Genomic DNA, 118,355 nt, shown 5'->3' with positions numbered 1-118,355 from the left:
CATCCTGTGCTTCTCCCCAGTCTTTACTACCACTACTTGAGCTCTCCAGGGGCTGTTGCTGGCCTCAATGATCCCTTCCTGCAGAAGCCATTGGACCTCCGACCTGATGAAGGTCCTGTCCTGGGCATTGTACCATCTGCTCCTAGTGGCGACATGTTTGCAGTCTGGAGTGAGGTTCGCAAACAGGGAGGGTGGATCGACCTTAAGGGTCGTGAGGCCGCAGACGGTGAGGGGGGATAGGGGCCCACTGAATTTTAAAGTCAGGCTTTGGAGATGGCACTGAAAATCCAGGCCGAGCAACAGGGCAGTGCAGAGGTGGGGAAGGACGTAGAGCCAGAAGTTGCTGAACTCTATGCCCTGGACGGTGAGGGTCGCGATACAGTACCCCCCGATTTCAACGGTATGAGATCCGGAGGTCAGGGAGATTTTCTGGGTGACGGGGAGTACTGGGAGGGAGCAGCACCTTACCATAGTGGGGTGGATGAAACTCTGTGCTCCCGGAGTCAAAGAGGCAGGTCATCTCGTGTCCATTGATCTTCACCGTCGTGGCGGTCGCAAGGTTGAGGGACCGAGACTGATCCAGAGTGATAGAAGCGAGCTGCGTAAGATGCTGGGAGGCCCCGGGCTGGTCAGCGGTAGTGGAGGTATCAGTAGGCGGCAATTGGTCAGACGAGCCGAGGTCCTGAGGCGCGGTTCAAAATGGCGCCGAAGTTGCCGGCGCCCATGGGGCGCACATGCCGGGCTCATAAAAGATGGCGGCGCCCACGGGCCGCAAGTAGCTTGCGGAGGTGAAGATGGCGGCGCCCCTGGATTGAACTTGGGGGGGGAGGGGGGTGTATGAATGTCGGGCCTGGAAACAGTGGCGACCGACCGGGCCTGGCAAACAGAAACAAAGTGTCCTTTCTTCCCACACCCGTTGCAGGTCCGCTCCGCGCTGGGCAGCGCTGCCTGGGGTGTTTGCTTTGTCCGCAAAAATAACACTTGGGCCCCCCAGAGTTGGCTGGCTGCCGCGCGGCGCAGGCTTGCATTGAGCTGGAGTCGGCAGCTGGTGGGGCCCAAGATGCCCACGAGGGTGCCGCGCGGTCAGGGGCGTAGGACTGAACGTTACGGCAGGCCATTTCTAACGAATTAGCGAGCTGCCTAGTCTCCGCAAGATCGAGCGTATCCCTTTCCAGTAGCCGCTGACGGACGTACGCAGACTTCATGCCCATGACATAAGCGTCTCCAATTAAAAGTTCGGTGTGCTGGACTGCCGAAACTGCCTGGCAGTCACAGTTCCTACCCAGGACCTGCTGGGCACGCAAGAAATCGTCCAGAGTCTCCCCGGGGAGTTTCTGTCTCGTAGCGGCCAGGAGGTGCCTGGCGTACACTTGATTCACCGGTCGAACGTAATGTCCTTTCAGGAGCGTCATCGCTTCGGAGTAGGTGGGCGCATCCCGGATGATGGGGAAAATGTCAGGGCTCACCCGTGAATAGAGGAATTGGAGCTTCTGCGAGTCCGAGGGTTCTTCAGCGGCTGCTCTGAGGTAGCCTTCTAGGCAGGCTAGCCAGTGGTTGAAGGTGGATGTGGTGTTGGCTGCTTGAGGGCTCCGCTGCAGGCGATCAGGCTTGATGCGGAGATCCATCGTTTAAAACTCTTGTTCAATAAATTGATGTACCGTCAATTACCACGAGACGAGAATGGTGGAACAATCAAGGCTTTATTGAACAAGATGCTGTGCCTCCTGTAGCTGGAACCAGAATGGCTGCAGCGCAGGAGAGCACACACTTTTATACGCCACCTGCTGGGCAGAGCCAGCAGGCAGGGATTTACCATTGTACCTCTAATATACGGGCAGTGCCGTAATACATATAATATACCACTGGTGGTGTTCACCACAAGGACCATGTCTGGTTCTCCGCTGTGCCTGTTGATCCTGTCGCGGACCACGTGGCCATGCCGCCCCATACTTAGTCAACTTCCCCTTCAGCCTCTCTTTGAGGCTCAGTGGCATCTCCATCACCTGAGCTATTTCAATTGCTTTTTCCAACGTTATAGTAGTTTCAGCCAAGAGCTTCTTCTGGGTCTTAACATTATGGATCCCACAAACCAGCCAGTCGTGTAACATGTCACTAAGCATGGTCCTGAACTCACAGTGCTCAGTAAGCTGACAAGCTCAGTAAGGGGAAGTGAGGTTCCTGATTAAATTTTATGTTTGGGGCTCGGAAGTACAACCATCTGCTTGTCCTCGTCTGTGATCTCGTTCGCGGTAATGAAATTAATGAAATCATTCGGTGTACTGATTCCAATCCTCAGCCCCTTGGTCAAGCGGTTCTAGTTTACCAATGATAGGCATTTTCACTCTTGGTTTAATGATGCCTGACTCCTGCTGGAGCTTCCCTACATTCTCAACTGCTCCTTCTTTCCCTCCTCAATTCACAACATCTGCCAGCTGCGATCGAAAATCTTTACCTCGGTGCCAATGTGATGGCTCGAGACATACACTGGAAGCTTACAGTAGTTAACAAAAGTGTTTATTGATGAATGGTAAAGGCAGTTAAGTAACATGCACAGAACATGGTATAACAGGCCATAACACTTTGACTTTGGGATCCACATTGCCCAGGATCCTACTCCCAGGGCCTCGCACAAACACCCCATTAGTCAAGGTTCGCACGCTCCTGTGTGATTGGCCCCATAGCCAGTCACATGGTCTGTGGAGCCCACCCCTTTAAAGAGGCCAAGCTACCACACTCTGCTGTTTCTTCCTTAGCTTCTTTTAAAATCCATTGGTGCAATCCACTCAGAGCAGGGTCTTTATCTTTGAGCTTGATACATTTATAGAATACATCTCCATTTTTATTTTACACGCACTTATTTAATTGCTCTTCACATCATTCAATGTCATGTCTACTTGCCCTAGCACCCTGCTAAATACTGAGATGTAATAATTACCTAATATTTCTGCCATCTCTCTGTTGTTACCAGTGGTATTATCCTGTTTATCCATCGATGATCATGTATCTATCACAACCTTCCCTTTTATTAATATGCCTGTGAAATATTTCACTATTTTTTAAATGTTCTGTGATAATCCAATTTCATTGTTCTAATTTGCCTTTCTAATTGTTTTCTGGGTGTCTCTCTAAATATGTTTGTATTGCCTCTTATCATGCACTCCTATGGTGTCTATGTAGTTAATGTAAGCATCTTTCCTAATCCTGATTGTTCTCTTAAGTCTTTACTTGTCCATAGCTGAGGGAATGATTTCATAGAATTTACAGTGCAGAAGGAGGCCATTCAGCCCATCAAGTCTGCATCGGCTCTTTGAAAAGCACCCTACCCAAGCCCACACCTCCACCATATCCCCATAACCCAGTAACCCCACCCAACACTAAGGGCAATTTTGAACACTAAGGGCAATTTAGCATGGTCAATTCACCTAACCTGCACATCTTTGGTCTGTGGGAGGAAACTGGAGCACCCAGAGGAAACCCACGCACACAGGGGGAGAATGTGCAGACTCCGCACAGACAGTGACCCAGCAGGGAATCAAACCTGGGACCCTGGAGCTGTGAAGCAATTGTGCTAACCACTATGCTACCGTGCTGCCCTGGACCTGAATGTACCTGAAGAGGACTGCAACAAAGAATGTTTCACATATTCAATGAAAAGATAGGAATTGTTGGGACCTATATGGGTTCCTGGAGCAACATCTTTTATTTTGAGGAAGTGCAGACCCCCTAAAACCGGAAAGCTAGGATAATACTTGAATAGTTCCACATAAGTTAGTTTATTGAGGATTGAGACTAATCATAGAAAGTATACCCAGTAATCATTATTAAGCATTAAACATGTATTTTTAGGACATAGTAGCAATAAGCATTCAAACCCTTGCTAAAACCAGTTGCCAGAATACATGATGTGATTTAAACTAGCTAACATGCCCATATTTTTAAGACAAACAGGATTAGACAGAAATAGTGTGGTCAGCAATAACACAGCCAGCTCAGTAAACAGTTCTTATCAGTGCTCCAAATATCCTGTCTCAGACAATCCATAGTGTAAAGAGGAACCAACTTTAGCATGATGTGATGTGATGCTGGAGAGGTGGCTGGCCCAATGGCTGACCTGGAGATCAGATATCAGGCTGTTAGCAGATCTGGGGTTTTGTGTGAGGGTGAGTATGTCGGGTTTAATAAAAATGGGGCGGTCTCACCGTCGGTGTTGTGGGAGGCGTTAAAGGTTGTTGTGCGAAGAGAGATAATTGCATATAGGGCGCAGGTAGATAGGGAGGCTAGGGAGGAATGCCAGCAGCTGGTGGATGAGATTCTGCAGGTTAACAGTAAATATGCGGAGGATCCCACTCCGGAGCTATTCGGCTAGCAGGAAGGTACTGCAGATGCAGTTTAACCTGGTGACCATGGATAAGGCGGTGTGCCAGCTGCGGCGTGCAATGGGTGTATGGGGAGAAGACCAGCTGCTTGTTGGCTGGCAGTTGAGACAACAAGCAGCTTCCTGAGAGATTGTTAAGGTGTGGGATATGGGAGGTGGGCTGGTGGCTGCTCCCGAGAAGGTGAATGTGGCGTTTAAGGCATTCTATGAGAGGCTATGTAGGTCAGAACCACCGGAGGATGAGTTGGACATGGGGGGGTTTTTTGAGGGGTTGCAGTTTGGAGGATCGGGAAGGGTTAGAGGAGTCACTGGGGTGGAGGAAGGCATTCGGAAATATGCAGACTGCTAAGGCGTTGGGGCCAGATGGGCTCCCAGTGGAATTTTATAAAAGGTTTTCCCACCTTTGGTACCTTTGTTAGTGGAGGTATTTGAGGACTCAATGGCTCGGGGGTAGCCCCCAGAGACAATGATGCAGCATCTATCTCGGTCCTTCTGAAGAAGGAGAAGGACCCGGTGGAATGCGGGTTGGATCGGCCAATTTCGTTATTGAAGATGGATGCCAAGATCCTGGCCAAGGTGCTGCAGCTCAGATTGGAGGACTGCTGTCCGAGCATTTTTGGGGAGGATTAAACAGGGTTGGTGAAGGGTCGATGGTTGTCCTCTAATATGTGGCGCCTGTTGAATGTGATCCTATCCCCACCGGAGAGTGGGGGAGCAGCAGGCCTTCGTTAGGGTAGAATGGAAGTATGTTTGCGGTTCTGGAGCAGTTCAGGATTGGGCCCAAGTTTGTATCATGGGTGAACAAGGAACCCAAGGCTAGTGTTCACATGAATAATATGAGCTCAAATTACTTTCAGCTGTATAGGGTAACTAGGCAGGGCTGCCCTATGTTCCCATTCTTATTCATGTTGACGATAGAGCCTTTGGCCATCGCATTGAGGAATTTGGGTGAGTGGAGGGGGAAAGTGAGAAATGGACAGAGCATGGGGTGTGCTGTACCCTAATGATCTATCAATGTACATTTTGAAACCGGCCCCTACAATGGGGGGGGCAAAATGGTACTGTTGAAGTGGTTTGGTGCGTTCTCCGGGTATAATTTAAACCTGGAGAAGAGGCAATGTTTTTTGGTTACTCTGCCAGAGAAGGGAGCTTATTTGGTGATATTGCCAGTTTGTTTGACGGGCACACATTTTAGGTATTTTGCGGTGCAGTTGCGCAGGATTGGTCTGTGCTTCGTAAGTTAAACTTTACGAGTCTGATGGGTAGGGTTAAGGCGAACCTATGGATGTGGGATAGCTTTCCTTGGTCGTTGGCAGGCCGAGTGCAGTCCGTGAAGATGAAAATTTTGCCACATTTTCTGTTCCTATTCCATTGATGGCCATTTTTCTGTCAAAGGTATTTTTTGTAGGGATGGAGAGGATGATTTTGTCTTTTATTTGGGCGGATAAGGTTGCTAGGATTCGTCGAATGAAGGGACCGGCAGTTAGAAAGATTGGCGATGCCGCAATTGATCTACTATTACTGGGCTGCGAATGCAGAGAAGGTTTTGGGTTGGTGCAGGGATCAGGAAGCAATGTGGGCGAGGATGGAGTCAGGCTCATATAAGGGGGATGGGGCTGTGGGCGCTGGCGATGGTGCCGTTCTCTTCCAGGAAGTATTCAGATAATCCAGTGGTGGTTGAAACATTGAAAATCTGGCATCAATTTCGGCAGCATTTTGAATCAGGTAGTGTAGGATGTCGAAGCTGGTGCCGATTTGTAATAATCCTATGTTAGAGTTGGCAAGACTGGATGCCAGTTTCGAGGCGGGCTGGATAAGGGGTGGATCGGAGGGGGACTTGTTTCTGGAGGGCGGTTCGTGAGCCTTGAGGAGCTGTCAGAGAAGTTTGGGTTTCCACAGGTGGAAAGCTTTAGATATCTACAGGTGAAGGACTTTGTGAGGAAGATTTTCCCGTTGGTTCCAGGAGCGCAATCATCCTCACTGTTGGAAAGGGTTTTGACACTCATGGGGCTGGAAGAGGGGAGTATCTCGGGAATTTATGGGAGGATAATGGCCGGGTTTACTGTGCCCTGGTGGGGATTAAAGCCAAGTGGGTGGAGGAGTTGGGGTGGCACTAGAGAAGGGAATATGGCGTGAGACCTTGCATAGGGTGAATGCCACTTCATCATGCACGAGAGTTGATACAGTTGAAAGCGCTATGGGAGGGGCCCAGCAATCCATGTGCATGTGTTCTGGGTGTGTCCTAAACTGGTGAGATGATTGCTCCCCTTCAGAACCATGTTGGAGGTTTTTCACAGATGGATTTGGAGCCCAGTCCTAGTGGCGAAATCTGAGGTGTCAGACCTGCCGGAGTTGCACATGGGTGGGGGGGGGGGGGGGGGGGGGGGGGGGGTGGATGTCTTGGTGTTCGCCTCATTGATTGCTCGCAGGCTGGTTTTGTTGGCATGGAGGCCAGCTTTCCACCCAGTGCCTCGATATGGCTGGAGCATCTCATGGAGTTTTTATTTTGAGAAAGGTAACTACAGGTTAAGGGGTGTAATTGAGGGGCTCTACAAAAGATGGAGGCTTTTTATTGTGTTCTTTAAAGATGGTGAACTTATTGGATTCTTTGAAGAGCTAGTCACATTAGCTGTTAAGGTGGGGAGAGGCAGATGATGCTGATGTGTTTATTCTTTGTTTTGTTTTATGGTTTTGTACATATTAAAATATGTTTAATAAAATATTTTTTAAAAAATGCAAAGTGCAGAAGGGCCAGTAGCACTGCGCCTACCCCCTGGTCACTGGCATCTATGGTAATTTTAAATCGTCTGAAAAGTCTGGGGAAGACTGCACCGGTTCGCCCTCTAACATGGCCTTCAATCTCCTAAATGTCTCCAGGCTACCAGGGAGGCAAAGGCCAGGACATCGGCCTCTTTCGCCCCCTGAACGCCCGGATCTTCCGACACTCCAAAGATCGCTACCTCCGGACTCGGCACCACCCGTGTTTTTAGCACCGTGGACATTGCCTTGGCAAAACCCTGCCAAAACCCTCTATGCTTCGGGCATGCCCAAAACATGTGGACATGATTTGCTGGGCTTCCCGTGCACCTCGTACACTTATCCTCCATGCCGAAAAACTTGCTCATCCTAGCCACTGTCATGTGTGCCCGGCGGACTACCTTGAACTGTATCAGGCTAAGCCTGGCACACGATGAGGAGGTATTAACCCTGCTTAGGGCATCCGCCCATAGACCCGCCTCTATCTCTCCTCCTAGCTCGTCCTCCCACTTGCCCTTAAGCTCCTCCACCGGAGTTTTTTCCGCCTACGAAAGCTCCTGGTAAATATTCAATACCTTCCCCTCTCCCACCCAGGTACTGGAAACTACTCTGTCCTGTATTCCCCGTGGCGGCAGCAGGGGAAAGGCCGGCACCTGTATTCTCAGGAAGTCGGGCAGCTGCAAATACCGAAAACCATTCCCTGCTGGCAATTTAAATTTATCCTCCAAGGCTTTCAAGCTGGGAAAGCTCCCATCTATAAATAGATCCCCCATCCTTCTAATTCTTACCCTCTGCCAACTCCGGAACTCGCCATCTAGCCTACCCGGTACAAACCTGTGGTTGTTATAAATCGGGGTCCAAATCGATGCTCCCTCCACTCTCTTATATCTCCGCCACTGCCCCCAGATCCTCAGGGCCACCACTACCACCGGGCTTGTGGAGTATCGGGCCGGCGAGAATGGCAGAGGTGCTGTTACCAATGCTCCCAGACTGGTATCTTTACATGACGCCGCCTCCAACCACTCCCATGCCGACTCCTCCCCCACTACCCACTTCCTAATCATGGCAATATTAGCCGCCCAGTAATTGCAGAAGTTCGGCTGCCAACCCACCCTCCCCGGACTGCGCTCCAGCAACACTTTCTTCACTTGCGGGATTTTACTCACCCACACAAAGCCTGAAATAATCTTATTCACGCGCATGAAAAAGGCCTCCGGGGTGAAGATGGGGAGGCACTGAAAGGCAAACAGAAATCTGGGGAGGACCGTCATTTTCACGGTGTGTACCAGTGATAGCGGGAGCATGTCCCATCTCTTAAAGTCCCCTTCCACTTGTTCTACCAACTGGGATAGGTTTAACTTGTGTAGTACCTCCCATTTCCAGGCCACCTGGATTTCCAGATATCGAAAGCTCTTCCCTACCTTCTCCTGCCCTCTTGCCTGGATCGCAACCATCTTGTGCCTAGATCGCAAACCCCATGTTCAATTTATACCCCGAAAAATTGCCAAATTCCCCCAAGATTCGCATTACTTCCCCCATCCCCTCTAATGGGTCCGAAATGTACAAGAGCAGGTCATCTGCGTAGAGCGAGATCCAGTGCTCCACACCTCCCCCCGCCCCCGAACCAGCCCTTTCCAGTTCCTAGAGGCTCTTAACGCCATGGCCAATGGCTCTATGGCCAGAGCAAACAGTAACGGGGAGCGGGGGCACCCTTGCCTCGTCCCTTGGTGTAGTTCAAAATTCCCCAACCTCAGCCGGTTCGTATGCACACTCGCCACTGGTGCCTGATAGAGCAACCGTACCCAGTCAATAAAACCCTCACCAAACCCAAACCTTCCCAGCGCCTCCCCAGGCAATTCCGCTCCACCCGATCAAAAGCCTTCTCCGTATCCATCGCTACCACCACCTTGTGGCGCTAACAATTGCACACAAAGACTCGAATCGGTACAAGAGAGGCTTTATTACAGTGAGATGCTATTCCTTCGGCTGCAGCTGTAGAATGGCATCTCAGGGAAACTAATGAATATTTATATTGCTCCCTGTGGGTGGAACTAGCTGGCAGGGGCTTACCGGAAAACCTGTAATACAGGTACTGTCATAAATCCCCTAATGCAAGCACACACATATCTATACAGTGGTAGATCACCACATTCACCCCCTGTAAAAAATGAGTCCGGCAGGGGTGACGTGAAACTATAATACATAAATGAGATCTATTTACAGAGGGGGAGAAAAAAAAAGAACCAAGTGTCCATCGGGCAACCCGGTGGCCGTCACAGGTTGAGTCGGACCGGCGGTCGGACGTTCCGTTGAGAGCGACGCAGCAGTGGTGGCGACGTCTGCACAGGCGGTGTCGGTGTCGACGGCGTAGCTGGTGGCGGTGTTGGTGCTGGCCAGTGGCGGGATGACTCCGGGAGCGTGCTGAAATCTTCCATGTCCACTAGTGTGGGCAGGGGAACAAGGGATGGACCTGGTGGGGCTGAAGTCGGGGGCGCGGGGAAAAGGAGGGTGGCGCGTGGGTGGGGAGGTGTGTGGGAGTGGAATCGGCACCCGCGGGAGCCAGGTCCCTGAGCGAGACTGTATCCTGGCGGCCGTCGGGGAATTCCACGTAGGCATATTGGGGGTTCGCGTGGAGCAGATGTACCTTGTCCACCAGAGGGTCTGCCTTGTGGAGCCTGACATGCCAACGAAGAAGGACCAGCCCTGGAGCTGCGAGCCAAGTCGGGAGCGACACCCCGGATGTAGACTTCCGTGTCCGGATGGATGAAACTGTCCGTGCTCCCGGAGTCGATGAGGCAGGAGGTCGCGTGGCCGTTGATAAGCACCGTCATAGAAGCGGTGGCCAGGTTGCGAGGACGGGATTGGTCGAGCGTCATGGAGCCGAGTAGCGGGCGATCGAGCGTCATGGAGGCGAGTAGTGGGCGATCGACCGAAGAGTCCGATGAATAGCGGCAGCGACCCGGGTCCCATGGTCCAGTTCCGAGGGGACGACAAAATGGCGGCGTCTGGAGTACCTGCGGGGAAGAAGATGGTGGCGCCCATGCACCACACGTTGCAGGGGCGGGGCAAGATGGCGGCGACCATGGAGCGCATGTTGTGGGGACGATGCAAGCTGGCAGCGACCATGGAACACACATGGAGTCGGAGGATGAAGATGGCGGCGCCCATGGTGCGCACATGGTGGGGGCGGCGAAAGATGGCGGCCCCCACTGATCGCACGCGGCCCCCACGATCGGCTGAGTCGAGGGGGAGAGGTTGGACGCGATAGCGGCAACTGCGCGGGCCTGACACACCGCTGCAAAGTGGCTTTCTTGCCACAGGATTTGCAGGTCGCGTTGCGGGCCTGGCAGCGCTGGCCGGGGTGCTTCTGCTGACCGCAGAAGTAGCAGCGGGGCCCCCCAGGGTGCGCGGTGCGGCGAGTAGCGCAGGCATACTGCGCGGGAGCGGCCCCAGTCGGGGGGGGGGGTCGGTTGCGGGGTCCATGAGGGGCCGGATGGGTGGGCCGCATGGCAGGCGGGGTAGGATTGCACATTACGGGAAGCGGCCGTCATTGAGAGCGCTAAAGTCTTTGTTGCCGCAAGATCGAGAGCGGCCCCTTCCAGCAGTCGTTGCCGGATGGGGCAAGATTCTGCTTGCAATTTCCCCGTATTCGTAGATCGGCCCCTTGCCTTCCTCAACTGTTCCACTGCTTTCTCTGTAGCCAACAAACTCCACCTGTAACCTCTGTCGCTCCCTCAGTAGCCCCGCACCCAGGGCCTCCGAATATCTCCTGTCCACCTGGAGAATCTCCGCCACTCAGCCCGTTCCACGTTTTCTCAGTGGGCCCGTATCGAGATTAGTTCCCCTCTGACCACTGCCTTCAGAGCTTCCCAAATCTCGCTGCAGAGACCTCTCCCGTATCATTTGTTTCCAGGTAGTTCTGGATGAACTTGTTCTTCCTCCTCATTTTAAAAAGGAATTGGTCACTGATGATTTCATCTCCTTTGCTATTTGCTTCCTTTACCTTGAGGATGCACTGTGGACTTTTAAAAGAATGTGAATTAATCAACTGTTTGCTTGGTGTGATTTTACAGTCATTGTTGTCTTCAACCTGAATACCTGGTGCCATGCTATTATGTATTTGGGGCAGCACGGTAGTACAAGTGGATAGCACTGTAGCTTCACAGCGCCAGGATCCCAGGTTCGATTCCTCGCTGGGTCAATGTCTGTGCGGAGTCTGCACATTCTCCCTGTGTCTGTGTGGAGTTCCTCCGGGTGCTCCGGTTTCCTTCCACAGTCCAAAGACGTACAGGTTTGGTGGATTGGCCATGCTAAATTGACATGTGTGACCAAAAAGGTTAGGATGGGTTATTGGGTTATGGGGATAGGGTGGAAGTGAGGGCTTAAGTGGGTCGGTGCAGACCTGATGGGCCGAATAGCCTTCTTGCACTGTATGTTCTATGTTCTATGTATATTTTCCTTCAAAACAGGCAGGCTCTGGGAAATATTTGCACCTGAAGTGAGTGGCAATGGGTTAAGCAGTAACAAAATACTTTTAGAATAGTCCAATTCACTTTTTTCTTTTGAATTGTTTTCTTCTATCCTAGCTTTGGAACAATTACTTGCCATTTGTTCAAGATCAGTTAGTGAAAGGTCTATTCAGTAGCAGCTTTTTAAAATAATTTCTTCACAATCAGAACACAAATTGGATTCAGAACACTAGTCTGAATCGTCATCACTGTTACTAGATTCAGACTCCTTCTTAGGATCATGTTGGAGTTCTCGGAGTCTGGTTCTCTACTAGAGAACAGCACGGTGGAATAGTGGGTTAGCCCTGCTGCCGCATGGTGCCGAGGTCCCAGGTTCGATCCCGGCTCTGGGTCACTGTCCGTGTGGAGTTTGCACATTCTCCCCGTGTTTGCGTGGGTTTCACCCCCACAACCCAAAGATGTGCAGGGTAGGTGGATTGACCACGCTAAATTGCCCCTTAATTGGAAAAAATGAATTGGGTACTCTAAATTTATTTAAAAATAAAAAAAAAATCTTTGACTAACTTCTGAGTTATCATTTTCACAGAGATAATTTCATCAGTATCAGCAGAATCAGATTCACTGCCATTGTCATTCGATATGTGATTAATGTCTTTCAACATTTCTTTCTTTAAGCAATTTTAAGAGATTTAATGTCCAATGACTTTTCCTAATTCCCTGCCATTGGCATCTCATGTGCTATCCGCAGTACTTTCCTCGGACTCTCTGTAATCATGGGTGAAGCTACAACCTTCACTCCTGCCCAATCGTTCACCAAAAGTCTACTCTGTCCACTGGTAACTTCTTAACCACTCCAACAACTACTGGGCCTGACACTAAATCAGACTCCAATTGTGCTTTATACAATGGAACTGGGATATAATCTCCACTTATCCCATTCACTATTACCTTAGCTTTCATAGAACTCTCTGGAGGGAAAACCAAACCCTCTCCAGCAGGAGGGTTTGAGTGGCACCTGCGACCCTTAAAATAGTTATGGGTTTTGCTCCCTCAGTTGAGGAAAATGGGCTGATTTCCCCCTTAGACAAAAACCCTGCATAACTCTCATCTACCTCATTCATCATGCCTACTTCCATGGCAGTGTTTACCTCAGGTGTCCTAAGTCCAGTTAAAACTACAGACTTCCCTGGAGTATTCTCCACTTTGTTCCCTTTTCCAAATCCTCCCTATGAACTCCAAAAAGTTCCACGGATCTTCGTTGCAACTTCCAACATGCTGAACGAACAAGTCCCACATTATTACAATAGTAACACCTTGGCTAGACTTTTGGGTCTCACCTTCACCCTCAGTACCTTCCTTCCTGGTCTGAGGAGAACCCGCAGCATTCCTAGCTATCCATTCCTTCCTTACCTTGACTACCTGCCTTCCATTTACTCACCCATTTCCTATAATTTTCAGAATTATGGGGCTGATGGAACAAAGGTGTAAATTTATGGGTCAGTTCATAATCGTCAGCCATAATTGCTGACCCATTAGTCACCCTTTAGTCTTCAACATTGATTCTTATCAAAGAAGGTAGCGAATTCCTAAATTCCTCGCAGAGAATGACCTCTCTCAGAGTCTCTTAGGTAATTGCATCTCCCAATGCTCTTACCCATCTATCGAAATTGTTCTGCTTATCCCTTTTCTACTGTCCCGACTGTCTCCTTAAATTCTGAAACTTTTGCCTATTTGCTTCAGGAACCAATTCATATGCATCCAGAATAGCCTTTTTTTACCTTGTCATAATTCTTAGACACCTCACTGAAAGGGAAGCATAAACCTCCTGTGCGTACCCCGTCAATTTACTCTGCATGGGTTATGTCCACTTTTCTTTTATCCACCTCATTTGGGTTGCTATTTTCTCGAATGCCCCAAGAAGGTTTCTACTATCTTCTCTTTGAATTTTGGTAGGTCCTGTATACATTTAAACATACCAATTTGATGAGCTTGTCTTTTCGAAGCCCTTTTAAATAAGCCAAAGACAAGTTGTCCACCTGAAGAAAAATCTTAGCAGCTTCCAGAGCCATCTGCTATATTGCTACAAACCTGGCATCTCTTGTTAATTTATTCTATAACCCAAACTTCACAGTCTAGCATTTCCAAAGATCCTAGATGAGCCTCCAAATTATGTTACAACACCCTGGGCTAGGGCACAGTGAATTCCACCCCCATCCCCCGTTATCCAGAGTCGCTATACAATTGAATTGACAAATAATTCTGATCAAAATACCCAAATGGCGGAATTCTCCGGTCCCGGGAAAAATCGGGAGGGCCGTCGTGAACTCGGCCGAGTTTCACGACGGCCTCGGAGGCCGCTCCTCGCCCCCTATTCTCCCCACCCGGTGGGGCTAGGAGCTGTGCTCCGTAACTCTCGGCCGCGGGGGCTTCGCGCCAAGAATGACGCGGCCGACGCGCCTAATGACATCAGCCGCGCATGCGCAGGTTGGCCGGCTCAAACTCATGCATGCGCGGCTGACGTCATGACGCTGACGGCACAAACCCGTGCATGCGCTATGGCCGTCTTTCCCCTCAGCCGTCCTGCAAGACGTGGTGGCTTGATCTTGCGGGGCGGCGGAGGGGAAATAGTGCTTTGTCATTTGTCACAGTGCTTTTTCAAGGACACGCAGTAGCTGTTCCTTGAAAAAGCTCCACATTTCGATTGTACCCATCCCCTACAGTTTCCTTCCCCATCCTATACATCCTAAATCTTGCCGAATAGCATCATAATTGCCTTTCCCCCAGCTATAATTCTTGCCTTGTGGTATATACTTATCCCTGCCCATTGCTAAAGTAAACATAACCGAGTTGTGATCACTATCACCAAAGTGCTCACCTACATCAAAATCTAACACCTGGCCGGGTTCATTACCCAGTACCAAATCCAATGTGGCCTCGCCCCTTGTTGGCCTGTCTACATACTGTGTCAGAAAACCCTCCTGCACACACTGTACAAAAACTGACCCATCTATAGTACTCGAACTATAGTATTTCCAGTCAATACTTGGAAAGTTAAAGTCCCCCATAACAACTACCCTGTTACTCTCGCTCCTGTCGAGAATCATCTTTGCAATCCTTTCCTCTACATCTCTGGAACTATTCGGAGGTCTATAGACAACTCCCAACAGGGTGACCTCTCCTCTCCTGTTCCTAACCTCGGCCCATACTACCTCAGTAGATGAGTCCTCAAACGTCCTTTCTACCGCCGTAATACTTTCCTTGATTAACAATGCCACCCACCCCCCCCCTCTTTACCATCTTCTCTGTTCTTACAGAAACATCTAAATCCTGGAACCTGCAACAACCATTCCTGTCCCTGCTCTACCCATGTCTCCGAAATCGCCACAACATCGAGATCCCAGGTACCAACCCATGCTGCAAGCTCACCCACCTTATTCCGGATGCTCCTGGCGTTGAAGTAGACACACTTCAAACCAGCGTCTTGCTTGCCGGTGCCCTCTTTCGAACTTTTAACCCTATCCCTGACCTCACTACTCTCAACATCCTGTACACTGGGACTACAATTTAGGTTCCCATCCCCCTGCTGAATTAGTTTAAACCCCCCCGAAGAGCACTAGCAAATCTCCCCCCCCAGGATATTGGTACCCCTCTGGTTCAGGTGAAGACCATCCTGTTTGTAGAGGTCCCACCTACCCCAGAATGAGCCCCAATTATCCAGGAAACCAAACCCTCCCTCCTGCACCATCCCTGTAGCCACGTGTTCAACTCCTCTCTCTCCTTATTTCTCACTTCGCTAGCACGTGGCACGGGTAACAACCCAGAGATAACAACTCTGTTTGTTCTAGCTCTCAGCTTCCACCCTAGCTCCCTGAATTTCTGTCTCAAATCCCCATCTCTCTTCCTACCTATGTCGTTGGTACCTATGTGGACCACGACTTGGGTCTGCTCCCCCTCCCCCTTAAGGATCCCAAAAACACGATCAGAGACATCACGAACCCTGGCACCTGGGAGGCAACACACCAACCGTGAGTCTCTTTCGTTCCCACAGAACCTCCTGTCTGTTCCTCTAACTATGGAGTCCCCAATGACAAGTGCTCTGTTCCTCTTCTCTCTTCCCTTCTGAGCAACAGGGACAGACTCTGTGCCAGAGACCTGTGCCCTATTGCTTACCCCTGGTAAGTCGTCCCCTGCAACAGTATCCAAAACGGTATACTTGTTATAGAGGGGAACGACCACAGGGGATCCCTGTACTGCCTCTCCGGTTCCCTCTCCCTCCCCTGACAGTAACCCATCTACCTTCTTCTTTTACCTGAGGTGTGACTACCTCCCTATAACTCCTCTCAATAACCTCCTCCGCCTCCCGAATGATCCGAAGTTCATCCAGCTCCAGCTCCAGGTCCCTAACGCGGCTCTCGAGGAGCTGGAGTTGGGTGCACTTCCCGCAGATGTAGTCAGCAGGGACACTAGAGGTGACCCTTTCCTCCAACATTCTGCAGGAGGAACATTCAACTGCCCTAGCCTCCATTCCCACTGAACTAACTTCCCTACTACTGAAAAATAAAAATAAAAAACTTGTTAGTTTAGCAATCCAACGGACAGAACTTTCTTTTTGGTTAGAGGAGGAGGATGGGTGGGAGACACTACGTAAGTAGTGTTTCGGGTAAAGCTGTCACTCGAGAACAGCCCCTTTACAAACCACCTTCAACTTACGCTGACCGCACTGCACGTATGCAAATCTCCCCGGAACAGCCAATCAGAAGCTCTGCTCTGCTGCCCTCTGCTGGGGTTGGGGGTTGGATTGGATTGGATTGGATTTGTTTATTGTCACGTGTACCGAGGTACAGTGAAAAGTATTTTTCTGCAAGCAGCTCAACAGATCATTCAGTACATGGGAAGAAAAGGGAATTAAACAGAATTCAAGAAAATACATGAGAATACATAATAGGGCAACACAATATATACAATGTAACTACATAAGCATTGGCATCGGATGAAGCAGACATGGGTGTAGTGTTAATGAGGTCAGTCCATAAGAGGGTCATTTAGGAGTCTGGTGACAGTGGGGAAGAAGCTGTTTTTGAGTCTGTTTGTGCGTGTTCTCAGACTTCTGAATCTCCTGCCCAATGGAAGAAGTTGGAAAAGTGAGTAAGCCGGGTGGGAGGGATCCTTGATTATGCTGCCTGCTTTCCCCCGGCAGCGGGAGGTGTAGATGGAATCAATGGATGGGAGGCAGGTTTGTGTGATGGACTGGGCAGTATTCATGACTCTCTGAAGTTCCTTGCGGTCCTGGGCCGAGCAGTTGCCATACCAGGCTGTGATGTAGCCCGATAGGATGCTCTCTATAGTGCATCTGTAAAAGTTGGTAAGGGTTAATGTGGACATGCCGAATTTCCTTAGTTTCCTGAGGAAGTATAGGCGCTGTTGTGCTTTCTTGGTGATAGCGTTGACGTGAGTGGACCAGGATAGATTTTTGGTGATGTGCACCCCTAGGAATTTGAAACTGCTCACCATCTCTACCTCGGCTCCGTTGATGCTGACAGGGGTGTGTACAGTACTTTGCTTCCTGAAGTCGATGACCAGCTCTTTAGTTTTGCTGGCATTAAGGGAGAGATTGTTGTCGCTGCACCACTCCACTAGGTTCTCTATCTCCCTCCTGTATTCGGACTCGTCGTTATTCGAGATCCGGCCCACTATGGTCGTATCGTCAGCAAACTTGTAGATGGAGTTGGAACCAAGTTTTGCAATGCAGTCGTGTGTGTACAGGGAGTAGAGTAGGGGGCTAAGTACGCAGTCTTGCGGGGCACCGGTATTGAGGACTATTTGGGAGCTGTGTCAGTAGGGTGTGGTGGGGCAGTGCAAAAGCGCGGGCTTTCCTCTGGCTTCCCGCGTTGCTGGGCTGGAGGGGTGTAGATGGCGGGGGGGGGGGGCCTTTACTGGCTCCTTCCCGCGCTGGAGCGGTGCCTTGAGTTGTGACAGGAGGGGGGACGATCCCACTTTGGGAGGGGTCGGCTTTTGGTGGGAGTTTCCGGGGTCAGCAGAAGAAGTTAGCTGACCCACGGAAGTACAATGGAGGACGGTTCGTGGCTAGGAGGGTTCCTAGCCTGGGGGGGAGGGAGGGGGGGAAAAGGGGAACACCGGGCTGCTGCTGGCAGGGTCAGGAAGGAGCTGGTGTGGGCCGGGGGGACAGAGGTGAGGTGCTGTCGCCGTGGGGACTGGGTTGGGCGGCGGGTGCTGGCCTGGGGCGGGCAGTCGACGGGCTATAGCTAGTCGACGGGGGAGGGGGGCGGGACGCCCTCTGATCCGGTTGGTCACCTGGAATGCGAGAGGACTGAATGGGCTGGTGAAGCGGTCGAGTGTACTTGCTCATCTGAGGGGGCTAAAGGCAGATGTGGCAATGCTTCAGGAGACCCACCTGAAGTTGGCGGACCAGGTCCGTCTGAGGAAGGGGTGGGTGGGGCAGGTTTTCCACTCCGGGTTGGATGTGAAGAACCGGGGAGTGGCGATTCTGGTGGGGGAAAATGTGTCGTTTGAGGCATCTGAGGTGGTGGCAGAAAGGGGGGTAGGTTTGTTATGGTAAGGGGTAGGCTACAGGGAGAGAAGGTGGTATTCGTTAATGTGTATGCCCCAAATTGGGACGATGCGGGCTTTATGAGGCGTATGCTGAGACTTGTCCCGGAACTAGAGGCGGGAGGTCTGATTATGGGTGGGGACTTCAATACGGTGTTGGATCCTTCACTGGATCGGTCCAGTTCAAGGACGGGTAGGAGGCCGGCGGCGGCCAAGGTGCTGAGGGGGTGTATGGACCAGATGGGAGGGGTGGATCCATGGAGGTTTGTGAGGCCGAGGGCATGGGAGTATTCCTTTTTCTCTCATGTACATAGGGTTTATTCTCGGATAGACTTCTTCGTGGTGAGTAGGGGACTGATTCCGAGAGTGGAGGAGGTCGAGTATTCGGCCATTGTAATCTCCGACCACGCTCCGCATTGGATGGATTTGGAGATGGGGGAGGTGCGGGACCAGCGCCCGTTGTGGCGGTTGGATGTGGGGTTGTTGGCGGAGGAGGAGGTGTGCAAGAGGGTCCGGGCAAGTATTGAGGGGTACCTCGAGGCGAATGATACTGGAGAGGTCCGGGTGGGGGTGGTCTGGGAAGCCCTGAAGGCAGTTATTCGTGGGGAGCTGATATCCATCCGGGCACACAGGGAGAGGAGCGAGAGGAGTGAGAGGGATAGACTGGAGGGGAAGGTCCTGGAGGTAGATAGGAGGTACGCGGAGGCACCAGAGGAGTGATTGTTGGGGGAGAGGCGCAGCCTACAGGCTAAATTTGATTTGTTGACCACTAGAAAGGCAGAGGCACAATGGAGGAAGGCACAAGGGGCAGTGTATGAACATGGTGAAAAGGCGAGTAGGATGCTGGCTCATCAGCTCCGCAAGCGGGATGCGGCTAGAGAAATTGCTGGAGTGAGAGATAAGAGTGGGAATGTGCTGCGGAAGGAGGTAGAGGTGAATGAGGTCTTCAAGGACTTTTACGGGGAACTGTACCGGTCGGAGCCAATGGTGGAGAGGAGGGGAATGGAGAGTTTTCTCGACGAGCTATCTTTCCCAAAGGTGCAGGAGGAGAAGGTGGAGGGGTTGGGTGCGCCGATTGAGCTGGAGGAGCTGGTTAAGGGGATCGGGCAGATGCAGTCAGGGAAGGCGCCGGGGCCGGATGGGTTCCCGGTGGAGTTTTATAAAAAGTTCGTGAACCTAGTGGGTCCCCTGTTGGTGCGGACACTTAATGAGGCATGGGAGGGGGGGACTTTGCCCCCGATGATGTCGTGGGCGCTGATTTCTTTAATCTTAAAGAGGGACAAGGACCCCCAGCAGTGTGGTTCGTACAGATCCATATCTCTCCTTAATGTGGATACCAAGGTGCTGGCAAAGATCCTGGCCACCAGGATAGAGGACTGTGTGCCAGGGGTTGTACATGAGGACCAGACAGGGTTTGTGAAGGGAAGGCAGCTGAACACGAATGTGCGGAGGTTGTTGAATGTCATCATGATGCCGGCGATTGAGGGGGAGGCTGAGATAGTGGTGGCGCTGGATGCGGAGAAGGCCTTCGATAGAGTGGAGTGGGGGTACTTATGGGAGGTGTTGGGGAGGTTTGGATTTGGTGAAGGGTTTATTAGATGAGTGAGGCTACTGTATGAGGCACCGATGGCGTGTGTGGCCACGAATGGGAGGAGATCGGAGTACTTCCGGCTTTACCGAGGGACCAGGCAGGGTTGTCCCCTGTCCCCTTTGTTGTTTGCATTGGCAATCGAACCGTTGGTGATTGCGTTGAGGGATTCAGGAAGGTGGAGGGGTTTGGTGCGGGATGGGGAGGAACATAGGGTGTCGTTGTATGCCGATGATCTGCTACTGTATGTGGCGGACCCAGTGGGAGGGATGCCGGGGGTGATGGAGCTGCTAGTTGAGTTTGGGACCTTTTCAGGCTATAAACTAAATCTAGGCAAGAGTGAGGTGTCTGTGGTGCACCCTGGGGACCAGGAGGAGGAAATTGGTAGGCTCCCGCTTAAGAGGGCTGGGGAGAGTTTCAGATACCTGGGGGTGCAGGTGGCCAGGGACTGGGGGACTCTTCACAAGCGTAATTTCACCAGGCTTGTGGATCAGATGGAGGAGGAGTTCAAAAGGTGGGACATGTTGCCATTGTCGTTGGCGGGGAGGGTGCAGTCCGTCAAAATGACGGTGCTTCCGAGGTTCTTGTTCCTCTTTCAGTGCCTGCCCATCTTTATCCCCAGGGCCTTCTTTAGGAGGGTGACTAGCAGTATTTTGAGCTTTGTGTGGGCGCATGGGACTCCGAGAGTGAAGAGGGTTTTCCTGGAGTGAGGGAGGGATAGATGCGGGCTGGCGCTGCCCAACCTTTTGGGGTACTATTGGGCGGCCAATGTGTCAATGGTGCGTAATTGGGTGATGGGGGTGGGGGGGGGGGGGGACGGCGTGGAAAAGAATGAAGATGGCGTCTTGTAGAGGTACGAGCCTGGGTGCCTTGGTAACGGCGCCGTTGCCGCTCTCTCCTAAGAGGTATACCACGAGCCCGGTGGTGGCGGCGACCCTAAGAATCTGGGGACAGTGGAGATGGCATAGGGGGGAAACTGGGGGCTCGATGGAGGCTGCATTAGGTGGAAATCATCGGTTCATCCCGGGGAACACTGATGGGGGATTTAGGGGGTGGCATAGGGTGGGCATCAGTAAATTGAGGGACCTGTTTATTGACGGGAGGTTTGCGGGCCTGGGGGAATTGGAAGATAAATTTGGGCTCCCCCAAGGGAATATGTTCAGATACTTGCAGGTAAAGGCGTTTGCTAGGCGACAGGTGGAGGAATTTCCTTTGCTGCCCTCAAGCAAGGTGATGGACAGAGTGCTTTCGGGGGTGTGGGTCGGAGAGGGGAAGGTGTCTGACATCTATAAGGTAATGCAGGAGGTGGAGGAGTCATCAGTGGAGGAGCTGGAGGCTAAATGGGAGGGGGAACTAGGGGAGCAGATAGAGGATGGGACTTGGGCGGATGCCTTGGAGAGGGTTAACTCTTCCTCTTCATGTGCGAGGCTCAGTCTCATCCAATTTAAGGTGCTGCATCGGGCCCATATGTTTGTGACTCGAATGAGTACGTTCTTTGGGGGTGAGGACAGGTGCACCAGGTGTTCGGGGAGTCCAGCGAATCATGCCCATATGTTCTGGGCATGCCCGGCACTGGAAGAATTCTGCAATGGGGTGGCGAGGACGGTGTCGAGGGTGGTTGGATCCAGGGTCAAACCAGGTTGGGGACTCACGATTTTTGGAGTTGCGACGGAGCCGGGAGTGCGGGAGGCGAAAGAGGCCGGTGTCCTGGCCTTTGCGTCCCTAGTAGCCCGGCGGAGGATCTTGCTGCAGTGGAAGGATGCGAGGCCCCCTAGTGTGGAGACCTGGATCAGTGACATGGCGGGATTTATAAAATTGGAGAGGGTCAAATTTGCCCTGAGATGATCAGTACAAGGGTTCTATAAACGGTGCCAGCCTTTTCTGGACTTTCTGACTCAAAGATAGGTATCTTGGTCAATAGCAGCAGCAACCCGGGGGTGGGGTGGGGGGAGGGGGGGTGGGGGGGGGGGGGTGGGGGGGGAGAGATGGAGGGTGTTCTTTATTTTTTTTTCTATGGTTATTTAACTTAATATTGTGTTAATTTAGTTGTTGTCAATATGTTTTGTTGTTCATTGAGGTTGGGCGAATGTTTATGACTGTTATTGTTATTGTTGGTATTTTTTGCTGTTCATTGTTGTTATATAAATACAAAATTTTTCAATAAAAATTATTTTTTAAAAAAAGTCCAGCGGTATTAGAACCATGGGTAATAGTTTCCATTGCAGATGAGTCGAGGCAGGTTTGCAGCCATATTAAGGAGGTAGCTTGTTGAAGGAGAGTTTTGGCTCAGAAACTCAGTTCAAAGTCACAAAGGATGCCAAGAAAATTGCAATTTAATATGTACTATATAGTTTTGCTTAGTTTACTTAATCCATTTATTACTTTACACTTATTAAAACTGAATTTAATTTGCTACCATTCTACCAATTGACAGAGCCTGTCCAAATTGTTCAGCACATAATTTAGCATCCACACATGTACATACTTTGCAGAACATACTGTGCCCAAAGTATTTATAAAAACTAGAAACAATAGCAGCCCCAACACTGGAACTCTGCCAGTTTCCAGTTTGATTCTGTCCATGCATCATTCCAATCTATTATTATCATCTATTCAATTGGCACACGTATTGTGAATTAGTCTGTTATGTAAGATAGTGTCAAAAATCTTACTGACATCTTGGTAGATAACATCCAGTACCTCACCCCAATTCACCTTAAAAATTCCAGTAAACTAGTTAAAGGTTTTTTGCTCCTTCTGAATCACTGCTGACCTTCCCTGAACAACATTATTTTGTAGATTCGCGGATGACACCAAGGTTGGTGGAGTGGCAGATAATTTTGAGGAGTGTCAGAAGATGCAGCAGGACATAGCTAGGATGGAGACTTGGGCAGAAAAAAGGCAAATGGAGTTTAATCTAGACAGATGTGAGGTAATGCACATTGGTAGGTCTAACATAGAGGGAAATATACAGTAAACGGCAAAACTCTCAGGAATATAGAAAATCAGAGAGATTTGGGCATACAGGTCCACAGATCTTTAAAAGTGGCAACACAAGAGGACAAGGTAGTCAAGAAAGCATACAGAATGCTTGCCTTCATTGGACGTGGCATTGAATATAAAAACTGACAAGGCATCTGGTTGTATAGAACTTTCGGAAGGCCGCACTTGGAATATTGCGCACAATTCTGGCCGCCACACTACCAGAAGGATGTGGAGGCTTTGGAGAGGTTGCAGAGGATGTTTACCAGGATATTGTCTGATCTGGAGGGTTTTAGCTATGCGGAGAGGCTGAATAGACTCAGACAGTTTTTATTAGTACGACGGAGGTTGAGGGGTGACCTGATGGAGGTCAACAAGATTATGAGGCATGGATAGAGTGGATGGGCAGGCACTCTTTCCCAGGGTGGGGGGGGAGGGGTCAGTCACCAGGGGGCATATGTTTAAGATCTGTGGGGCAAAGTTTAGAGGGGATATGCGAGGCAGGTTTTTACACAGAGGGTGGTGAGTACCTGGAATGCGTTGCCAGGGGAGGTTGTGGAAGCAGATGCATTAACGCCGTTCAAAAGGCATCTCGACAAATACATGGATAGGATGGGTATATAGGGATACGGCACAAGGAAATGCTGAGGGTTTTGGCCAAGGGTGATATCATGGCCGGTACAGGCTTGGAGAGCCAAAGGGCCTGTTCCTCTGCTGTACTGTTCTTTGTTCTTATGTCCTTATGGTATCCTCACCAAAATCCCAAACACTTTCTTCATTATTGAACTATGTCTTTATGATCTGTTAATCTCTCCTACAATGTTAAATGCAACAACTTTATGATCACTGGACCCTCAAATGTTTGCTTTTCAACTTGGCTTATTACTTCATCTTAACTAGACAGACGAAACTCCAAAGCCGCATCCACTTGCAGGTGCATTCACCTACTCTTGAATTAAATGTATTTGAATAAACTCTTACAAGTGGATAAATTCCCCCAACTGTAATTCCAAATAGATGCCAGGACAATTAGTGTTTCCCCAAGATTGCCACTGTTTTAATGAATTGCAAATAAGTAATACACATTTGTATTATTTGCTATGATATGTAACCTATTGTCCAGACCCAACAAAACTGTTTGCAAAGTCCTTTTCCTTTTTCTCAGTAATGCATTAACTTTCCCTGGGAAACAGTACCATCCTTCCCCTTTTTTCCTTCTTTGTTTTTGCAGATTTGTTCATTATTGGTCTACATCCATTTTCAAGGTGAGAAGAAATGATCATTATAGAGATATTATAAGAGTGATTATGACTGTTGTAAGTTACTGCAAAGGCATGAGAAACAGACAATTAACATCCTTCTTAATGTCATGACTCAGTATATTCTGAACTTCAATTTTTAAAAATGTTTTTAAAATGAGGCCTAATGCCTGCAAAATATGGCCACATGATGGTCACTGGATTACAGTCATAGAATCCCTACAATGCAGAAGGAGCCATTCGACCCATTGTCTCCGCACCGACCCCTGGAAAGAGCACCCTACCTCAGCCCAATCCCCTGCCCTATCCCCATAACCCAGTAGCTCCACCTATTGTTTTGTGCATTAAGGGGCAATTTAGCATGGCTGATCCAGCTAGCTTGCACATCTTTGGACTGTGGGAGTAAACTGGAGCACCCGGAGGAAACCCACGCAGACATGGGGAGGAAGTGCAGACTCCTCACAGGTAGTCACCGGAGGCCAGAATTGAATCCGGGTCCCTGGCTCTGTGAGGCAGCAGTGCTAACCACTGTGCCATCATGTCACCCATAAATGAAAAGTCACCATAGTCCCAGGGGACCAAAGGCTGTGTTCCCCTTTGAGGGGGAGAGCCGATTGGTGGTGATTTAACCTGAGGGTCACCCTCAGGCAAGGGACAAGATTGAGAAGGTGGGCCTTTGTGAATAACATCAGCTGGTATAGGAATTGAATTTGCACTGCTGGCCTCACAATGCATCACAAACCAGCTGTCTAGCCAACTGAGCTAAACCAAACAATAACGCACCGACAAGGTTGGGATTCAAATGCACGTGTGCATAGCACAATAGATTTGTAGTGAATTAGATAACTTGTTAATTCACATTGTATTGCATTACGTGTATTGTGGGCTCTGTATACAAGCCGTTGCGCTGCTCTGCCCATAGGGGAAGATGAGGAGTTTGTACTGGGCTCCACCCTTGGCTCCGCCCATGGCTCCACCCATGGCTTCTCCCACTAACCGGAAGTATAAAGCTCTGCAGTCGTAAGCCTGCCTGCCAGTTCATCTCATCGCAGGCAGGCTCAGTTGTAAGACTATTAAAACGAGTTCTAGTCGATCAGGTTTGAGGGCTGATTCCAGAGTCGTTTTCTTCTAGTTTCCTAAGACTATTAAATTGATGTGACCATCAATTCACAAGAGACGTGGTTGGAAGTGAACAGTGGTTTTAATAGTCTTACAACAGAGCCTGCCTGTGACGAGATGAACTGGCAGGCAGGCTCACGACTGCAAAGCTTTATACTTCCGGTTAGTGGGAGGAACCATGGGGGAACCATGGGCGGAGCCAAGGGTGGAGCCCAGTACAAACTCCTCATCTCCCCCTGTGGGCAGAGCCGCGCAACTGCTTGTATACCGAGCTTACAATAACACAACACATACAATATAACACAGTGTGAATTGCTAGATTGTGATTCACCACATTCACCCCCTGTAAAAAAATCAAGTCCGGGGGGTTGATGGGTCTACAAATTGAGTCGGTCTGGTGGTCGAGTCGTCCTCAGAGATCTGCGAAGCACCGGGGTTGCAGCCTCTTTGGTTGGCTGGGTGGTGGCGGTCGGCGAGGGTACCATGGCGGACTCCGGGGGTGATTCGGTCTGAACTTCATACCCGACTGGTTCGACTGGTGACGGGGAGCGTCGGAATACCATAGACACGGGGGCGCGGAGCACGGGCAGTGAACCTGCAGGTGTGGGGGCGCCGTGCACGGGGGGTTGGGTGAGGTGTAGTGTGAGGGGTACCTCGGCAGTAGTAGTGTCGGAGCTGGAACCTGCAGGTGCCAGGTCCCGGAGGGAAACAGTGTCCTGACGGCCGTCAGGGTACTCAATAAAGGCATATTGAGGGTTCGAGTGGAGTAGGAGCACTCTCTCTACGGGTGGGTCAGTTTTGTGTGCCCGGACTTGCTTCCGGAGGAGAACCGGGCCCGGTGTCTTCAACCATGCTGGGAGCGAAACCCCCGTGGTAGTGCCCCTGGAAAAAACAAATAGCCGCTCGTCAGGGGTCTGGTTGGTGGCCGTAAATAGGAGGGACCTAATAGCATGGAGCGCGTTGGGGAGGACCTCCTGCCAATGGGAGGTCGAGAGCTTCCTGGACCGAAGGGTCAGTAGGACGGTCTTCCAGACCGTCGCGTTCTCCCTCTCCACCTGCCCGTTCCCCCTGGGGTTATAGCTGGTAGTCCTGCTCGAGGCGATGCCCTTGTCGAGCAGGTACTGACGCAGCTCGTCGCTCATAAAGGACGAACCCCTGTCGCTGTGTACGTAGCTGGGAAACCAAGCAGTGTGAAGATTCTGTGCAGGGCCTTAATTACTGTGTGGGAGGTCATATCGGGGCACGGGATAGCAAAGGGGAAGCGGGAGAACTCGTCTATTACGTTTAGAAAGTACACATTCCGATTGGTCGAGGGGAGTGGCCCTTTGAAATCGATTGCGAGGTGTTCAAAGGGCCGGGAGGCCTTTACCAGGTGGGCCCTGTCTGGTCTATAGAAGTGCGGTTTGCACTCCGCACAGATCGGGCAGTCCCTGGTGATGGCTTTTACCTCCTCGGTGGAGAAAGGCAGATTTTGGTCCTTGATGTAGTGGGCGACCCAGGTGACCCCCGGTGGCAGAGGTCATTGTGGATAGCTTTCAGGCGGTCGACTTGCACGCTGGCGCACGTGCCACGGGACCGGGGATCTGGGGGCTCGTTGAGCTTTGCCGGTCGGTACATGATATCGTATTTGTAGGTGGAGAGTTCGATCCTCCACCATAGGATCTTATCGTTTTTAATTTTGCCCTTTTGTGAGTTGTCAAACATAAAGCAACCGATCTTTCGTCGGTAATGAGGGTGAACCTCCTACCTGCGAGGTAGTGCCTCCAGTGTCGTATAGCTTCCACGATGGCTTGTGCTTCCTTTTCGACTGAGGAGTGTCGAAGTTCCGAAGCGGAGAGGGTTCGGGAGAAAAAGGCGACTGGTCTCCCTGCCTGATTTAGTGTGGCTGCGAGAGCGACCTCTGAGGCATCGCTCTCCACCTGAAAGGGGACGGATTCATCCACCGCCCGCAAGGCAGCTTTGGCGATGTCCTCCTTGATGCAGGTGAAGGCCTGGCGAGCCTCATCTGACAGAGGAAAGAGTGTGGCCTTAAATAGTGGGCGGGCTTTGTCCGCATAATGAGGGACCCACTGGGCATAATATGAGAAAAACCCCAGGCACCTTTTGAAGGTCCTGGGACAATGAGGGAGAGGGAGTTGTAAGAGTTGTAAGAGGGAGTTGTAAGTACGGTCCGGGTCGGGGCCCAGGACTCTGTTTTCCACGACATAGCCGAGTCTGGTCGTGCGGAAAACGCATTTCTCCGTGTTGTACGTGAGGTTGAGTTTCTGGGCAGTCTGGAGAAATTGATGGAGGTTAGCGTCGTGGTCCTGCTGATCATGGCCGCAGATGGTGACGTTATCCAGGTACGGAAACGTGGCCCGCAGCACGTACTGGTCCACCATTCGGTCCATTGCTCGTTGGAACACCGAGACCCCATTCTTGACACCAAAGGGAACCCGGAGGAAGTGGAAGAGGCAGCCGTCGGCCTCGAACGCCGTGAAGTGGCAGTCCTCCGGGCGGATTGGGAGCTGGTGGTATGCAGACTTCAGATCCACCGTGGAGAAGACTTTATAATGGGCGATCTGATTCACCATGTCTGCAATCCTGGGGAGGGGGTACGCATCGAGGAGCGTGAACCGATTTATGGTCTGGCTATAGTCCACAACCATTCGGAATTTTTCCCCTGTCTTGACGACCACCACCTGAGCTCTCCAGGGACTGTTACTGACCTCTATGATCCCCTCACGTGGAAGCCTATGGACCTCGGTTCTGATAAACACCCTGTCCTGCAGGCTGTATCGCCTGCTGCAAGTGGCTACGGGTTTGCAATCCGGCGTGAGATTGGCGAAGAGTGGAGGGAGGTCGATTTTTAACGTAGTGAGGCTGCAGATAGTGAGTGGAGGTACGGGCCCGCCGAAGCTGAGGGTGAGGCTTTTGAGGTTGCACTGGGAATCGAGTCCCAGTAAGAGTGGGGCGCAGAGTTCAGGGAGCACGTATAGCTGGAAGTTAACGTAGCTAGTGCCCTGGATCGTTAGGGTCGCGGCGGTGCGCCTTTGGTAGTGAACGGAGTGTGAGCCCGAAGCGAGGGAGATCGTTTGCCGTGCAGGGAAAATAGGGAGCGAACAGCGTCTTACCAGATCTTGGTGTACGAAGCTCTCGGTGCTCCCGGAGTCAAAGAGGCACGGTGTACTGTACCCGTTGATTTTAACGGTCATCATTGAGTTGCGGAGATGCTTTGGACTTGACTGGTCCAACGTGACCGCGCTGAGTGGCAGGTAGTCGGCGGCTCGATCAGCTGTGCTGGAGTGGCCCCGTGATGACTGCCCTCTGAGTTCGTAGTCTTTGAGGCGATTTTCTGAGTTGGAAGAGGAAGGATCCCAAGATGACCGCCCCCGTGGATCGCACGTGGCAGGTGGCGATGAAGATGGCGCCCAAGATGGCGGCCCCCATGAGTCGCACGTGGCTGGCCGTGTGGAGGGGGGTTGCCAAGATGGCAGCCCCCATGAGTCGCACGTGTCGTTTGGGGGCGGAGTCGGAGTGCAGGCTGCAACATTTCGGGGCCTGCGGGCCTGTGCATTTTGAAAACGAGTGCTCTGGACTGCGGGAGAGTGAGGAGAGGGGGCTTGCTTTGCCAGGCAGACCCGGGCATAGTGTCCTTTGCGACCGCAGCTGCTGCAGGTCGCATTACGGGCCGGGCAGTATTGCCATGGGTGCTGGGGCTGTCCGCAAAAATGGCACATTGGGGCTGCGTGACGGGTGGGTGGCCGCGCAGTGCAGGCCTGGGGCAGTCGCTGGTCGGGGGCCCAGGATGGGGTCGCTTGGTCCGCGGGGAACGAGGTGAGGCTGCGGAACGAGACCTCCATGGTGGTAGCCAATTCTACTGTGTCCTCTAAATTCTGGGCCCCTTTTTCGAGCAACCGTTGGCGCACAGAGTTGGACCTGAGCCCTGCCACGTACACATCTCTGACTGCAAGCTCCATGTGCTGTTCAGCTGATACAGCTTGGTTATTACAGTCCCGAGCTAAAGTCTTTAATTCCCACAGGAATTCTTCCAACGACTCTGCGGGGCGCTGGCGGCGGGTCATAAAAATATGGCGCGCGTAGACCTCGTTGATGGGCCTCACGTACATTCGATCTAGCATGGCCAGTGCCCCCGTATATGAGTTGGTACTATTGAGTTGAGTAGATATACGGTGGCTCACCCTTGCGTGCAGTAGACTGAGTTTCTGCTCCTCTGTACATAGAACATAGAACAGTACAGCACAGAACAGGCCCTTCGGCCCTCGATGTTGTGCCGAGCAATGATCACCCTAATTAAACCCATATACCCGTAACCCAACAATCCCCCCATTAACCTTACACTACGGGCAATTTATCATGGCCAATCCACCTAACCCGCACATCTTTGGACTGTGGGAGGAAACCGGAGCACCCGGGGGAAACCCACGCACACACGGGGAGGACGTGCAGACTTCACACAGACAGTGACCCAGCCGGGAATCGAACCTGGGACCCTGGAGCTGTGAAGCATTGATGCTAACCACCATGCTACCGTGAGGCCCCTGTAGTTTCTGGAGTACTTGATTCAGCCAGGTAGGCCTTGAAACATCTGAGCCAGAGTTGAAAGATTTCTCTTGCTTCTGCAGCCTGCGCGTCGAGTTCTAGTCGATCAGGTTTGAGGGCTGATTCCATAGTCGTTTTCTTCTAGTTTCCTAAGACTATTAAATTGATGTGACCATCAATTCACAAGACACGTGGTTGGAAGTGAACAGTGGTTTTAATAGTCTTGCAACAGAGCCTGCCTGTGATGAGATGAACTGGCAGGCAGGCTCACGACTGCAAAGCTTTATACTTCCGGTTAGTGGGAGGAACCTTGGGGGTAACCATGGGCGGAGCCAAGGGTGGAGCCCAGTACAAACTCCTTATCTCCCCCTATGAGCAGAGCCGCGCAACTGCTCATATACAATGACCTCTGCCACCCGGGGGTCACACGGCTCGCCCACTACATCAAAGCCCGAAATCTGCCTTTCTCCACCGAGGAGGTAAAAGCCATCACCTGGGATTGCCCGATCTGCGCGGAGTGCAAACCGCACTTCTATAGACCAGACAAGGCCCACCTGGTAAAGGCTTCCCGGCCCTTTGAACGTCTGAACATCGATTTCAAAGGGCCACTCCCCTCGACAAATCGAAATGTGTACTTTTTGAACGTCATCGATGAGTTCTCTCGCTTCCCGTTTGCCATCCCGTGCCCCGATATGACCTCCCACACAGTCATCAGAGCCCTGCACAGTATGTTCACCCTGTTCGGTTTCCACAGCTACGTACACAGCGACAGGGGTTCGTCCTTTATGAGCGACGAGCTGCGTCAGTACCTGCTCGACAAGGGCATCGCCTCGAGCAGGACTACCAGCTACAACCCCAGGGGGAATGGGCAGGTGGAGAGGGAGAACGCGACGGTCTGGAAGATAGTCCTACTGACTCTCCGGTTCAGAAGACCGTCCTACTGACCCTCCGGTCCAGGAATCTCTCGACCTCCCATTGGCAGGAGGTCCTCCCCAACGCGCTCCATGCTATTAGGTCCTTCCTATGCACAGCCACCAACCAATCCCCTCACGAACAGCTATTTGTTTTTTCTAGGGGCACTACCACGGGCGTTTCACTCCCAGCATGGTTGAAGACACCAGACCCGGTTCTCCTCTGGAAGCACGTCCGGGCACACAAAGCTGACCCACTCGTAGAGAGAGTGCTCCTACTCCACTCGAACCCCCAATACACTTTCATCGAATACCCTGACTGCCATCAGGACACTGTTTCCCTAAGGGACCTGGCGCCTGCAGGATCCAATCCCACCACCATTACCGCCGAGGTGCCCCTCACACTACACCACACTCAACCCTCCGCGCCCTGCGCCCCTGCACCTATAGGTTCACTGCCCGTGCTCCGCGCCCCCGCCCGTATAGGTTTCCTGCGCTCCCCGTCGCCCGTCGCACCAGTCGGGCACGAAGCTCGGACCGAATCACCCCCGGAGTCCAGTATCGTACCCTCGCCGACCGCCCCCACTCAGCCACCCGAAGAGGCTGCAACTCCGGTGCTTCGCCGACCCCAAAGGACGACTCGGCCGCCGGACCGGCTCAATTTGTAGACCCATCACCCCCGCCGGACTTGATTTTTTTTACATGGGGTGAATGTGGTGAATTAGATAACTTGTTAATTCACACTGTATTGCATTACGTGTATTGTGTCCTTGTGGGCTCTGTATACGTGCCGTTGCGCGGCTCTGCCCTTAGGGGGAGATGAGTTTGTACTGGGCTCCACCCTTGGCTCCGCCCATGGCTCAGCCCATGGCTCCTCCCACTGACCGGAAGTATAAAGCTCTGCAGTTGTAAGCCTGCGCTCTGTTCATCTCAACGCAAGCAGGCTCAGTTGTAAGACTATTAAAACCATGGTTCACTTCCAATCACGTGTCTTGTAAATTGATGGTCTCATCAGGATTAGCAGTCCATCGCCTTAACCACTGGTCCACCTCGTCCCAATTTGTTTTGTAGATTGAAATTAATTCTCCATCACATGAGGAAAGCAAAAGAACTTTCCAGACTGATATGGACTCAATGCCTTTTCCTGAAACTAATTCAAAAAGATAATTTCAAATTGAAAGGGTCATTCAAATACAAAGACACTGGCTGTCTCAAACTCTCAAGGTATCTAACGGCAACACAGAATGTTTCCACAATTGAACTCGTGGTCTTTATTACCTGATCATTCATCCGTTCAAACTTAAAAGTGATAATTTTATGATTACTTGACCCTCAAATGTTTGCTTTCTCAACTTAGCTTACTACATCATCCAAATTGGACAGAACTAAATCCAATACAGCATTCATTTTATAGGTGATCTTGGAAAGGATTTTGACCTTGTGAAAGGACACATTGTGAGATTGCTTTTAACTCAGCAAAAGCTACCTGGAGAGAAGGAATTCCACCAAAATCCATTGAACCAGCTGCAAGTCATCCAACAGCAATACCATGAAAGTTGGAAGTGGATTCCTCCCAACCTGTTACAACTTTGAGTTCACTGAAGAACCTAAAAAGTTGACAATAAGAAACCTCAGTTTATGGAGGATCTTTTGCTTTACCAAACATAGAGTGCGATTTAATTAAATGGGAACAAAGTTCCATAGCGAGCTCGTTTAGCCGCATATTTCCCGGCATCCACAGCGCTGAGAAACACAACAGTGTCAAACAATACTTATGTTAGGTAGGGTGCTTCAGTGGGCAATGTGCAGCCGAGGCCACACTAAGCCCTGTTTTGTGCACTGAGGAGCCTGCTCGCCGGAACCCTTCAGCATAGCAAGAGATCGGGTGCCATTTTAAAATGGTGCCCCGATCTCTGGAGCCCCTGAAGTGACCCCCAGTGCACTATGGGAGAGTCCCCAGTCCCTCAATACCTGTGCAGGGCACCCCCTGCCCGATCACCACAGTGCAAAAATGCCAGCTGTGCATCTTGGCAGTGCCAAGGGAGCACCAGCTATGCCAGGGTGTTACCCTGCCCAAAGGGCATGCCCTCCGATCCCCTGGGCAATCCCAGAGCACCATTCCATCTGGCCCCCATTTGTGGAGACCAGTACTAAGCAGCACTTGCCAGAGGTCTATGAGGCAAAGGAGAGAGATGATAGATCCCACCTCTCAGGTACCTCTGAAACTTACACATTAAAGTGAGACTAGCTGTCTCGCTTTAATATTCAGATTTGCTAAAATGTGATCCCATCCACAATGGGTGGGATTTACATTGAAACGTCTTGCGAAATCGCATTAAATCTCACAAGGTGTTGCGAGCCGGGTAGATCTTGAGATCAGGGTCCCCGGCTTCTATCAGTCATGCAGCACCAGGGCGAGCTGCCATTCGGGCGCAGCATGGCTGTAAAATCACGCCCATTCCATTCGATTTTAAAGCATTACCTCCATCTAAGAAGCTACAGGCTTGCAACAAAATAGACTGAGATAATTGTAATAAAAGCAAAATAATGTAGATACTGTGCTGTCGAAGGATCATTTAGATCTGAAAGGGTAGCTCTGTTTCTCTCCACAGATGCTCCCAGACCTGCTGAGTTTATCCAGCATTTTCCGTTCAGAGATGATTATAAGTTACAATCATATTTTGCCATCGACTGTGACTAATCTTTACAGTTGTGAGACTGGGCATCAGAAGAATGAATGAGACCCAGTGAAAGTGTGTGATGATAAATAACCTTCTTTATTTTAAAACTCACAAAAGGTTTGCAACTGGAATAATTTAATTGAGATCCTCACTCTGAGGATAAGAAAACACACACCTTTTACATACCAAAAGATTGATCATGGGCAGAAAAATGGAACATAGAAATTAAGGCTGTGACATTATAATAAGCATTTAATTCTCAAAATTAGTTATCATACAGTCTTTCTTAAAGGAAAAATTCAAGTGCAATAGTGGGCTATACAACCAAATAAGCATAATTTTCCACCTGTCCTATTGTTAATAAAGTGAGGTGGTGTCCAACTACATCTTTAACTCAGCACCCATTTTTTAATACATCCTTCTATCAATAAATTACCTTTTCCCCTTTTATGCAGAATTGAGTTGATGTTGGGTCAATGAATTTGTTTTTCTCATTTCACTTATTTCTCTTTCACTGTTTCTTCTTTCTTGCTTCTGACTCATGCCATTGCATGAAAATAATTAAGAACCACTTATGGCATTCTAGATATTTTACTGGGCAGGATAAGTTTGAGCACTATAATATCTTGTGTCTGCATCCAGACTAAAGGTAATGCTGAGGTATACCAGATAAGGGCGCTCCAAATATGGGACAACATATTATCAGGGTCATTTGGTTTGTTAATAAGCTGAATTGACTCTTTATTTATTTGAATATGGTTGACGGGCTGTTGATTTTGTTCCTGCCCAACCACCCCCTCCCACCCCATATTATCGGAGTGAGCTTGGAGGTGGGCGTGAACGTGGTAGGGTTGGCACCTGCCCTATTTAACATGCTGTTCCCACCAAAATCACACCTGGCTAGAGACCATTGATTCCTGAGGTAAATGTTGAAATTACCTTAACTCGGATTAAAATTAAGGCTAAAGTTGATTGGGCTGTTGGGTCGAATGCCATTGATTCCATGGTGGCTGAAGGAAATAGGAGAGGTAGTGCGTGTTCATATATTTAATAGCTTCTGAAGGGAGGGACTATGTGGATAGCATAGTGGCACAATGGTTTGCACTGCTGCACTAGCTCCAGGGACCCGGGTTCAATTCCGGCCTCAGGTGACTGTTTGCGTGGAGTTTGCACTTTCTCGCTGTGGGTTTCCTCCGGCTGCTCCTGTTTCCTCCCTTGTCTAAAGATTTTTTTAAAACAAATTTAGTGTACCCAATTCATTTTTTCCCAATTAAAGGGCAATTTATCGTGTTCAATGCATCTATTCTGCACATCTTTGGATTGTGTGGCGGCGGCGGGGGGGGGGGGGGGGGGGGGGGGGGGGGGGGGCGCGAAACCCATGCAAACACGGGGAGAATGCGCAAACTCCACACGAACAGTGACCCGGAGCCGGAATCGAATCTGGGACCTCGGCGCTGTGAGGCAGCAGGTCTAACCCACTGCACCACCATACTGCCCTCCATAGTCCAAAGATGTGCAGGTTAGGTGGATTGGCCATGCTAAATTGCCCCTTACTGTCCAAAAGGTTAGGTGGGGTTACGGAGATGGGCTGCAGATATGGGTTTAAGTTGGGTGTTCTTTCAGTGGGTCAGTGCAGACTCAATGGGCTGAATGGCCTCCTTCTGCAGTGTAAATTTGATGATTCAAATGGAGAGGGGTGGGAAAGTTCTCACGAGACTAATAATGAAGGAGCACAAAAGAAAATCAACCCTGAAGGATTATAGCACAGTGTTCTGCGTGGGTTTCCTCCCACAGTCCAAAGATATGCAAGTTAGGTGTATTGGATATTCTAAAATTGCCCCTTAATGTCCAAAAGGATAGATAGTGTGACCCGGGTGGGGTACTCTTTCAGAGGGTTGGTGCAGACTTGATGGACCGAATGGCCTCCTTCTGCACTGTAGGGATTCTATGATCAATTAAAAAAAAATAATTTATGGGATGTGAATGTCATTAGCATTGCCAAAATGTGTTGCCCATCCTCAGTTGCCCTTGAGTTGCCTTCCGGAACTGCTGCACTTCATCCAATGAAGATATACCTATAGTGCAGTTATAGGAAGGGAGTTCCAGGTTTTTGACATTGAAGAAACAGGAATATTGTTCCACGCGATGATGATATGCGGCTTGAAGGAGAACCTGCAGGTTGTGGTCGTCCGAAGTCTGGCTCTCTTGCCTTCTAAGTGGTAAAATGTGTGGGTTTGGAAAGCTGCTGTTGAGAGAACCTCGGTGGGTTGCTGCAGTGCATCTCGCAGATGGTAAATGAAGTACCACTGTGTGCTTTTAGAGAGGGTAAAGGGAATTAGTGGGTGGGGTGCATTGTTTCAGGATAGGCTGGGCTTAATGGAGTAGGAAGTGTTTTGCTCCCATATGCTTCTCTAATTCCCCCTGTCTCTCTTATTCACCTCCTTTACTGTTTCTATCTCTCTAGCTTCATTACTGATTTTCTTTTCAAAATTATTTTCTTAATTTGTTTTCATTAATTGTTTCACCTCCAATTCTTCCCATAGCACTCTCTCTCCACTTAATTCCTCCAGCAACATTGGGTCACCGTGGTGTTGTTTAGGAATTTCAATGAAACGTGAGAAATTGGATATGATGGCCCCTTGTGAGAATAGCTTGTGTTCAAAATCAGCAAGAACATTTTCCACTCATTGTATTAGTTCAAGGTATTTATGTACTAAAATGAAAACTGAAGTTTCAAGCTGGTATGAGCTCTCTAGTCCTATGCAATTGAAGTAAAACTTAGAATCATAGAATCCCTACAGTGCAGAAGGGAGGCCATTTATCCCATCAAATTTGCACCAACCCTCCAAAGGACCACTCCACCCACATATCCTCCGCCCTATCCTCATAATCCCACCTAACCTCTTTGGACACAAAGGGGCAATTGATCATAACTGAGCATGCATCGGTACTCAGGGGAGGATATCCTGTTTCTCCAACACAAAATGAGTGTTTGTACCGTTAGGCCTTGTATATATTTTTTTACTGTTTTAATAAAAAGATATGGCCAACCCACCTAACCTGCACACTTGTGGCCTTCATACTTATTCTTAATCTCATACGATTCCCTAAAATCAAACGTACCATTTGCCTTAATTGCTTGCTGTACCCACATGTTAACTTTCTTCAATACAGAAGCAAAATACTGTATCTGAAATGCAAACAGAAAATGCTGGAAACACTCAGATGGTGGACGTGAAATTTTAACTCTTTCTCCACATATGCTGCCCGGCCTGCTGAGTATTTCCAGCAGATTGTTTTTATCTTTCCCTTTCTTTGTTGTTGATCTTTATGGATCACTTAACACGATTGGACCGCCTGTTTGGCTGGAATAGCGATGATTTATGCTCGAGCAGTTACAATCCCAACACTCAGGGAGCTGCAACCACCCGGAGCCCAGAGTGTGTGACACTGGTCCAGCCGCTTTACCGTCCGGCACGGCCCCCGAGATGTTCGCCCAGGTACAGCCGTCCCCCCTCTCCCGGCCAGGACTCTGAGGTTCCCCTGGTAAAGATACGGAGCAGCAGCCCGGCTGAGAGTGCCGGGGCCTCTCACTCCCGGAGGCCGGGGGAGGCGGCTCGCTCCCAGTCTGCGACACAGTCTCCTCCTGCTCATTATGAGTTCAGATGTGTTCTGTCAAATCTTCATGTGACTCCTGAATCTTTAAAGAAGGAGGCTGGACTGAGCTGACTCTCCGTGGGTGCCTGATGGGAGTTTGGGGAGTGACTGCTGGAAGCTAGCAGGGTGCTTGTTCTCCCATAGCCTTGCCTTTAAAAAAAAAACACTAACGTGGAGAACAGTGTTCAGGTTGAGCTGGAGTGTCAATTGCATTGCCAAACCAAATGTTAAAAAAATGTTCGGATGCTGCCACTTTTTAATCCTATCGTGACGAAACAGGTGGCAGGCAGTTTGCTGTCGAATTTTGTTTTATAACGCATCCACCAGTGATGTTGAATATTGTTGTATATTCTGGGTGCGCATTAGCACAGTGGTTAGCACAGTTGCTTCACAGCTCCAGGGTCCCAGGTTCAATTCCCAGCTTGGGTCACACTCTGTGCGGAGTCTGCATGTTCTCCCTGTGTCTGTCTGGGTTCCTTCCCTGTGCTCCAGTTTCCTCCTACAGTCTAAAGATGCGCAGGTTAGGTGAATTGGCCATGCTAAATTGCCCTTAGTGTCCAAAAAAGGTTAGCTGGGGTTACGGGGATAGGGTGGAAGTGTGGGGCTTAAATCGGGTGCTCTTTCCAAGGGCTGGTGTGGACACGATGGGCTGAATGGCCTCCGTCTGCACTGTAAATTCTATGATTCTACTACAAATTGTTGTTGAAAAATTACTTTTCTGTCTATTAGGGAATTGACCAATCAGTAATTAATGTTCTCCCAGATTGGGGAATCAGATTTACCTGGTTTCAAATGTGGACATGAAGGCTGTTGTTGGAAGACCTAGTGTTTGGAATGGCAAAGATTGCATCTTAAATGAGGGATACATTATGCTTTGAATAATATTGTCCGACAGCTATTCCTTTCCCAACTTGGTGCTGAGACATTAAGAATGTGGAACACTCTCACCCCATCATTGACCCAACAAAAAGTGAAGAAGAAATCAAACTCTCAGCTTCACAGGACTGGATATCTGGAAGAGATTTGCAGATAGTAATTTTTCCTTAACCAACCATAAAACTTGCATCTATACAGCACCTTTTAATGTAGTAAAGCATCGCAAGGCATTTCACAGTCACGTTGTCAAACAAAATTTGATCCTGAGCCACATAAGATATTTGGGCAGGTGACCAAATGCTTAATCAAAAAGGTTGCTTTTAACAGCACCTTCCAAACCCATGACCACGACCATCTGGAAGGATGAGAGCAGCAGATACATGGGAACATCACCACCTGGAAGTTCCCTCCAAGCCACTCGCCATTCTGGCTTGGAAATATGTTGATGTTCCTTCATTGTATCTGGGTCAAAATCCTGACATCCCTTCCCTAACAGCACTGTGAGTGTACTGAAATGCATGGACTGCAGGAGTTCAAGAAGGCAGCTCAGCACCAGCTTCTCGAGCAATTGGGGATGAGCAATAAATGTTGGCCTAGGCATCCTTTGAATGAATAGGAAAAAGAGCCTTTTGAAGGAGGCAGAGGGAATAGAGTTGAGAGCGAGGGTTCTAGAACTTCACCGTCTCGACAGCTGAATTAATTGTTACCATGATAGAGTGATGTAGAGATAGTGGAGGTAGAAATATAGGGAGGTCTATTTAGAAATCACTTGGACTTTACTTTGTGAAGTTATCACAATTGTTAGTTGAATTACTCCCAGCATATATTCTTTATGAACTAACTTTCACTTGAATGTTTTATCTTTATATATGATTAAACATACATATGGAGAATTTTTCTGGTTCAGCGAAAAACAATGAGGTGGCCCAGTGCAACTTAGTTTGTAGGGTGTGTATCACAATCTATTCGTACCAGTAGCTTGATAGTGTTGTAAAATAGAACCTGTAGCCTGGTAGATACAAAGGAAGCCTTGCATTAAAACCTTTTGAACTGAAACTTTGACAATATGGCATATGGCTTGAGGCCATTGTTGATTTAATAAATTTGTGTCTGTTCTTCACAGAATTCCTTTTACTAGAAAATAGGCAAATTGATGTGACATCATGAGATATTCATGCTTTTGCAACAGTTAATATTTCTGTCTTTTTTATATAGGTTTCATTGCTGTATTTTGCCAGGAGTGCTGAATTGTCAGGGGTTCGTTCTGAGACTATTTCTATACCACAGCAACTAACATCTTTGCAACTGTGGCAGGAAATTGTTAAGAGACATCCAAGGTACAGCATATTAGAAAAAATATTTTTTTTCAGCAGTATTACTTATTTGATCTGGATTTCTTCTGCAGCCTGCAGTGTATATGTGCTGGTTACTTGATGAAGATAAGAGGAGCAATTAAGATTAATATTTGTTGTACAGAGATGACCTGCCAAATTGAAATAACAGGTCTCAGTTGTATTTGGGTCTGTGACCTCTTTAAAACTATTTACTAGGCTTCTCAATCTTCTAAAATCTCCTCCTATAGCTTAGTGTCAGTTTTTCTCTGAGAGTGCTCCTGTGAAACACCTTGGGATGTTTTTTGTGATAAAGGCGCTGTATAAATCAAGTTGTTGATTATATCCCTTACAAACTCCTTAAGTGTATGGAATTCATGTTGTACACTTCAGTACTCGAGACGATGATCTTTCTTTGTGAGAAGAAATACTTCGAACATTTAGCACTCTCGCCTCTGGAATGTCCTGCCAGTGATGTTTTACATTTGGGTGTTTTTTTACTTCTACGTTGTATTTTTAGTACAATGCCACTGACCACTTTCATAGTTGAAGTTTTGTATGCATGTATAAAGATATTTGTAGCATGCTTTGGAATTGAACAGAGAAGCTAGTTCATATTGTTATGATTTACTGATTTTATCATATACCCCCCATCTGATTTTTCTTAACTTTGGAAGGTAGCAAGTCTTGCGTCACTTGACACTCTTTATGGTTTATGGCCAAACGCATTTATTAAATGGTGAACGTACAATTGAACAATAGCAATGACATAATGTAGATTTTACAGCATTTGTTCTGGAAGCTGCTATTAATGGAGTGGGTGGGGGGAGGGGAACTAGAGAGAGGATGGGTTGTTGGAGGCCTTGGGAAGTGGCCACCTGTGTGGGCTAGTTAATGGGAGTGAAGTGGGGGGGTTGCTAGGAGGAAGGGAGAGGTGCTATTGAAGGACAAAATAGGGGGGTTAAAGATGTTGGATATTTATAAGGCGTTGAAGAGAACCCTGGTGGAGGATATTAAGCGTAAATGGGAGGAGGAGCTGGGAGGGGAGGTGGGGGCCGAGACATGGGCGGAGGTCTTGCAGGGGTGAATGTGTCCTTGTCATGTGTGAGGTTAAGCCTCATACAGTTTAAAGTGGTACATATGGCTCCTATGACGGTGGCGAGGATGAGTAGGTTCTTTACGGTGATAGAGGATAGGTGTGGCCATTGCACAGGGGGATGGCACGAGTCACATTCATATGTTCTGGGCGCGTCCGAACCTGAGGGGATTCTGGCAGGGGTTCTCGGACATGGTGTCCGAGGTGCTGGGTGTGGAGGTGGGTCCAAGTCCAGAGGTGGTAATACTTGGGGTGCCAGAAGACCCGGGAGTCCAATGGGTGAGAGAAGCCGATGTCTTGGCTTTTGCCTCCCTGATAGCTGGATTTTGCTTCGATGGCAGAACTGTGAACGACCTGGCAGAATTCCTGAGGCTAGAAAAGGTCAAGTTCGCTCTGCGAGGGTTGGCAGAGTGGTTCACCCAGAGATGGATGCCATTTATTGATTCTTTATGGAGGATTGAGGGGTCAGCAAAGTGGGTTGGGTAAGGGGGTTAAAATGAGGAAGGCGGGTTGTGAGGTGGGGTTGGCGTCAGGGGACAGGTGGGGTGTGATAGTTTATTGAGTTGTCCCATTGTTCTTCTGATTTGTTTTTTGTGTGCGCGTATGTGAAAATGGCTTGAATAAAATATTTTCTAAAAACAAAAAGCACTGCTGCCTCATGGCGCTGAGAACCCAGGTTCGATCCTGGCCCCAGGTCACTGTCCATGTGGAGTTTGCACATTTTCCCTTTTTCTGCGTGGGTCTCACCCCCACAACCCAAGATGTGCAGGATAGGTGGATTGCCCATGCTAAATTGCCACTTAAGGAACAGAAATTTAAATAATACTTGGTCAATTTGTCTGGAGAGACAATAAATACCTTCTGGTGAAGAGAAATGGTTTTAATATTGTATGTATTGCTAAGAATAGTGTTACTTTTTTAGTTAATAAAAACCATTGTTCAGTGTATCATGTTACATTGTTAGGACAGATAAACACTGGAAGTCAACATAACATAACCGCCACTATGTAGCTATAGAAAAGCGGTATTTTTGTGACATTTTGTGAAATGTTGAAACATTGCATGATTTTATTCCTTTTATATTCTGTTTTACAGAATGCTCAGCATGTAGTCGCACACAAGAAGCCATATTTTGTTCTTGTCCTGACTTTTATGGAAGTCATTAATGCTGCCACATTCTGTCTGTGCAATGCATATTGTTTAAAAAAATATATTTTTATTGAAATATTTGCAAAATTTTTATAACAAAACACAAAAAGAACAATGGGCATTAAACATTAACATAGTGCAAAAATAGATGTTTCCCCGAACGGCTCTGTCTTCACAGACATCGAGAATAACAGAAAAACAAACAAACACAACACTCCGGGAGAACCCTAACATTGATCCTCTTAAGGCAAACTTTATTTTCTCAAGGCTGAGAAACCCAGCCATGTCACTATCCCAGGTCTCTACACTTGGGGGCTTCGAGTCCCTCCACAATAACAGAATCAGTCTCCGGGCTATCAGGGAGGCAAAGGCCAAAACGTCGGCCTCTTTCACTCCCTGAACTCCCGGGTCTTCCGACACTCCAAAGATCGCCACCTCTGGATTCGGCACCACCTGAGCTCATAGCACCTTGGACATTGCCCTGGCAAACCCCCGCCAGCACACTTCAAGCTTCGGCATGCCCAGAACATATGAACATGGTTTGCTGGGCTTCCCGCACACCTCGCACATCTGTCTTCTACCCCGAAAAACTTGCTCATCCTCGCCACTGTCATGTGTGCCTGGTGAACCACTTTAAACTGTATGAGACTAAGCCTGGCACATGATGAGGAGGAATTAACCCTACTTAGGGCTTCCGCCCATAGTTCCGGCTCTAACTCCTCCTACCACTTGCCTTTGAACTACTCCACCGTGGTTTCCTCCGCCTCCAACAGCTCCTGGTAGATATCCAACACCTTCCCCTCCCCCACTCAGGTACCGGACACTATATCTTGTATCCCCCGTGGCGGCAGCAGCGGAAAGGCCACCACCTGCTTCCTCAGGATGGTTCGCACTTGTAAATACCTAAAGCCGTTCCCTGGCGGCAATTTAAGCTTGTCCTCCAGTGCCTGCAGGCTGGGAAAGCTCCCATCTATAAACAGGTCACCCATCCTTCTAATACCCGCCCTCTGCCAGCTCTGGAACCCGTCGTCCATCCTACCCGGCAGGAACCTGTGGTTATTACATTCCAGACCGACGCTCCCTCCACCCTCTTGTGTCTCCTCTACTGCCTTCGGATCTTCAGTGTTGCCACCATCACGAACCTGTGGAGTAATGGGCTGGCAAGAATGGGAGAGGAGCCGTTCCCAGCACTCCCAAACTGGTGCCTTTGCATGACGCCGCCTCCAACTGTTCCCATGCTGACCCCTCCCCCAATACCTACTTCCTGATCATGGCAGTGTTGGCCGCCCAGTAGTAGTTGCAAAAGTTTGGCAGTACCAGCCCACCCTCTCCCCGACTGTGTTCCAGAACCACTCTCTTCACTCGCGGGTTCTTATTCGCCCACAGAAATCCTGAGATGATCTTATTAGGCCTTGGGGATGAAATTCGGAAGGTACTGGAATACAAATAAGAACCTGGGGAGGACCTTCATTTTCACGGTCTGTACCCTCCCCGCCAGTGACAGCGGAAGGTGCAATGCATATTGGCGGAGTAGCTTGCCTGTTGCCACTCCAATTGATGAAATACCTTGATTACAGAAAGTATTTCATTTAGCTACCTTGTCAAGAATTGGCTAAATTTGCTGAGTGAAGTGGTCAGATTGCAGTGACTCAAACTGCTTTAGTTGGGAGGCCTAGAACCATATTTGGAGGGTATTATTGACCGTTAATAGGAAAAGTTGGGAAAATCTAGTTTAATGCAATGAAATTATTTTGTACTAATTATTAAACATCACATATATAATCAATTTTCCCTTTCTTACCTGGTCCACAGGCTTGGTACCATAAGGGATCACGTCATTCTTGCTGTTCGTCAGGAATACGTCATCTTGGGTGATCAGCTTTTGTTCCTCCATCCAGGCGACGAGATCGCAGTCATCCCCCCGATCAGTGGGGGCTAGCTCCTGGCTTACATATGCAGGTATTTCCAGTTTCTCCTCAAATATTACTTCAGGTGCAGGAGGGCGCACGTTAAAATTCCTGATGGAATCTTTAATTTTAGCAAGGTCCGCTGATTCATTTGATGACTGCCTTTTAAATTTTCCCTTTCGTTTGTTCACATTTGGCTTTGTATCTTTATTATATGGAGCCATGCTTATTGTTTTGTAGTTTCACTGTAATCATAAAACAAGACCAAAATGAACATGTATTTTTGTAAGGCAACAAATGCTAACAGTATAGGTTAGTTATTGGGAGAGGGGAATGGATCTGGCAGATGTAATTTCTGGGAAATGGAATGCTTTACACTATTTGTGATCCAGCAGCTGTGAAGGAACAATGATACATTTCCAAGTTAGGATTGTGAATGACTTGGAGGGAAACTTCCAGGTGGTGGTGTTCTCATGTTAGTACTTGGTGCCATCTTGGATGGAGATTCAAGTTGTATCTATACCCTTTCAATAATGATTATAACCTTCAATTTGTAAAGTTTTGTTGATGGCATTGGTGTGCTTCTCCAGTCATAATTAGACACTGCTATAGTATTCATAGCCAAAGGCTGCTGGCTGATGTGACTTGGTACTTGATAAGGATTTCCTCCATAGTCTTAGAAAAATTATTCACGGGATGTCGGTGTTGCTGGCTAGGCCAGCATTTATTGCCCATCCTTGACTGCCCTTGAGAAGGTGGTGGTGAGCGGCCTCTTTAACTGTTGCAGTCCATGTGGTGCAGGTCCACCTACAGTGCTATTGGGGAGTGAATTTGGATCCACGAGCAGTGAAGGAACAGTGATATATTTCCAAGTCAGGATGGTGAATGACTCGAAGGGGAATTCCAGGTGGTGATGTTCTCATGTGGCTATTGCCCATGTTATTCTAAATAGTAGCAGTCGTGGGTTTAGAAACTGCTGTCGAAGAAGCCTTGGTAAGTTTCTGCCATGTATCTTGTAGATGGTACACATGGATGCTACTGTGTACGGTGGTGGAGGGAGTGAATGTTTGTGGATGGTGGGGCCAATCAAGCGGGCAGCTTTGTCCTGGATGGTGTTCAGCTTCTTAAGTGTTGTTGAAGCTGCACTCATTCAGGAAAGTGGAGAGTATTCCATCACACTCCTGACTTATGCCTTGAACAGGCTTCGGTGAGTCAGAAAATGAGTTAACTGATGCAGGGTTCCTAGCCTCTGATCTGCTCTTGCAGTCACAGCATATTTATGGCTTATCCATCAGTTTCTAGTCAATGGTAACCCCCAGGATGTTGATGGGTGGGATTTGGCAATGGCAATACGATGGGCGTAGTTAGATTCTCTCTTGGTGGAGGTAGTCATTGCCTGGCACTTGAGTGGTGTGAATGTTACTTGCCACTTGTCAGCTCAAGCTTGGATATTGTCCAGGTCTTGCTGCATTTGGACATTGCCTGTTTCTACCAGGAAATTTTCACAGGAGGTGCACAATGAGTGCAATTGATGATCACATTTTTCCTTAATTGAGTCCTTGGAGGGTTTGGGGATTAGGGCTTGTGGAAGATTGTTCTCTTGTTCTTCTCCTGAATTGTCTTGGGTGTGGGAGGGTGGTGGGGGGGGGGGGGGGGGGGGGGGTGGGTATGTGGAGAAAGGAGTTGGCAAAGGAAACACGTTGGGCTGTATATAGTTGGTTATGAACCTTTTGCTTAGTCACTCTTGGGCTTAATGTACTGCTTAGAGATATTTAATTGCTCATTCAAAATTTACAGTCTTGTCAACCTATGGACATTTTTTTTGTTCTGAAAACTGCCAATCTTGCAATTGTGGCCAATTGGGAGGCACCATAATCTCAATTGTTTGCCATGTAACTGAAATGCCATTAATACTGAAAGGCATCTTGGTAGTTCCAAGAGTAGTCTTTTCTCAGAAGCTATGATAACCAAACCTGGTGCTAAATTATACTCAGACTGGTCTTCGAAGTGGGAATACAGTATTATTTCAGCGTGCTCCCAAGTTGTTCACTGTGGGATATTTTCTTTGATCATGACTTTTCACTATGTTAATACTCCAATGGTAAGAAACTTCTTTTCTTATTTTGCAAGCCACAAAACTCTCAGGATGGTTTGTTAAAGTAAGTAAAATAATGAATTTACATGACAACATCCTACAATGTCATTGCTATTTCTGTGAGACTCTCTGCTCTGATCTGCTTAAAACTGTCAACTTGAAGAAAATTAATAATTCAGTTTAATTCAGTTAACTGGAGGTGTCTGAAATTTATAGATACCTTTGCATTGTTTAATCCTTTATATGTTTTGAATTGAATTTAAATCTGGTGAAGTCTTTCTAATGTTCTATAAAAACCCTCTTCCTTTGCTTTTGACTGACTGATACTGAAACCGCGACTTGCAGATTTATTTCCAATAATGGATTTTTTTGGAAATTTAGAGAAAATAAGTAGGACCAAGTGATACAGTGACTACAATTAAATATATATAACTACTGTACTGAAAGTGTTAGAAGACAAAAGTTGTACCAAAGAGTGGAAAAGGAGCAGAAAGATTGATTGAAAAGGTTTTTAAAAAATTAATGCGTAATACTAGAGTATAATGTGCAGTAACACTTCTGCCATTTTAAGATAGTATCCAGTTCACTGAGAAAAACCACAGTAGGTCTACTGAAAGGTGTATGATTATGAAGCAGAGCATACTCACAATTGTATGAATGGATCCAACCAAAATCTTTACCCACTTTTTCATTACATAATGCAAAGCTTTCTGCTTCAACTCTAGCATGTTGTGTATCATCAGTATTGTGTGATTTTACATTTATGTTTGTTTTAAATAAGTCAAGTAGGCCTTGACTTATTTGATTTACAGCTTCCCTTCACTACTATTACTGCAATCATCCTCCTTCCTACATGTGTTTCTTTCTTTCCCTCAGTCTTTCTTTTCACGAACAAATCTGCCTTGAAGGACCTTGTGTCAAATTTCAAATTGGATTAGCTGTTCATATTGGGCAATGGGGAGGGGAAAGTTGTATAGTGGGGCATTTTCTCACATTTTTCAGTCTGTCTTAATACCAAATATTGTTACGATTGCATATACCATGTTGGTTTCACAGTAAAGCTCCCTCAATGTTTTGAGAATACAGAAACAAATATTCCACTTCTGTAGACTACAATGATGCTTCTAATTCACATTTATGCGCTCTTGTTGTTTGAGTGAACAGGAAGTAATGTTAAATTATAAATGTGTGAATTAATACATAAGATTGTGTTGGTCTCTGATCCACTAGGCATTGGATTTGATTTGTTAATTATTTTTCTTGGGACTCAATTTTCTGATCTATGCTGGATTACAAGCTGAAAAAGTAATAAACGGCATCTCATTTCCATCTAATTGTTGTGCAGTTTCCTTCCTCTTTTGAGAAGTCTGAGAGGTGAAGAGCTGACTCCTACCTCATAAAATGAATAATTTCCTACTTGTGCAGTTAGTGAGGACAAGGCTATTACAACTGTATGCTTTCAAGTCACTGCTATCTCCTGAGCAGGACCTGGGACTGAAAAGTGTTTATTCCAATGCTCTCCTCACAGGCCCGCCTCTAAAGATTGAGCTCTGCCATCCATATCCTAACTTAACAAATTCCATCCATCTCCCCGTGTGCTAATTGACCTACATTGGTTCCCAGTCTGCTGCACCTCAGTTTGAAAGTTCTCACCCTTGTTTTTGAATCCTTCTATATCTTCACCTGGTCCCATTTTTGTAACTTCCTCCAGCCCTACAATCCTCAAGATCTCTGTGTTCCTCCAATTCTGGCATCCTGCTTGCCGCTAATTATCATCAGGGGCCGGTTTAGCTCATTTGGCTGGACAGCTGATTCATGATGCAGAGTGAGGCCAGCAGCGTAGGTTCAATTTCCATGCCGGCTGAGGTTATTTGTGAAGGCCTGTCTGCTCAACCTTGCTCCTTGTCTGAGATATGGTGATCCGCAGGTTAAATCATCAGCTGTCAGCTCTCCCCCTCAAAGGAGAAAGCAGCCTATGGTCATCTGGGACTATGGCGATGTTACCTCCTAATTATCATCGTTCCACCATTGCTGGCTATACATTAGTTGCCTTGGCCTAGTTGCCTTGACCGAAGCTCTGGAATTCCCTCCCTTTTTGAATTAGATGTAGGATATCATTTATGCTGGAAAGTATTTTCCATTAATGTCTCCTCTCATTATTTATTTGCTTGTGTGTTATTTTTTCTTCTTTTACTACAAGTTAGATGCCAAAATGAAGTCGTAAACTTAAAAAGAGAATGTTTGGATTACTTTGATTTGCTCAAATAGGCTGGTGCAAAAGTGTCTTGAAAGACAATAATTGATTTATAGAGACTACCCAATTGGTCTGATAGATAGTTATCACCAGCAGATAGACTTTCTTTGTGTTTCCTTTCTGCAGTGACCATGTATAAATTGGAAGACAAGCCGAAGGATTTGATAAAAGTGACATATGAGAAGCTTTCCACAGATGAAGTTGCAGAATCAGTGAAATCTCCATCTTGTGGAGCAGTGTCTTTGTTTATTGGTAAGTTGTTAAGTTGTCCAACTAGCAGTCACACATAATATAATCAATGGCACACTTTTTCTAGGGACCATTTAAAATACCCAATTATATATTTTTATTGAATGGAGATGATGGATTGATGGTTCAAATTTTCAGTAAGTATTTTAGTTAACAATATTCGTGTGTAAGGTAATCTAGTGGTTATATTATTGAACCAGATATCCAGGAATTATGAGTTCAAATCCCAGCATATTGAGTTGTGAAATTGAATTCAATTAATATGACTTGTGGGCTGGTTTTATGAGAAATATTATCATGAAAACTGCCAGATCATTGTCATAGAACGTGGACATAGAATTTACAGTGCCGAAGGAGGCCACTCGCCCCACTGCACCTGAACCGGCCCCCCGGAAAGAGCACCCCATTCAAGCCCACGCAGCCATACCCTTTGGACACTAAAGGGAAATTTAACATGGTCAATCCAACTAACCTGCACATTTTTGAACTGTCGGAGGAAACCGGAGCACCTGGAGCAAACGCTGGGAGAAGGTGCAGACTCCGCACTGACAGTGACCCAAGCCGGGAATCGAACCTGGGACCCTGGAGCTGCGAAGCAACTCTGCTACCGTGCCACCCCGTAATATCCTGCAGGGAGGGAGTAAGCCTGTGTGTGACTCTTTGTACCCTAGCAAGCCAATACAAAATTCATAAGAAGGAAGACATTGGACCGATTCAGATTCACAATTCCCAAGCATTCATAGAAGCCCCACAGTACAGAAGGAAGCCATTCAGCCCATCAAGTCTGTACCGGCCCATTCTCATACTCGATCCCCGTAACTCCACCTAACCTTTTGACGGAAATTTAGCGTGACCAATCCACCTAACCTGCACATCTTTGGACTTTGGGAGGAAACCGGAGCACCTGGAGGAAACCCACGCAGCATGGGGAAAATGTGCAAGCTCCACACAGTCACTGGAGTTTGGAATCGAACCTGCGTCTCTGGCGCTGTGAGCCGGTAGTATACATAGATTTACAGTGCAGAAGGAGGCCATTCAGCCCATCGAGTCTGCACAGGCTCTTGGAAAGAGCACCCTACCCCCTACCCAAGGTCAACACCTCCACCCTATCCCCATAACCCAGTAACCCCACCCAACACTAAGGGCAATTTTGGACACTAAGGGCAATTTATCATGGCCAATCTACCTAACCCGCACATCTTTGGACTGTGGGAGGAAACCGGAGCACCCGGAGGAAACCCACGCACACACGGGGAGGATGTGCAGACTCCGCACAGACAGTGACCCAAGCCGGAATCGAACCTGGGACCCTGGAGCTGTGAAGCGATTGTGCTATCCACAATGCTACCGTGATTCCCTCTGATTCCCTGGGAGACACCCACGAGTGTCATTCTGGAGACCAACACCAAGCAGCCGCCACCCAAGGTTTCCAAGGCCAACCACTGTGCCACCGTGCTGTCCATGGTTTCGAAATAATGAAAAGATCTCCTTATCAGATCTAGATTTTGGTACCAAATACAGAAAACCTTTTCACAAGCTGATCCATCAGCACTCCGACTTGGTTGTTCGGTGGCACTATTAATAAAGTTGGTTGACTCCCGAGTAGCTGCTAGACTCAGTCGTCTACGTAGTGATAGAACCAGAATGAGGAAGTAACTGATCTTATCTTTAACACTACGTGGCACAGACGGATCTGTTATCATGGAATTAGTAGGAGTTACTGTAAGCCCATATGAGGATAATGTTTCATTTCCACAATGATATTTTTCATCAAGTAGTGTGACACTACAGCTGTGCTACTTGAGACAGACTAGTGACAGATTCAGTAACCCAAAAGTAGGTAGCTGTGAGGTACTTGTGAGCTATCATTACTATATCACAGACAGACATAGCCCACACTCCTTTGATCACGCCTTTGATCAATATTAAACCAAAGACCATCCTTGTTTTATGGAATTAAGAAAATGACACAGTATATGAGGAGGTAATTTAGCCCATGGTACCTGTGTCAGCTGAATGAGAGATCCAATTCATTCCACTTCCTTCACCTTTCCCTAGAGCGTTGCAAATGCTTCAATGCAAATTTTCTCCATTTATGTATTTATCCAATTTCCGTTTTGAAAGTTATTGAATCTGTTTCCGCCACTGGAAATTTCAATTGGAATGGAGAAGAAGCAGCAGCTGAAGCCTACAGAATGAGCTACCGACCAGGTGAAGCTACCTAGATTTCAAAGCCTTGATTTAAAAATTCTCACCATGGTGTTTAAATCCCCCCATGTACTCAGTCCTCTGGCCTTACAGCCCCTTGAAATCACTGCTTTTCTCCAAATCTGGCCTCTTTCACCATCATTGATGGCCAGTCTTCAGCTATCTTGGCCCTAAACTCTGGAGTTTCCTCCTTGCACCTCTCTGCCTTTAGCTCGCTCCTATTTTAAGTGTTCAAGCTATTGATCACTTGTCCTAATAACAGCTCCTTTGGGGCTCCGATTTTGTCTGACAATACGTTTTGGGATGTTTGTACTGCATTTAAACATGCTATATAAATATCAGTTGTTGTTGCATGTTAAATACAAGAGGCAGTAGGCTAAGACAAAATAAACCAATTTTATATCTGACAAATCAGACCAATTATTTCTAACTCTACCATGTTTAGTCAAGAATACTGGTGAGCAGCCAGTCATGTAACAGGAGAAAGCAGCTTCGTGTACATTTCCATCTCGACCATCTTGGAGCCTAATATTTGATTACAAGAGATGAGGCTGAAACATTTGCAAGTGTCTTAATGTTGTGTGGGTAATCCACACATCTTCCTTCAGAATTCCCCATCATAGATGCCTCTGCCTGGATAATTGGTTCACTCCACATTGGACGAAGAAGCCACTGAGTATGTGTGGCACATAATAAAAGTTTATGGTCCTGGAAATAGAACTCCCTACCGTGCAAAAAGAGGCCATTCGGCCCATTGATATTCCGAAAAAACACCCGACCTAGGCCCACATCCCCACCTAACCGTTTGGACACTAGGGGGTAATTTAGCATGGCCAATCCACTTAACCTGCACATCTTTGGACTGTGGGAGGAAACTGGAGCACCCGGATGAAACCCATGCAGATATGGGAAGAACGTGCAAACTCCACACAGTTGGAAACCTGGATGCTCCCTAGCTAAGCTGTTTCAGTGCAGCTATGAAACTCCTCGGACAGTGTGCAAGATTATCAACCTATGCTGTATCCACAGAAAACAGGATTAATGTAATCCAGTCAGCCATGTCCTGATCTGGAAAACATTATTATTATTAATAAGGGCGTGATTCAACAGGGCAAAAACAGAGTCCCGTTTTGGGTGCGTTTAGTGGGGGTGTTTCTCCGCGACTGCAGAGCCAAGAACGGCCCCGCTATTCAACGGCACTTTGATTTTTTTTTGGCCTCAGCAGGAAGCAACCCAACAAGACCGCACTTAAATCATTTCCTGAACTGACCAGCTCAGTCACCCCAGTGCAGGAAGAGTACTCGTGGATCAGGCGCCAATTTTAAAGGCTGCCCGATCTTTCAACCCCACCCCCTCCCCCAATCACTGCCGGGGTGCCTGGGTGGCAGTGCCTAGGTGCGAGCAGAAGTACCAGGGTACCACCCTGCCTAGAGCCCGACCACCCAGGGGTCTCTAATAGCCGGGGGACCTCCCCCCACCCCGGGCCAGGTGCCTGGTCCATGTCTGTGTGGATCTGTGCTAAACAGCATCCTGGCGAGGTCTCCTAGGCGCATCCTGGGAGTCGGGAGAATCTGGTGAAGTGTAGTTTCAAGCCACCTGTAGCCACCTGTACAGCAAGTATTCCTGAGTACTAACTGTATTTAAAAGTAGATTGAGATCTGAGATGGTTCTGTTTGAGTGGAAGTAAAGATAGCAATTAAAGGTTATTGTGTCACTGTATTGATGAGCATTGTTTAAGGGATAGTTGGAAGCTATTTCCTTGTGTGATAATACTGTGATTGTAATAAAGTTTATTTTAATATACCTTAATCCTATGTTGCATGAAATCACTCCTGGAGGGGAATATCCTTTCCTCATAATCTTACAAAATTAAAATTAAAATATTGCGGTTTCAGACTAGTATCCGAGCCACTGTTGGGGTGTGGCCCAGGATCGTAATAAATTGAACATGAGTTCATCAAAAAAACATGCGATTCTTTGAAAGTGTAAAACACTGTTATAAATGTAATCAGCTTCCAGTTTTCTACTTAAATATTATTTAATGTCCTATATCGCTCATGATTTTTTGCTTTTCTGAATCATTTTATTTTTAATAAATCTGGACAGTAATTTGAATTAACAAGAGATGTGGTGAATATTAGGCTTTTGGGTTCCTGGATCCAATTTACTTCAGATATTTTTGATTTCTTTATTACATATTACTCTTGTAGAACTGAGACGTTAATCCTGCCTTCACACACTACAGATGTTGCTGAGCATGTTGAGTGTTTCCAGCTTTCGTTATAAGTGAGAATTGGCAATCATCCGATCTCTGATCTTTTCCCATTGCAGCTTGTTGATATTCTTGCATCAGGTACAATCTGTAGTTTAGAAAATGTCTGGTCTAGCCCTGGCTTCTGCCATTTCTCAGAAATAACCGGATAACAACTTTATTTTCCTCCATCTTTTGTAAGGTGCGTGCTTCTTAAACAGTACATTCTAGTACATCAAGGCTAAGACCTATGCACTAACTGGGTCTCTGCTAAATTTCTATCATGTAGTATTAATTTCCTCAAACGCTGTTCCTCTGACTTTGACCTCTTTTCCCACCCTATAAACTTTCTCTACTCTTTTACCATTCAGTCATGGGATTTAAATGTTGCTGACAAGGCCAGCAGTTATATTACCCTTGTGAAGCTGATTATGAGCCACCACCTTGAACCACTAGACCTTGAACCACTAGACAATGTGGTGAACATCCTATCACAGTGCTGTTCGGGAGGGAGCTCCATAACTTTGACCCAACAACACCAAAGGAACGGCAATATCTTTTAAAGTCGGGTTGATGTGTGACTTGGAGGGGAACTTGTAGGTGGTGTTTGCTGCCATTGTTTTTTTAGGTGATCTCGGTCACAAGTTTGGGAGGTGCTGTCAAAAACACCCTGGAGTGTTGCTGCGTTGCATCTTGTAGATGGTACACACTGCAGACATAGTGCACTAGTAGTGAATGTTTAAGATGGAGGATAGGGTGAAAATCAACCTAGCTGCTTTGTCCTGAATTGTGTTGAGCTCCTCAAGTCGTGTTATAACCATACTCATCCAGGCAAGTGGAGAGTTTATATCAGACTTCTGACTTGTATCCTGTAGGCTTTGCAGAGGAGATGAATCACCGACTACACAGTACCCAGCCTCTGAACTGTTCTTGTAGCCACATTTATGTGGTTGATCCAATTCAATTTCTGGTCCGTGGTAAGCCCAGGATGTTGATGTTAGACATTCAACGATGGTAATGCCATTGAATGTCAAGCTGAAGTCATTACAATTTCTCTTGTTTGGAGATGATCATGTGTGGCGTCAATATAAGTTGCCACTTAGCAGCTCCAACCCGAATGCTGTCCAGATCTTGCTGTATGTGGAGATGGGGTGCTTCATCTGGAAATTTGTAAATGGAACTGAACACTCTGCAATCTTCAAACATTATCACGCCCAATCTTAGAACATAAGAACTAGGAGCAGGAGTACGCCATCTGGCCCCTCGAGCCTGCTCCGCAATTCAATGAGATCATGGCTGATCTTTTTTGTACTCCGCTCCATTTTCCGGCCTGAACACCATAACCCTTAATTCCTTTATTCTTCAAAAAAACTATATCTTTATCTTAAAAACATTTAATGAAGGAGCCTCAACTGCTTCACTGGGCAAGGAATTCCATAGATTCACAACCCTTTGAATGAAGAAGTTCCTCTTGAGCTTAGTCCTAAATCTACTTCCACTTATTTTGAGGCTATGCCCCCTAGTTCTCCTTTCACTTGCCAGTGGAAACAACCTGCCCGCATCTATCCTATCTATTCCCTTCATAATTTTATATGTTTCTATAAGATTCCCCCCCCCCCCCCATCCTCCTAAATTCCAATGAGCACAGTTCCAGTCTACTCAACTTCTCCTCGTAATCCAATCCCTTCAGATCTGGGATTAACCTAGTGAATCTCCTCTGCACACTCTCCAGCGCCAGTATGTCCTTTCTCAGGTAAGGAGACCAAAACTGAACACAATACTCCAGTTGTGGCCTCACTAACACCTTATACAGTTGCAACATAACCTCCCTAGTCTTAAACTCCATCCCTCTAGCAATGAAGGACAAAACTCCATTTGACTTCTTAATTACCTGTTGCACCTGTAAACCAACTTTTTGTGACTTATGCACCAGCACACCCAGGTCTTTCTGCACAGTGGCACGTTTTAATATTTTATCATTTAAATAACAATCCCTTCTGCTATTATTCCTACCAAAATGGATAACCTCACATTTCTCAACATTGTATTCCATCTGCCATATCCTAGCCCATTCACTTAACCTATCCAAATCCCTCTGCAGACTTCCAGTATCCTCTGCACGTTTTGCTTTACCACTCAGCTTAGTGTCATCTCCAAACTTGGACACATTGCCCTTGGTCCCCAACTCCAAATCATCTATGTAAATTGTGAACAATTGTGGGCTCGACACTGATCCCTGAGGGACACCACTAACTACTGATTGCCAACCAGAGAAACACCCATTAATCCCCACTCTTTGCTTTCTATTAATTAACCAATCCTCTATCCATGCTACTACTTTACCCTTAATGCCATGCAGCTTTATCTTCTGCAGCAATCTTTTGTGTGGCACCTTGTCAAAAGCTTTCTGGAAACCCAGATGTACCACATCCATTGGCTCCCCGTTATCTACCGCACTGGTAATGTCCTCAAAAAATTCCACTAAATTAGTTAGGCACGACCAGCCCTTTATGAACCCATGCTGCGTCTGCCCAATGGGACAATTTCCATCCAGATGCTTCGCTATTTCTTCCTTGATGATAGATTCCAGCATCTTCCCTACTACCAAAGTTAAGCTAACTGACCTATAATTACCTGCTTTCTGCCTACCTCCTTTTTTAAACAGTGGTGTCACGTTTGCTAATTTTCAATCCGCTGGGACCACCCCAGAGTCTAGTGAGTTTTGGTAAATTATCACTAGTGCATTTGCAATTTCCCTAGCCATCTCTTTTAGCACTCTGGGATACATTCCATTAGGGCCAGGAGACCTGTCTACCTTTAGCCCCATTAGCTTGCCCATCACAACTTCCTTAGTGATAACAATCATCTCAAGGTCCTCACCTGTAATAGCCTCATTTCCATCAGTCACTGGCATGTTATTTGTGTCTTCCACTGAATTACCTGAGCATTCAGGTAAAGTACACTTATGTTGGCTTTTATACTTCTGTTTTGAATTTTAACACCTTGACCAGTAACCTCTCCTAAGTTATTTTTCCTCTTAACGTTTCTCCTAATTTTCCTTGTCGTTGAATCCATATCTTCATGTAACAACCTGCCGCTTTGCTTTCCATTTATGTTTTTACTTCCCGTTATATTCCTTTTAGTATTACTGGGACTATTCACTGAGCTCCCCTCAGTCACTGTACGTTGTACTGTCGCCCTTTTTGATTTTTGACTATGGCTTCTCTGCCTTGCACTTTCCCCCTTACTGCCTTTTGTTTCTGCCCTTGTTTTACTACCTTCCGACTTCCTGCATCATTTCCCATCCTCCTGCCACGTTAGTTTAAACACTCCCCAACCACTGTAGCAAATAGCCCCCCTAGGACATCAGTTCCAGTCCTGCCCAGGTGTCGACCGTCCAGTTTGTACAGGTCCCACCTCCCCAGAACCGTCCCAATGCCCGAAGAATCTGAAACCTTCCCCCGACACCATCCCTTCAGCCATGTATTCATCCTATATATCCTGTCATTTCTGCTCTGACTAGCACGTAGCACCGGTAGTAATCCTGAGATCACTATCTTCAAGGTCCGATTTCTTAACTTCCTTCCTAACTCCTTGTATTCTGCTTTTAGGGCCTCATCCCTTTTTTTTTTACCTATGTCGTTTGTACCGATGTGTACCACGACCACTGGCTGTTCACCCTCCCCCTCCAAAATGTTCTGTACCCGCTCCGAGAGATCCTTGACCCTAGCACCAGGAAGGCAACATACCATCCTGGAGTCTCGTTTGCGGCCACAGAAATGCCTGTCTATCTTATATGGAAGAAAAGTCATTGAAACAACTGAAGATGTTTCGGCTTAAGATATTACCTGAGGAACTCCTGCAGTGATGTTCTGGGGCAGAAATGATCAGTTTCCAATACCACAACTTTCTTTGTTTGTGCTAGGTAACTCCAATCAGTGGAGATATTTACTCCAGTTCCCACTGACTCCAATTTTACTTGGGTTGTAAGATGGCACACTTGGTCAATTTCTGCCTTCATGCCAAGGGTGGCCACTCTCACCTCATGCCTGGATCTCAGCTCTTTTTCTGTGTTTGGACTAAGGCTGTAAAGGGGTCTAGAACCAAATGATTGCCTCAGAATCCAAACTGAGCATAGATAGCCAGGTTATTGTATCATAAATGTCACTTAGTAGTATGATACTGTTCATCACTTTACTGATCGAGAGTAGACTGTTGGGGTGTTAATTGGTTAAATTGGATTTCTAATGCTTTTTGAGGACTGGACATATCTGGGCAATTTTGTTGGGTGAATAGCAGTGTTGTTGATGCACTGGACCAGCTGTCTAGAATCATGACCAATTCTGGAAAACTGGTCTTCAGCACTGTAGCTGGGATGTTGTCAGGGCCCATAGACTTTGCTGGAAGCAGGGCGCTTACCCACTTTGTTTATCAAAATTCTACTAATATAATCGCATGGCACCCACTGTTGCTATAGCGGAGGTATTTCACAGGACTTCTCTCTCCCTACTACTTGATAATGAAAATCCGAGGCTTGTTATAAAACCTTGGTTTCTGGAACAAACAAATGCTTCTTTCGGGTAACTAAAGGCTGTTTATTTCACAGATCTGTCCCCTCACAGCACATTCTTCAGGAAATCACATGGTCTCCCCTCTCATATGTTTCAGTCTTGTTTTTTTCTCTTTCATCTTTAAACCCCTTGTTCATAACTTCCAAGTTACCTTTCCCAGAATATAAAAATCTTTCTTGTTTTTGTGGCCACTACTTCAGTGAAATCTAAACTTAACAGCATTGCTTTATTCATTTATGTTCTTTGCCAGTTTTAAACTTGCCCTTTATTTTTCTTTGATATTTAACAAGTAAACACAAACAAGCCTTATTTATCTCCCCATGAAATTGCCATACATATTTTTTGTTTGTATCCCATCTCAGCTTTGCTTATCTCCACTCCAAACTGCTTGTTTTTACACCTAACCCTTTGATGAGTTAAACCTTGCAATCTGACTGTCTTCAAGTTAATTAAATTAGTCTCACACACACACACACACACACACACACACACACACACACATACACCTGCTTCATAGTATGCCACAGTAATATTGGAAAAATATATATTTTTATACAGTCACTGCTATCAATACTATCATGGACAGATGCATTTGTGACCAGTAAATTGGTGAGGATAAGGTCGGGTAGATTTTTTTCTGTCTACTGAAGGCCCGACCTGCCATTCATGTCCTTTTGGACTTGGTCAGCTCAAAATGTTTTGAGGTAAAAACAACTTAATAAATAGAACATTTTTAAATGGTGAGACTCAGAATTATGTCACTTTGTTATTCATCTCAAACTTGGGCGAAACCTATTAAATATAAATGAGGTTAGAAAGGCATGCTGCAGAAATGTTCATCAAGGTTTTTTTGTAAGGCTGGCTGTCATCCTAGATTGTGCTATGTAATTATCCCACTCATACATTTGTAGAGTTGGAACAAACAGTTTTTTTGAGTCATTTTCTGTGACTAATAGCTGGCTTTGTGAACACACCAGGTGTGTGAGCATCTTTCTCTGAGAAATTGGGAATCTTGTATATCAAATTAAACAAGATCGGAATTGCGGATTCCCGAGTGCATATGATATTCATGACTACAAAACAGATTGGACTAAATGTACAGAACTTAAGACTAATTTGTAAGTTTTAGTAAAAATGAGGTCTCTAGTGAAATATTATTTTTAAAAATCACTACTTAATACTTAAGAAATTATTTTTTCTTTCCAGTCTGTCCAAGCTAAAAAGTAACCAAGCTAGTTGGTGTTATTTCTGAATATTGTATGCTGATGAAGGCAATAATTTACCAATAATAATTACAGTAGTAATTGAAAACTTGTGCATTGAACCTCAATGTGTAATCATTGTTTAAGTCAAGTGTTGTAACAATTTCTCACAGAATGTGCTAGTGCAATATATCCATTAATAATTTACATATTTCCATTGAATGCCTTCTCAGGTCATGTTTCTGCTCCAAAATATAAAATTTCATTCACAGTTTGGACCAGGTTTGAATTATTCACAGGATGACATGTGTACTTAACCTTTGTTTATGACAGCAGTATACTACCCGCATGTTCACGTATCAAGCAAGTCACAATTCAAATTCGTATGGTAATTTTAAATGTCAATTTATATACAATATAACTGGAGAAGATCCCCAAATTATCACTATGATATACTGGAAAAGTAGGACGTCTCTACTGGTATGTGATATGTGCTGCAAAAGAATGACCTCATCTTCTCTTCCTGTCATGTGATGCCACCCTTTAAAGCTTATCAGATCAAAACCTAAATGGGAAAACATGGCAGCCATATGTTGTTATATGAATAGTAGCCACATCATTTAAATGAAAGTGGTAAAAAAAAACTGCTAAAATTAGTCAAGAGAAAATTGATGTTTAAAAAAACCCAGTTGATTTGGATACAGCGCAGGTTAAAGGTGAAAATCGCTTATTGTCACAAGTAGGCTTCAATGAAGTTACTGTGAAAAGCCCCTAGTCGCCACATTCTGGCGTCTGTTCGGGGAGGTTGGTACGGGAATTGAACCGTGCTGCTGGCCTGCCTTGGTCTGCTTTAAAAGCCAGCTCTTTAGCCCTGTGCTAAACCAGCCCAGGTGTATTTAAATAGCACCTTGAACAACTTCGCAGGCGTGCTATCAAATACAATTTGACACCAAGCTGCTCAAGGTGATATAAGGACAGGTAACCAAAAATTTGGTCAAAGAGATTGGATTTAAGGAATGTCTGGGGGAGGAGAGGGTTTGTGACATTCGGGAAAGAACTTCAGGCCTAGATAGCCAAAGGTAGAGTTATAAAAAGCAGGAATGTACAAGAGAATAGTGTATTTAAATGCTGAAAGAGCCACTGGTTCAGATGAATTTCTAAAATAAGTTTGCTTATTGGAATGTTTTTTTATTTGGTTGCAGCTACGTAACCAAAAGAGCTGTTGTTCAGTTTCAAGGGGTAAATATTACACATAAAATACAGTTTCCTAAGTACAGTCTTTCAATAAAATAGACGTGCAATATATCTTTGGAACAAAAAAAGCTGAAAATACTCGACAGATAAGGCAGCATCTGTGGGGAAACAAAGAAATTTTACAATCTCAGATCTTCGTCTTAAGGATTTTAAAATATGACAAATGAGCAGCATTTAAAATGGAATAGGACACGGGGAAGAGGAGGCATAAAACAGATATTGGAAAAGAGAGATCTGCAACGTAAACTGCAGCATGTGGCTCATCTTCCCACCATTTACAAGGTACAAATCAGGAGTGTAATGAAATGCCCATCATGCTGGAGAACACCACTTATTGCATCCTGCAAATCAGAATAAACTCTTTATCCTTGCTCTCTGTCTCTAACCTTCTAACCAATTATTAACCAATATAACAAGGTTTTGTGGGAGACTTGTGAAGCTCTGTTGCACTGGGTAGTGCCCCTGCCTCTGAGTCAGAAGTTCTGGTTCGAGTCCCACTCCAGGACTTGATGGCCAAAGTAAGTGCATTAACAATGTAGTCAAACAATTTAATGTAACTTGTGAACCCTTCCAATATATACCACAGAAAGTAGTTGAGGCCTGAACGTTGTGTGATTTCAAGAAGGAATTAGATATAGCTCTTGGAGCTCAAGGGATATGGGGAAAAGGTGGGATCAGTGTATTAAATTTTATGATCAACCAAGATCATAATGAATGACGGAGCAAAGGTCCAAATGGTCTCCGCCTGCTTCTGTTTTCCCTCAATGCCAATGGCAGGTGATAAAAGTGGGAGAGATTCCTCGTCAGCCGTATGATGGAAAGAACATTGGCGATTCTACCATCATTGTTCATATCTTCAGACTACAACATGCACGGTGGCACAACGGATTAGCCCTGCTGCCTCACGACGCCGAGGACCCAGGTTCAATCCCGGCTCTGGGTCACTGCCCGTGTGGAGTTTGCACATTCTCCCCGTGTTTGCGTGGGTTTCGTCCCCACAACCCAAAGATGTGCAGGCTAGGTGGATTGGCCACGCTAAATTGCCCCTTGGAAAAAATTAATTGGGTATTCTAAATTTAAAAAAAAAGACTACAACATGCATGTAAAAGTAAATGTTGCCTCAGCAACTCAGACTCCTTCTGGAACCGGTTGGCTCAGTTGTCTGAATGGATCAGCTTGGTGCTCAGGCATGGGGTTTGATCCCCATTCAGGCTAGGGTGGGTTTGGGACCTGGCTGTTGCCCTCCCATGGTGGAGATTGTGGTGCTATGGGTCAGACCTGTTTCGGGCAGAGAACCCAAGGAGAAGATAATTACAAGATTACCTTCAGTTCAGTGTTTTGTTTAGTTTTTGCTGCTATCTGGTGTGAAAACTCATCAAATATATCCTGGAAGTCCATTTAGAGAATATCCGTACACATTCTCCTGTCTATCTTGTGAGTGACCTCCTTAAAATGTTCAGTTGGGTTTGTGCCACTTTTCGCAAATCCATGCTGACTATTTGATGAGCTTATTCTTGTCCAACGGCTCATTCTATCCCTGATTATTCTCCCTCAGATGGTTGGATTGGATAGACAGATTAAGGAAAAAGGAGAGACTGGTATGGAAAACAGGTTTTCAAATGTGATTAGGACATTGTTGCTGCCATTCAGGAGGAATACCGACTATGGACAGATAATAATCTTAATATCACAAGTAGGCTTCCATTAACACTGCAATGAAGTTACTGTGAAAATCCCCTAGTCGCCACACTATGACGCCTGTTCGAGTACACTGAGGGGAATTCAGAATGTCCTACTCGCCTAACATCACGTCTTTCCGAAGGAAACCCATGCAGACACTGGGAGAACGTGCAGACTCCACACAGACAGTGACCCAAGCTGGGAATTGAACCCGGATCTCTGGTGCTGTGAAGCAACAGTGCTAAAGACTGTGCTACCGCGCACTGAATGATTTTTTAAATGTATCTTCATGAGCTGTTCACTTTCTCCACAACATGCAAGTCAGTACTCTGCTGAAATAGTTGCCACTGACCTGGAAGGGGCAGCTGCAATGACCTTGAAGTCCACTTTATCCACTAGCCTAAATATCCACTCTCTCCACCATTGACATACCATGGTTACAGTGTGTTCTATCTATCAGATGCACTACAGGAACGCACCATGGCATCTGGACAATACGTCCAAATATGTGACCTCTGCCATCTAGCAGGACAAGTGCCTAGGAACACCATTATCTCCAGTTCATGATCATCCTGACTTAGCAATATAGCACTGTCCCTTCATTATCACTAGGTCAATATTCTGGAACTACATACTAAATAGCATTGTCGGAGCACCTTCACTACCATGACTAAATGGCTCAAGAATGTGTGCACTGCCACCTTCTCAAATAACTAAACAGGAAGAATAAAAGGTGGCTTTGTTAGTGGCACCAAAATCCTGAGAACGAATAAAGAACACCAAGAAGGTGGTACATTGCCTGAATCAGTCTACACTGAGAAACTGTAATGGGGTTAATTACAAGAGTTATGGAGTTTAGGGCAGACACTAATAAGATGGCATTGATCTTTCAAATTTTCAACTGATGGAGCTGGTTTTGAGTCAAGAAGATGGTGTAGAATTTGCTGGGAATCATCGGCATATGCTTAGAAACTTCTGCCTAATGTGGCTGAGTGGCAATATGTAAAATGAGGCAGAGAATTGTGAACGCTGCAGTAGTAGCTGCATAGGAATGGAAGTGAGAACATTGTTACAGATTGTCCTGTCCCAACACAGCCAGAAAGGGTGGTAATGGGCAAGGGCTGTTGGTTCCTCTGATATGGATTGCAAAGCAAACCCAACAAATGCATTGAATGTGATGACAAAGTTAATAAGGGATAATCTGACATGAGTTCAGTTATGAAGGATGACACTGATAGTTGATCTTGGTGCTATTGGTGGTAAAAAAAATCGGATTAAGGGATTTGATGCAAAAGCAGTTGAGTGCAAGGATGCATCCTACAATCATAGAATTTACAGTGCAGAAGGAGGCTTTTCGGCCCATCGAGTCTGCACTGGCCCTTGGAAAGAGCACCCTAATTAAGCCCACACCTCCACCCTATCCCTGTAACCCCACCTAACCTTTTTGGACACTAAGGGCAATTTAACATCAATCCACCTAACCTGCACATTGTTGACTGTGGGAGGAAACCTGAGCACCCGGAGGAAACCCACGCAGACACTGGGAGAACGTGTAGACTCCACACAGGCAGAGTAGCAAGCCGGGAATCAAACCTGGGACCCTGGAGTTGTGAAGCAATTGTGCTAACCACTGTGATACCGTGCTGCCTACTGTGCTGCCCACCTTGATGAGGTAAAACAAATTTAACAATAGGCCAGTAGTTGGAAATGGCAGGTGGGTTGTGAGTGCGCTTTTTGAGGAGTTTTTATTTCACCATATCTTAAACACACTTTTTTTCCCTGGGGGAAGTAGTGGATGGATTCCCGAGCTGATTATCAGCCCACTGAATTGTGTTGTGAATGCTCCTTCCATGGTGAACAAGTCCTGGTGTTGGACTTCAACGAGTTGGGTGATCGTAGTTTTCAGCAGAGGGAAAAATGCCTGTGCAAGGGACTCAATTCTGATGTCTTAAACATTGAGCATAGAACGGTTATATTGTGTTGAGAGTTAGATGGGGGGGGGGGGGGGGGGGGGGTCTCATGAAGGAGATGAAACTGATGGGAGAGAGATTATATAAATGGTTGGGCTAGGGTGTTACCAGGCAGTCAGGATTTAATTTGATATAGTATCCTGAATTAACCTTTTTCTGCATCACTTAGTATCCCAGAAATCTCTCTAAAGTCCACAATCGTTCACCTCCTTTTCAAAACTACAGATGTTGTCACCAAACGTCATTGATTTACTTTTTGTATGTTCAATTGTATAATATCTTCGACTTATTTATATGAAATTGTAATTTGCCACACTTCTGCCCACTTGCAAATTATGTCCAATCCTTGGTTAATTTGATACCCAACCACCTCTTTCCAGTTTGGTATTACCTGCCAATTTTACTGAACTTCATACTAGTTGACGAGAGACACTACCAGACCTAGAACTGATCCGTAGGGCATTTAACTCCAGTACATCTGTCCAGCCTAACATTATCAGTTCCTGCTACTTCCTCTCCCTCAGCAAAATCCTTATTCCCTTCCAAATTGTACCTTAATCTAATGTAGTTTTCATGTGGGACATTATCAAATGTTTTCTGCATAATGGGCAGCACGGTAGCATTGTGGTTAGCACAATTGCTTCACAGCTCCAGGGTCCCAGGTTCGATTCCGGCTTGGGTCACTGTCTGTGCGGAGTCTGCACATCCTCCCCGTGTGTGCGTGGGTTTCCTCCCGGTGCTCCGGTTTCCTCCCAAAGATGTGCAGATTAGGTGGATTGGCCATGATAGTGTCCAAAATTGCCCTGTTGGGTGGGGTTACTGGGTTATGGGGATAGGGTGGAGGTGTTGACCTTGGGTAGGGTGCTCTTTCCAAGAGCTGGTGCAGACTTGATGGGCCGAATGGCCTCCTTCTCCACTGTAAATTCTATGATAATCCTATGATAATTCAACGTTTGCATGGGTTCTCATTTTATCTGAATTGATTTAATTACAAAAGTGGGTGCCAGCTGTGGCTCAGTGGTAGCATTATTGTCTCTTAAATCAGCAGATTGTGGATTCCAGTCCAAATCCAGACGTTTAACCACATAGAACACTTCAGTGCAATACTGAGGGAATGCTGAATGTTGGAGATACCACCTTTTGAATGAGGCATTAAACTGAAGCCTCATCTGCCCTTCTCCAAAGGACAGGGGAGTTCCTCTCCAGATCCTGTCCAGTATATATACATCATCCAGCATCACTAAAACAGATTCTTTGATCATTGTTACTTTGCTTTTTATGGGATCTTGTGCACAGATTGGCTGCCATATCTCCTGCATAATAACAGTGACTCTTCAGAAGTCCTTCATTAGCTTTATAGCCCATTTAAAAAATCCCGAAGTCATGAAAGACATTTATAAATGCATGTCCTTTTGAAAAATCTGGTTTGCATCTGTTGATCCTTTTCTACGCAAGCGATCACAAAGCCATTGCATTCGTTGTGGGACTGCCAATGATGGATAGCATGTTACAAGTTTTGTCTTTCCTGGATACTGCCAGAAACTGATCATATTCTAAATATTTTACTTCAACCTAGCTTTGCTTACTTTATGGTTTAAAGCAAAATAATTCGAATTCTGTAGAAAAAATGATTTAATATTGTTTAATATTGTGAAATTTAAAATAAATGATTCTGTGCAAGATACAGGTTCACTCCAAATGGAGGTGATCAAAGCACAGTTGAGGGCATTGTAAATTCATTTTGCAAGTGCTGCATTGCCAATTGGCCATTCTTGCTCGCATTTTTCGATATCTGTGCAATTTCAAAAAGCCTGGGGCAGAATAATTCTATGAGGGAGTTTGTATTTGCATCTCCTGGATTGTCACAGACCTGCGAATGTGAATTATGCAAATTTTGAACTATCACTTTTTGCTTCTATTTCAAACCAATACATATATAGGATGTTTTACAGTGAATGAAAATAAAAGGCATTTTGCACCGTTCTATATCAAAAACCAGCTTGGAGAATTAAGAATGCTACGTGCGTCCAAAAATGTGGAGATCTAAAATGACAGCATCAAGAATCAGATTGGACATATTGGGAAGATATGGAATGGGTGAAAATTGTGATTACATCATACAGAGCTGCAAGTAGGGGGGCTACTACCTAGTAATTTGCAAATAGAAAGTAAATTAGAATTGAATAAATAAATGGCAATTGCAAACTAAAGATTAGAAGTACGAAGTATTAGTTTTGCAATTGAAATACATAACATATTCAACTTTAGGATGTACTTTGTAAATGTATCTACAAAGGATGTCATGGATAAGCACCTGGTAGAATAAAAAGAAGATTCAGAAGAAAGGAAAAATGTTTTAAAGAATAAGGAGCTCAAAGAGTTTGTTTGGAGTACTGAGAGGAATGGATAGATAGTAAAGCCAATGAAGCCGAGCAGGAGCTAGTAAACACTTGAAAAAAATCTTCAATGGGAAGAAAAATAACAAAGAAAAGTACAGCACAGGAACAGGCCCTTCAGCCTTCCAAGATTGTGCTGATCATGGTGCCCCAACTAAAAAAAATACTCTTCTGCCATTACTCTGTCTGTATCCCTCTATTTCCTCCCTATTTATGTACTCATCCAGATTCCTCTTAAATGTTGCTAATGTGCCTGCTTCCACACATCCTCTGACAGCATGTTCCAGACACCCACCACTATCCGTGATAAACCTACCCTGCACATCTCCCATAAACTTTCCCTCTCTCACCTTGAACTTGTGGTCCCTTGTAATTGACATTTTCACCCTTGGAAAAAGCCTCTGAATATAGACCCTGTCTATACCTCAAATTTTGCAGCCCTCTATCAGGTCTCCCTTCAGCCTCCATCTTTCCAATGAAACTAATCTTAATTTATTCAACCTCTCCTCTTAACCAACAACCTCAAGACCAGGCAACATCCTGGTGAACCTTCTTTGCCCTCTCTCCAAAGCTTCCACATCCTTCTGATAATGTGGTGACCAGAACTGCATGCAGTTAGGGCAGCACGGTAGCATGGTGGTTAGCATAAATGCTTCACAGCTCCAGGGTCCCAGGTTCGATTCCCGGCTGGGTCACTGTCTGTGCGGAGTCTGCACGTCCTCCCCGTGTGTGCGTGGGTTTCCTCCGGGTGCTCCAGTTTCCTCCCACAGTCCAAAGATGTGGGGGTTAGGTGGATTGGCCAAGCTAAATTGCCTGTAGTGTCCTAAAAAAAAGTCAGGTTAAGTGGGGGGGTTTGTTGGGTTACGGGTATAGGGTGGATACGTGGGTTTGAGTAGGGTGATCATTGCTCGGCACAACATCGAGGGCCGAAGGGCCTGTTCTGTGCTGTACTGTTCTATGTACTGTTCTATATAAATGCTCCAAATGCAACTTAACCAAGGTTTTATATAGCTGTGATGTGGAGGTGCCGGCATTGAAATGAGAAATGAAATGAAAATCCTTATTGTCACAGGTAGGCTTCAAATGAAGTCACTGTGAAAAGCCCCTAGTTGACACATTCCAGTGCCTGTTCGCGGAGGCTGGTACGGGAATTGAACCGTGCTGCTGGCCTGCCTTGGTCTGCTTTCAAAGCCAGCGATTTAGCCCTGTGCTAAACCAGCCCCATTGGACTGGGGTGGGCACAGTAAGAAGTCTTACAAAATCAAGTTAAAGTCTAGCAGGTTTATTTGGAATCGGGAGCTTTTGGAGCGTAGCTCTTCATCAGATGAGTCCTTCACCAGGTGACTCACCTGATGAAGGAGCTACGCTCTAAAAGCTCCTGATTCCAAATAAACCTGGTGTTATAAGATATCTTACTGTTGTAAAGCTGCAACATGATTTTCCAATTCCTGTACTCAATGCCCCAGCTGATGAAGGCAAGTATGCCATATGCCTTCTTAAGCACCGAGGCCCACCTGTGTTGCCACTTTTAGGGAACTGTGGACATACATGCCCAGATCGCTCTGTATGTTAATGTTCCGAAGGATTCTGCCATTTATAGTACAATTCATACCTAGATTTGATCCTCCAAAATGCATCACCTCGTATTTGTCCGGATTAAACTCCATCTGCCATCTATGCCCGAGAGGCATAAATATCCTGGCCGTGAAGTTTGCTAGTGTCACACGGGAGGGTTTAAACTAGTACGGCAGTGGGGTGGGTACTGGAGCAATAGGTCATAACGTGAAAAGATTAAGGGAGAACTAGGAAATAGGGCCAGTATGAGGAAGAGCAGACCGGGAGATGTTGCTGAAAACAGCGGGACTGTGGCCTGAAGTGCAATATGTTTTAATGCAAGAAGTATAACAGGTAAGGCAGATGAATTTAGAGCTTGGATTAGTGCTTGGAACTGTGATGTTGTTGCCATTACAGAGATCTTTCATAGATAGAATTTACAGTGCAGAAGGAGGCCATTCGGCCCATCGAGTCTGCACCGGCTCTTGGAAAGAGCACCCTACCCAAGGTCAACACATCCACCTTATCCCCATAACCCAGTAACCCCACCCAACGCTAAGGGCAATTTTGGACACTAAGGGCAATTTATCATGGCCAATCCACCTAACCTGCACATCTTTGGACTGTGGGAGGAAACCGGAGCACCCGGAGGAAACCCACGCACACACGGGGAGGATGTGCAGACTCCACACAGACAGTGACCCAAGCCGGAATCGAACCTGGGACCCTGGAGCTGTGAAGCAATTGTGCTATCCACAAGGCTACCGTGCTGCCCTTAATCTGGTTGAGGGAAGGGCAGGATTGGCAGCTAAACGTTCCAGGACTTAGATGTTTCAGGCAGGATAGAGGGGGATGTAAAAGGGGTGGAGGAGTTGTGCTACTGGTTAGGGAGAATATCACGGATGTACTGCGGGAGTACACCTCAAGAGGACAGCGAGGCTATATGGGTAGAGATCAGAAATAAGTGTGCAGTCACAATATTGGGTGTTTACTACAGTCCTCCCAACAGCCAGTGGGAGATAGAGGGACAGATAGGTAGACAGATTTTGGAAAGGAGTAAAAGCAACAGTTGTGATGGGAGACTTTAACTTCTCCAATATTGACTGGGACTCACTTAGTTCTAGGGGCTTGGACGGGGCAGAGTTTGTAAGCAGCATCCAGGAGGGCTTCTTAAAACAATATGCAGATAGTCCAACGAGGGAAGGGGCTGTACTGGACCTGGTATTGGGGAATGAGCCTGGCCAGGTGGTTTCAGTAGGGGAGCATTTCGGGAACGGTGACCACAATTCAGTAAGTTTTAAAGTGCTGGTGGACAAGGGTAAGAGTGGTCCTAGGGTGAATGTGCTAAATTGGGGGAAGGCTAATTATAACAATATTAGGCAGGAACTGAAGAACCTAGATTGGGGGCGGATGTTTGAGGGTAAATTAATATTTGACATGTGGGAGGCTTTCAAATGTCAGTTGAAATGAATTCAGGATGGCATCTTCCTGTGAGGAAGAAAGATAAATAGGCAAATTTCGGGAACCTTGAATAACGATATTGTAGGCCTCGTCAAAAAGAAAAAAAGGCATTTGTCAGGGCTCGACGAGCCTGTGTGGAATGTAAGGAAAGCAGGAAGGAACGTAAGCAAGGAGTCAGGAGGGCTAAAACGGGTCACGAAAAGTCATTGGCAAATAGGGTTAACGAAAATCTGAAGGCTTTTTACATGTACATAAAGAGCAAGAGGGTAGCCAGGGAAAGGGGTGGCCCACTGAAGGACAGGGGAGGGAATCTATGTGTGGAGCCAGAGGAAATTGGCGAGGTACTAAATGAATACTTTGCATCAGTATTCGCCAAAGAGAAGGAATTGGTGGATGTTGATTCTGGAGAAGGGTGTGTAGATAGCCTGAGATGGGTGACATTGAGATCCAAAAAGAAGAGATGTTGGGCGTCTTGAAAAATATTAAGGTGGATAAGCCCCCAGGGCCTGATGGGATCTATCCCAAAATACTGAAGGAGGCAAGAGAGGAAATTGCTGAGGCCTTGACAGAAATCTTTGGATCCTCACTGTCTTCAGGGATGTCCTGGAGGACTGGAGAATAGCCAATATTATTCCTTTGTTTAAGAAGGGTAGCAACGATAATCCAGGGAACTACAGGCCGATGAGCCTTACATCAGTGGTATGGAAATTACTGGAGAGACTTCTTCGAGACAGGAGAGGTGGCACGGTTTTGTGAAGGGGAAGTTGTGTCTCACTAACTTGATAGAGTTTTCCGAGGAGGTCACAAAGATGATTGATGCACGTAGGGCAGTGGGTGTTGTCTATATGGACTTCAGTAAGGCCTTGGCAGTCTGGTACAAAAGGTGAAGTCACACGGGATCGGGGTGAGCTGGCAAGATGGATACAGAACTGGCTAGGTCATAGAAGGCAGAGAGTAGCAATGGAAGGGTGCTTTTCTGATTGGAGAGCTGTGACTAGTGGTGTTCTGCAGGGTTCAGTGCTGGGACCGTTGCTGTTTGTAGTGTATATATAAATGATTTGGAGGAAAATGTAACTGGTCTGATTAGTAAGTTTGCTGATAACACAAAGGTTAGTGAAATTGCGGATAGCAATGAGGCCTGTCAGAGGATGCAGCAGGATTTAGATTGTTTGGAGACTTGGGCGGAGAGATGGCAGATGGAGTTTAATCCGGACAAATGTGAGGTAATGCATTTTGGAAGGTCTAATACAGGTAGGGAATATACAGTGAATGGTAGAACCCTCAAGAGTATTGACAGTCAGAGAGATCTATGTGTACAGGTCCACAGGTCACTGAAAGGGGCAATGCAGGTGGAGAAGATAGTCAAGAAGGCACACGGATGCTTGCCTTCATTGGCTGGGGCATTGAGTATAAAAATTGGCAAGCCATGTTGCAGCTGTATAGAACCTTAGTTAGAGCACACTTGGAGTATAGTTTTCAATTCTGGTCGCCACACTACCAGAAGGATGTGGCTTTAGAGAGGGTGCAGAAGAGATTTACCAGGATGTTGCCTGGTATGGAGGACATTAGCTATGAGGAGAGGTTGAATAAACTTGGTTTGTTCTCACTGGAACGAGAGGTTGAGGGTGTGACCTGATAGAGGTCTACAAAACTATGAGGGGCATCGACAGAGTGGATAGTCAGAGACTTTTTCCCACGGTAGAGGGGTCAATTACTAGGGGACATAGGATTAAGGTGCGAGGGGCAAGGTTTAGAGGAGATGGCAAGTTTTTTTTTATACAGAGCGTAGTGGTTGCCTGGAACTCGCTGCCAGAGGGGGTGGTGGAAGCAGGGACAATAGTGACATTTAAGGGGCATCTTGACGAATACATGAATAGGATGGGAATAGAGGGATACGGACCCAGGAATGTGTAGAAGATTTTAGTTTAGGCGGACAGCATGGTTGGCGCAGGCTTGGAGGGCTGAAGGGCCTGTTCCTGTGCTGTACTTTTCTTTGTTCTCCAATCTACCTGGATCCTGTTGTATCCTCGGCACTATCAGCAAATCCGCCAATCTTCGTGTCATCCGCAAACTTACTAATCAGACCATGCACATTAAAAGCTATGAATTTGTCACCAGAAAGTGGCAAGGTTAAAGAATTAAATTGACCAGTTCCAGGAATTCTTGGAACAGAAAATCAATGAGTTTTGAGATAAAAAATGAGACCATTTGAATTTCAAGTCAAAAATGTATTAAACAAGCTGAAACCTGGAAAGGAAGCTCCAATTAGCAGCAAAAACAGAAGTGAATAGTAGTGAATAATGACAACTGCACGAACACATCTCTAAAATCTGATATAGATACTGGAAAATAATCCCATGGAGTGAAAGGAAAACCTAAAAAATGACCAAACATGGAAGATATGATTGCAATAACAAAAAATGTGGAGTAACTTTGCAATCAACCTTGGGAAAGGTATTTAACATTATGCTGCTGAGTAGGATAAGAATGTGTGGCAAACAGATTTTTGCAGTCAAAAAGAAAGTTATAAATATAAATGGTAGTTGCATCTTTAAAAAAAAATATATATTTATTCAAATTTTCAACGATTTTCAACAAAACACTCCAAAGAGAAAAAGGAATAAAGCACAAAACAAGCAAAAATTATACATGGGATTTCCAAACAAATACAATAACCCCCATTTAACAAATAAACATGCCAGTAAGGAAACGCCCCACTCTAATCTAGACAAAAAAGAAAAACCATTCCCTCACCTGCTGTCTCACAAACGCCCTCACTTGCATGTACCTAAAAGCATTCCGGGGAGGTAACCCAAATTTCACCTCTAGCGCCCCTAGGCTCGCAAATGTCCCATCGATGGATAGGTTCCCCCAGTCTTTTAATCCCTGCCCGATGCCAGCTCAGAAACCCCCCATCCATCCTACCCGGAACAAACCTGTGGTTCTCTCGTATCAGGGACCAGACTGAGGCCCCCATCTTGCCCCTATGTCGCCTCCACTACCCCCAGATCTTCAGAGTCGCCGCCACCACCGGACCCGTGGTGTACCTTGTCGGCGGGAGCGGCAACGGTGCCATCACTAGCGCCACCTCTAGCCTCTTCCACGCCGCCCCCTCTCCCTCCATTACCCACTTACGGATCATCGCCACATTAGCCGCCCAATAATAGCCACATAGATTTGGCAGCGCCAGCCCCTCTCTGTTCCTGCTACACTCCAAAAACACCCTCTTCACCCTCGGGGTCTTATTCGCCCATACGAATCCCATAATGCTCCTGCTTACCCGTTTTAAAAAACCCTTGGGGATTAGGATGGGCAGGCACTGGAACACAAACAGGAACCTCGGGAGGACCATCATCTTGACCGACTGCACTCTACCCGCCAGGGAGGGTGGCAGCATATCCCATCTCTTGAAATCCTCCTCCATCTGTTTCACCAACCGTGCCAAATTGAGCTTGTGCAGGGCCACCCAGTTCCTAGCTGCCTTGATCCCCAGGTATCGAGAGCTCCTCTCTGCCCTCTTCAGCGGGAGCTCGTCTATCCCCCCTTCCCTAGCCCCCCCACATGCACCACAAAGAGCTCACTCTTCCCCACGTTGAGCATATAACCCGAAAAGGCCCCAAACTCCCCAATGATCCGCATAACCTCCACCATCCCCTCCACTGGGTCTCCATCATATAACAGCAGGTCATCAGCATATAACGACACCCGGTGTCCGTCCGTCCGTTCCCCCCCCCCCCCCCCCGCCTGACCAATCCCCTCCAGTTCCTAGACTCCCTCAGTGCCCTGGCCAGCGGCTCAACTGCCAGTGCAACAACAAGGGGGATAAGGGACACCCCTGCCTCGTCCCGTGGCACAACCTAAAGTACTCTGACCTCCGCTGGTTCGTAGCCACACTCGCCACTGGGGCCCTATATAACAGCCTGACCCACCTAATGAACCCTTCCCCGAACCCAAACCTCCTCAGCACTTCCCAGAGATACTCCCACTCCACCCGATCAAAGGCCTTCTCCGCGTCCATGGCCGCCACTACCTCCGCTTCCCCCTCCACCGAGGGCATCATGATCACATTTAAGAGCCTCCGCACATTCGTGTTTAACTGCCTGCCCTTCTCAAACCCCGTCTGGTCCTCATGGATCACTCCCGGGACACAGTCCTCAATCCTCGTAGCCAGAACCTTCGCCAATAACTTAGCGTCTACATTGAGGAGTGAAATCGACCTATTGGATCCACATTGCAATGGATCCTTGTCCCACTTCACAATCAGCGAGATCAGTGCCCGGGACATTGTTAGGGGCCCTCCTCCCTCGCTTCATTAAAAGTTCTCACCAGCAACGGGCCCAGCAGGTCCACATACTTTCTGTAAAATTCAACCGGGAACCCGTCCGATCCTGGAGCCTTCCCCGCCTCCATGCTCCCTAATCCCTTAACCAGCTCCTCCAGCCCAATCGGCGCCCCCAAACCAGCCACCTGCTCCTCCTCCACCCTCGGGAACCTCAGTTGATCCAGGCTCAGACCTATACAGATCCCCATAGAAGTCCCTAAATACCTTGTTTATTCTCACCACACTCTGCTCCGTATTCTCCCCTCTATTTCTAATTCCACCAATCTCCCTCGCTGCCTCCCTCTTACGAAGCTGATGTGCCAGCATCCGGCTCGCCTTCTCCCCATACTCATATACCGCCCCCTGCATTTTCCTCCACTGCGCGTCTGCTTTTCCCGTGGTCAATAGATCAAATTCTATTTGGAGGTTTCGTCGCTCCCTAAGCAGCCCCTCCTCGGGGGGCCTCTGCATAGCTCCTGTCCACCCTTAATATCTCTCCCTCTCCCTCCTCTCTCTCTCTCTTCTCCCATGGGCCCTAATGGAAATGAGCTCTCCCCTAACCACCGCCTTTAAAACCTCCCAGACTACCCCCACCTGTACCATAACGGGCGCTGGTCCCTCTCCTCCCCCAACTCCAGCTCCACCAAATGCGGGGCGTGGTCCGAGATGGCTATAGCCGAATATTCCGTTCCCTCCTCTTTTGGGATTAGTGCCCTACTCATTATAAAGAAATCTATCCAGGAATAGGCTTTATGGACGTGGGAGAAAAAAGAAAATTCTCTGGCCACCGGCCTGGCAAACCTCCACGGGTCCACTCCCCCCCCCATCTGGTCCATAAACCCCCTGAGCACCTTGGCCGCAGTCGGCCTCTTACCCATCCTGGACCTAGAACGGTCCAGTGCTGGTTCCAGCACCATGTTGAAGTGTCCACGTCTGCCTTCAGTCCCTTGACCGGCCTATTCAGGCCCCTCACATTCCATGTTATCAGCCGGATCAGGGGGCTACTCGCCCCCCCCCCCCCCCCCCCCCCCCCTGCCAACTAGCCATCCCCTTTTTTTAGGGCAGCCAAGTGCCTGCGCCTCCCGCACCCTCCAGTCCCCCAGGCGGCGGACCCCCGCCCCGACTCCCTATTCTACCTCCAGCTCCCCTTTGGCAGCAACCCAGTCCCCACCCCCAGCCAGACCACCGTTCATCCATTCTGCTCCCCCCATTACGCTCCCGTTAGTCAGCTGACTCTGGCCACTCCCGCCATTCCAACGACCCCCCAGTGTGGGAATCCCCCCACCTCCCCCTGCTGATCAATATGCGCTCTCCTCCAGCACCGCCCTTCTCCCCCCCCCCCCCCCCCCCAGACCCCGCCCCTCCCTTCCTTAGCGTGGGAAAAAGCCCGTGCTTTCCATCCGAGCCGGCCCCACCCCCAATGGCGCAGCTCCTTTTTCTGCGACCTCGCCCCAGCTCCCCGACCCCGGGCCTCCAACCCCCCCTTCATCAACGGGGACCTGCCCCTACAGTACCAGCGCCCACACACTCACACATCATATCCACTCACCCCTTCCCATGTCCCCTCTTCCCAACCCGAAACCAGAAGAACACCCCCACAATACAGTAAACACCCCCCACAACAAACCCTCAGTTCGAGTCCAACTTTTCAGTCTGAATAAAGGTCCATGCCTCATCTGGCGTCTCAAAATAGTGGTGATGGTCGCGCTGGCTGCAGGATTCCAAACTACAGCCCCTTCCGATGGAGAAGCGCATTGGCCTGATTAAAACCAGCCCTCTTCTTGGCCACCTCCGCACTCCAGTCCTGGTAGATACGGATCTCCGTATTCTCCCACCTGCTGGTCCGTTCTTTCTTCGCCCATCTCAGGGCACACTCCCTGTCCATAAAGCGGTGGAACCTCACCTCTACAGCCCTTGGTGGCTCGTAGGCTTTGGGCCTCCTTGCCAGGACTCGATGAGCCCAATCCAGCTCCAGAGGCCTCGGGAAAGCTCCCGCGCCCATCAGCGTGTTGAGCATTGTAACTACATATGTCCCAGCGTCAGACTCCTCCACTCCTTCAGGGAGACCCAGAATCCGAAGATTCTTCCTCATCGACCTGTTTTCCAGGTCCTCAAACTTCTCCTGCCACTTCTTGTGTAGCGCCTCCACTTTCACCGCCAGGCCCAAAATCTCATCCTCGTTCTCTGAGGCCTTCTGTCGCACCTCTCGAATCGCCGCCCCTTGGGTCTTTTGGGTCTCCACCAGCTTTTCTATCGATGCCTTCATTGGCCAGCATTTCTGCTCTCAACTCCGCAAAGCAGTTTTTAAGGAACTCCTGCTGCTCCCGCGACCACTGCGCCCACGCTGCGTGATCTCAACCCGCCACCATCTTGCTTTTCCTTCCCTGCTCTCTTCGCTGCTCCCAAACCACTTTTTTGGTCTCTCCACTCCTGGTCCACTCCATACAGTGCTGGGGGAACCTTACTATCACCTTCCCACACTGGGAACCGTCGTACAAGTGCCGCTGGGGCTCCTCAAAAGGGCCCAAAAGTCCGTTCTTGGCGGGAGCTGCCGAACGTGCGACCTAGCTCAGCATGGCCGCAACCGGAAGTTGGTAGTTGCATCTTTAACTTTGAAAAAGTATTTGACCAGCTTAGATAAATTTTAATTCTGAAATTTTGCAATATTAATATCCTCCAATAGTTGAGTTGGTGTTTCTTTGGATTTGCTCCCACTTTGCTTGCCTTAGTTTGCTGGAAAGGTGACTGATACTCTCTTTTTAACCCCATTAATGTAGTCAACACTACATATCCCTTGCAGTTATAGTGACAGAGTGGGAGCAATTGGAGAAAATACCTGGCAATATCGTCATAATGAATGATTTGTTATGTTAAAATGGAGGCTACCACAGTGAAATGGATCAAAATCAAGGCAGTTTGATGACCTGTAAGGATGTATTTGATCACCTTATTGCTTGAACAAGCTAGAGAGCTGATGACGCAAGTGGACAAAAAGAGATTAAGTGGGAGTAAAAGAAAATATCCTTGACGCTAGCAACATTGCACATAGTGCTTTTTATGATTTTAACATGTCTCAAAGCACTTCAGCAGTCAAATAGGTACTTTTGCAGTGCAGTAGCAAGTCCCAATCTGTATTTATTTGTTTTGGTTGAAGAAAAAACATTGGGATGGAAGAAGGGGCATAGGATCATTTATGTCAGTTGTAAGATCATACAAGTCCTCTCACCTGGAGACAGTGCCTCCAACAGTGTAGCCCTCTCAGTATTCTACTGGTGTCAGCCTTGATTATGTGCTTAAGTCCTTGGTGTGTGACTTGAACCCACATTCTTCAAAGGTGGAAGGGTTGACATTGAGCTGACACTGGATGCCCAATGGTAATGGATTAATGACTTCAGGAAAATAGCGCACATAGAAATTCAATACAAGATGTATTATCAGTAGACTGAAAATAGCGGACATAATAATTTCAGTACTCAAATGTCTTTCCAAGATTCTCCGTATTAGCTGGACAGATAAATTGAGGAACAAGATAATTAGTGTTAAGAACAAAGCAGCTGCCATTAAGCCAACATGTGAAGCAAATTCACGTCAGTTAGTTGGATTATGTGTTCTGAATGCAAATTCCAGAATATCAAGCTAAACTCTGAAATGAGAACCCAATGGAATAGGAAAGTGTTGAAAGGCCAACGAAAGCCTGGCAAAACATGAGAGAGGATAATCTCGTGGAACTGACAGTTCTTGATTACTTGGAAAGTGCACAAAGTTAGCCAAAAACTGATTGTGTGCATGATGAACAACAGGATCTGCACACATGATAATCCCCTTTCTTGACATCTGCCTTGATGCCTGTGGAGCAGAGAGTTCATATGTCAGAGAGGTTTTTTTTTACATTAACCTGTATAACAAGCTGCCATACTTGTGGGCATCTATATCCTCTTTTTCTAACCTCAACTCGTGACACTCCACTGCTGAGAGATGCTACAGCTTTTTTTCATCATTGTTCAGATAAAGAAAAATTATGCAGGGCTTGGATGTGTATATATATCTGTACTTTTAATGCTACTTCTTGTACTAGACTCAGTGTCCATCCTTTAACTTTCCTTTTGGAACACATCAATCTGGCACACATGAACTTAAAATTGTTGCAAGGATGCATGATACCTCACTGCTTTCAAAATATACTGAAATGGATTCCCTTTGCCTGGAGAAAAATTGCAATAGCAAGGATGTCCAACTGGACTCTTTGCATCTGACACACTCTGTGAATCATGTTTTTCAAGTGTTTCTAAAATCATAACTGTGTACAGTTTTGGTCTCCTTACTTGAGAGGATATGAGTTTAATAGAAGCTATTAAAAGAATGTTCACTTGATTGACTCCTGAATGAAGGGGTTGGCTCATGAGGAAAGTCTGGGTAGGTTGGGCCTATACCCATTGGAGTTTAGAAGAATGAGAGGTGACCTTATTGAAACATTTAAGACTTTAAAGTGATGCTGAAAGAATGCTTCCCTTTGTGGGGCAGTCTAGTACTAGGGGACAGTCTCCCAGAAGAGGGATCCCTAGTTTTTAAAGGAGAAACGTTTCCTTTACGACAGAGGGCTGAAGAGGCTGGGTTGTTAAGTATGTTCAAGGCTGAGATGGACAGATTCTTAATTTATAAGAGAATCAAGGGTTATCGAGGTATGGTGGGAAAGTGGAGTTGAGAATGATCAAATCAGATCAGTCATGATCTCATTGAATGGTGGGGCAGACTCGATGGGTCAAATGGCCTACCTCTGCTCCTACATCTTATGGTTTCTCAGAGGGTCAGTAGGCTGTGGGATTCTCTTCCCCAGAGATCAGCAGAGGCTATGCTGTTGAATATATTCGGTGCTGAGCTAGATAGACTTTTGATCGACAAGGATTATGGAGAACAGTCAGGAAAGTGGAGTTGAGGCCACAATCAGAGCAGCCATGATATATTTAAATGGCCAGAGAGGACAAATAGCCTACTCCTGCTCCTAACTCTTCTCTTCTTCCGCTTGCAACCTATGGGAAGAGTTGATCTATTATTGCTTTTGTTTTTATATTTTATGGGGATCTGTTAACTCAGTTGGCTCGAAGGTTAGCATGTGGATCAGATTGATGGCAACAACATTAGGTTCAATCCCTATTCTGGCTGAGGTAAACATGGGGCCTGCTTCCTCACCTTAACTATAGGTATAAGAAGGCAGCTCACCACCACTTTCTCAAGAGCAATTAGAGTTGGGTAATAAAATTGCTGGCCTAGCCAGCGATATCAATGCCCTGTAAAAATTTAAAGTAAGTCATACCACTTTCATGTGATTCTCTAGATAATACCTTTGGGTAGAGAATTCAAGAAGAAGAGAGCATTTGTAAATAGCATTACATCATTTTCTTTTTTAGAACATCTCCAGGTACTCTGCTTTCCTCCCACAAGTTCTGAAAGGCATACTTTTAGGTAATTTGGACATTCTGAATTCTCCCTCTGTGTACCCAAACTGGTGTCAGAATGTGGTGACTAATGGCTTTTCACAGTAATTGCAGTGTTAATGTAAGCCTACTTGTGCCAATAAAGATTATTATTAGAATTGAGCATAAATTTTGGTTTATAGCTCCATGGATCTTTGGATAGTGGTCAGCTTGATTCAATTGGATAAAAGCTTTATGGATTTGAGTCCAATTCGTGGACTTTTTAAAAATATAAATTTAGAGTATCCAATTCTTTTTTTCCAATTAAGGGGCAACTTAGCCTGGCCAATCCACCTAGCCTGCACATCTTTTGGGTTGTGATGGTGAAACCCACGCAGACACAGGGAGAATGTGCAAACTCCACATGGACAGTGACCCAGAGCCGAGATCGAACCTGGGACCTCGGCGCCGTGAGGCAGCAGGGCTAACCCACTATGCCACCGTGCTGCCCTCAATTTGTGGACTTGACCAAATGGTTTCTATTTTAGTGCAGTACTAATATTGAGCCACATTACCAAAGATGGGACATTGAACTGAGCTGCACCAACCTGTGTAAAAGATCCCATATTAGACAGTTTTTATAGTTTCCTGGCCAATTCCTTCCTGAACCTGAACAATGAAAAATAAATTAACTGACTATTGATTTTATTTGGTGTTTGTACGATCAAGCTGTATACTAATCACTTAGAATTAATTGATTGCTTGTGAAGCGCTTGGGGTATACAATTTTCCCCCCAGATCCGAAACATTGCTGTCACAGACTTTCTAACATCATAAAACAAGAAATCGACACATGGCTACTAATGCACAGATAAAAGAAATGCAAATCACTTAGTGTGAGAAGAAGCTTTACCCAAGAACAGAAAGTTGTCTGGTTATACAAACAGGTTTTGTGGAATTGGTGTGTTCTACAGACTTTAAAGTTTTGGTTGATTTTGTTGTCTTAATTAAGCATTTTTTTTAAAAGTAGAAAGTAGAAAGAGATTAAAGTTATCATATCATTTTTTAAATATATGGAAGCATTTGGAAAATATCCATTTGTCCATCACCTTTACCATAAATAAAAACATTACATCTTATGCACAAAATCCATACTGCAGTCAAAGAAAACCTTGTGCTTTTCTTGTTATTTCAAATAACCAAATTAAACATACCAATTGACTGAAGTATAGATCATCAAAGATCCCACTGAAAAGCAAGTACTTAAAGGCTTCCATTTCAACTGGTTTTGTCGTTGCATTTATTTTTCAAGATCTTGTAAGCTGCCATTTTTATTCCTGACTCCGCTGAATATGAAGCTGTAAAAGAATATAACAAACCCTTAAAATATGTACATTTTTGTCTAAAATTATGGAAACTGCTTCTATCTTTAGCCGTATGAGATTACAATTTCTTACTGCTGATCTCTGTGGCATTCAGATTGATTTCTGACCCTGAACTTTATGCCACATATATTTGCCTTATAGTGGGTTTGGCCACCTCCAGTGCATGCAAACTTGTATATTCATTCCCCTTTCCCACAATCTTTGAAAAATGCAATAGGAGATGGACTGGTACCGTCAAAAATTATCCCCTCCAATAACCAAGGAAATTAATATTTACAGATTTCTTTGCAAAATATGTCTGAAGTAATCAATTTAAAAAAAAAACAATATAAAGGTTAATTTAACTCCAATAAAAATTAAATAGAATATGATTAAATCATTTCGCGAGGATAGCCTTTTTATTGTTTCATTGAATGTGAACATCGCTGGCAACAGTATTTGTTGCTCCTCCCTAATATTTTTCGAGAATAGTTGTCAAAATATATTTTTGTGAGGGCTCCTTTTAGAAAATAAACTTCCAGCTTAATCTGTTGAGGGCCACATTTAGATTTTTGGGTTCTGTTTTATAAGGTTCATTTTTCATTCTCACTAATTTCTTTATTAGGTGATGCAGTCACCTGATTTTTTAAAAAGAGTTTTCTTCCTTTGATTTCATAAATGCCAAATGGAAAGGTTCTATAAATAAAATCACAGGTAAATGTTTCCCAAAATAGCCATTTCAGCACAAAGTAAAGGAAGTCCTAAAATAAGCACAAACCTGCATTTATGTAGCACCTGTCATAACCTCAGAAAGTTACAAAGTGCTTTACAGCCAATGCACTCCCTTTGAATTATAATCACTGTTGTAACACAGCAACCATTTACGCATTGTAAACTCCCACAGGCACACAATTGATAATGACCAAATATTCTGATTTTGGGATGTTATGCTTCCAAGTAGGATGATGAAGAGGAGTAGGAAAAGAGAACAGATTTGTGGAGATCCTGGTGATGCCACTGCCCTTTCGCCTCATAACCTATGTTTAAATCTAGCCCTGGTTTATTGCAGAGATACTCTCCTTTCCCTCTGCTGGGTTAAAGGATATTACATGGGAACAATTATTATGTAGCCTTAAACAAAATTCTCAATTGGCTTGGGATCGACCAAGCCTACAAATACCCAGATTACCAACCTCATTCTGACAAGCCACGCTAGTGGCCGGTGCACCAATGGAATGGTCTATTGTGCCAATAGATAGCCATCATTTAGGTAAGGGTAGATGGATGGACCTATTTCATTGCACACCTGGCCTAGATGCCAGCCTGAAATGAGAAAAGGTGCCATTTCCTCAACACTGAAGCTGTTCATTTCATTGAAAAGAACATGGAAATTCCCTTTGAGGGATTTTTCTTCAGCTAAAAATGGCAAGGTTGATCATGACCTTTGGGAGCTTTAGTTGCTTCTAGAAATAGGGAGGTAAGCATCACTTTCACAGAGGAAAGTTTCCTGAGGAGCTTTTGATTGAGGGCTCATGATCCACAGGTCAGAAAATGTAATCTGACCTGATCTGTCCTTTACTGGGTTTCTGGTTGTCTCTTTCCTTCTCTCATTGTCCAACAACTGCTCAAAGCAATTAGTGATGGTGCAGCTGAAAATCTGCTACTCGATCTCCACATCACTGCATGAGTTCCACGGGGTAGTGTCCTAGGCCTAACCATAGTCAGCTGTTTCATCAATGCCCTCCCATCACAAGGTGAGAAATGGTCATGTTTGCGGATGACTGATAACATTCAACACCATTCGTGACTCCTCAGATAATGAAGCAGTCTGTGTCCAAATGTAGCAAGACCTAGACAATATCCAGGCTTGGGCTGACAAATGGCAAGTTACATTCATGCCACACAATTGCCAGGCAATGACCATCTCCTACAAGAGACGATCTAACCACTGACCCTTCACATTCAATGGCATTACCATTGCTGAATCCCCCACAATCAACATCCTGGTGGCTACCATTGATCAGAGACTGAACTGGACTAACCAAGTTAATACTGTGGCCACCGTGGCAGGTCAAAGACTAGGAATCCTGTGGCGAGTAACTTACCTCCTGACCCCAAAGCCTGTCCACCATCTACAAGCCACATGTCAGGATGTAATGGAATACTCCCCACTTGCCTAGATGAGTGCAGCTCTAATAACACTCGAGAAGCTCGACACCATCTAGGACAACTCTTGATTGCTCCCTCTTCCACAAACATTCAAACCCTTCACCACCGACGAACAGTTGCAGCCGTGTGTACCATCTACAAGATACACTGCAGTAACTCATCAAAGTTCCTTGGACAGCACCTTTCAAATCCACAACCACTACCATCTAGAAGGACAAGAGCAGCAGATACCTGGAATCCCCACCACCTGGAGGTTCCCCTCCAAGTCACTCACCACCCTGACTTGGAAATATATCCCTCCTTCACTGTCACTGGGGCAACATCCTGGAACTCCCTCCCTAACAGCACAGTGGGTGTACCTACACTGAAGACTGCAGCAGTTCCTGAAGGCAACTCACCACCATCTAAAGGGCAACTAGGGATGGGTAATAAATGCTGGCCTAACCAGCGACGCCCACATTACGTAAATGAATTAAAGAAAACTCTCGGGTCTCCCTCCTGCCTTTGCTGCTAGATTCGGTCTTGTAGGAGAAGCAAGAGCGGGAGGGAGGAAAACTGATTAGAGAACTAGTGCAGCGAGCATGTGAGAGGCAGAATCTGTAATTGGAGGATCAGCTTCTTACAGATTCTCCCTCCTATGCTTGCTACTCCAATTAAAATATACAGGGGTAACATAATATGTTGAATTTTTTGTCCTTGTATTTTATTTTTCAAAGGCTATTTGTGAGGTTCAAGATGAATTCATCCATCACACTGTGTTTTGAATCCTGCTTGAGAAGGTGGCGGTAAGCTACCACTTTGTACTGCTGCAGTCTGTGTGGGTAGGTACACCCAGAGTGCTGGTAAGAAGGGAGTTCCAGGTTTATATGCCGGTAACAAGGAAGGAGCATCAAAATAATTCCAGGTCAGTATTGTGTGTGGCTTTGAGGAGGATTTGCAAGTGGTGGTGTTGCCACGAGTCTGCTGCATTTGTCCTTTTTAGGTGGTTGAGTTTGCAAATGGACAATACAGTGGCCCAGTGGTTAGCACTGATGCCTCACAGCACCAGGGACATGGGGTCAATTCTGACCTCCGGTCTTTCATTGTCTGTGTGGAGTTTGTACTTTCTCCCCAAGTCTACGTGGCTTTTCTTCCAGGTGCTCTGTGCTCCTTCCACAGTCCAACGATGTGCAGGTTAGGTGGATTGGCCATGCTAAATTGCCCCCAAGTGTCCAAAGGTTAGGTGGGGCTATGGGGATAGGGCGGGAAAAAAGTGGGGTGCTCTTTCGGAGGGTCGATGCAGACTCGATGGGCTGAATGGCCTCCTTCTGCACTGTAGAGATTCTACGATTCTGTGGTGCTGTTGAGGCTTGGCAAATCACTGCAGTGCATCCTGAGCATAATACACACTGCTGTGACTGCTGTTCCCGTTGTAACATTCAGTTATTTCTTGAAACAAGTACAATGCATTGGTGGCTTGGTACCCATTACAGCTATTGATTATACTGAGTTGTATATTTACGATTAACAAATTTGAAAACTGGCAGAACTCTGCATTAACACTAGTGTTAAAGCCGATCAGAGGATCTAGGTCTCTATAAAAAAAAAAAGATACTGCCTGACATTTTCTTAAACCTGGTATTCATGACAGTGATCTGCATGCTTTTGCATATCTGTCTATTATTTTATGTTTACCGTCGCTATTCTGTTATGTATGTTGCTTACTTCTGAGATGCATTTTTTTGAGGCTGAAAATTCCCAATTTATTGAGTTATTCCTGATTCCTGGTGCGAGGCTCATTACTCACCTTCTGCACAACAATTAGGGGCAGGATAGTTGCCTAATGTCATGTTGGAGAGAAAGAATAACACGTTTTGGAGGGAAATACCTAATATTCTTATCTTTTTAACTTCTCTCTTAGCAAGTTTTATCTTGCTGATGGAGTGTAATTCTATTCCATAACTAGAATATCTACACCTCTTAATTTTTGTTCCAATATTCAATACCATAGAGTCCTATGGGTGTCATGGGCAAGGGCAATATTTAGTGACCAACCTTAAGTTGAAGCTTGCTTGCTACTCGTGAGTCCAGTTGCAAGCTCTGTTGTAAGATTTGCCTTATAAGATTTTCCTGACATCACTGCAGGAGTTCCTCGGGTAGTGTCCTAGGCCGACCCATCTTCAGCTACTTGATCAATGACCTTCCTTCCAACATAAGGGGACATTCGCTGATGATTACACAATGTTCAGCTTTCGTGACAACTCAGACACTGAAGTAGTCCATGTCCAAATGCAGCAAGACCTGAACAATATCGAGGCTTGGGCTGACAAGCAGCAAGTAACAACTGTGCCACACAAGTGCCAGGCAACAGCTGAACATTGTGTAATCATCAGCGAATGTCCCCTTATGTTGGAAGGAAGGTCATTGATCAAGTAGCTGAAGATGGGTCGGCCTAGGACACTACCCGAGGAACTCCTGCAGTGATGTCAGGAAAATCTCCAGTAATAGAGAATCAAACCATTGCTCCTTGACATTCAATGATGTTACCATCAATGATTCCCTGACTAGTAAATCTTGGGTGTTGCCATTGGCAAGAAACTGAACTAGATTAAGGGCTGGTTTAGCACAGGGCTAAATCACTGGCTTTGAAAGCAGACCAAGGCAAGCCAGCAGCACGGTTAAATTCCCGTACCAACCTCCCTGAACAAGCGCCTGAATGTGGCGACTAGGGGCTTTTCACAGTAACTTCATTTGAAGCCTACTTGTGACAATAAGCAATTTTCATTTCATTTCATATAAATACTGTGGCTACAAGAGCAGTCAGAGGCTAGGAATTGTGCAGCAAGTAACTCGCCTCTTGACTCTCTAAAGCCTGTCCACTACCTACAAGCCAAAAGTCAGGAGTGTAATGGAATGCTCCAAGAAGCTCAACACCATCCAGGACGGGGAAGCTCAACACCATCCAGGACAAAGCAGCTCGCTTGATTTGTACCCCTTTCACAAACATTCACTTCCTCCACCGAAACACAGTAGCAGTAGTGTAGGCCATCTACAAGATGCACTGCAGGAACTCACCCAGCACCTTCTAAACCTACAACCACTACCATCTAGAAGGACAAGGGCAGCAGACGCATGAGAACGCCACCACCTGGAGGTTCCTCTCCAATTCACTCACAATCCACAATCCCAACTTGGAAATATATTGGCGTTCCTTCTCTGTCGCTGGGTGAAAAATATGGAACTCCCTCCCTAACAGTACTATTGGAGTACCTACATCACATGGACTGCAGCGGTAGCACAGTGGGTAGCACTGTTGCTTCACAGCGCCAGGGTCCCAGGTTTGATTCGCGGCTTGGGTCACTGTGCGGAGTCTGCACGTTCCCCCCGTGCCTGCGTCGGTTTCTTCCGGATACTCCGGTTTCTTCCCACAAGTCCCAATAGACGTGCTATTAGGCGAATTGGACACTCTGAATTCTTCCTCTGTGTACCCGAACAGGCGCCGGAGTGTGACGACTAGGGGATTTTCACAGTTACTTCATTGCAGTGCTAATGTAAACCTACTTGTGACAATAAAGATTATTATTATTATTACTACCACCTTCTGAAGCCAATTAGTGATCAGCAACAAATACTGGCCTTGTTAGTGAAGCCCACATCCTGTAAGAATTTTTAAAAAAACTCAATCCACATTGCCCTTGAATTTGGTAAAGTTTAGAATTTGATTGCCTTGAAATGTGAGTCTAATTCCAGAATTAGAGAAATCATAGCACTGATCCTTGGAGTATCCCAATAACAAAATCCATTAAAAAAACAATGATCTTTAATATTATCAATTTATGGAGGGTTGAATGTGAGAGACAGACGAGGAATGTATTGGAATACAAAGAACAATACATCACAGGAACAGGCCCTTCGGCCCTTAAGCCTGTACCGGTCAAACCTTTGCCAAAACCCTCAGCACTTCCTTGTGCCTCATCCCTCTATACTCATCCGATCCATGTGTTTGTCAAGATGCCTTTTGAACACCGTTAATGTATCTGCTTCCATAACCTCCCCTGGCAACGCATTCCAGATCTCTGATTTTCTATATTCCTAAGAGTTTTACCATTTACTGTATATTTCCCCTACCAAAATGCATTACCTCACATTTGTCCAGATTAAACTCCATTTGCCATTTCTCTGCCCAAGTCTCCAACCTATCTTTGTCCTGATGTATCTTCTGACAATCCTCAACACTATCTGCCACTCAGCCAACCTTGGTGTCATCCACGAACTTACTAATCAAACCGCCTACATTTTCCTCCAAATCGTTTATGTACACTGCAAACACCAGAGGCCCAAGCACAGATCCCTGTGGAACACCACTAGTCACAACCTTCCATTCAGAAAATCAACCTTCTACCGCTACCCTTTGCCTTCTGTGACCAAGCCAGTTCTGTATCCATCTTACCTCCTCACCTCTGATCCCGTGTGACTTCACCTTTTGTACCAGTCTGCTATGAGTCACCTTGTCAAAGGCTTTACTGAAGTCCATGTCAACAACATCCACTGCCCTCCCCTCAGCAATCATCTTTGCCACCTCCTCAAAGAACCCGATCAAGTTAGTGAGGCATGACCTCCCCTTCATAAAACCATGCTGTCCATCCCTTATGAGTCCATTTGTTTCCAAATGGGTATGAATCCTGTCCCCGAGAATTCACTCCACTAATTTACCAACAACCGAAGTGAGGGTCACTGGCCTACAGTTTCTAGGATTATCCCTGTAACCTTTCTTAAATAGAATATGGTGGATACCTACAGATAATGAAGGCATGAATGAGGTTTTGAACAGCCGATGTGCTGTGGTAGGGTGATGTTCCAGAGGTGAAACTTGACAGTCATCGCATTGGTGTTGACGTGCAGTTGGAAGCTCAAGGTAGCATCTAATATGACAACAAGGTTGTGAGTGGCATTGTTCCGTTATGAACAGTTGCCAGGAAGATGCATAGAAGTTTGTGACTAGGGAGCCGAAGTTTGTACTGCTACATGAAGATGAGGGCTTCAGTCTTCCCAGTGATTAACTGCTGGAAATTTCTGCTCCTCTGAAGTATTCTAAGTTAGTGACCATATCGAGTTGAGAAAGTTGGTGTTGTGGCAGCATCAAGTGAACAAAATTGAAGTGAATTGGGAACTGAAGAGAAATCTTTCATTTTTTGGAGTTGTACCAAGCACAGAGGAAGATAGTTTGGTTGTTGGAAGTCAATCATCTCAACCCCAGGATATTGCTGCAGGAATTCCTTACGGTAGTGTCCCAAGTCCAACCATCTTCAGCAGCTTCCTTTAAAGACTGCCCCTCCATCACAAGGTCAGAAGTAGAGATAGCCGCTGATGATTGCACAATGTTCAGTACTATTCATGACTCCTCTGAATCACAGAGTTCTTATGGTGCAGAAGGTGGCCATTAGGCCCATTGTGTTTGCACCCGCTCTCCAAACGAGCATCGTGGCTTAGTACTATTCTCCTGTGTTTTCCACGTACCCCTGCATATTGTTTCTATTTGAGAATTATCTAATGCCGTAATTAAACCTGCTGCCACCACAGTTCCAGGCAGCGTATTCCAGACCCAAACCACTTGTGTGAAAACGTTTTCCTCGCATCACATTTGCTTCTTTTGCAAATCATCTTTAATCTGTGCCCTCTTGATCCTTTTACGAGGGGGAAATAGTTTCTCCCTATCTGCTCTATCCAGGCCCCTCGTGATTTTGAACATCTCTATCAAATGTCCTCTCGGCCGCCTTCTCTCCAAGGTGAACCTCTCCAATCTATTTCATAACGGAAGTTTCTGATCCCTGGAACCATTCTTGTAAACTTCTTCTGCACTCTTTCCAATGCATTTGCATACTTCCTATAGTGTTTCGCCCTGAACATACACAAAATTCCAGATGAGATCTCACTACTGTCTTGTACATGTATACACTTCATATAGTGAAGCAGCCCTTTCCTGCATGTAGCAAGATCTGGACAACATTCAAGCTTGGACTGATAAGTAACGAGTAACATTTGCACCATAACAAGTACCAGGCAATGACCATCCAAGCCTCCTTCAACAGCACCTTCCAAATCTGCAACATCTATATCCAGAAGGACAAAGGCAGTAGACTGATGGGAACACCACACCTGCAGGATCCACTCCAAGCCATACACTATCCTTAATTGGAACTTTGATTGCGTTTCCTTCTTGCCCACTGGATCAAAGTCCTGGAACTTCCTTCCTAATAACATTGAGCATGCATCTACACCAAACGTGCTGCAGCGATTCTAGAAGGTGGCTCATCACCATCTTCCCAAGGGTAATTAGGAATGGACAAAAATACTGGCTTTGACAGCGATGTCCACATCCCTGAGCAAATATTTTTTTTAAATGGTAATGTTTGTTGTTGTCGGCATGCATGTGAAGTCTGATGCTGTGTTTTCAGATGTTTGTCACCGAGGAGTAAGTGTAGTTAAGAAATAAGATCAGGCCAAAGGAAGATCCTTGGGGGACACTAGAGGTAACAGTGAGAAACCGGGACGTGAAACCATTGATTTGATTTGATTTATTGTCACATGTACCGAAGTACAGTGAAAAGTATTTTTCTGCGGCAGAGGAAACGTACACAGTATGTACATAGTAGACAAAAAGAATAATCAACAGAGAACATTGACAAATAGTACCTCAACAAACAGTGATTGGTTACAGTGCGGAGCATGGGGCCAAACAAACCAAATTCATGAGCAAGAGCAGCATAGGGTGCCGTGAATAGTGTTCTTACAGGGAACAGATCAGTCCGAGGGGATTCGTTGAGGAGTCTTGTAGCTGTTAGGAAGGAACTGTTCCTATGTCTGGATGTGTGGGTCTTCAGACTTCTGCACCTTCTACCTGATGGGAAGGTTCTGGAAGAAGGCAATGCCTGGGTGGGAGGGGTCTCTGATAATGCTGTCTGCCTTCCTGAGGCAGTGGGAGGTGTATACAGAATCAACGTGGGGGTGGCAAGCTTGTGTGATTTGTTGGGCTGAGTTTGCCACACTGCAGTGTCTTGCGATCTTGGACCGAGCAGTTGCCATACCAAGCTGTAATGCAGCCGGATAGGATGCTCTCTATCGCACATCTGGAGAAATTTGTGAGAGTCGATGCAGACATGCCGAATTTCTTTAGCTCCCGTAGGAAGTAGAGACGTTGTTGAGCTTTCTTAACTGTTGCATCAACGTGAGTGGACCAGGACAGACTGTTGGTGATGGTGACCCCCAGGACCATTCAAGGTCATACTTGCCCACAATTAGATAGTTGAGAATGGAACCAGGTGAGAGCAATCCCACTTGGCTGAACACTGGTGGAGTGCCATTGGAGGAAGGTAGGGTGGTCAACCATGCCAAAGGCTGCAGGCAAGTTGAGGTATAGTTAACGTTTGTCTCAGTCACCTAGCATTTTATTTGTGATGTGGGCCAGTAGCTTATTGGGAATTGGGTCGAGGGAGCAGGAGATGGGTGTCATGGACAAAATAAACTCCGAAAGGGCATGAAGTGAGATTGGAGTAAAACTAGAAAAGGGTAAAAGTTTGGGCTTGGACAGGAGGGAACTTTAGAAGAAAATTGGCTCAGTGGGCAGAAACGTCAGACGCAACTGATCAGATGGTCTTAAACTAAGGATGAGCTACTCACACTTATTATTCGAGGTGGGGATGGAGAAGATTATTTTTAAAATTATTTTATGGGTTGTAGGTGTCGCTGGCAAAGCCAAGCCAATTGCCTGTCGAGACAATAAGCCAGAGATTTCTCCATTCAGTTTGATACCAGCATAAGAACAATGCTCTTTCAATATTTCACCTGCCCCATAGCAACCTAGCCCCCCGTGCAGCTACTCTGCTTCTATCTCTTTGGCTAGTTACAAATCTCATATCCATACCTTGTCCTTGTCATTTGTTCACCTTCGTTTGTATTGAAATCTTGAAAGCCGTGGCCGCGAGGTCTATTGGATAAGACATCTGACTTTGCTGATTCTGGTGATGTATTGGAATCTTGAAAGGCCTTTTGGCAGTCTAGCTATACAATGTAAGGTGGATTTCTTCCACCAGCGATGCCAATATCTATGTGATGTTAAACAGTATCTGAATTCACTGGACACAGCAAAGGCAATCTGTCCTGACACATTCCTGTTGTAATGCTAAAGGCCTTTACACTAGAACCATCTGCTTTCCCACAGTCAAGCTTTTACTTCAATTAAGCTTCAGTGTTTAATTTTTTGAAGTGTGTGGTTATAACCTGGGTGGTGGAGCAGATTTGGACGTGCTTTTCAAAAGGTATCTGAAGGGAAAACAAATTGCCGGGCTCCGTGGAAAGGGCTGGGATAAAGCTAAACTTCTTGTGCTCAATGCCCTCCTTCTTTGCTGTAATCCGTTGATCTGTAAGTGGTAACACAGGCATCTATGCAACAATGTTGTAAAATACCCAGGTATGTTCTATTCACAAAAAAGGATAAATTTAACTGGCCAATTTCCTACCCAGTTATGGACTGAATTATCAAGTGTGTCAACTAGTTACATTTGTTCACAAATAACCTGCGCCCTGACATTGTTTGGATTCTGCCAGAACCAGTCTGCTATAGACATCATTATTCAGATATGGATGCAAGTGCTGAATTGCGCAGGACTGATGAGAGTTGCTGTTCACCTTAGCTAACACTGGTTTCAAGAACAGAGCAGAGGCTGGGTTCTCTGCAATGCAATAATTGAGGGATGATTAAAATAAAGGACCGTACATTCAAATTTAGATTCAGAGGGCGTGTGAGAACTAGTCATGGAGATACGTGGGGGCACTGCACTACTACTCCATTAGATCATGGCTGATCTGCATTTTTTTCATTGATTTGCTTCATGTTCCTTGACACCGTTGCCTAACAAAAATGCATTAAACTCGGTTTTGAAATTTTCAATTGACTCAGCATCCACAACATTTTTCGGAAGGGAGTTCTACATTCCTAATACCCTTTTGTGTGGAATAAGTGCTTCCAGATTTCACTCCTGTAAAGCCCAGTTCATTTTGAGATTATACTATCTTGTTCCAGATTGCCCTGCTAGTAGAAATAGTTTCTCTTCATCTACCGTATTGAATCAATTTCCCATTTTAGGCACTCTGAGAAGTAAAAGGTACACATTATACAACCTGCCCTCATCAGCTAACCCTTTAAAGCCTAGTATAATTCTGGTGAATTTGCTATTTCTTCCATGACCAAATGATAGGTCTAAATTGCCTGCTTCCATGTTATAACCTCTATGTTGATTCATTTACTGACCTCAAAATCTTTGTATCCTCAATTAAAGACCCAATGCGGGAATGTGATACAATACTCACTACTTGGCTGGATGGGTGAAACTGCAACAACGCTTAAGAAGCCTGGGATGTTCCAAGACCGAGCAGTCTGCTTGATCACTGTCCCAGCATCAGATTCAATAGCTGCCCCTTGTGTCACCAACATACTATATAGTTGCTACTGACATGATGTTGTTCCTTCATCATAGCTGGATTAAAGTCCTGGAATTTCCTATTGGACACTATTATGGGGCACCAACTCCACAAAGACTGCTTCAGGAATGTGGTCTATTTAAGGTAACTAGGGCTGGTAAATAAACATAACCTTGCCAGAGTCTTCTCAATTTGGGAACAAACAAAAACACTTGTAGTTTCTTCAAAACAGCCTAAGATTAGACAGAAAGACCTACTGCTTCTAAATTCAAGTCAGTTACTTATTAGGCTGTTCTCATGCAAATGCTTTTTCATTTACACCATCAACAACTTGCAGTTATGTTTACAAATGGTAATCTTAGAGATGCTTAATTCTTCATGCACATTGTACATTGCTGTGACTATTATGAAATTAACATTTGAGTTTCATGTTCCATTACAAATAAATGATTGCAAGAGTTTAAGATTTCCATACAGTTGACATAACAAATATATTTTGTTGCAATCGAGCAATAATCTATCTCATTATATAAGAACAAGTACAATTGCTGTCTTTAAAAAGCACAGTATGATTATTCTTACCGTAATTATTTTCCGACACTTAAAATAAAGCCCAAAGTATGAAACTAGTGGTAAAATCTTGTCATTGGAACGCATTACAGAAGAGTTTGTTGAACATCATTGTGAGCAGTTACTGTTTATGAATATTTTATTATGAATATTGGATAACTTGCTTGCAAGTAGATTGCGTTGCTTCGAAAGAACCAATTGAATGCCAGAACTTTGATCAGCAGAAATCCGTCCCTTGTTCTGTTTGGAGTACTAAGACTTCAAAATGTTGATTTTCTTGATGTACGCCAGAGATATGAATTAACAATCACAGTCAACAACTTATTTGAAATGAATATGATTGCAGTTGAAAATGGTGCATGGCAGAGTAACTGTACATTTATTTTATAAAGCGCATAGTTTATTAAAAGATTTAAATCTTGACCCAAGTTTCTGTGCAGAATTTTAAAAATGCCACTAAAGGTAAAATATTGGGGCTAATCAACATTACTTTGATGACGCTTTCTGCAGAGTTTGTCCTGATTACAGTAAGCAGTTACCACAGCAATGCCAGTTTAATATTAATGACCAATGATCTCTACCTCTGACTGGACATAATCTATGCAATAAAATGTCTTTAATTTAATCCCCATATTTATCAACACATTTTGGCGATATATAAAAAAAATCTTTAAAGATAATTCTGTTTCAAACTTATATATAACTGAAAGACTTCTGATATTTTTGAATGGAATTCTTTTTTGTAAAAATTACAAATGGAAGTTTGGACAAACATTGATTTTGGGTAATCTGGGATTAGGTTAGTTCAGAAGCTTGTAGCCTGGTGATACAAAGCAATTCACCTGTAGGGACCTGCTATCATGAACACAGTTTAAAAAAAATTTTAGAGTACCCAATTATTTTTGTCAAATTAAGGGGCAGTTTAATGTAGCCAATTCACCTACACTGCACATCTTTGGGTTATGGGGGTGAGACCCACACAAACATGGGAAGAATGCGCAGATGGACAGTGACCCGGGGCCGGGATCGAACCTGGGTCCTCGGTGCCACGAGGCAGCAGTGCTAATAACTGCATCACATGCCGCCCACCATGAACACAGTTAATACAATACGGCACTTTTGTGATTTGTAAATAGAAGCAACAATATGATATTTTACAGCATAACAGTATGAACTTTAAAACATACAAGTGTCAATTTTGTAATTGTGTTTGCTTTTACAGATACACTATAGCACCAGGAATAAATGTTTTTGATAGATATTATTGGTCTGCCATGACTGTGTACATGGAGAATTTAAGTCTGGGTGTGCGCAGGAGAAGGTGAGGTAGGAAGAGAAAGATAGATTTTGCTGCTGTAGGGGAAGGAAAAAGTACAGTCATCGTTCAGAGAAAAAACACTGGGCAGTGAAGGAAACAAGGAAAAGAGTCGCTGACTTGAACCTAAAGCAACTGTGCTATAATAAAGGGAGAGGGGTGAGGAAAGGAGGAAGGCAGGTTTGAAATGTGCGGGCAATGCTTGAAGAAATGGGGCAATTTTTAATGTCAGCTGGCATGGGGGTTGGGAAGGGAAGTTCGATGTTAACAGTTTAGTGTGAAAGGATTTGAAGAAACATGGGGTAGGTCTCCTGGATGAGGATCAACATGGTAGTTAATGTGCAAGGAACTAGAGGGATGTAGGTTCAAGGCTGTAATAGGTTTGTTACAAGATGCTCAGAGCTGTTCAGCAAATCATTTGTATGTTCCTTTAACAGATCATTACATTATATGTCACATTTGTTAGGTACAACCAGGAACAATTTTGAAGAAAAGAAAGTTATTCGACTTGAATATGAAGCTTATATTTCAATGGCTGAAGCTGAAATAAAAAAGATTTGCAGTGATATAAGGAATAAATGGCCAATGATTCAGCACATCAGTGTGCATCACAGACTTGGGTAAGTTACTGATATTTAATATGTTGTGCACTAGATCCCACATGGTATTGAGGAATATCATAGGCACAGTAAAAGGGAAAGGGCTATAATATGAAAGGATTAAGCTGTGTAGTTTGTCTTTAGTATCCTCTAAAGGATACATTTAGATTTACAATAAAATTATTTGCAGTGCAAATATCAGAATATAATGCCTGTTTTGCATTTTTGTGCAGACATTTGTTCAATAAAGTGAATGGTAAAATAATAATTGAGGCTTTGCAACTAATGTACAAAATCTGTGCCATTTAATATGTCTCATTGTGTGTACTTGCTCTATTAAGATACAGTTGGTGCTTGCTTGCTCGAGGGTCTGTCATTGGGAAGGGATGGCGAGGATGCCTTTGAAAGCCACTCCCTACCCCTTCTTTCCCCCTCCGTCGCACCCCCCTCTCCCCCCAATACTCCCATCCCTTCCTCTGTCTGTTATCTGTGATTTGGGTCACTTACAGATCCAGGGGGTCTGGTCAATGCATTGCCAACAACGACCACCACTTCCCCTAATAAGCTGATGGGGATTTCTTCCTCTGGGGTTCTTGATCCTGTACCAGTCCCGCCACCATCCATTGAAGTGCCTGACTTGCAATCAGCCTCCCCCAGAGGAGGGCGATATAGATCTTGCCCGGTCTCCAGCTGGACGGCGGAACTCCTGATTCCTGGATTAAATTCCATGTGATCTTTCAAAATACTTCACAATAATGCTGAAGTTGTTGAATTAGGTGTAGCCTAAATCTGACATTAGAGTCCAATTTGTCAGCAGTGCAAATCAGAATGAGACTCCCTGGAGGAAGCAGTTTTATTCTGCTTCACTTGGGGAGTCAGTTCAGGTAACTGAATTATATTCCAGGTTGGTTGGCAAAGCATCAAAACTAAACTTGTAGCGTGTGAATGCTTGTAAAGCTCCTGTCAATAATTTTGGCCGGATTGCAATTTGTTTTATGGCTCAGTAGTTTATCTATGTATTTAACTATTTATGTCATAATAATTTGGCATATTATGTTTCATATTTTATTATTTTATTAATTTTCGTTTTTCACCTTTTGTCTTGCCATGTTGTTTTTCTTAGCTGCTTAATTCAAAATGGTCTTTCTTATTGTACATTGTTGTGTTCATTCCATTTCTGCAAAAAATACAGATTTGATGTTTTTAGCTCTGTTATAATTAATCCCTTCCAACCCTCTGAATACCCTCTTTACATTTAGAATTTGCTAGCCATTTAAAGTCAGTTATTTTTATCTTTCTTTCTTTTTCATCCTCCTTTCTTTTTCGTCTACCTTTCTCTTGGGTCTTTTGTTTCTGTTTCCGCCCATTTCTGTCACTTAGTAATATCACCTTTAATTTCTCCCCCATTTGGTGCTTTGACAACCCCAGCTCCTACTGATACCTCATAACCTCGTGTTTCCTTTTCATCCTATTCCCAGTATTTAACTCAACAAAGAATGTTTCATTTAAGGCTGCGGCCAAATTATGCTTTTCGTTAACTGTAGGTGTAATTCTCAACCTCATTTTCCGAAGTCAAATGTAGTAACTTCTCATTTTGAATTAGCAAAGTCAAATTGGCATTTTTATGCATTAATATCTCATTTCTTCTCTGATCAAAATCTCTTTGAGCCATTTCAAGGGTGTTGTTAAGATGCTTTATGCTCACTGAAAAAGGTTTCATACTCCTGCTTGGTTTGATCTCTGAATTTGGTTTGAATGATTTGTTGTTCGAAATCACATTTCAGATAGGTATTTTCCACTTCTTTTTGAACAATGTCAGTTACCTTCTCCCTCAGAGTTTTATAGTTTGTTCTAACCCTTTCAAAAACTGTTGTATCTTGTACCACCAGAAAGCACTTTTAAATCTATATTGTCATTGACCTGGAAGGATCATTTTTCAATTTCACTTTTTTTGTTGACACTTCAGAATTTCCACTTTTGCTGGCACTTCAGTTGTTTTCCTATTGTCCATTACTGAGGTTGATGCATCAGTAAGGTTGTTTGGATCAGTTTTTGCTCAACTGGACCACAATTCAACAAGGAGTTTTTATTCAATACCCCACATCTTCTATTTTACTTTGTCCAGTTTGTTTTGAAGTTCAAGAATCTCGTTGCTCTTTTTATGATGAAGTTCTTTTTTAAAAAATAATTTTTATTAAGATTTTCACAAAATATAAACAACAAAACAATATTAACAAAACAACCATGGTAAAAACCCAAGAACAACCACCCAACTACAAAAGCAACTACTAAAACAAGAAAAGCAAACATCAAAAAGGAACGAGATAACACTTGCCACATCCAACAAACCCATGTGAACAATTCTCCCTCCCACCGAACCAACCCACCCCCCCCCCCCCCCGGGTTGCTGCTGCTGCCGGCCTATTTCCCTACCATTCCGCCAGGAAGTCCAGGAAAGGCTGCCACCGCCTAAAGAACCCCTGTACTGATCCCCTCAGGGCAAATTTCACCTTCTCCAATTTGATGAATCCCGCCATATCATTGATCCAGGCCTCCAGGGGGCCTCACATCCTTCCATTGAAGCAAGATCCTCCGCCGGGCTACTAGGGATGCAAAGGCCAGAACGCCGGCCTCTTTCGCCTCCTGCACTCCCGGCTCCACTGCAACCCCAAAAATTGCGAGTCCCCAGTCTGGCTTGACCCTGGATCCCACCACCCTTGACACCGTCCTTGCTACCCCCTTCCAAAACTCCCCCAGCGCTGGGCATGCCCAAAACATATGGGCGTGGTTCGCTGGGCTCCCCGAGCACCTAGCACACCTGTCTTCGCCCCCGAAAAACCTACTCATCCTCGTCCCAGTCATGTGGGCCCAATGCAGCACCTTGAACTGCATGAGGCTGAGCCTCGCGCAGGAAGAGGAGGAATTCACTCCAGGGCATCCGCCCACGTCCCCTCCTCAATCTCCTCTTCCCATTTACCCTTCAGTTCCTCCAACGAGGCCTCGTCTACCTCCTGCATTACGTGGTATACGTCCAAAATCCTCCCTCCTCCAACCCACACCCCCGAGAGCACCCTGTCCCGTACCCCCCCGTGGGGGCAACAGAGGGAACCCCGCCACCTGCCGCCTGGCAAACGCCCTAACCTGCATGTACCTAAACATGTTCCCCGGGGGGAGCCCAAACTTCCCCTCTAACTCACCCAGGCTCGCGAACCTCCCATCCACAAACCGGTCCCTCCACCTCCTAATACCTACCCTGTGCCAGCCCAGAAATCCGCCATTGATGCTCCCTGGAACAAACCGGTGGTTCCCCCGTATCAGGGACTCCATCGAGCCCCCCACCTCCCACCTATGCCGTCTCCATGCCCCCAAATTTTGAGGGTAGCCGCCACCACCGGGCTCGTGGTATACCTCGTTGGAGGGAGCGGCAACGGCGCCGTTACCAGCGCCTCCAGGCTCGTGTCCACACAGGACGCTATCTCCATCCTCTTCCATGCTGCCCCTTCCCCGTCCATTACCCACTTACGCACCATCGCTGCGTTGGCAGCCCAATAGTACCCACAGAGGTTGGGCAGCGCCAGTCCCCCCCTATCCCTGCCTCGCTCCAAGAACACCCTTCTCGCCCTCGGAGTCCCATGCGCCCATACAAATCCTGTAATACTCCTATTAACTTTCCTAAAAAAGGCCTTCGGGATAAGGATGGGAAGGCACTGGAACAGGAACAAAAACCTCGGGAGCACCGTCATCTTGACGGACTGCACCCTACCAGCCAGCGACAGCGGTAACATATCCCACCTTTTAAACTCCTCCTCCATTTGCTCCACCAACCTTGTGAGGTTGAGCTTATGCAGGGCTCCCCAGCACCTAGCCACCTGGACTCCCAGGTACCTAAAGCTCCTCCCTGCCTGCTTCAGTGGGAGCCTACCAATCCCCTCCTCCTGATCCCCCGGGTGCACCACGAACAGCTCGCTCTTACCCAGGTTGAGCTTGTACGCAGAAAAGCCCCCAAATTCACCTCTGGCATTCCCCCCACCGGGTCCGCCACATACAGCAACAGGTCGTCCGCATAAAGCGACACTCGATGCTCCTCCCCACTCCGCACCAGGCCCCTCCAGTTCCCCGACTCCCTCAACGCCATGGCCAGGGGCTCAATTGCCAACGCAAAGAGCAAGGGGGACAGGGACACCCCTGTCTCGTCCCCCGGTGCAGCCGAAAGTACTCCGACCTCCTCCTATTCGTGGCTACACTCGCCATTGGGGCCTCATAAAGCAGCCTCATCCAACGGACAAACCCCTCCCCAAACCCAAACCTTTCCAACACCTCCCACAGATACCCCCACTCAACCCTATCAAAGGCCTTCTCCGCGTCTAATGCCACCATTATCTCCGCCTCCCCTTCCACAGCCGGCATCATAATGACATTCAGAAGCCTTCGTATGTTGGTATTCAACTGCCTTCCCTTTACAAACCCCGTCTGGTCCTCGTAAATGACCCCCGGCACACAATCCTCTATCCTTGTAGCTAAGATCTTTGCCAACAGCTTGGCGTCTACATTTAACAGCAAGATCGGCCTATATGACCCACACTGCAGAGGGTCCTTGTCCCACTTAAGGATCAAGGAAATCAGCGCCCGTGACATAGTTGGGGGCAAAGCCCCCCCCCTCCCTTGCCTCGTTAAAGGTCCGGACCAACAGGGGGCCCAACAGGTCCGCATACATTTTATAAAATTCGACCGGAAACCCATCCGGCCCCGGCGCCTTCCCCGACTGCATGCTGCCAATCCCAGTGACCAGCTCCTCCAGCTCAATCGGCTCCCCCAGTCCCTCCACCTGCCCCACCTCCACCTTCGGAAATCGCAGCTTGTCCAAGAAGCGACCCATTCCCCCCCCCTCCACCGGGGGTTCAGACCGGTACAATTCCCCATAAAAGTCCGTAAAGACCCCATTAACGTCTACCCCCCTCCGCACCACCTTCCCATCTCTATCCTTCACTCCCCCAATCTCCCTGGCCGTGTCTCGCTTTCGGAGCTGGTGTGCCAGCATCCTACTCGCCTTCTTCCCGTATTCATACACCGCTCTCTGTGCTTTCCTCCACTGAGCTTCCGCCTTTCTGGTGGTCAGTAGGTCGAACCTGGCCTGAAGGCTACGCCGCTCCCCCAGCAATCCCTCCTCCGGAGCCTCCGCATATCTCCTGTCCACCCTCACCATCTCCCCCACCAATCTCTCCCTCTCCCTCTGCTCTCCCCTCTCCCTATGGATTCGGATGGAAATCAACTCCCCTCTAATCACCACCTTCAATGCCTCCCAGACCGTCCCCACTCGGACCTCCCCGTTATCGTTGGCCTCAGGGTACCTCTTGATATACCCCCGAAACCTCCCGGCCACCTCCTCGTCTGCCAGCAGCCCCACCTCCAAGCGCCAGAGCGGACGCTGGTCCCTCTCCTCCCCCAGCCCGAGGTCCACCCAGTGCGGGGCATGATCCGAAATGGCTATGGCAGAGTATTCAGCATCCTCCACCCTCGAAACCAGCCCCCTGCTCAGGACAAAAAAATCAATCCTGGAATCGGCCTTATGCACGTGGGAGAAAAACGAGTACTCCCTGGCCCTTGGCCTCGCAAACCTCCAGGGGTCCACCCCTCCCATCGATCCATAAACCCCCTCAACACTTTAGCCGCCGCCAGCCTCCTACCCTCCTGGACCTGGATCGATCCAATAGGGGATCCAGCACCGTGTTGGAGGCCCCCCCCCCCCCCCCCCAATGATCAGGCCCCCCGCCTCCAGATCCGGAATGCGGCCCAACATGCTCCGCATAAACCCCGCATCGTCCCAGTTTGTGGCATAAACATTCACCAGCACCACCCGCTCCCCCTGCAGCTTACCACTCACCATCACATACCTCCCGCCACTGTCAGCCACCACATTTGACGCCTCAAACGACATCCTCTTTCCCACCAGGATTGCCACCCCCCGATTCTTCTCATCCAGCCCTGAATGAAATACTTGGCCCACCCATCCCTTCCTCAGTCGAACCTGGTCCGCCACCTTCAGGTGCGTCTCTTGGAGCATGGCCACATCCGCCTTCAGCCCCTTCAAGTGCGTAAACACCCGGGCCCGCTTGACCGGCCCGTTCAGGCCCCTCACATTCCAGGTCATCAGCTGGATCAGAGGGCTCCCTGCCCCTCTCCCCTGCCGACTAGCCATAACCCCTCCCCTGCCCGCCACTGGCCAGCGCCCCCCGCTCGGCCTGTTCTCCACGGCGGCAACCCCCCCTCCCCAGTACTCCCTGCATACTCCAGCTCCTTCCTGACCATTTCAGCAGCAACCCAGTACCCCCCCCCCCCCCCCCCCCCCTTCCATAGCACTCAAGTGAGCCAGCTAACTTCTGCTGACCCCGGCGACTCCCGCCACACCTCCGACCCCTCCCCACGTGGGGCTACTCCTCCTCCTCCGTGCCCATCAGCAGCCCCCCTCCCCCCGCTCTTGCGTGGGAAAATAACAACCAGCAAAGGCCCGCGCTTCTCAGCTCCGACCCCGCCCCCATCACCCCGCAGCGCGGGAAACCAGAGGAAAGCCCGCGCTTTCGCCCTGCCCAACCCCGCGCTTTCGCCCTGCCCAACCCCGCCTCCTCTAGGGCAACTCCCATTGCCGGTCCCCACCACCAGTTCCCCGCACTCCCAGTTTTCCTCCCTGCCCGAACCCGTCCACCAGACCCATACAAAAAGACATAAAGACATCGCCCCACCCTCCCTAAAGCCAACACACCTCCTGCATGAAACAGGGAACCCCCCCTCCAAAAAAAATAGACACAGTTACATTTACATACAAAACCCCATCCCTGACCCTCAGTTTGAGTCCAATTTCTCGGCCTGCACAAAGGCCCACGCCTCCTCCGGGGACTCAAAATAATGGTGCCGGTCCTTGTAGGTGACCCTCAGACGCGCCGGCTGCAACATGCCAAACTTCACACTCTGTCTGTGGAGCACCGCCTTCGTCCGGTTGTACCCGGCCCTCCGCTTAGCCACCTCCGCACTCCAGTCCTCATAGATCCGCACCACCGTGTTCTCCCACTTGCTGCTCCGCTCCTTCTTGGCCCACCGAAGCACGCACTTCCGGTCAATGAACCGGTGGAACAGCACCAGCACCGCCCGCGGCGGCTCTTTCGGCTTGGGCCTCCTGGCCAGTATTCTGTGGGCCCCCTCCAGCTCCAGGGGCCCCTGGAAGGACCCAGCGCCCATCAGCGAGTTCAGCAAAACAACCACATTGGCCGCCAGGTCCAACCCCTCCAGCCCCTCCGTGAGGCCCAGGATCCGTAATTTTTTCCACCTCGACCGGTTGTCCAGCTCCTCGAACCGCTCATGCCACTTTTTATGGAGCGCCTTGTGCATCTCCACCTTCCCCGCGAGGGCCACGGCCTTATCCTCCCTTTCGGAGGCCTGCGCCCGGATTGCGGCCCCCTGGGCTTTCTGAGTCTCCAGCAGCTTACCGGTGGTAGCCTTCAGCGACTCCAGCAGCTCCACCTTAAGCTCCTGGAAGCAGCGCCGAAGAGTCTCCTGTTGCTCCTGCGCCCACTGCCTCCACTCCTCGAGGGCTCCACTGGCCGCCATTTTGTTTCCCTTCCCCCGCTTTTCCAGAGGCGCTGCCACCGCTTTTCTGCTCACCTCACTCCTGGTCCGGACCATAGAACCCTGGGGATCTACTGCAGACCCCTTCCCATGTCGGGAATCATCGAAAAAACTCCGTTGGGGGCCCTGAAAAGAGCCCCAAAGTCCGTTTCTAGCAGGAGCTGCCGAATGTGTGGCTTAGCTCCGCATAGCCGCAACCGGAAGTCCGCATAGCCGCAACCGGAAGTCTTTTATGATGAAGTTCTAATAGTTCATTAGTTTTGTTTTTTAATTTGACATTCAACCAATTATTCTGATTTATAAACAATTGCTTTTCTTGTTGAAGGCATATTCCACGATACTTCATAGATGCTTGAAATTCATCAAGTTTTAACTGAAGATTGATCTTTGTTAAGTTACCTTTTACAGATTTAACATTTAGATAGTTTGAGACCTCAGTCAAGTGTTCTACCTTCCATGACTGATTCTTAATTGTTCTCACCAATTCTCTCCCTTCATTAGCAAATTCCTATTTCGCACATGATAGTTGGGGCGGAATTCTCCCATTTTTAGACTAAGTGGGGTGGCGGGGGGCTCCCTCAGCGCCTGTCCCACTGACCAGAATGGCGCGATCCCTCAAAAGATTCAGTCCTTGGAACCTCATTAGTTATGCACAGACGAGTTCTCCTCTGACTCTCCCTGTAATCCCCCAACCCCAGGGGCAATATTGAACTGAGATGGTGACACAGGAGGCTCCATGGTTTCAGCAGCAAAGTGCTGTTGATATGGCCAGCTCAGCATGCAGACGGAGGCAGGAACTAATCTGCTAAGGCAGAGTGATGAACAGCGCTTCAGGAGAGCACAGCACTATGACAAAAAGGTTTTGTAGCACTCTCCTCAAAGTCTCTGATGAACTAAGGACCTCTGTGTGCACACCACTTTTTAACAATCGGATTTGACACCGATGTAATTTCCCGTTTACGTGACACCAGATCGGAAGACATTTCAGGACGCCGGGGGCAGCTGTTTTAATGAGTATTTATGAGATGCAAATGAACACAAATTCGTTAGCGTCACCTGCGCCAGATTTCGTCGCTCACCAGATTCTCCATGCCGACCACCAAAACTGTCACGTATGGGTTGGGAGACTTCCATCCTTGGTTTTCCATGTTAATCAGTTTTTCCATGAATTGCATGTTATCTGTAATAAGTGTCTCATCTTTGATGACAGTAGCTTTTAAAAGGTGGTTAAGATCAATGTGATCAACTGCCTGCTGCAATAGTTATTGCCACACTACTTTCTCCACTAGTCAAATTATTACTCAGGATAAAACCTATCCCTTCAATAGGTGATTTAAGAATAATTCCCACTAACCCAATTCTGTTTAGAAATGCCGTTGTAAATTGACTTCACACAAAGTACAGGTTCATAAATTCCTTAATACCCTTTTATTTAATGTCTTTTCCTTTATAAAATTGTATGGAACACAAATTGTATCATCAGCCATCATCATTGACTGATCTGCCCCAGTATCTCAGAATCTTAATTTGTTTACTTATTGTGTTGGAGGAGTAAGGGAACACATATCTTTTTGAAACAAAACATCCAGAACCTCTCCTAGCCTGATTTCATTTATCAGTACTCAATAATTCTCTGGGCTCACCTGAACCATATCCCATCCTTTCCTGTCGGTTCTGAGGGAACCCATGTCACCTGTGCCATTTCTGTCGTTTTACAATAATTTCCTTTGCTAGGGCAACCTTTCCTGAAGATTCTTTAGGCATTCTTACACTGCAATTGATCTCCTGTTTAGTTTCCAGCAATCTGCCTGAAAATTTTCCACCTTGTTACAATGGAAACACTTGGGCCGTTGAATGTTACTTCCACCCTAGCAACCTGTCTGACCATTCCCAATTGTCTCTTCTCTTCTCTGGCTACTTGCGGTCCTTTCACCTGCCCAACTGTCCTACTTGGTTTTATGGGGGTGACAGAAAAAGTTTTTGATCTATGGACCAGTCCATAATCATCAGCCATCTCCACTGCCTGTCCGGCGATTTTAACCCTTTGGTCTTCGACATGGATTCTAAATACTGAAATAAGTGAAACTTTAAATTTTTCCGAGGTAATTACTTCCTAAGAGCTTCATATGTTGTATCTACCTTTAATGTTCATTTCAACAGTCAAAATTACTTTGCTTTACCCTCTTTAATTCAGTATAGGTCTGTCCCTTGCGTTCCAGAATTTCTCCCTGTGCGCCTCAGGGACCAAGTCATAGGCACTAAGGATAGCCTTTTTCACTGCTTGATAGATCCTAACTTTGATTTTTTTGTTTAGAAATGGCTACTGACCAAAGTCACAGGAGTCAGCTGATGAACTTCTAACAAAAGAATAAACATTTATTAAACACTTCTTTACTCCAGCTATACCTTTATGGATGTATACAAATTCGTAAGGATAACATAAATTACAAACTCCAACTTGTACTCTATGTTCACAGCAAGTACAACGTCCATGTAAACCAATTGGTGAACTGTGATCAGACACACCACACTCTGAAACAAAGTGACAGATGCCACCCCAAACAACTTCTGTGGATTTTTCATCAGTATCCTCCAATGCTTGTCACACTGAGCCAGAGTTGTCTTCCACACACCGTTTTCCAATCTCAACTCTCGAAAAACACACCTTGGAATATTCTCCCCAATTACACTTTTTCTCAGATGCCTTCACAAAGGATCAACTTCCAGTGTTTCAACCTCTTCTTCCAGTATTCCTCTGGATCACCATGTGTATTCAAGTTTTGCCTTCCACATAATCTCTCTGATCCCCAGGTGCCATGGCTTCCCAGGCCCATAGTAAGGGTCCACCAACATTTGGGCATCCTTGGATCTTCTGGATTTTCACAAGCACACATTATCCCAGGTCCGCACCTTTGTGCATCGTGCAATGTTGTTCCGAAGCTCCTACTTGACTGCATGGACTCAGTGGAGTGGTCCATATTCAAGAACTCTGGTCAACCTAGACGGGTATGCCACCAAGGTCACAGACTTCATCAGTAAGTGTGTTGAAGGTTGTGTGCCAAAGAAAGTAGTATGTGCATTCCCCATGGTTTAACCTGGCGATCCACTCCCTACTGAAGGCCAGGTATAAGGTGTGACCCTGACCTACACAAAAAATCTAGGTACGATGTTCAGAAAAACAAAAGGGAAGCAAGAGACAATACCAGACTAAGCTAGAGTCCCAGACTAACAACGTGGACTCTTGTCGGTTGTGGCAAGGCTTAAACAATATAAGGGGCTACAAAACAAAGCTGAGTTAAATATTTGGCAACAGAGCCCCCCCACCCCATGAACTCAATGCATTCTATGCTTGTTTCGAGCAGGAAGCCAACAACTGCCCCAACAGGGGGGTCGGATGCACCCATACCGATCGTCACAGCCTCAGAGGTCAGATCGGCCTTCTTGAAAGTGACCGCAAAGGGCATCACGGTGAGGCGGTGGTTTGCACTGCTGCCTCACAGCGCCAAGGACCCAGGTTCGATCCTGGCCCCGGGTCACTGACCCTGTGGAGTTTGCACATTCTCCCATGTCTCAATGTGTCTCACCAACACAACTCAAAACAATGTGCAGGGTAGGTGGATTGGCCACGTTAAATTGCTCCTTAATTGGAAAGAAAAATAATTGGATGCAACGGATCCTGACGGGGGTCCAAGGTTATGCACTCAGATACTGCGAGGACTAACTGGCAGGTGTGTTTGCGACATCTTCAACCTCTCCATACTCTGTTCCGAAGTTCCCACCTGCTTCAAGAAGACCACTATAATACTGGTGCCAAAGAAGAACCAGGCAACATGTCTCAATGACCACCATTTGGTGGCCTTGACATCGATCATTATGAAGTGCTTTGAGAGATTGGTCATAAGACATATTAATTCTATACTCCCAGAATACCTTGATCCACTGCAATATTGCATACCTCCGCAACTAGTCCACAGCAGACGCTATCTATTTGGCCCTACACCCATCTCTGGAGCATCTCAACAACAAGGACTCCTACATCAGACTCCTATTCATTGACTACAGCTCCTCCTTCAACACCATAATGTCAGCCAAGCTCATATCCAAACTCCAAAATCTAGGACTTGGCACTTCCCTCTGCGACTGGATTCATGACTTCCTGACCCATAGACCACACCACAATCAGTAAGGATAAACAACAACACCTCCTCCATGATAGTCCCCATACCGGGGTCTCGCAAGGCTGCGTACGTAGCCCTCTACTATACTCCTTATACACAGACAACTGTGTGGCAAAAATTGGTACCAACCCCCATCAACAAGTTTTCTAATGACACGACCGTAGTGGGTCAGATCTCGAACAACGATGATGAGTCAGAATACAGGAGGAAAATAGAGAACCTCGTGGCATGGTGCAACGACAGTAGTATCCCTCAATGTAAGCAAAATTAAGGAACTGTTCATTGACTTCATGGAGCGAAGTGTTGTACACGCCCCTGTCTGTATCAATGATGCCGTAGTGAAGATAGTTGACAGCTTCAATTTCCTAGGTGTGCACATCACCACCAATCTGTCCTGGTCCACCCACCTTGATGCTACGACCAAGAAAGCACAACGACACCTATTGTTCCTCAGTAAACAAAGGAAATTCAGCATGTCCACATTGACTCTTACCAATTTTTACTGATGCACCATAGAAAGCATCCTATCTGGTTGCATCACAGTTGGAATGCAACTGCTTGGCCCAAGACCACAAGAAACTACAGTGAGCATGAACACTGCCCAGTCCATCACACAAACCTGCCTCCCATCCATTGACTGTCTACGTTCCCGCTGCCTGGGGAAAGCGGGCAGCATAATTAAAGACCCCTCCCACCCGGCTTACTCACTCTTCCAACTTCTTTCATCGGGCAGGAGACACCAAAGTATGAGAACACGCACTAACGGATTCAAAAACAGCTTCTTCCCCACTGTTACCCGACTCCTAATTGACCCTTTTATGGACTGAACTGATCTCTCCACATCATCGTCTCCACTGTTGTAGCACTGCACTCCGAATGCTTCGCCTGAAGTCTGTTTCTGTGTATTTACATTGTGTATTTATTGTATGTCCTATGTTTTTCATGTATGGAACGATTTGCCTGGACTACGCAGAATAATACTTTTCGTTGTACCTCAGTACACGTGACACTAAATTTAAATTTAAAATCTTGCAGCCCTGTCTTCTAACATGGAGTTTCTGCTCCTCGCTTAACTTACTTAACAGGGCCGTTTCCAGATTTCTGTTCAAGTCCTGTCTCGAGAGAGACTCAAACTGCTCCCTGCACCTGCAGCATAGTCACCCAAATGAACAATATAACTTCCTTAAAGCTATCCCTATTTCCTGACATGCTCTTTGCTACCATACCAGTTTTGATTATGATCGCTATTGGATAAATGTTCATGTATTGTTAGGCTGTTCACTAAGACTGGCTCATGACTCATATTAAATCTAATATGACATACTCCTTTGTTCATTCAAGAGCATATTGCTCCAGAAAACACCAGGGGACATTCACTCAATTTCTGACATTGTTCAAGTCTACCTGTCCTCATCTCTGAAAGTTAAAATCCCATACTAAAACCATTCTTTATATTGCAACAGTCTAATCTCTGCATTAATGCAATTTATCACTTAATAGTTGCTAATAGGAGGCTGCTACAAAACTCTCATTGCTGTATTATATGCTTTTTTAGTTCACAGTTCTACTCAAAGTCTCAACTTCTTGCTTTTCATTGTATCTTCGCTCATCATTGAAGTTTTTAAAAAATGTGTTTTTAGAACGTGGGCATCGCTGGCTGTGCCAGCATTTATTGCCCATCCTTAATTGCCTTTGACAGGGCAGTTACGAGCCAGCCACATTGCTTTGAGTCTGTAGTCATAAGTTGGCCAGACCAGGTAAGGACGACAGATTTCCTTCACATTAGTGACAATCGACAATGGTTTCAAGGTCATCATTGGACTTTTAATTCCAGATTTTTTATTGAATTCAAATTTCACCATCTGTTGTGGATGGATGGTGATCCTGTTGTGGCGGGATTTGAATCTGGATCCCCAGAGCATCACTAGGCCAGTGACGATACCACTACGCCACTGCCTCCCCAGTGACCTCATCCTTAATCAGTATGGCTACTCCGATCCTTCTACCATTTTCCTTATCTTTCGTGTAGGCCATGGTATATTTAGTTCCCAGTTCTGATTGTCTTGTCTCAGCAATGGTACCATGCCACAAACTGCAAGTTAAATTTGCATCTGTAATTCATTCAGTTGTTTGGGTTGCCTACAAGTGTTCTTTAAACAAACACATTTAGGATAACAATCTGTCCTTGAGCTCTAATGTTTTACTTGTATGTTTATTATTTTCTCTCCTGGATTAATTACTTTATAACTTTTAGTTTTTCCTTTTGCTTAAAGCACAATATCTGATTTTGTTCTTCTCTCTACTCTCTTGCCTTTCAATTGTTCTTGGGCTATTATTTCAATCTTTTCCACTTGATCCCTCCTTGTGTTTGCTAGATTAAAGTTCTTCCGAGTCCCCTTTGTCTTTTCCCTTGGACTCTAACCCCAGCCCGGTTCAGATGGAGCTTATGCCAACATCAAAGTTCCTTCCTGTTCCATTACATTCTTGCTTAAAAAGAAGTTAAAGAGTACAGGCGGTAGAGAGGAAAGTATTCATGCATTGTCCCAGGAAATAGAACCCCTCTTTCCCACACCACTCCTTCAGCTGCCTGTTTACTTCCACAATTTGCATATCCCTACATAGATTTGCATATGGCTCAAGTAATAATGCAGAAGTTGCACCCTTGAGGTCCTGCTCTTTAATTCAGCTAGTAGTTCCTGATCTTAAAACAGCTCTTGTCCACACTTCCCAGTATCCCAAAATAGAACACATTGGCTAGATTCTCTTTGTCCATCTCCAACAACCTTACTAGCTAGCTTGACACATCCCTCTCCTTGTAACCAGGTAGGTCACATATCATGTGTGAGTCTGTTCTTCTATTGAATTTGCTACAACTACCATATTATACTTCCTGTGTGAATATATGAATTAGGAGCAATACCAATTATTAGGCTACAAACCCTGTGGCGAGTAACTCTCCAAAACCTGTCTACCATCTACAAGACGCAAGTCAGGAGTGTAATGGAATACTCCCCACTTGCCTGGATGAGTGCTTCTCCAACAACATTTAAAAGGTTTGACACCATCCAGGGCAAAGCAGCCTGCTTGATTGGCATCGCATCCACAGTCACTGCCTCCACTTTTCAGGAACTCACCAAGGCTCTTTAGACACCACCTTCCAAACCCATGACCACTAACATCTAGAAGGACAAGGGCAACAGATACCCAAGAACACCACCACCTGGCACTTCACCTCCAAGCCACTCACCATCCTGTTCCCTCACTGCGCCAGGGACCTGGATTCAATTTTGGCCTTGGGTGATTATCTGTGTGGAGTTTACACTCTCTCCCTGAGTTTGCATGGGATTCCTTGAGGTGCTCCGGTTTTCTCCCACAGTCCAAAGATGTGCAGGTTAGGTAGATTGGCCATGCTAAATTGCCCCTTAGTGTATAAAGATATGCAGGTTAGATTGGATTATTGGGATAAGGCCCTGGATTGGACCTAAGTAGGATGCTCTTTCAGATGGTCGGTGCAGATTTGGTGGGCCAAATGGCCTCCTTCTGCACTGTAGGGATTCTACGGTTCACCAGTCCTTCGCTGTTGCAAGGTCAAAATGCTGGAACACGCTCCCTCACAGCATTGTGGGTGTACCTACACCACATGGACTGTAGCGGTTGAAGAAGTCAGCTCACCACCACCTTCTCAAGAGCAATTGGGGATTGGCAATAAATATGCAGACCTGGCAGAAATGTCCACATACCATGAATGAATAAAAAAAAACATTCGGCACCTTGAGCCTGCTCCAACATTCAATAAGATCGTGGCTGATCTTATTGTTGCCGTAAATTCATTTTTCTTCCTTCCCGAATACCCTTTGACTCCTTTGCCAATCAAGAATCTATTTACCTTAGCCTTAGAAATACTCAATGACCCAACCTCCACTGTTCTCTGAGGAAGATAATTTCACACATAGCGGCTCTCTTGAGTTTTTAAAGAAAAAGATCCCCCAAACTTGGTCTTAAATGAAAGACCCATTGTTTTTTTTTTTTGAACCATAACCCTCATTCTAGTCTCTCCCACAATGGGAAAGGAACATCCTCTCAGCATCCACCGTCAATTCTCCTCAAGATCTTGAATGTTTCAATAAGAACACCGTTCATTCTTCTGAACTCCCAATATATACAGGCCTAATGTGTCCAGCCTTTCCTCAGAAGATGATCCCTTCATTCTTAGAATCAGTCGAGTGAACCTTCTCTGAACTACTTCTGATGCAGTTATATCCTTTCGTAAGTAAGGAGACCAAAACATCAGAGTTTCTGGTCCTATGCAGCACAAAACTAGGCACTTGGCGCAAAACAAAACCTGATCAAAAATATTAATATCTTCACATAAATAGCCACTTACACATTGTGCTAGTGGTGGTGTGTGTTTCCGACATTTATTTCAGGATTTAAATTTGCTGTTAATTAAAATATTTTCCATAAAATTGCTTCAGATTCCATTTTTCACTTTGTAATTCTGCAGGGTAGTTGATATAACTGAAGTAAGTGTGATCATAGCGATCTCCTCTCCACACAGAAATGAGTCCCTTGATGCAGTGAAATATTGTATTACTACTTTGAAAGCAACAGTACCAATATGGAAGAAGGTATGTGCTTTGGAATCTCGGGGGGCAGGGTGGGGGGGGGGGGGGGGGGACATTTGGTCAAGGCGATAGTGCAAAATGGTCATTGGCAAATTGGCAAGCCCTGGATGAAGGACATTGGGCCAAAGTCGATTTCGCCCAGTTGTATCTTATAAAATTTTATTTTTCCTCATTTCATTGTCATCTAATTTATCATCTTGACTTTGTTTCTGTTGTATGACTAACCATGAATGCATACTTCAATATGTATTATTTTTCCACATTTTGTCACCAACTGTCTTGAAAGTTGGGGAGGGCGGTGGCTGGGCAGGAGGCTGCAAAACATCATTCAGGAGACATCACTGAGAAGCAGAAGATGGTTCCCCAGAAACACACCTTTTTGTTTGTGTCCTGAAGATGACATCTATTAACTACTCCATCTTCCCAAGCCCCAAAACAGTTTCCATCTTCTATAAAATCTAATAGTTTGCTAGTCATAGCAGTCCTCCCAGAGACATACAAGTTAAAACTGACTTGTGGGGCAGCACGGTGGCATACCGGTTAGCACTGTTGCCTCACGGCACCAAAGTCCCAGGTTCGATCCCGGCTCTTGGTCACTGTCCGTGTGGAGTTTGCACATTCTCCCCGTGTTTGCATGGGTTCTGCCCCCACAACCCAAAAGATGTGCAGGGTAGGTGGATTGGTCACGCTAAATTGTCCCTTAATTGGAAAAAATTAATTGGGTACTCTAAATTTTTTTTTTTTTAAACTGACTGTACCCTCTGCAATTTATATTTGTCACCAAATTTTAAATAGAAACTGCATTGCAACTCTGATTCTGGTGCTCCCTCTTTCAATGCACCCCTTTCTCATCAGAATGTATTGTTGAGTTGTCATAGCTAATCGTGTGCTTCATCTTGCTACAATGCTTATGGCTGAGGTTGGAGGTGACTGGAAGTTGCCAGTCAGGGAGAGGCTGCTGGGACTGTGATGTCTCCACTTCCCTGAGGTAGATCCAGCTGCAGATTAGAACATAGAAAACATAGAAAAATACAGAACAGGCCCTTCGGCCCACGATATTGTGTCAAAACTTTGTCCTAGATTAATCATAGACTATCTTAGAATTTACAGTGCAGAAGGAGGTCATTCGGCCCATCGAGTCTGTACCGGCTCTTGGAAAGAGCACCCTACCCAAGGTCAACACCCCCCCCCCCCCCCCCCCCCCTCCCATCCCATAACCCAGTAACCCCATCCAACACTAAGGGCAATTTTGGACACTTGAGGACAATTTATCATTGCCGATCCACCTAACCTGCACATCTTTGGACTGTGGGAGGAAACCGGAACACCCGGAGGAAACCCACGCACACACGGGGAGGATGTGCAGACTCCGCACAGACAGTGACCCAAGCCGGAATCGAACCTGAGACCCTGGAGCTGTGAAGCAATTGTGCTATCCACAATGCTACCGTGCTGCCCTTAGTGAGACAGTGATGTCTCCTAGATTGTGGGTGGAGCATATCCTGGACTATTTTCTGGTATGTGTGAAGTCTTCAGACTGGGGTTGCAGAATGGAGCCAATGTGCTAATTCGGAGAGACAGCAACATTATCCATTGCCATTTCACACCTGCCGTTGCTCCTCTGTGCTCTTGTCACCCACCGTGCTTAAAGGGTGACACTGGATGACTTGTGCTGAAATAATGAGGCCAACATACCTTGTGTGGTGTGCAGCCTTCATCTACGGTGCTGGGATGTACTTGTTCAGTGACTGTGACTCAGTAGAATGGAGAAACAACACTTTTTTGGGGTCAATTAAATAAAGATTCATGATGTAAAGCTCTTAACTTTTTAATGCTTGTAATTCTAGCTTTTGCAAATCTTGTCCTAGAAAATTAAATATTGAAGTGCTATTTAGACATGAATATGTTAACTGTAGGAAATTTTCATTTTTAAATTCATTTTTTTTTAATTTAGGAGGTTTATGAAACCGAAGAATATACCTGGAAGGAAAATAAAGAATGCCAGTGGTCCCAAAATGAACAGAAATAATTAGATCTCAATGTAATTGTGAAGAAGTGTTATCACACTGTCTGTTGCCAAAGCATTTTGAGTTGAAATTAAGTAATTAATGCATTAATTGCAATTGGTGATTTGCCTTTGCAGTATACTTGTACAAGTATGGCATATGACGCAAATACTCTACATAATTCTATGCTACTTGAACAGAAAAGTATATATAACCTTTCTATGTTTCAAACTTGTCAATCTCCTTGGTAATCTAAATTAATTTCATACTGTTGATGAAAACATATATTGTTGAACCAGTATATCCAGTAATGTTTGCCAAATCTATATTCTGAAGATAATCATGTTCAGATCAAAGGAACTCTTTAAATTTTAACACGTGAAAGCTATTGCATGCTTCCTCAGTTTGTAATTATTGAATTCCGAAGGTGAATTCAGTTTTGTCAATTAAAAGCAAAATACTGAATACTCTCAGTGCATATTGAGAATGACAAGAAAATTAATTGTCAAAAATATGGAATTACCCCAGGTGAGAAATATTTACCTGAACTTTCAGTCATGTTTGTCTATGTGAATTACAGTGGCATGCAGTGGCACCAAGTAGTAATAACAAATCCGTAATAAAGAATATAATGTAGACTGCACTCAAAATCATTGTAAACTTCAATACTGCCGTAAATAGTTGGCTGGATTCGGCGACCGGCCGTTGAAGCACAGTTCCCGACCAAATTGCTTTTGCGATGCTACGTCCCCTCCAAAGCAGCGTACTCTGAGAGTACAACGTGCCAAGTATCGACAGCCTCAGGACATTGCCTGAGGCCCGCCCCCGAATGGCCGAGTTCCTAATGCCATCGGTCGCATGTGCTCTCATCCGTCAGGAACATGATGTGGCGGCTGCAGACTCAGTCCAGCGCCACCACAATCGGGGGAGGGCCGATCCACGGGCAGGGGGAACTTCATCAGCGGCTGGGGGCACTGTGGGGGAGGGGGGGGGAATGGTCCGGGGCGTGCAAGCTGGCCGAAGGGGGGGGTCTATTTCGCGGGCCGGGTCCGCGAGCGGCTGCCGCCATGTTGCACGGCGCGGCCGCTGCCGTTCGCATGCGCTGCCACGGACATAGCAATTCTCCGGGTAGTATCAGCAGCCTGAGCCGGGTGCTCTACGCTGCCTTCCTGCTAGCCCCCAGCAAAACGGGGAATCTGTGGCCGTTTTACACCACGCTACCGTTCCCACGCCGGACATAGCCCCAGAATCGGAGAATCCAGCTCAGTATGTTTGCAGCAGGTGCTTTTAATAGCAATCACCCCAATCGCTGTTTGAAATTGTATCGAATGGGTAATGATTTGACTTGTACATGGAGAGCTAAAATATTAGATGAATTAAGGAAAGCAATGTTTCAAGGTTGAAGTGAGAAGCTATGATTTATATGTTTAAATAATTATTTTGTTTGAATGTTACTTGAAATGCCTTTTTGATCAGAAAATTTGGGGCGTGGCAGAATTTTGGTGCATTTTCAGAGAAGCTGATATTTTGAAGTAAGGGCCATTTAAATATCAGTGGACTCCTCCGAGGATTCCGTCTTCTGTTGGGAAACCCTCCTTGTGGAGAAACAATGGGAATTTGCTGTAAGTGGGGGTGAATTTCAGTGGGGATTCACCCAGCATAACTGGCGAACAGCTGCCGAAGCCCTGGAAATATGGCAACAGCCTCACTGAAATTCACACCAGCCCCTGCCAACTAGACAAGAATCCAGTTATTTCCAATGATCGCTTATAATTGTTTTTGTAATTAATGTTTAGGCTCTGCTATAATAGATAAATTGTGACCTCTAGTGGTTGTATTTAACATGTACAGTCCCTAAGTGTATATTTATAGAATGATTGAATTGTTTAGGTGGCAAATGGAGCAGAGATTGTATTGACCCAGGTTTTGATGCAATTTTCAAAATACTTGTTTCAATAAATTTGAACTGAATTTTAACCAGAGTTTATTTAACTCCCCTCAATCATGGATTTTGCCATAGGCCAATTTTGCAAATTGTTCAATTTGTTCTCTGCACTAATTAAAGATTGCAGCAAATAACACCAATCACCGATATTGCATGTATAACCTATACTTCTGAATTTTGCATGTACTGACACTTGCTCTGTATTCAGATAAAAAAAGTGATGATGAACTGTGCTAAATGAGAGAGATGCAGTCAGATATACTGCTGTTTTATTAATGACCTCTCCTCCATTATAAGGTCAGAAGTGGGATGCTTCCTGGTGACTGCACAGCGTTCAGCACTGTTTGCGACTCCTCAGATACTGAAACAGCCTGGGTTCAAATGCAGCCAGACCTGGGCAACATTCAAGTTTGGACTGATAAGTGGCAAGTAACATTTACAGGCAATGGCCATCTCCAACAGGAGAGAATCTAACCATCTCTCCTTGACGTTCAATGGCATTGCCATTGCTGAATCCCCAACTACCAGCATTCTGGAGGTTGCCATTGACCAGAAACTGAACAGGACCAGATGTGGCTACAAGCGCAGGTCAAAGGCTGGGAATTTTGCGAATGGTAACTCACCACCTGACTCCCCAAAACACGTTCGCCATCCACAAGGCACAAGGCAGGAGTGTGATGGACTGCTGTTCACTTGCCTGGATGAGTGCAGCTCCAACAACACTCAAGAAGCTCAACACCATCCAGGACAATTCCACTTAAACATTCATTCCCTCTGCCACTGAAGTACAGTGGCAGCAGTGTGTGCTGCATGCACGATGCATTGCAGTAATTTAAGGCTTCTGACAGCACTTTCTAAACTTGCAACCTCCACCAACTAGAAGCACAATTCTTGATTAATAAGGGGTATCAGGGTTTATGGGGAGAAGGCAGGAGAATGTGGGGATGAGAAAATATCAGTCATGATTGAATGGCTGAGCAGACTCGATGGGCCGAGTAGCCTAATCTGCTCCTATGTCTATGCACACGGGCAACAAACACATGGGAACTGCTAGTTCCAATCAAGTCATACACCATCATGACTTGGAACCATATCAACATTCCTTTATTGCCTGCTGGATTAAAATCCTGGAAATCCCTTCCTGACAGCACTGTGGGTGTCGCTACACCACATCGCCTGCAGAGAAGATGACTCATCTCTACCTTCTCCAGGGCAATTAGGGATGGGAAACAAATGCTGGCCTTTCCATTGAGGTCCACATTCCATTAAAGAATTTTTAAAAGATACAGTGCACCTGATCACTTACAAACCAGTACTTTTTAAACCATTTACACCACCATTTGTGCCAGTTGAAACTAATGGTAAGTGAAAAATAGGGATCAACCTAAATGCAGGAGATGCAAGACCCTCAGCAAAGCATTTTTGTATTGCATGGGCTTAACACAGGACGGCAGTCACCCACTTTCTTTATTCCTTTTTAAATGCTGTCATCTATAATTGTTTTGTACAGAAGGTGGAGATATGTGTGTAGAACAAAGGTACGGCTGAACAATGGACTTTTTAAAAACGTAGTTTGATCCTTTAGAGATATTTAATTTGGAGCTAGGCCCTACTGCATTCAGTGGACTCTTGGCCAGGAGTCCACCTAGTGTAGCGATGCCATTACCATACCAAGTTGAGATCCCTCTTAAGGAAAATCAGAACAGGCCGTTTCATGCTTAGTGTTTGTTTCATTACTGATCTGTGACTCAACATAAAAAAGTCTGCCTTTGCACATATTCCTTAATACCTTTGGTTAATGGAAATCTATCAATCTCTGATTTAAATAAATAATTGACCAAGTAACAACTGCCATTTTTGAAAGAGAGTTCTGAACCTCTATCACCTTTACCATGTAGAAGCGTTTGCTAATTTCATTCCTTAAAGTCCTATCTGTAATTTTTAGTCAGCAGCCTAATTCTTGTATTCAGAGACAATGCTGGGCATATTGCCACTACCTGCAACATTTTTGCCAACCTGACAATACTGCCCATTTCTTCCATGATCATCTGATTACAGTTGATGCAGGAATGGGCAGTGCTGCATCTCCAGGGGTAAGTACAACCAGTGCGGTAGAGTCAGGGGAAGCAGAAGATGTGTCCATTATTACAACAGTAGCTGCTGTATTCAGGTAGATTTTTGTAGGTCCAGGTCCTTTAATGAAGGAGGGAGAGTGGGTAGTTGGGTCTTGGGCTAGTTGGTGATCCAGAGATAATCTGATCAGAGGGTAGTCTGATTGGGTTGGACAGATGGTTGGGGGAGTAGTCAGATCGCATTGTCGGGTCTGGGGCGGGGGGAGTGGGGTCAGGTTGGGTGGTAGTCAGTTTGTATCGGGGGTGATTGGGGGGGGGGGGGATGGGTGTTGTGGTGCTCAGTTGAATACCCCAGCTGTTTAACTATCTAACATTTCCTGGGTATCCAGGTAAGTTCCATGTCTCTCGCTTAAGTCTCTACCTTGAGCTCAGAGTCTGAGACAGTTGCGGAGGGTCCTGGGCAGCAGGAAATCAGCATACTGGGAGTTTGAAGTTCCTTGGAAATTCCTCAGCATATCTGTGCCTCAGGGCCTCTGCAGGGTTCTGACACACATCTCCCAACGTGCATACCATCTCTGACTAGCCAGAGACAGGAAGATTTGTGCTTATGTGCCCAGTCCTAGCTTCGCAAGCAGTGGAAATAGTTCCTACCTTCAGTTCTCATTAATATCAGAAAATTTGATTTGGATCTTCCAAATTCCAGAGAATTCGATCCTGGTTGGTGCAAGAAAACTACTCCTAGGACTTTGAGGATGCTAACCATCTCCATCTCCACCTCGGCTCCGTTGATGCTGACAGGGGTGTGTACAGTACTTTGCTTTCTGAAGTCAATGACTAGCTCTTTAGTTTTGCTGGCATTGAGGGAGAGATTGTTGTCGCTGCACCACTCCACTAGTTCTCAATCTCCCTCCTGTATTCTGGCTCGTCGTTATTTGAGATCCGGCCCACTATGGTCGTATCGTCAGCAAACTTGTAGATGGAGTTGGAACAAAATTTTGCCACGCGGTCGTGTGTGTACAGGGAGTAGAGTAGGGGGCTAAGTACGCAGCCTTGCGGGGCCCTGGTATTGAGGACCATTGTGGAGGAGGTATTTTTAAAAAATATTTTTATTCTCCATTTTCACATTCTTCAGGGTTTACACCCCACCAACAAACAGTAAACAGTAACAAATACAATGTCAATCCCCTTATCAACAACAACGATCCCATCCTCCCACCATCCCACACAACGGCCCACCTGACAATATGCGCATCAAATAAAACAAACCCAATGTGGGAAAAAGAAAAAAAAAAGGAATCAGGAATTGCCTATGGTCACCATTGACATATAGACTCCACCCCCAACCCCAACCTTGGTTCCTTCCTCCAACTTTTCACCCCGGCTAGACTCTACCAGGCTCCGATGGCCGCAGCCCCTCCTCTCACCTCGCTTCCGTTCACTGGTCGGCTTAAACCGGCCAGCAAGGAGACTCCCGCCCAGGTCTCCTTCCCCCTTGACCGATCCCAGGAAAACCAAGAAATCCCCTTTAGCACGCAACCCCTACATACACACCCAAGCCCCAACGAACCATCATTGCAAATGAATGTCCCATCTCTTCCCTTGTCCAAATATATACAGCGTTGACTCATTTAGTACATACACCAACACGCAGTGAAAAAATAAAGTTAAGGCTACATCGGTACACGACCATTTCTCAATTCTGCCACAGTCCTACCGCCTTCGCAAACTCCTCCGCTGCTTCTGCCATCCCAAAATAAAAGTCCTTGGATTTGTAGGTTACCCTCAACTTAGCTGGATATACTATGCCGCACTGCACCTTGCTGATGTACAGTGCTTTCTTCATCAGGTTGAAGGCAGCCCACCTCCTCGCCAGCCCCACAGTAAAGTCCTGGTATATGCGTATACCAGCTCTAGCCCACTGCACCACCCGCTTCTGCTTTGCCAAGCACAGGACCTTCTCCTTCACGCTATACCTACAGAAACACAGAGTCACTACTCTTGGCGGCTCACTCATCTTTGGTATAGGCCTCCATAACCGATGAGCCAGATCCAGTTCATATCGAGAGGGATTGTCCCCTTCCCCCAATAGCTTCGCCAACATCGTGGCAAAATACTCCGTTGGCCTTGGGCCTTCCACTCCTTCGGGCAGACCCACAATCCTCAGATTCTGTTGTCTGCTGTTTTCCAGGTCTTCCATTTTGGCTCGCAGACCCTTGTTGGTCTCTATCACCCTCCTCAGCTCCTTCCCCATCCAGGTGAGTTGATCACTGTGCTGTGATAATGCCTCTTCCACTTC

The 118,355-nt window shown here is 46.3% G+C and overlaps 2 protein-coding genes across 7 annotated transcripts; both read left to right on the top strand.

Annotated features, from left to right (window-relative positions):
- Positions 1-36,670: 36,670 nt before the first annotated feature.
- On the top strand, positions 36,671-47,854 carry LOC119962792 (molybdopterin synthase sulfur carrier subunit). 4 transcript variants are annotated; one of them, XM_038790885.1, is made up of 5 exons: positions 36,671-36,750; positions 38,999-39,120; positions 43,172-43,318; positions 45,397-45,425; positions 47,742-47,854. In XM_038790885.1, exons 1-3 carry the CDS (start codon positions 36,739-36,741, stop codon positions 43,296-43,298), a joined length of 261 nt encoding a protein of 86 aa, XP_038646813.1. In that variant the 5' UTR covers positions 36,671-36,738; the 3' UTR covers positions 43,299-43,318; positions 45,397-45,425; positions 47,742-47,854. The 4 variants fall into 4 exon arrangements, with proteins under 4 accessions (XP_038646813.1, XP_038646812.1, XP_038646810.1 ...); XM_038790884.1 differs by lacking the exon at positions 36,671-36,750 and adding an exon at positions 37,056-37,186; XM_038790882.1 differs by lacking the exon at positions 36,671-36,750 and adding an exon at positions 38,262-38,731.
- On the top strand, positions 39,024-112,685 carry LOC119962791 (molybdopterin synthase catalytic subunit). 3 transcript variants are annotated; one of them, XM_038790880.1, is made up of 6 exons: positions 39,046-39,120; positions 43,172-43,318; positions 47,742-47,867; positions 93,484-93,637; positions 109,916-110,039; positions 111,991-112,685. In XM_038790880.1, exons 3-6 carry the CDS (start codon positions 47,747-47,749, stop codon positions 112,063-112,065), a joined length of 474 nt encoding a protein of 157 aa, XP_038646808.1. In that variant the 5' UTR covers positions 39,046-39,120; positions 43,172-43,318; positions 47,742-47,746; the 3' UTR covers positions 112,066-112,685. The 3 variants fall into 3 exon arrangements, with proteins under 3 accessions (XP_038646809.1, XP_038646808.1, XP_038646807.1); XM_038790881.1 differs by lacking the exon at positions 43,172-43,318 and having other exon boundaries at positions 39,024-39,120; XM_038790879.1 differs by lacking the exons at positions 39,046-39,120; positions 43,172-43,318 and adding an exon at positions 45,391-45,425.
- Positions 112,686-118,355: the final 5,670 nt, after the last annotated feature.

The sequence above is a fragment of the Scyliorhinus canicula genome, chromosome 3 (assembly GCF_902713615.1).
Source record: "Scyliorhinus canicula chromosome 3, sScyCan1.1, whole genome shotgun sequence".
Taxonomy (NCBI): Eukaryota; Metazoa; Chordata; class Chondrichthyes; order Carcharhiniformes; family Scyliorhinidae; genus Scyliorhinus; species Scyliorhinus canicula.
This window is presented reverse-complemented; position numbering and strand designations above follow the sequence as displayed.

Bases quoted from the DNA above. Each gene is read 5' to 3' on its own strand.
- LOC119962792 (XM_038790882.1), top strand. From the start codon at position 38,669: ATGGAGAATTTTTCTGGTTCAGCGAAAAACAATGAGGTGGCCCAGTGC. The intron at 38,732-38,998 runs GTGTGTATCACA...TTTTTTATATAG, and splicing joins AGTGCAACTTAGTTTGTAGG to GTTTCATTGCTGTATTTTGC. The intron at 39,121-43,171 runs GTACAGCATATT...CCTGGTCCACAG, and splicing joins ATTGTTAAGAGACATCCAAG to GCTTGGTACCATAAGGGATC.
- LOC119962791 (XM_038790879.1), top strand. The intron at 47,868-93,483 runs GTAAGTTGTTAA...CACATTTGTTAG, and splicing joins AGCAGTGTCTTTGTTTATTG to GTACAACCAGGAACAATTTT. The intron at 93,638-109,915 runs GTAAGTTACTGA...GTAATTCTGCAG, and splicing joins AGTGTGCATCACAGACTTGG to GGTAGTTGATATAACTGAAG.